General features: G+C 35.3%; 1 non-coding gene across 1 annotated transcript; it reads left to right on the top strand.

The window, feature by feature from the left end:
• The first annotated feature begins 103,180 nt into the window (after window positions 1-103,180).
• Window positions 103,181-103,283, top strand: LOC120890955 (U6 spliceosomal RNA). Its single transcript, XR_005735424.1, has one exon. It is a non-coding gene; the product is annotated as a U6 spliceosomal RNA (small nuclear RNA).
• Window positions 103,284-144,179: the final 40,896 nt, after the last annotated feature.

Genomic DNA, 144,179 nt, shown 5'->3' with positions numbered 1-144,179 from the left:
GCCCAACTAGTTGAACTTTCACAAAGGGCTTCAGCCTTAGCCAACATTTGACTGCAACATCATAGACACCAATCCACCCCTGCTGGCAAGAAAACAAAAAACAAGGAACCACAAAGCTGACCCCAATCAACTCAATTATCCTATCAGCACACCATTTGAGTCAGACTCTGGATATTTGTTAAGATTTTTGTGCCTTGATGTTTGCATGTGTTGTAACTTTTGTAACATCTTCATTTTCCTTTGGGTAGAATAAATTTCTTCTTCCATTGAGCTCCATTGTAGACTGGATCATAGATGTTATTACATTTGATCATAATTTTCTTGTGATGTTATCCTCACTTCCTCCAGGATGGTGGTGATAATGTCTTATTGAACTCTGAGTTCCTTGCAGTTAGCAGAGTTCTGGTATAGAGAAGATATTGTATCTATTTGTGTCTCTGTATGCTTGTGTGTATGCATGTGTGTACAGTGGTGAGGTATATTTATAGGTCTAGGACAGAACAAATATTCTAATATATTAGAGTATTTTTAGGTTCTTTGGTTTTCTTTAGGTAAAATATAATTCACTGCTTTGAAGTCTGATGCCCAAATTTCTCAGGGTAATTCTAATAGACCCTCAAAGGCAAGGTAAATAAATTTCATAAAATTTAGAGACTCATTTTATATTATTGCTATCAAAATTAGCATATGTGTAATTCAGATCTACTATCTAATCAACTCAGTGAACTATTGGTATAATTATTACTTTTATGAAATCACTTCTACTATATTCAGTATCTTTACATTGTGGATATATCTACCCTAGTTATGAAGGATTGACAATACTGCATTAATAACACCAACCAAAAAGTTCCCTCTATAGCTTTGTGGCTCATTTTTGTTACTGGGTAAAGTCTGTTGAAATTCTAGAGATGCTCCTGGGAAGCTTCCTTCTACGTTGTGAGTGACTAAAAAATCCAAGTAGATCGCATCTTGTGATTTCACCTTGATAACATATGGTCTCCACATTTGCTGAAGACAGATGCAGAAAAAGTATTATATAATATTTTCTCACTCAGTATGCAAGTGAAGAATGTCTTTTCTACTCCCATTTAGTTGCAGTCAATTTGTCAGAATTAATCACACATGGTTCTACCTAATGGAAAAATGACCAACTACAAAAGAAGAAAAGAACCTCAGGTTTGGTGAGAACTGGTAATATCTTCTCCTCTTTACTCCTGTAGCTTACTCTGATTTTGCATTATAATTTGTCTTTGATTTGATAATTTTCTAAGAACTATGACAAAATGCAATAACATTATATTTAAATTCTACATAAGTTAGATTACTTCTAAGATTCCCCAACCAAAATTCTATGAGGCAGAAAATTCATTAAGAAAAATGAAAGTGATACATAAAATGTCTCTACTATACAAGAGATTACTGACTAGAAAGATTAGTCTAAAATGGAAAATATATTTACATTTTTTTCTCTACAGAGCCCTCAGTATGGATTTTTTGACTGATTTTTGTGATACATGACCTTATTCTATGGTTAAGTGTAGGTTTCCCCATCAAGACTTTGCTTTGATATCAAATAATTATACATATTCAACATGTCATCAATTTTTCTGTATTCCTACTTTCAAGTATGGAGTATGGCCTTTCTTCCATTTGGTATTTCAGTTATGGTGTTATCTAACTTATGAAATATTAGTATAAAACAAAGTGTTATTGAAAATTTAGTCCTTAAGCTAGGCATGGTGGTACATGCTTGTAGTTCTAGCTACTTGGGAGGTTTGGGTAGAAGGATCATTTAAGCCCAAGTTCAAGATCATCCTGGGCAACATAGTAAGAACTTTTGTAAAACAACAAAGTTGTAAAACAAAAACATTTGTTGTAAAACAAAATAAAATAAGTTAGTTTAGTACTTAACCATCTCTTTTTTTAAAAATTTATTTCTTACATACATGACAATAGTGGAGTGCATTGCATTCATAATTATCCATTCACAGCACAATTTTTTGTAACTTTGTATATAAAGTATGTTCACGCCAAATTATGCCATTATACATGAGCTCTCTTATTTTTTTGAGTAGAATTCTTAATACACCTTTATACCACAATTTGTATGTATATAAGGTGATACCAAATTCACATCTTCATACATGTATTTTGTATAATGATGACTATCTCCTTCCACCTTCCTAGCTATTCCCCTTCTCCCTCACTTTCCCTCCCACCCCCTCAATAGTTTGGTCTTATATCATGTTTCTTGAATGTGATATTTGCATTTTCTCTTTAGTAATTGTGGGGAACAGGGTCAAGGAGGGGAAGCATAAGTATAGAAAAAAAACATGGGAGTCTCATTGTGCAGCTACAATCAGTGCTGTCATTAATGTTTGAGATCTTCACCCCTATTTACTAATAAACAGTGAGTTCATCCAAAGTAACACAGCAATCAAACTTAAGTGGCAAAGTTAATTAGAATCCAGCAGTCTCCCATATCACCAGACTTCAACCATTCCTCTGTGTTAAGCACAGAAGCACTCAGTAATTGCAGTTGTTTTTGACCAAGAAGCAGAGATCAAGACAAGTGATTAAAAATATGATAGATTTGGATTTTGGAGTTTCTTTTTTTTTTCTTTCAGATTGGGGACTTCAAACATGTAGCTTGAGGGAAGGAAGGATCAGGGAATTCAGGTGTTACTGTTTATTCCCTCTTTGTGACCCTATGAGTTTGGAGGTACAGTGTTCAGCAGTCTCCTACCCAGTAGAGAAAGGAGGGTAAATGAAAGAGTGAAGCCTGATAGACTTCCCAATGTTTCCTCCATCTATGCATATATGATTTAGCATTAGGACTTCACTGACTTTAATATTTTATTAAGGTATCTGGTGTGCTTCTCATTCATGGTTTCTGTGAAGGCATGCTCCATAAAGGGAAAGAATGGAACTCAAGGTCTCTGTCCATCAACTTGCCTTTTCTTCCCATCCTTGGTTATATTAGAAAGAGGGGCCATACAAAAACATGTGAACATTTCAGATAGACTCTCTTCTCATCTTATTAAACAGCTGCCTTTTGGGCTTAGGGGCATACATGCTGTTGTATAGCCAGCCTTGAGGAGGCCAGATTCAGGGAGGTTGCCAATTGTAAGTTTTGGGAATTCCAGCTCTTCAGTATCCTAGTTGTGGGGTTACAAATGGATATGTCCCTTTCAGTCTTCAGATTTCTCATCCTGCATAGAGAGTAATGGCCAGAGGAAGGCCAGAGTTGATTCATCTAAAGTGAGAACACAGGATAGGACCTCTGACTACCAGGTCTAAAGGCAGTACTGATGACCATACTATGTCTTGAGACGCCTTGGGTAGAAACAGTAGGTATTAGTTAAACTAGGCAAAAGCAAAGGTGGTAGGGAAAATAGTTAAAATTGTTACTTCTGATTTTATATAAATTGAATTCCAAAGATGATATGGAGATTTTCTACCTAGTGGCTATTCCATTACTTTAAGTAACAAAGTTATTGGAAGGAACTTTGGATCTTCTTCAACATCTTAACTAATACAAGTTTTATTACATAGAGATGGGTACTTCTCTTTCTCCTGGCATATTGCCAATGATGGACCATCAAGGGCATTAAAACGTGGGTGACTCAGTAGAAAAGTGGGATTTTTTTCTTTTTCTAGATTTTGTCTGAGAAATCACAGCAGTGGAGCTGATATGTACCCCATATATTCTAAAGTGTCACATCTATACAAGATTTGCTAGCAGGTAGTCCGTTCAGTCAATTATTGGTTCCCATTATCCATATATAGGAGGCCAGAGAATGCAGGGTAGAATAAAGGACAGAAGAGAAGTATACAAAGAGAGGACTCTGGAGATGTGAAGATCTCTTTCAAGTCCTCAGCTGACTGATGCATGCATGTGAGGGAACTGTCAGAGGCTATATGTAAATCACTTGAAAGGATTAGAGAGAAAAATCCCCAGTGCTTACCCAAGGGCAAGGAATTCTTATGTTTGCAATGACCAGAGAGGAAAGCCAAATAATTCATCAGACACAGGGTAGAGTACTCAGAAGAAATAGCCCTAGACTAAATGATACCATGGTGTCAACAAACAAAGTGTGATGTTGAATGTAGAAAACAATAAAGAAACTAGAATAAAAGGAACAAGTAAATTCAAAAATATGTAGAACAAACAATTATATAAGGATTAGAGTAGAAATTGGTAAAACAGAAAAGTAGTAAAAGGATTAGAGTAGAAATTGGTAAAACAGAAAAGCAGTAAACAAAGTAGAGAAAATAAAAGAAACCAAAGGTAGTTCTTTGAGATCAATTATACTGATGAACCTCTAGTTAGACTCATCAGAAAAAAAAAAGACAGTGAACATAAATTACTAGTGTTGGGAGCTAGAGGTGATATCACTACAGATACTACAGATATCAAAAGGATAACAAGGAAACAGTATAAAAATTTATCCCAATAGATTTCATGACTGAGATTCTTCTGAATATTAAAATGCTATTCTCTCTCCATATTCAATCACCATTTCTTAAGATTCTAACTGCTAAATACCTCTAAATCTTGTTGACTTCTCTCCATCCTACAGCATCCTATTCTGGACTAATCAACACCTTATTGTATGAAGTTCTTAGCTCTGAACCCATTGACTCTCCGTGACCTTCCTATTTTTAAACAATGGTAACTTGATTATATCACCCCTTCCGTTACTATTCCATTTTTTATTACCCTAAGAAATACAAGTTTTTTTACATCATTAAATTCTTCCAACTGTTTTTCTCACCATTCTTTCTTCATATTCTCTGCTCCAGAAACAAGCTGGGCTTCCTATTGCCTCTGAACACATGCATTTACCCTCTACCTAATTTTTTGTTCTTTATATTAATTGGTTAACTTTTGCCTTCTTTTGGGTCTCAGCTTAAAAGTATTTTCCTTCAGAAAGTTTTTTCTTACCACTCATATCTGAGATAAATGCTCCTTATGTGCTATCAAAGCTTTCTACGCACCTCTGTCCCAACAGTTATTGCAATATGTCATCATTGCCTATTTACTTCTCTGTAATCCTTAATGGGCTAAAAAAAAGCTCATCAAGATGGGGAAATACTTATTCTGTTCATTTTATTGACTTCTCCGTAAGACAGAAGCATATAGTAGTCTATTTATAAATAATTGTGAGAGTGATGACTTGAATTTTACTCTATTGAAAACTCAAATTCAATGACACTCTAATTTTCAACACAGGTTATTTTAAGCAGGATACAAAGAATAGGTTCTTGATTCTAACTTCTGATTGTCTGCTGATACAAGTTCCATATTGAAAACATGGTTTTTTCTCCTTTATAAATTATCTTGATTTCATATGTATTAACATTATCAATCTATTATCCCAAAGTGAATACTGATTTAATTTAATTGTAGACTTTTGTGACTATTCATAAACCATGAGATGGAAGTAGAAAGCTTTCAATTGGATTATTGCATTTTATTCAGTCTAAGAGTATGTAATTGATTGAGCAGTATATTATACTTTATGAAATTGCTTTTGCTTTTAGTATTGTTCTAAAGTTCTTTTTCTTTGGCTCTGTCCTTTTGACCAAAACTACTTCAAAAATCAGACTCTAAGTAATCCATATTCCAAGGGAAAGCCCTTTGCCCTCACATACACATTAATTCTAAAATTAATTATCTTCCATTTTTAAAGTCATTAGTGAATTTTTAATGAAAATTCTAACCTATCTATCTTAACCAGAACCTTCATGGCAATTTATACTCTTGTTTGTATTTTCTCTCTCCTTCCTCCTAATTGCTTTTTTCCTAATTATTAATGTCACTTTGCTTACTACTAAAATTTTCAAATATTTATAAAGTTGAAGAGGGAGTAACATCCAGATATGAAGCTTTGTTAACATTGGGGTGTTTTTTTATATCACTATACTGCCTAGTTTTTGAGCCCTTCCTTATCGATAGTTGCTTCAAATATTTCCCCTTATTTTACTTTTACTTTTTAATTTAAATAGAATACTTATTGTTTTACTTATGTCACTGATTTTATGCTTAAAAATGACCTTTTTCATATTTACTTTTTAGTTGTAGTTGGACACAATATCTCTACCCTATTTTTATGTGGTGCTGAGGAGTGAACCCAGGGCCCTGCATGTGCTAGGCAAGCGCTCCACTGCTGAGCCACAATCCTAGCCTACAAATGGCATTTTTGTTTTACATGGAGTGCACATTATCTATTTTCATTCTATTTTTAAGGTTTCAATTTTTATCATTGGCTCTATAGCTCGTATATAATTTAATATTATGAATTAATTAATTTTCCAGTTGTAAACATTCTTTAAATTATAGTCATTTGTGTGACAGACCTATCTTTAAGCATAGTCACATTATAATTTGGGTAAGGGCTTTAATATATTTATTCTGGTGAACCCAAGCATTCAGTATATAATATTTGATTTGCAAAGGGAATAGCCTAGAAGGATATTGGATAGATTGGCAGCAATGAGGAGATAGGGATGTGAGAGAAAATTTGAAGGGAATATAGAGAAAAAAAAAGAGCATCACAGGTGATTTTTGAATAGTTATTTCTGGAAAGCCACAAGTGGGAACTAATTTTCAGGGTTTGGTATGTTACTGTGAATGTGTTTATTACACTTGGAACTCACGTCCCTTAGGAGTAAGAAGATGAAATTATAAGAACTACCCCTGAGAACACTTATGATACATCTGGATTTAATATTTTTTGTTCATCTCATTGTACTACCTGTTTGTATCTCTGTTGTCCATGGAAGATTGTAAAGTTTTAGCAAATGGTCCTTTGTCTGTTTAAAGTAAATTTTATAGCTCCTAAGAAAATATATTCTACTTGTATATTCTTACTATATTTTAACCTCAATAACAGAATGATTTTGAAAAACAAGTTTATAAAAGAATAAGAAGCTATAAATCTGGCTTGGTTGGATTTTACTTTACTTGGCAAAATCTAATAGTGTTCTAGACATGGGTTTAAATATCATCGAAGGGGATTTATTCAAGATGTTGAATCAGAGGCATCTTGCACTCACCTGCTTTTCCATGAGATAGAATTAAACAATTGGAATGTAGCTGTTATTGAAGTGGGTGACCAGTAACATGTTGGAATTCAGTATTATTTAGACAGAGATTTGGAAAAATCCAGTTTTAAGACAGTAAAATAGAGGGTGAAACAGAGAAATCCAGCACTCATCACATGGAAGTGTGGTAGGGGGAGGGAGACTGCCCCCAAGGCAGGATAAAGGGGAAAGAGGGAGAGTCCCAATGTATACCATTGGTACAGGATTTGGTGCTCTGCAGAAATATAGTCTAAATAGAAAGAATTTGCAGAGTGAACTGCTCAGGAGACGTTCTCTGACCTTTCCAGGATATAGTCACAGTGCTGTAACTGAGGCCATCTTGAGAAGTGTCCTATTGTCTGAGTTTACTGCTTGAAAGTCAAAGATCTCTGCATATTCTTGTCTCTGGGAACCTATGGCAATATCACTGCATTGGCTCAGCAGGAGGCAGTCTTGAGTGTCAGTTTAGGTGTAGGGAGTACTCTTACACAAACTCACTAGGAGTTATACCTGGTCTATCCAGATTGTGGCACATGGAGTATTGGAAGATGCTTCCCTTTGGAATCAGTTGCTTTACAGGCCATTTGTCAGTCAGTGGTGGGGAGTAAGCAATTACATTTTATTTTATATAGGAGCCAGGGCTAGAAACAACAGAATCTTGGGCAGCAGATTGTATGCTATTTGTGGCCATCCTCTCCCTACCAGCACAGGTATTTGAGACTCCATAGTCTCTCTCCTCCCTCAGAGCCATACAGAGTCATGCTGCAGAGCCATTGTTATCTGTACTGTTTAAGAATGCAGCATGGAAATCTCCAGAGATAAAATTTGGGGAGTTTCACATTCTTTCCATGGTTGTTCAAGCATGCAAAGCAGCTAAGAGGTATTTCAAGTGACTAGCCACAAATCACTAGTCACCGGATGAGTGCCACAAAGGAAAGGGGGTGTATTACGCCCAGCCTTTGGTCTGTCCAAGAGGTACACAATCAAAGAAGACATAGAGAGAAGCTTTGATTGATGTGGGTTGCAAATGTGCACTCTTGCTGCTTATTCTAGCATCTCAATGGAGATGAGATTTTTACTTTTTATTAATACTTTTTTGTTGCGGCTGCTTTGTTTTTCTTTTATTCTATTTAAAATTTAATGTTTTTTTCTTTTCCTTTTCTTTTTTCTCTTTCATTTTATCTTTACCTACTCTTTTGCTTTTGTTACACATTCCCTTTTTATTATTTTTAACTACTTATTTTACTCTAAATTATTTCCCCCTGTTGTTGACAGCATTGCTGATATTGTCTTTGCTTTTTTTCTTTCTCCCTTCTTCTTCTTCTTGTTCTTCTTCTTCTTCTTTTTTTTTTGTAGTGCTGAGGATTGAGCCTGTCTCTTTGCACAAATTGGGTAGTTGCTCTGCTGTTTGGCCACACTTTCAAACAAGGTGGGAAGAATTATTGCATTTTGTTCCACCCCTGACATAGTCCCATGAACCTCAGCAGATAATTTTACTTAAAAGGGAATTAAAAGCCCTTCCACTGACAATCTGTCACCACAGTTAGGCATGGTTGAAAGGGTCTGAAGTCCCACTCCTGTACCTGCATTCCCATAACAACAGCAGAAACAAATTACACAACTATTGTGTGTATCACACATAGAAGGGACCATAGTTGTACACATATACAGATTGCATATTGCTGAGAAGACTGGAGGTGAGTGCCACAGAGGGGGAGCTGTGACCCTGACTCCTGCCTCTTCCTATGTGACAACTGCCCCTGTATCAGTGTCCAAACAGAAGATAAAAGTTCTAGGCCTATCATTGCATTTGGAACAGCCAGTTGCAAAACTGCCATTATGTAACAGAGCAATTATCAACAGAGCCCAAGGAATCCCCAACACCTGTTAGGGCTTCCTTTCTTTCTCTGCTCTCTACATTACACCTGCCTGAACTAATAGAAGAACCCCACTCTTCCAAGACCTACAAAAACACAGGTATCTCAGGCTCTGTTACAGTATTCATTTATGTAAAAGCCCACTAATAACAACCAAAGAAGTCACAGGGAAACTGTACTCCAAAGTTAATTGCAATTAACTTTGAATACTACAATTGAATACTACACAACAAACATATCCCAGGACACATCATTAAGGGGAAACTGCTTACTAAGAAGAATCTCACATAAAAATTGAAGAAATAGTCATCCAAACAAATGCATAAATCTCAATAAGAAACATAAGAAATGAGAAAAAACACAAGGCAATGTGGTACCTCTTGAAGTTCATAACTCTTTAGTAATGGATCCCAAAGATCCAAAGTGTATGAAATGCCAGATAATTCAAAACAATGATTTTTTAAAAACTCAATAAAATTCCAGAGACTAAAAATACACAGCTGAATGAATTAATGAAGACAAATAGGATATGAATGGGCACTTCAATGAACAAATAGAGATTTTGAAAAAGAACAAAATACAAATCTTGGGAATGAAAAGATTTATATGAAATATAAAAAATTCAGTTTAAAGCCTCAACAATAGACTAGACTAAGCAGAAGAAATAATATTGGAGCATGAGGACAGGCCTACCAAAATAGTATATTCAAATAACAATAAAGAATAAAGTAAGAAAGATGAAGAGAACACGCAAAATCTATAGGACACCATTGAAAGATCAAACATCTGCATAATTGGCATACTGGAAGGAGAACTATATATTGAGGGCAGAGAAAACCTGTTCAATTAAATAACAACAAAATTTCCCAACTCTTAGGAAACATTAGGCATCAAGGTATAGGCTGCATTTAGAACTCCTAATAGACATAGCTGAAAAGAACATTTCCACAACATATTAAACTGTCAAAAGTGAAGAAGTAACAGAACATTAGAAACTGAAAGAGAGAAATACCAGGTCAAATTTAAAGGCAACTCCATTAAAAAAAAAAACAAACCAAACATCAAATTTCTCAGCAGAATCTCCAGGAAGAGAAAGTCTAGAAAGTCATGGAATGATACATTTCAAGTCCTGAGAGGAAATAATTGCCAATCAAGATTACTATACCCCACAAAGTTGTCCCTAAGGATCAAAGAAGAAATGAAGACCTTTTAATATGAACATAAAGCAAAAGAATTCACAACTACTTGACTGGAATTACAGAGAACAGTTGGAATCCTACACCTAGAAGAGGAAAAAAAGATTACCCAAATCATGAGAATGTGGGAAAATAAATCTAACCGGGAGAGTAGACACAAATGATTAATAGAAAAGTATGTCAGCTTTTCATTTTTGTGAACAAAAATACCTGAGAACAACAACTTAGAGGAGAAGTTTATTTTTGTCTCACTGTTTCACTGGTCTTAAATCACTGTTCATGAACTTTATCACTCTAGATCTGAGATGAGGTGAACACCAAGGCATAAGAGTATGGCAGAAGAAAGCTGCTCAATTTATGGTAATCAGGAAGTGGAGAGGGAGTATGAGGAGTCAGGGACAAGACATAGTCCAAGGCCAAACTTCCAGTGACCTACTTCTTCCATGCATACCCTACCTGCCAACGTTGCCACCTAGTAATCTATTCAAATTATTAATACACCAGATGGATTAACCCATTGATAAGATTATAGTCTTCATAATCTAATAAGTTCACCTCTAGATATTGTACTTGGCCTAGTACATAAACTTTTCAGTGGACATTCTTATATCCAAACCATAATAGAAAGAATCAAACATTGTCAATATAGTAAGCCATCACACCTCTAAGATGAATAACATAGGTAGGAATGAATATGGAGTATTCTAAACAATCAAAAAATCAACAAAAAGAAGAAACTTACATACATTTCAATAATAATCCTGAATGTAAATGGTTTTAATTCTCCAATCAAAAGACACACAGTGAATTACTGAATTAAAAGACAATACCAACAACGTACTGCATGCTAGAAACTTATCTCATCTGCAAAGACATACATGAACTGAGTAAAAGGATGGAATATAATATTACAAGAGAATGGAATCTAAAAGCAAGCAGGAGTAGTTATACATATATCTGACAAAATCGACATTAACCCAAAATCATTTAGAAGAGCCACTACATATTGATATGGGAACAAGTCACCAAGAAGATAAAGTGACTATAAATATATATGCACCAAAAGTTGGAGGATTCAATTTTATAAAATCAAAAGTACTAGACATAAAGGGAGTAATAGGCCCTGATATAATAATAAAGGTGGCAAAAAATCAACAATAAGACATCATAGTTGAATTACATTCTAGATCAAATAGACTTAACAGATATCCAGATAATATTCCATACAACAGCAGCCATTGGATGTCTAATGTTCAGGTATGATCCTTCTATACCTAATTTATTCAGCATTTAATAATGGAGGGATATTGAATTTTATAAGTCTTTTTCTTCATCTATTGAGATAGTTATGTGATTTTTATCACTAAATCTAAGCATGTGTTATATTATGATGAATAATTTGCTATTTGAATAATGAATAATTAGCATTTTGTTGGGTATTTTTGTATTCTTTCCATTGGTATATGAAACTTTTTCCAAAATAGACAATATATTAGTCAATAGAGCCAGAGCCAATCTTAAATTCAAAAAATGAAAATAATTTCTTGAATTTAATCAGATCACAATGGAACTAAATTAGAAATCAACAAAAGAAACTATAGAATTAATACAAATACATGGGGACTAAACAACACACTATTAAATGAACAGTGGGCCATTGAGGAAATTGGGATAAATTTGAAATTTCATGGAATCAAATGAAATGGAAATGTAACATATCAGAACCATGGGATACAGAAAAATCAGTACTAAGAGGGAAATCTACAACAAAGAGTGCCAATGTGAAAAAATAAAAGAATAAAGCAATGAGATTACAAATAATCTAATGATGCACTTAAAAGTCTTAGAAAAACAAGATGAATAATACAGATCAGAGGAGGAAAAAAAGAGACTAAGAGAACAATACACAATGCAACAAAGATTTGGTTCACAAACAAATAAAATCAGAGGTGAAAAGGGAGACATTACAGTAGATTATTATGGAATATTTTGAAAATGTATATGCCACTTAAATAGAAAATCTTGAAGAAATCTGGTCACCTATAACCTACCAAAATTGAACCAAGAAGGTATAAAATGCCTAAGAAGATCATAACAAGTAAAAATATTGAAACCACAATAAAATGTCTCCCAACATAGAAAAGCCCACTGCTGAATTTTATCAACTTTTGTTTTAGTCAGCTTTTTTAGCTTTGTGACTAAAAGAACCAACCACAACAATTGTAGAGGAGGAAAAGTTTATTTGGGGGCTCACAGTTTAAGAGGTCTTAATCCATAGAAGGCCAGGTCCATTCCTTGAGGCTTGAGGTGAGATAGGACATCATGGTAGAAGAGTGTGGCAGAGGGAAACAGCTCAACATGATAATCCAGAAGAAGAGATGAGACTCCACTCTCCAGATACAAAATATATATGCCCCAAAGTCTCACCCCAAATTCTTACCTCCAGCCACATCATGCCACTTCACTTACTATTCAGTTTATCCCTGTCAGGGGATTAATTCACTGATTGGGTCAAGACTCTCACAACCCAATCATTTCTCCCTGAACTTTCTTGCATTGTCTCACATATGAGCTTTGGGGGACACCTCACATCCAAACCATAACAATTTTTTTAAAAAAATGCTTACTTGTTCTTTTTAGATACCCAAGACAGTAGAGTATATTTTGACATATTATATATACATGGAGTGTAATTTATTCTAATTAGGATCCCAATCTTGCAGTTGTACATGATGTAGAGTTTCACTGATTGTGTATTTATATATGAACATAGGAATGTTATGTCCAATTCATTCTACTGTCTTTCCTATTCCTATCTTCCCTCCCTTCCCTTCATTCTCCTTTGCACCAATGTTCCTCAAACTTCCATAAAATAGAAAGGAAGAAACTCTTTCATTTCAAATTCACTCTGTAAAATCTGTATTACCCTTCCTCCAAAACTTGAGAAGGACAAAACAACAAGAATAACTATAGACCAATATAAAAGTAAATATAAAAATCCCCAACAAAATGCTAGCAAATTATTCATCATAATATAACACATGCTTAGATTTAGTGATAAAAATCACATAAATATCTCAATAGATGAAGAAAAAGACTTTTATAAAATTCAACATCCCTCCATTATTAAAGTGCTGAATTAATTAGGTATAGAAGGATCATACCTGAACATTAAAAAGACTACATATTGAAGCCAGATTTAAAGATAGGTAGTCAGTGTAGTTAGGTAAATCGGGTCTAATATCCAGTAAAATCGAAAATGAAGGCCATGTTGAGAATGGAGTCTGAGAAAAGCAGCACAACTCTTTGAATGTTAATGTCCCCAAGGCCCAGAGCCCATCCCCCAAAAATGTTAATGAAACAGCTCCCAGCAAACATGGAGATGTTAACCCAAAAGTCCTTCCTGCCCAGATTACCCCTTTGGCCCACCTGTGCCCCATCCTTTGGGCCTTCCTACCTTCATTCCCTCACTGAAAGTTAACAGAACAAAGGACAGGAATGTGACAGGAATGTGGGAAAGCTGAATGAAGACCTTCATGTGTGAGACAATGCAAGAAAGTTTACAAGTTAAGGCAATTATTTCACCTGTAAACTTTCTTGCATTGTCTCACACATGAACTTTTGGAGGATACCTTATAGCTCAATCATAATACTAAGCAGAAAAAAAAAGGTGGAGGCATCACCATTCCTGATTTCAAATATAGTAACAAAAGAGCATAGTATACATATAAAAACAGATACACAGACCAAAGGAACAGAATAAGGACCCAGAAATAAAGTCACACATCAACAGTCAACTGATTCTCAAAAAAGGTGCCAAAAATCTATATTGAAGAAAAGTTAACCTCTTCAACAAATGGTGCTTGGAAAACTGGATACCCACATGTAGAAGATTCAAACTAGTTGACAATGGGCCTCCAGTTCCTTACACATGCTAGGCAAACACTCTACCACTGAGCCACAACCCCAGACCCCTATTGCTTATCTTGTACAAAAATCAACTAAAATTGATCAAAGACATTAATGTAAGAACAGAAGTACTGATATTACTACAAATAGTCCAAGATATTGGCATAGGCAGTACTTTTCTGAATGAGAATCCTAAAAGGTCAGGAAACAAAAACAAGAAATGACAAATAAGACTGCATCAAATTGAAAAATTGCGCACAGCAAAGGAAACAATCAACAAAATGAAGTGACAGACTACTGAATTGGAGAACATTTTTGTCAGCTATTCATCTGACAGAGGGTTCATATCCAGAATATATAAAGAACTCAAACAACAAGTAATCCGATCCAAAAATGGGTAGTTGATCTGAATGGACACTTCTCAAAAGAAATATATATATTCAATAAATATTTTTAAAAATACTCAACATGTTTTATAATCAAGGAAACACAAATCAAAACTTCACTGTGATTTCATCTCACCCAAGTCAGAATGAATATTATCAAAGTAATTAAAAATAACAGATGCTAGGCTGGGGTAGCAGCTCAGTGATAGAGCACTTGCCTAGCATGTGTGAGGCCGTGGGTTTGATCCTCAGCACCACATAAAAATAAATAAATAGAATAAAGGTATTGTGAAAAAAATAATAAATGCTAGCAAGAATGTGGGGGGAAAGGAACTCTTATATGCTGCTTGTGGGAACATAAATTAATATAGCCACTATGGTAATCAATATGAGGTTCCTCAAAAGAACTAAAAATAGAACTACCATATGATCTAACTATACCATTTCTGGGTACCTATCTGAAGTAAATGAAATCATAAAAAGCAGATATTCACATAGCCAAGTTTATTGAGATTATTCTATTATTAACTATTCATAGTTGTTAAGGAATGGAATCACCCTAGGTGCTCATCAACAAATGAATGGATAAAGGAAATATGGTATATAGTTGAGTATTAATCAGCTATAAATAAGAATGAAGTCCTATCATTTTCAGGAAAATGGATGAAACTGGAAATCATCATTTTAAGCAAAACAAGAGACAAAAAATAGAGACAAGCATTGCATATTTTGTCTCATATATGGAAACAAAACCAAAAACCAATGATCTGAAAGCAGAGAGGTACAATGAAGGATGGGAAAGGAAACCAGGAGGCCAGGGTAAGGGGGCAGAGAGAGGAGGACAAGAGAGGGCCCAAGGTAGGTGAACATGATCAAGGCATGATATATGCATATATGTGAAATCTCTTAATTTGTTAAATTAATGTGGTTATTAGAAAAATCAACATTAAATGAAAATAAGCCTTAAGAGAGAATCTTGAAGATTTTTGTGCATGTGTGTAATGCTCAGGATAGAACTCAGGGCTTCATGTATGCTACCACTGAGCAACACCCTGAGCCCTTAGGAATTTTTTGATAAGGGAAAGATAAGCATTTTCATAAAATTGGCGATCATTCTAAAATCTTGTAATTCAAGAGTCAGAATTTTTTTTTAAAGTTATGCATAGTAAATATTGTAGCCTTTGCAGGCCACAAGTTCTCTGCTGTATAACTCTGACATTTTAGTGAAAAATAGCCACATATAATACATAAATGAGTGAGCATGTCTATGTTCCAATAAAACATTATTTACAAAAAGAGGCTACAGACTGTATGTGGCTCACAAACTATCATTTTATGACTTTTGGTCTAACTCATTATTCAGAATGTTTTATAAATTTAATTATTATTTAATAATTTCACAATTTAAAATTATTTACAAAATTTATTAAATAATATATTTAATCATTATTATGATATATTGTATTACTATACATTTAATTATTATTGTTGGGGTAGACAAATTGTGAATGTGACTAATATGTTCTGAAAATTGAAGACCTGCAAGTTTTTAAAAGGCTTGAGGAAACTTGACCAATGTATTTTACATAACCCAAGAATATGTATATCTAAAAAGAACAAATAATAAAAAAGAACATCTTTACTATTTTATTCAGCATTTGGTACCTTGAAGGAGCAGACTGGTGATATATGAATTTGGAAAAAAGTGACATTTTTTATCACCCCTCTTTTTCACATATCTATTTTTAAAAATACTTGATGGAAAAATTAAAATTATGTATTCATGTACACAATATAATTTGCTATATGTATACATTGATAAAAATTGTTCCTCCAGGCCCAGCAGCCTGCCGGCGTGGTAGTCACGTCACCCCAATTGGAGTAGCGGTAGAGCAGAGCCGCCGCCCACACCTGCAAGAAATTATTTTGAATCCTTATACTCCAATAAAATAGAAGATTGTGAAGGCATCGATAAATTTCTTAAGTCATATGATCTGCCAGATTGAGTCAGGAGGATATAGACAACCTAAACAGACTAATATCAATTGAGGAAATGGAAGAAACCATCAAAAGACTACCAACTAAGAAAAGCCCAGGACTGGATGGGTATACAGCAGAATTTTACAAAACCTTTAAAGAGGAACTAATACCAATACTTTCCAAGCCATTTCAGGAAATAGAAAAAGAGGGAGAACTTCCAAATTCATTCTACGAGGCCAACATCACCCTGATGCCTAAACCAGACAAAGACACTTCAAAGAAAGAAAACTACAGACCAATATCTCTAATAAACCTAGATGCAAAAATCCTCAATAAAATTCTGGCGAATCAGATTCAAAAACATATCAAAAAAAAATTGTGCACCATGATCAAGTAGGATTCATCCCTGGTATGCAAGGCTGGTTCAATATACGGAAATCAATAAATGTTATTCACCACATCAATAGACTTAAAAATAAGAACCATATGATCATCTCGATAGATGCAGAAAAAGCATTCGACAAAGTACAGCATCCCTTTATGTTCAAAATTCTAGAAAAACTAGGGATAACAGGAACATATCTCAACATTGTAAAAGCAATCTATGCTAAGCCTCAGGCTAGTATCATTCTGAATGGAGAAAAACTGAAGGCATTCCCTCTAAAATCTGGAACAAGACAGGGATGCCCTCTCTCACCACTTCTGTTCAACACAGATCTCGAAACACTGGCCAGAGCAATTAGACAGATGAAAGAAATTAAAGGCATAAAAATAGGAAAAGAAGAACTTAAATTATCACTATTTGCGGTTGACATGATTCTATACCTAGCAGACCCAAAAGGGTCTACAAAGAAACTATTAGAGCTAATAAATGAATTCAGCAAAGTGGCAGGATATAAAATCAACACGCATAAATTAAAGGCATTCCTGTATATCAGTGACAAATCCTCTGAAATGGAAATGAGGACAACCACTCCATTCACAATATCCTCAAAAAAAATAAAATACTTGGGAATCAACCTAACAAAAGAGGTGAAAGACTTATACAATGAAAACTACAGAACCCTAAAGAGAGAAATTGAAGAAGACCTTAGAAGATGGAAAAATATACCCTGTTCATGGATAGGCAGAACTAACATCATCAAAATGGCGATATTACCAAAAGTTCTCTATAGGTTTAATGCAATGCCAATCAAAATCCCAATGGCATTTCTTGAAGAAATAGATAAAGCAATCATGAAATTCATATGGAAAAATAAAAGACCCAGAATAGCAAAAACAATGCTAAGCAGGAAGTGTGAATCAGGCGGTATAGCAATACCAGACTTCAAACTATACTACAGAGCAATAGTAACAAAAACAGCATGGTACTGGTACCAAAACAGGTGGGTGGACCAATAGTACAGAATAGAGGACACAGAAACCAATCCACAAAACTACAACTATCTTATATTTGATAAAGAGGCTAAAAGCATGCAATGGAGGAAGGATAGCATCTTCAACTAATGGTGCTGGGAAAACTGGAAATCCATATGCAACAAAATGAAACTGAATCCCTTTCTCTCGCCATGCACAAAAGTTAACTCAAAATGGATCAAGGAGCTTGATATCAAATCAGAGACATGGCGTCTGATAGAAGAAAAAGTTGGCTACGATCTACATACTGTGGGGTCGGGCTCCAAATTCCTCAATAGGACACCCATAGCACAAGAGTTAATAACTAGAATCAACAAATGGGACTTACTCAAACTAAAAAGTTTTTTCTCAGCAAAAGAAACAATAAGAGAGGTAAATAGGGAGCCTACATCCTGGGAACAAATATTTACTCCTCACACTTCAGATAGAGCCCTAATATCCAGAGTATACAAAGAACTCAAAAAATTAGACAATAAGATAACAAATAACCCAATGAACAAATGGGCCAAGGACCTGAACAAACACTTCTCAGAGGAGGACATACAATCAATCAACAAGTACATGAAAAAATGCTCACCATCTCTCGCAGTCAGAGAAATGCAAATCAAAACCACCCTAAGATACCATCTCACTCCAGTAAGATTGGCAGCCATTATGAAGTCAAACAACAACAAGTGCTGGAGAGGATGTGGGGAAAAGGGTACTCTTGTACATTGCCGATGGGACTGCAAATTGGTGTGGCCAATATGGAAAGCAGTATGGAGATTCCTGGGAAAGCTGGGAATGGAACCACCATTTGACCCAGCTATTTCCCTTCTTGGTCTATTCCCTAAAGAACTAAAAAGAGCATGCTACAGGGACACTGCTACATCGATGTTCATAGCAGCACAATTCACAATAGCAAGACTGTGGAACCAACCTAGATGCCCTTCAATAGACGAATGGATAAAAAAAAATATGGCATTTATACACAATGGAGTATTACTCTGCATTAAAAAATGACATAATCATAGAATTTGGAGGGGAATGGATGGCATTAGAGCAGATTATGCTAAGTGAAGCTAGCCAATCCCTAAAAAACAAATACCAAATGTCTTCTTTGATATAAGGAGAGTAACTAAGAACAGAGTAGGGACGAAGAGCATGAGAAGAAGATTAACATTAAACAGGGATGGGAGGTGGGAGGGAAAGGGAGAGAGAAGGGAAATTGCATGGAAATGGAAGGAGACCCTCAGGGTTATATAAAATTACATACAAGAGGAAGTGAGGGGAAAGGAAAAAATAATACAAGGGGGAGAAATGAATTACAGTAGATGGGGTAGAGAGAGAAGGGGGAGGGGAGGGGAGGGGAGGGTGGGTAGTAGAGGATAGGAAAGGCAGCAGAATACAACAGACACTAGTATGGCAATATGTAAATCAATGGAAGTGTAACTGATGTGATTCTGCAATCTGTATATGGGGTAAAAATGGGAGTTCATAACCCACTTGAATCAAAGTGTGAAATATGATATATCAAGAACTATGTAATGTTTTGAACAACCAACAATAAAAAAATTTTAAAAATTAAAAAAATTTAAAAAAATAAAAAAATAAAAATTGTTCTTCTTTTTGGCATCTGTAACTAATGAGATACTGAGTGGACCACCTTAATTTAGCTTTCTTTTTATTCATCTCAAATATTAGTTTCTCTATAATAACCTTCTGCAATCTCCTAGTTAGAAAGAGTGCTCTGGTTTTGGCATTATATTTTGTTTTATAGCTATCAATGACATTATAAGGAGCATTGTGGCATAGAATATACGAGCATAGGTTGTGAAGCCAGACTCTCCCACCTGTTGGTTGTGTGACAGTCTGCATTTCAATGAAACTTATATGAGTTTCAGTTTCCTTGGCTATCATTAAGGACAATAATAACTCCTATCCCATAGAATTTTTTATGAGGTTGACTTGTTAATTTGTATAAATAAGTCATTTACACCAGAAATTGATGCATAGTAACTGCTTAATAAATTATAACCACTAGATTCTCTCTATTAGACTATAAGCTCTTTGAGGACAAGGACTTTGTTCTGTTCATTGACTATAAAGCAATTTTCATGGACCATGATAATATTCAACATATGATAGGTGATGCTATTACTGCTATTATCATATCATGGTCTAAGCATCAGTTTTATTAAATCAAATTTTTACCATTCCCCTGATTATTCTATGGAGAAAATGTTGGCCTGCAGTAAAGTCCATAGTGTTAAGAAAAACAAAATAATAAAGGAATGCTGAAAGGTATCTTACAAATTAGCTAAATGACCTGTGTGCTTTTGCTAAGAATAATTTATTTATCTGTGAGGAAGGAGCAATATTCTCATGAGCCATCTCAAAGTCATGGTTCAATATATTTATTGGCATTGCTGCTTTTAATTCTCAGTCTAGTTATATGTACAAGGTGTTAGGTATATTTATGCTAATTTGAATCAAAATTAAAAATCAAAATAATAAAAATATATGAGAATAGAAATTTATTCAATAGTTTATTCAGTATCCACCAACTCCTTTCCTTTCCCCCATTATATTTGAGTTCCTACTCCTCGACTGTCCTCATTACTATCTCTTGTACTTGGTAAATTTAGTTTGGGGCTGGTCTTCCAATTTAATGCATCATGGAAATTTCTTACTGAAATCACCAAAGTTCTTCCATTTTTCTTTTCCTCCCTCTCACATTCAGATTAATTCAATTTTTTCCCAATTTGAGATAAATTTCATTCTTTGCATTTGCATTCGTGCCTAAAAATTCACCCAATCCGTAAATCTTTGTATGTCAAGGCTTAAAAGATAATCCACAACTTTTTATTTACTTGCAAGTGTCAGCAATTTTTTTTTTTGTCCTTGGATACTTTCTTCATGAGAAAAACTTTAGGTTGTTCCTAAAAAAAAAAAAAAATTAACAGTATTACCAATTAGGAGACCCCAGAGTTTCTAAAAAGCTGGTTGGTCAAGAATCCCAGGAATTTTGTAATAGACTTAACCCTAGTACTGTTTTTTTTTTAAATGTCCTTGAGTTTATCATTCACTGATTTTGTAAAAATAAATTTTCCAGCTTGAAGGCTAAACTTAGAAATGAGAATAAACAGTAAGGTTCTGGAGCTTAGTTTATTTTCTTGTCAGGATCTTAATAGCTCTTCTTTTTTGTGTGTGTGAGTGCAGTTGACTATTATGATAAAATCCATCTAATTAACTATCAATATTTGATAGAGTACTTTTTAGTAGTGCCATTCATTCAACTCAACAGAGCAGTCATTTCAATCAAGGAAACCATACCAGCCATTCAAATGAGAGAATACTGCCAGAGCTGGGTTTCATCTTAATGGTCTCAACAAAAGATATAAAACTTCAGGGTTTCTATTAGCCAATATAGCTCATTAATATTGTGACTGGGACTGTCAGTATCCATTTTCAAAACCATCAGTGTTTAGAACTCATCCTGAATAGATAAGACAAAAGACAAAAGGGAAAGCAGGCTTTATACATGTTATTTTCATCTAGCAACATGTTGATTTCTCTCTGATCATCATAACCACATATCACACAGACTCTCATAAATGCCATTGACCTTTCTCTTTTTCTTTTCCTTTTCAAATGGGCAATTATAGCTCTATAATTTCCGGGAAACTCTTAGCTTGTTACTTTATTTCTCTAAGTCATATTCTCATTCTTTTCAAAGTAGGAATAATGACATCAGGACTAGTAGCTAGCTTTTGTTCCATAACAACCACAGAATTACTGAAGCTTACAAAAATACATATGTATTCTGATTAACATTTTGGAAGCTCAGCTGACTAGAAGCTGGTGTAAGCAGGGTTCAGCTAGGCTTGCCTATGAGCTCTAGATTTGTCCCAAGTGTGCCCCTCATGTCCCTCTTCTTCTGAGACTAGCCTTCTGGGGCATGTTCTTCTCATGATGATGGTAAAAGCTCAATTGTACAAGCATATTTCAAGCCTTTGCTTTCATGTGGTTTGGTAATATCCCACTAATTAAAGCAAGTCTGAAGTTCAGTATCAATGTGGTGAAAAAGTATTTCAAGGACATAGCGTAGGGTAAATGGTGAGTACTTTCTGAATAATAATATAATCTATCATACCCAGCCCCATACAATAATTGGGAAGAATCTGTGAAATTAGGTATTTGAGAGCTCTTTGTAAGTTGTGAGGAGCACCTTGTGACTATGACATTCATAAATGCTCTATCATTATAAAGTTCTAACAAGGTTCTTTTTGGTATTGACCTGCTCCCCATTCCATAAGCTTCTACCAAGAAAAGCCATATATGATACTTGTTAGCACCTGTTGACTTAGAGTATCAAGGTATCTTTGCACATTTTTATAGTGGGAGGTTAAGAATCAGGAGTATATATTACAGTCTAGGATGTTTAAACTACTTCTTGTCTTATTAGAAGACTTTAAATTCAAGGAGAAAGCAAGCCAAGGAACGAGGATTATGCTTGAACAGTCTTCATGATAAAATAGTAGTAATTAGTTTGAGCAAAATCCCATAATAGTTTTTTTTTCACATTGTGGGAACCAAATGGCAGACAGATAAAACAAATTACTTTACTTGGGGTAATTAGCAAGCAATTATAAGGTTCTGCCTATGTTCTCCCAGGAGTACAAAGATCATGCCCTGTTTTTCGAAGAACTTTATGTTGCTTAGTACCTAATCCATCTAAACTCATTGCAAAATCTGGCAACAACCTCACCACAAATGTTGAACCATCCAGTGTATCTGAGAGATGGTAGCAATACTAATTTAATGATGAGAAGGAGGAGATAAGAATATATGGCTGCTTTTTATTTCTTTGTCTTATTTACTTGTTTTGCCATCATTGTTAGCCCCCAATTTGTATTTGCATTTCTTTTTATGTAGGTATCACAAAATTCCTAAGAATAAGATCTACATGGTTATATACCAAAGTCTAGGATTGTGAACTAAAATATTATTGTGTCTTTAAGTCCAGAGCATTTAATTTGAGAACAATAACATTGAGAAAGAGAATTGTCCTCTTGATAGAGGTCATAGAAAATTCAAATTAATTCCTAATCACAAATGACTCAGGAAAACAGATAGTTCACATAGTGTTTTGATTGAAGGACATAGAGACCTTCACAATAAGGTTGCTGCCAACTGACAAAAATAAGGGCATCTTTTTATGCTGAGAATGGGAACGATAACACAGCAAATCAGGTTCTGTTTGGACATAAAGGCTATAAGAACTACCTACATTAAATATGACAAACCCTTAAGATAATCAAATTTATTTATTGACATACATCACTTAAAATCTTTTTATAATTCACATATTCACTCAAAGGAAATTATAGGATTGATTTTCTCTTTCTAATGTATGCAATTCTGAGAATAGCTGTCATGCATTAACATCTAAATTCCCAGTCATGAAACTTTATTTTATACAATTATGATTGTCATGATCATCTGTGTACTTCTTTGTCACCAGAATGTGTATTATTTCTCAATGTTTTTATTTAAAGTGGCTTTATTATTATCATCAATTCTTTTCCTTAGTTTTGCCAGATAACTTTTCATTTTCTGATGATTTATTTATTCATTTTCATTTGTTTGTTTAGTTTTTAGTACTGGAGACTTAACCCAGGAGCACTTTACCACCAAACTACAATCCCTTTTAATTTTTTTTTTTGTTTTGAAATAGGTTCTCATTAAGTTGCTGAGGCTCTCTTTAAGATGCTAGGCTGTCTTCAACGTTGTAATCCTTCTGCCTTGTTTTCCCAAGTGCCAGAATTACAGGGCATTCACCACTGTGCCCAGTTTATTTATTATTTAAACTTTTTCTTCCAATGGTCCATATTCTTTTACTTTCTTTGAAATTATAAATATGCTTGTCTGAAGCTATTTTTGTGTTTTCGGGGGATAATGCATCTAAAGTACATTTTTCATTTCTTTTACTTACTTGTGTTAACCCCTCCCCAATTTTTAAAAAATGTCTGTGTATATAGCCTAGTTAAACTCTACTTCCTTATCTTTGGGTGGGCTAGGCCTGATAGATTTAGCAAATAAAAATACAGGATATGCATTTAAATTCAAATTTTACATACAAATGGATATATTTTAATGTTATAAGTGTCCTATTTAATATTTGGAACATTCTTATACTGTGTTAGTATAATTCTAAAGGGTATTTTCCCACTCTATCTCCTTGTGTCTCTTGCTTTGGAAGCACCTTTCAGAGAGAAAATCAACATGAACCAAAGTGGAACCTCTGAACTCACAGGTTTTTAAGACTGCTGTGGAACCAATTGATGTTTTCCCTTTTCTCCTGGTCTCAATTATTTTGATTTACAGCTTAGGTCAGAAAAACAAATATAGTAGAATTGTGAAATCTCTTTATCAACCTGTCTTCTATGACATTTTCTGATTTGGATCTGGACTCCCAGTTCTCTCATAGTCCACCCATAGCCACAATCTTTATTGGTCCAAGTATAGGAATTTCAACTCAGCCTCTCAAGAGCCTATAAGAAAATCAAGGGCAGGTGAAGAGAGTTTTGGTTTTTAGAATTCTTATATATGTCAAAGATTCACTGAATTTTGGCAGATATTGTTTACAAAATGTGGGTTGGGTTTTTTTTCTCTTTCTTGGGTTCATGTAGATGGGGTTTTCCCATGTATTCTCTTTTGAGGTTTTAATAGGGAAGTATAGAGTAAACATACTTTTACTGTAACATCTTTTATCAGAAATTTGAATAAGTTTTGAAGATGGATTCTCTGATAATAAGTATTTATTGAGCAATTGCCACATGGAAATCTCTAAATGAATCATTTTATGTGGGTTTATGCAAAACCACTCTATTATCCTGCCTATTAACTTATAGATAAGGAAAGAAGACTTGGAGAATTTAGCTGGCTTTTCCAAGGTTGCAGATATTAAATGATACAGATACAGGATTTGAATCTAGCTCCAGAATTCATTTGTAACTGCTATACAACTCTACCTTCAACCTCAGAGAAAGACTTTTGCTAAAGAGAAAAACTTTTCAGTTTTCAAAATCATCACTGTTCTGGTATTTGGTCAGTTAAAATGCCTTAGGAATGAAGGAAGGAGTACTATTATCAGATAATCTGGTCAAGAAGTTAGTGGAGACACGGTGTGCATAGGGTAAGACAGAGCCAAGAGAACTACTCTCTTTTGACTTCCTTACATGTTCCTCACTCAAAGCTATAGGTCTCTAAAAATCTGTCTCCATGCATTTTCTGTGGTCTTTCTGATAAAGAAAAAGACATCTTCAGTGGATGTTCAGCCAAGGAATCATGAAGATAATAGAAAATTCAGTATTGATGTAGCAACCTTGTGGAATTGACTCAAACATTGTATTAAGTATGTCTGATTAGTCTTACATATAAATAAACAGTAGAGACCTCTACATAGGAAACAGGATGTGCTGGCATAAAGATGAGTTAGGGAAAAATCAGATTGCCTGTGACCTGTTTTGTCTGCACTGAAGTGAGAAGAGGGCAAAAACTCTATCCTTTGCCAATGTTGTATTCATCCTTTCTGCAACCCTTTTCAAAAGAGATTAGGTTCCTATTACTTTATTACTGCAATAAAATATACAGCCAGTATTCTAGAATGAAAGAGCTGCTGCTACAGAAGCCATAATAGAAGAAGCTGTATCTTAAGTGTCAGCTTGAAAAATTGCCATAAACGCAATCTTTTATAGAGAAAATACTTTCTAATTTCGCACTGCAGAATATGCACTATCAGATATAAGGTAATATGGAAGCTGATTTTTTCAAAAGTGAAATGTTTTTGCATAAAAGCCTTCTATTAATTTTTGTAGCACAATACAGGTCATTGTTAATTGTAGTTGATTCTTTTTTGATGATAGAAATCTTAATTATCCAGTTAATACAAGAATACAGAACTTGTTTGAAGAACATTCTTTTTAGTTTTTGCATCAAAACCTTTTTAATCCTTTCCCCATTTTTCTCTTTTGCTTCTCTTCCTTGTCCCCTTCTCATTTCAGAGTAGACTCTTCTGTCCCTATGAACTGATGTGATAGAAGAGGCATGTCCATTTTTGTCCTGTCTTTTCTCAGATCATAACTGTGCTTTCATAATTATATGCAGTGTAGATGTCAGCACTGGATTTACTATTGGAAAAGGAGGTCACAGTCAGGGTCACTCTTCTGAATTTTCATAGTAGATGAAGGGAATTTTTATGTGATCCACTGACATCTTCCAATAGACATTGTCTTTGCAAACAAGAGAAACTCAACTCACACATTTTGTATGGTTGAGTTTTATGTTTTCCAAGGCCTCTATCATATAAGCGATAGAAAAGATTTTGCACACATAAGACATATTGTTTTAGTTGCTACAAAAGGAGCTTTGAGGCAATGCACAAAAGCAATATTGTATTTTTAAAATATACTCTTTAGATGTTGATGGACCTTCATTTTATTCATTTATTTATATGTGGTGCTGAGAATTGAGCCTGGTGCCTCACACATGCTAGGAAAGCACTCTACCATTGAGCCACAACCTTAGCCTCAATATCATATTTTTAAATTTATTTTAGTTGTAGTTTGACACAATACCTTTATTTTATTTATTTATTTTTTTGTGGTGCTAAGGATTGAACCCAGCGCTTTGCATGTGCTAGGCAAATGCTCTACCGCTGAGCCACAACCCCAGCCCACATTATTGTATTTTAGTGTAATATTTAACATAATAATAATTATACTGATGCAGATTGGGGGAAACCCACAGATTCAAGCCATTAAAATCCTTTAATACTATATTAAATCTTTTTATGTAATAACCAACATTATGATTTTATGTTGCCAAGAATTATAAGAGATATTTTGCCTTATAATTTCAATCATCTCATCCTCCTAATTCATATCTCTCAGTTGAATTACCTTTTATTTTAGCTTACCTAGTGCGTTCATTGGATATTACCTAATTTGTTACTCAGAACAATTTTAGCATGTGGAAGGACAGAGATATAGCTACTTCCATTTTACTAATATGACAAAGGAATCTTGGGGAGGCTAAGTGATTTAAGGGGAAGTTAGAAACCAGAGACTCAGAGCTCCTGGGCTACACACCAGAACAAACTATATGTTGGCTGTGAGAATTTCAGCACAAAGTAAAGTGCTCAGTATGATGTTTACTGTAGCATTATTTTTTGCAGTGTTGGGGATCAAACCCATGGCTTCACACATGCAAGACAGGTGGCAAATGGGTCTTCAGCTCATGCCACTACTTCCTTCTTTGGGGTGTAGCATAAGAGGTACTTGTATATCATATAAAAGATAGAAACCTTCCATTCAAACTGCAGAGATATCCAATGTGATGAGAATTGAGAAAAGTGTTTGAGCAGAGGTGATTTACTATTGTTCTTTTTTTTGTGGTACTGGGTAATCAAACCTAGGTCTCATACATGCTAGGCAAGTGTTCTACCTCTGAGCTCCATCTCCAGTCCTTGATATTTTTGAAGCTAGTATAAATCCCATGACAATTTTTTTGTATCTCAATATGTTCTTTGGGTACTATGATAACTGACAACTGAACCATTTCTAAATACCATTGTGTCAGGAACTGCAAGTACTCTCATCATCCTCACTGGGGCACCTTGATCCCTGTGTGTGTAATACACTCATATGTTGTGTAGATCAGATAGAATTTTCTACACCAGTATTTTAATCATGAATTTACTTCTGAACTGGAGGTTTTGGAAACCATTATGAACCTGTTAATTGTCCTCTCACATTATATTCTTATGCTTTTGTACCTTTGCCAACATCACACTGTCACTGGGAATTCTTTTGTCCTTGTTTTCTGCTATCCATATTTCCTGCCTCATTGCTCAACTTCAAATTTTATCTTTTCTTGGAAACCTTCAAAATACAACTTTAGATCACAGATACTCCTCCATTTACCTGAATCTCAATAATACTTTATGGAGACTTTATAGTTTAATGTAGGATTTTTACATTCTCTTGTGTTGTATTTGATTGTATCACTCTCAATGCATTATGCCTTGTCTTTCCTTCCAGACGAGGAACTCTTAAGAGATAGGCATTTGAACTTTGAGGATATCATGAGGAATCAGATGGAAACTCAACTTGGGTATAGAGTAGATAGAAACCATTGGGACACTATCCTGGTTGGTAACAGTAAGTTTAATCTCCTGTTGGCCTCAAAGAGTAAGTGAATGGAATAGACCCAAGAGGCAGAGAGCAACGTGGAGAGGGCCACCTGAAAAGAGCTATGACCCAGCTAGCATGCAGTGGCCCTGCAAGTATGAAAACTTATCTCACTCTCCTCTCACCATTTCACCTCTTGCTGGGGTTTCGTATTGGCCAAACACAGCCAGAATCCAAAGGGCAAGTTAACCCATTGATGTGATTCATATATACCACCTTTTCAGGACACAGGGCAGCATGGAAAAGAGTGAATAGTGGGTGTAGAGGGATGACCAGTGACAGCAAGTGATAAGTAACACAAGAATGATACTATTTATTATACTTATTTTGTGTTTCTCAAGTTCTTAGTAAAGTTCAAAGCTACTTGCAATTTGTAGAATTAAAATGGCAGGATCACAGACACCAAACATTGGACATAACTGTTATAATCACTCATGAAAGAATTTTCATAGATTTTTCCACACATATTCCACTGAACAGTACTTGGATTATCCATCAAAATATTTAGCTATAGCTAGCAGGATGTGGTGGTTCATGCCTATAATCTCAGTGCTTGGGAGGCTGAGGCAGGAGGATCACAAGTTCAAAGCCAGCCCCAGCAAAAGTGAGGCACTAAGCAAGTCAGTGAGACCCTGTCTCTAAGTAAAATACAAAATAGGGCTGGGGATGGGGCTCAGTGGTTGAGAGCTCCTGAGTTCAATGTATGGTATAAAAAAAAAAGTTACAGCTAACCAAATGTAGAACCACCATTAGAATGCAAAGAATAAAACTTGTGAGTAGATAGCAGTGACTTGGCAAGTGGGTGGCATGTGGCAAGATTTGACTATGATGATTCACTATTTCATTTAAAACCAATTTTATAGCTTCTTGTACTTAAATTACTCCTCTGGAAAGGAATCCTTTAGTTTGGAAATTTTTCTTGTCTCCAGAAAAATATTTTAATTCTATTTTCATATTTCCTGTTATTTAAATTTCTTTTTTAAAATTTGTTTTTATTGGTTGTTCAAAACATTACATAGTTCTTGACAAATCATATTTCATACATTAGATTCAAGTGGGTTATGAACTCCCATTTTTACCCCAAATACAGATTGCAGAATCACATTGGTTACACATCCACATTTTTACATACTGCCATATTAGTGACTGTTGTATTCTGCTACCTTTCCTATCCTCTACTATCCCCCCTCCCCTCCCCTTCCCTCTCATCTTCCCTCTCTACCCCATCTACTGTAATTCATTTCTCCCCCTTGTTTTTTTCCCCTTTCCCCTCACTTCCTCTTGTATGTAATTTTGTATAACCATGAGGGTCTCCTTCCATTTCCATGCAATTTCCCTTCTCTTTCCTTTTCCCTCCCACCCCTCACCCCTGTTTAATGTTAATCTTCTTCTCATGCTCTTCCTCCCAACTCAGTTCTTAGTTACTCTCCTTATATCAAAGAAAACATTTGGCATTTGTTTTTAGGGATTGGCTAGCTTCACTTAGCATAATCTGTTCTAATGCCATCCATTTCCCTGCAAATTCTATGATTTTGTCATTTTTTAATGCAGAGTAATACTCCATTGTGTATAACTGCCACATTTTTTTTATCCATTCATCTATTGAAGAGCACCTAGGTTGGTTCCACAGTCTTGCTATTGTGAATTGTGCTGCTATGAACATCGATGTTCAATTAATGTTTCTAAACCCCAGAAAAGGAGTCTTTCTAGCACTCTAGCTCTTTGCATACTTGTGAAAAATTGTATCAGGGCAGATCCTAGGCATCGAAGGTAGCAAAACAATAAACATTTTAAGTTCAGTTCAAATGGAATTGATTTGAATTAAAGTCTGTTGATATAAATAATCATAAAGAAAACAAAATTTAAGATGGTAAAATCTCTGAGATTAAAAGATATAAGACTGCAGATAAATGTCAAAAAACATGGGAACAAATGTTGTTGACCATCAAAGTAAATTGAGTCAACAGCTTTGAGAGATTATAAAGAAAACCTGATAAATTCCATCCTAGGGCTAAATTTTTTAAAAAAAAGCTCTGTAGAGATAAATAAGGAAAGAAGTTTCATGGTCCTTGACATAACCTTTAACTCCAGGATGCTAAAGCTTATTGAAAAATCCCAAAGTCCAATATATATGTACAATTATTATTTTGTCAATTTGAGACATTTTTTTAAATCTCAATATTGCTGAAGCTAAAGATAGCATTAAATTTAAGATTAAATAAACCACTGTAAATTTTATTTATTTGTTCATAAATACATAAGTGCTATCATTTTCATTATTCAATTTAATATGACATGAACTTGATATTTTTTGGTAGAGAGTTATAAAACCTGAAAGAATAATACCAAGGAAATGGAAGAACAACTGGTAGAAATGACAATTGATTATATATGGTTATTTAAATATTTATTAATTTCAACAGATTCTTTTGATATCTCCACTTATTTATTTGATTCACATATGAGGAGAGGGACGAGGCCTAGTTTTCTTAACAGATTGATTCTTTTTCTCATGGACTGTCATTTCTTCTTTTATCAATCATGTTCTGTCCTCCATGCATTCCTTATAATTTGGTTTCTGGTCTCTTTTTTGTAAGACTTTGGAGGCTCCATAGTAACTACACATGGTATATGAGATTTGTTTTTTAATCTCATGTGTCTACTCTCTCAGTATGAAAGTGCTCACCTCTCACCTTTAGGATATTCAAAATCCTTTTTATTTTCTCTTTGAAAATAACTATCCTAATTGGAGTGAGGTGATATTTCATTGTGGTTTTCATTTGTATGTCCCTGATAATTACTGATATTGAGCATTTTTTTCATATACTTGTTAGCCATTTGTACATATTCTTTAAAGAAATGTCTATTTAAGGCTTTTGCCCCAATTTAAATTGAATTATTATTATTATTATTATTATTATTTTGCTATTGAGCTATTTGCATTCCTTCTATATTTTGGACATTACCTATGTGTCACATGTATAGATTACAAATATTTTTCCCATTCTGTAGTTTGTATCTTTATTATGTTGATTGTTTTGTTTGCTGTATGAAAGCTTTTTACTTTAGTGTAATTCTGTTTGTGTATTTTTGCTTTGTTTTCTGTGCATTTAGGGTCTTATCCAAAAAACTTACACAGAATTGGTGAGAATATAAATTAGCATAGTCATTGTGGAAAACAACATGGAGGTTCCTCAAAAAATTAAATATCAAATGCCATTTTATTCAATAATTCCACTCCTGGGTATATATTCAAAAGAAATGAAACAGTATGTTGAAGAGGCATCTGTGCTCCCATGTTTATTACTGCATTATTCGCATAGCCAAGAAATGAAAACTACCTAAGTGTCCATCATCTGATGAATGGATAGAGACAATGTGGTACATAGACAAATGGAATTCTATTCAGCCATAAAAGGATGATATCCTGTCATTTGTTACAACATAAATAGAAATGGAGGCTATTATGGTAAGTGAAATAAGCCAAGCACAGAAAGACAATTACCACATGATCTCTCTCATATGTCAAAATATATGTGTATACACACACACACACACACACACACACACATGAAAAATTGATTTCATAGAAGTTGAGAGCAGAATGCTGGTTATAAGAGGCTAAGGAGGGTAAAGTAGTATAAGCAATGGGGAAGGAAAGATCAGTAAGTACCAAGTTACAATTAGATAGAAGGAAGAAGTTCTGATGTTCCATTTCACAGTAAGGTGAGTATAGATAATAGTACTATACTATACATTTCAGAAAGCTCGAAGGAAAGATTTAGAAAGTTGTTACCATAAATAAATATCTGGGGAGATAGATATGTTTAACCTGATTTAATCACACAATGCAGTGCCAGGCATAATACATCACACCTGTAATTCTAGCAACTCAGGAGATTGAGGCAGTAGGATGGTAATTTTGAAGTCATCCTGGAAAATTTAGCAAGACCTTGTCTCAAAATAAAATTTTAAAAGGGCTGTGGATGTAGCTCAGTGGTAGTGCTTGCCTCATATGTGTGGGACCCTGGGTTCAAACCCCAGTATTGCAAACAACAATGACAATAAATAAAAGACAAAAATACATAATGAATACCTAAATCAAAATATCATATAGGACCCTATTAATATGTATAATGTGTCAATTTTAAAACCCAGATAAATACTTTAAAAATAAAGTTTAAAAAGTAAATATCTGTAGCAAATAATTATCAGGTGTTTACTGTGTATGAACACTGGGAACAGAGGGAGGATGAACATTACAGAAAACATCTCTGTTTTTGAATAGCATACATTCAAATGTTAGGAAACATGTAATAAACAAAGAGATCAATGTGATATTTTCAGTGCAGTGAAACATATAATGATATTTAAGTATAAATATGAAAACAATAGAACTAGATGATAGTAACTGTGTGTTCTTGTAAACTAGCTTAAATTGAGTAGTCTTAGAGGTCCTTTCTGAAGAGGGAAAATTTCATTTGAGACCTAAATGACAAGAGACAGATGAGAGGAAAGAATGTTTTAGCCAAATTGAAAAGCAAGTGCAAAGGCCCTAAAGTGCAAACATGCTTGATATGTTCAGAGGCAGCAAGGAATGGTTGAATGCCTTTAGAAAAAAAGCTGTAAGTGATATTTTGTTTGACATCTAAAAAATTATATTGATCCAAACTTATATTATTAAATAATCCTAGGCTATTTGGACATTAAAATTCATTAGTAAAAATTCTAATCTTATTAGGACTTTTGAAGTGGGCTATCACTTAAATATCATTTCAAATTATTAGGGAGAAAACTTCATTTTTATAAATGAGACAATTCTTTTTAAAAAATTGGTATTAGTTCATTATAGTCATACATAATATTGGGGTTCATTTTGACGTAATTATACAAACATTTGATATAATTTGCTCCAATTCAACCTCCATTACTTTCCCTTCATAACAAATTAGTCAACTACATTTTTTGAGTACCTACTAAGTGTTATATGTGTTGTGAGCAAGCTGTATGAGAAAAATACAAAGTAATATAAATATGAATTTTTAGCCTCATGACAAACAGAGCTTAGTTACTGGGAATGGTCATAATCCCATAAAAAGGTAAGTAATGAGACTATATCATACCTAATACAAATGAGTCATGAAGTAATAAAGAGAAAAAAAGTTGTTTATGTATCACAGTACTCAGGTTGGCTTCTTGAAGGAAACAGGATTTAAACTGGCAAGAAGTAAAAATTATGTGGATAGAGATCTTTATCTTTAAAAATAAAGTTTATAGTAATGATCAGGAGTGATGGGGCAGTGCTATATCAATTGTTTCTTATAGTACTTCTTCATATCATAAGTCTTTAAAATTGATTTTGCATTTTCTATGATCAAAATATATATCTAAGGCATTAGGAAATACTGTGAGGCTTTTTCCTTACCAGAATGATTTCTTTCTATGCTATTTACAGTTCTTCCTATTCTAATATATAGCAGCTTAACATGTGAATAAAATCTTCCATGGGTATTAATTTTTACTTTGATGATGTTCAACCATTGCAAACAAAGGAAACAAATATAACTTTACTTACTATTGACAAATAAGAGAGGTATGATTAATTGTTGATATTTAACAATTGTCAATAATGATATATGCTGATTGTTGATATTTACCCTATTTAATCTGTGTTAGGGGTAGCTGGGCCCTATGCATTATAGTGTTTTTTTTTTTTCAGTAGTGTACCTCAAAAATGATCAAGGTTGTTGAAATATCTAAAGTTGCTAGATGCCTCTCAGTGGGACCTGCTTGATACTGAAAAAGGTCTGCAAGCAAATAAAGAAATACAGCTCAGTGAACAGTTAAATCAATAGTGTAAATGGACTCTTAGCACCTCATTGACTTTCACTGGTCATTGAGTCAGGTCCATGCTGTTTGTTGAGGTTCAGTTCAGTAACTTTTCTTCCTTTTATCATCTGTTTGTCAGTTCAATATTTTGAGGCCACAGTTACTGAAGACTATTGGAGATGTTACTGTGTGTTTGTGTGTGTGTGTGTATGTGTGTGTGTGTGTGTGTGTGCACGCATGCATGAAAGCTCACACCTGTGTAATTTCTTGATGTCTCAGAGTGTTTTTCAAACCTGAATAATCATTACAGTTACTTGAGGTCTTTTATAAAATGCAATTGCTTGAGACTCACCCTAAACCACTTAGATAAAGATCTTTTTACTGGGACACAGGCACCAGTATATTTCCAAACCTCCTGTTACTTCTAAAGTTCAGTGAGTTTTGAGATCCACTGACCTCTCAAGAACAGCACAGAGAGGATGAATGCCTTGATTTGTATGTGTTCATTTCTGTCAGATACTTTAAATGAAGTCATTAACCAAAATGCATTTCCAGAGTTCAGGTCATTGAGTTTAAAATCAAATGAAATTCATTTCTGGGTGATAGAACAGTAAGGACATGAAGAGAACCAGGACAATGTTCTCTGATGCAGTACAGATATTGACCCCCAAAAAGCTAGTTTATAGGTCATAGCTGCAGAAATGCATTTAAGAAGGATCAGTGACTTCAAAACACTATTACACCAGTTGTAAGTTGGCACAGCATTCAACTACCTGCCTTTGGTTGAGAGGACAGTCCCCCTCTGGACAACAACACTAATCAGGCTGTATTAACTGGTTACACATGGTTGCTGAGAGGTTTCAATGAAACAATATAGTCCTGATTCTTTTGTGGAGTAAAGCAAGAAGAAAAAATAAGAATCAGCATGTGAAAATCCTTTCTCTGTGTAAAGTACCATGTAATAGCAAGCACTCATCCTCCTTCTCCAGGCAGCATGGTCACTCTGTATTATCTTTTTTTAAAAAATTTTTCAGAGTACTTGCTATAATTTGGATTTTGGATGTTCCCATAAAGGCTCATGTACTAAAGGTTTGGTCTCCAATCCATGGCACTACTTGGAGATATGGAACCTTTACGAGTTGGGGCCTTAGCAGAAGGAAGTTAGGCCATGGGGCCTGAATTCAAGCATGTCCTTGAAGGAGAATTGAGATCCCAGCACACATCTCTCTGGCTCATGCATGCTCTCTCTCTCTCTCTTTCCCTCCTTCGCAGCTACAATGAGGCGAGCCACTTTCCTCCACCACACACTTCCCACCTTAATGTACAGCCTTGCCCCAGATCCTTGCTCTCAAATTGTGAGCCCAAATAAACGTTTCCTCCTTTTTGGTTGCTTTATCTCAGGTATTTGTTATAGCAGTAGAAACCTTATTAATACTACTGTAAGGGGTGAAGCAGTAATAGAGCAAATAGAATTTGGACTCAGCTATCAAATTTCACTGAGGTTATACATCTTAATAGCTGAGTGACCGTGGGCAAGTTTGTTGTCTTGCTTGAGTTTCTATTTCTCTAAAATGTAGACAGTTATAAGATATGAGAAAAATAATGATAATTATTTGTTTATAATTAATTACAATACTTTATGAATGTATTCACCAAGTATTTATTGAATAACTACCATGGATTAGGTACTGTTTTTGTAACTAGAGATAAAGCAAAAAACAAAAATGTCAACAGCTCTTATGGAATTTACAGGGACTTAGGGAATAAAGACAATAAGCAACTTAACAAATACATAGCATGCCAGGTGGTCAAGAAGTGCTTTGGAGAAAAACAGCAAATAGATAGGAATACTTGGTAGAAAGTGGAGGTGTTGAGATTTGGTATCAGGAAGCCTCCTTGATTACATAATATTTGGAAAGACTCCTGAAGAAATTAGAACAATGAAGATGTACTAAGAAACTAGTACATCTATGGCACATACACTGGAGGCAAAAGGTGATATTGTGTGCAAAAGTCTTACGGAATTATTGTGTATGGAATGATTGAGAAACACATGGAGACCATTATGTCTGAAGTTGGTTAAGGAAGAGGTACACTGGTGAAAGATGAAGTCAGAGTTGGTCAGGAGGCCAAGTCACAGAGGCAGCCATTCTCAAGCTTTAGTGTGTGTGTGTGAGGGGAGGGGGCAGATACTCCTGGTGATCTTTTTGAAGTGTGGGAATTGAACTTAGGGGGTACTTAACCACTGAGCAACACCCCCAGCCCTTGTTTTAAATATTCATTTTTTAGTTGTAGTTGGACACAATAACTTTCTTTTATTTTGTTTTATTTTTATGTGGTGCTGAGGATCAAACCCAGGGCCTCGCACGTGCTAGGCAAGTGCTCTACTGCTGAGCCACAACCCCAGCCCTCCCCAGCCCTTTTTATATTTTATTTTTAGACAGGGTCTCACCGAGTTGCTTAGCACCTCACTAAGTTGCTGAGGCTGGCTTTGAACTCATGATCCTCCTACTTCAGTCTCCCCGAGTCACTGGGATTACCCAGGCATGAGTCACTATGCCTGGCTCCACGGTACTATATTTCTAATCCCTCCCAGATCCACAGACCATACTGAGTAGCACTGGTGCAGAGCCATGGAAGCTATTATACATAAAGATGTTAGCTTTTGCTCTGAGTTGGAAAACCATGGGAGAGTTTTGAATGAATGGACTTTTTGAAGTGATTACTCTGGCCACTGTGATACTTAGATATGGTCAAGAGCCCTAACAGGCTTTGCAGAGAGAACATATAGGTTTCAATCTTATATTGCCACTCACTGCATGTCTTTGGCGAGTTGCTTAAAACTCTTTTTCTTCCAACCTTTTGTTTTGAAAAATGTTAAACCTAGAGAAAAGGTGATAGAAAAACAAAATAAGCATGCTTATATCATTCACCTAGATTAACCAAATGTTAATATTTTGCTCTATTTGCTTTATTTCATATTCTTATTAGTTTATCACCCATTTAACAATATTTTTGACATAAAGGCCCTTCATTGCTAAGTATTTCATTGTGTATTTTCTTAGAATAAGAGTAATCTTATGTACAGTCAATTATCAAATTCAGAATATTTAGTGTTATTATAGTCACCTAATATAAAAATCTGTATTTAAATATAATCAATTTGTCATCCATACCCCAGAGGTCTCTGTAATATTTTTTATGTTTCTTATTCAAGATCTAATCCAGGGTTATACCTTGCTTTAGTTTTGATTTTACTTCAGTCTCTTGAACTGGAACAGTTCCATCCTTACTTAGTTTTTTTTTTTTTTGGTCTGGTCAGTCTTTCATATCATTGATATTTTGGAAAAATGTAGGCCAGTGTTTTGTAGAATGTCACACTACTGGGATTAAAAGTTTTAATTATTTGATTCTGGTTATGCATTTTTGGCATTTTGGCAAAAACCCTATATTAGTGATGTTGTGCTTTGCTCAGTGCATTATATATGGAGGCATTTAATATCAATTTGTTTCATTTTGGGTGATGTTAACTCAGATTATTTGGCTAAAATGTTAATAGATGCATCCACTGTAAAGGTCTCTATTGTTCTTTTTTAAAGAACAATTTAGCCAGGACAAATTCCATCTAAATAATCTTTTCCCAGGTAAACTTTCACCCCGTCATTTTATATGCATTAATAATTCTCATCTGATTAATTTTTTCTATAGCAGTTGCAAAATAATTTTCTAATTCTATCATTACTCATTTATTATTTGGCATTCCACTGTAAATAAGAGCTTTCCCTTTATATATTCTTTATCTTTCTGTCTGCCAATAATCTCTATCAATCAATGTATTTACCTGTTTATCTATTACTTGTCTCAATATGAACTCTCAGGTTTCTTTTTAATTCAGTTGTGTTATAAACTATTACGTTCATAATTATTTTGATGTCCAACTTCTCCCTATTTTTCAAGTGGAAACCTGTTTACATTGGATATTGTGTTCTTTTGAGTTTCTCAGTGCCTCCTTACTTTCTTGCTTCACAAAATATTTCAGGTTTACTTGTATGTTACTTTCCCAGCACTGGATCAGCTATTTCTCCCAGGAGACTTTTTCCTTTTAATGAGGATTTATAACTGTTTAAATATCAAGTTTTTTGTTTATACAATGGAAAGGCATATAACAATAATATTCAGAGTTGTTTTGAGGGTTAAATGAGAAAATCTACGTAAAAGCCATAGTATGTGCTCAATAAATTGATCTAATTCCAACTACTTTCAAGGCAGTATAAATAATTAAAGCATGGTTCTACATTTCAGGGCATGAGTTGGATGAAAAAAGTAGATGAATTTAGAAACTGTGAATTACAGTGTCCTTTGAAGGAAAGCAAAAGGTTAGCAGATTTTCATAATAGGTCCAGAAATATCTACTTTGCTTCTCAATGCATGGATGAGAAACAGTTTGCCATCACGTGTAGTATTTTAGCATAAACAGTTACCAATCTTGTACTCAAGTCCTTATGCAAATAAGATAGAAAATAAATCATACTCTCAAGGAAATGAATTCTTAGTTTTGATGATGTGGGAAGAGATTTTGCATAAAGCTTTCAATCTCAAAGCATTTCATTTAAATTATTTGCAAATTCTTCTTTAAAAAAGGAGCTTCATATGTAGAGAGATGGGTCCCATTTAGATCCATATATAGAAACAACTAGCATGAGAACATAATACTAGTCTCTTGGTGAAGAGGAGTTTGTATTGCTTCACCATCTCTAATTTCATGACAACCTTTGCTTTCTTTGAGGGCAGGTCTACATGTGTGTGAATGTTTTCAAAATTATCTTTAATTTTTTGTTATTAAACAAGTAGCCAGGTACAGTGGCATATACGTATAATCCCAGCAGCTCAGGTAGCTGAGGCAGGAGGATCACAAGCAAAGCCAACCTCAGCAACATAGGCCCTAGGCAACTTAATGTCCCCTGAAAAGCTCACGTAGCAATACAAAAAATGTTCAGAGATTAAATAATTAGAATAATAAGAGCTGTGACCTTATCAGTGGATTAATCCATTTGATGGATTAATAATTTCAATGGGTAACTGGGTGGTAACTGTAGGCAGGTGGGTCATGACTGGAGGATATAAGTCACTGGGGCTATGCTCTTGGGGATTATAACTTTTGTTACTGGTTAATCTCTCCCTCTCCCCTCTCCCCTCTCCCTTCTCCCTTCTCCCCTCTCCCCTCTCCCCTCTCCCCTCTTCCCTCCCCCTTCCCCCTTCTGGCTGAGAAGCTTTCCTCCACCATACACTTTCACCATGATGTTCTGCCTTATCTCAGGCCCAGAGCAATAGAATTAGCTGACCATGGACTGAAGCCTATGAAACCATGATCACAAAATAAACTTTTCATCCTCTAAGTTATTCTTGTCAGGTATTTTGGTCACAACATAAAAAGCTGACTAACAAACTGAATATTGTTTCTGATATTTCCCTGTTAAACACAATACCCCTTTGCAATAAATAGTTACAAATCCCTTTTGTCTCTTGCATTATATAGAGACATACCTTGTTTATCTGAGGTTCCTTAGCAACCAGTAGTACTCCTGGGTCCATTCAGCATTTAAAAAATATTTCTTAAAGGCAAGTATATTCTATAAATATCTCAACTCCTTCCTATTTCAGGAATTTTGTGTCTATTGTGGCATGCTGGAAAGACAAAATCTAAAAATGATTTTAGCAAAAGAAATTGGAAACTGCATCTCCAAGGTGAATAAGCCCATAGCCTAGGAGTAGAGTTTATCTGAGTTTTTCTTGAGCCTCTATGTAACATTTTAGGTGTACAAGTAGAAGGTAGATGGAGACTTCTAATATTTTAGGAACTGATAAAGATTGCCTCTCTGATACTTCTTGGTGTGTATAGTTGTTACCTAGGGAGAAGGGTGACATATTTGCATAAGGTCCAGGAGCTCCATGGAAGTAAATGTAGTGAGACATTGGTTTTTGTTTGTTTGTTTACTTCTCTGATTGATTAGAAGACATGCTAATGAGAATAAGTAAGCAAGTATTCCTTTTCTACTAGGGTCTAAATATTTGGGAAGGCCTGGCTTTCATACAGCCTGGGGTTGAAGCTTTGAGGTCCTTTGATCCTAGATGTGTTAGCCCAGCAATTCTTCTTTGAGGGCAAAAAGTAAGCATGTAATTAGACATTTTTGAAAAGGCTATATAACCTTGAGAGTTCCAAGAAAGGTACTCTAAGTCCTGTACGAGCATCTACACTGGTCTTGCTATTGCTATAGTAGTGAAGAAAGAGAATCATCTCTGCATTTTTTTGGGATGAGTTTTCATAGCAATGCCATGAAATAGTTATGGGAGCAGGAGAAATTGGCAACAGGGAACTGAATCATGATGGGGCTGCTGGGCTGAAGAAAGTCTTGGTCTCTTCAAGTCTATTTTGGACTGAGTCATTGTTTACAGTTCTTAAACAAATTAAGGGAATGTGGTAGTTTTTAACAGGAGACACCAGAATTCCTGTAAATATAGACTAGTGAGTAAATGAATAATAGGAGAAATAAAAGAAACATGAAACATTTGTATTCAGAGGTGGCAGAACATGTTGTATTAGAAGCAATTGCCTTCTTATTTTTTATCTTTAACCTATGTAAACTATATTCTGTCAACTATTGTTATTTATTACAGTTCCATGCCTGAAATATTTTTTTTTGCATATTTGTAAAGTACCTAACCTATACTGGTCCAGCTGGATAGCTGTACTTCATAACTCTGAGTCCAGATGAACTTGGCTCCTTGCAGAAAGCTGGGCTCAGGTCTGCTGCACATATTAATTCTAGGACCCAGGGTAAGGAAGTAACAGCTACCTGAGGGAGGTGCTTCTCAAAGGGACCTCAGAAATGTAAAAAGATATGCCCTACCATGGGAACACATTATATTGAATCTAATTCTAGCATTCATAGAGAAAAATAGATTTATAATTACCAATATTTGAATTAGCCTTTGCATACTAACATTCCATTGGTCAAAGCAAGGCATAAAATGCTGGGGAATACACTGTCTCTTATGGAGGAACTGCAAAGTCATATGTCAAAGCCTGTGGTTGTGAGATAGTGTAAAAATGGAGCCAGTAACTCAATCTATCACTCCAAAAATCAGATTAACATCCTCTCTGAGCTTTTCTTTGTCTATTTCCATTTCCACTGAAGTTGCTCTCTTTAAAACTCATCTAGGAACAATTTTGTTTTAGGATTTAGTCGAAATTGGTCTTGTGTTGTTTATGTTCCTTAATCTTTTCTCATCAGCTAAATCATAAGCAAGTTAATGATGGAGACTGTATCTTGTGTTTTTTGTATGTTTCCTGCATTCCTGCATGTCTATCTCTAATATATTTATTGAAGTCACATAAGAAATACTTCATAGAGAAAAATAAATTTTATAATTGCCAATATTTGCATCTAGACTCTCATAAGAGGTATAAGTGTAAAACTTTCCTAAAGAATTTCATGCAAACTAGACTTCCTAGACCTTTTCCAAATAAATACAAATCTGAAAGTAGAAGGATTTGTATGTTTCTGGGCTGCCTACTGCTGTAATATTAACTATTTCTGGTATAATGGTAGGCTGTCTCCTCTATAATCAAAGGAAAATGTACAGATTGGCAATCCTTCCAACTATTCAAAATGTCTCTTAAAAATAAAATTGGTGGTAAGTAACAGGCATTTTGTATATGCTGGTTATTTTGATCTGATGGATTTGCAAATTTCTCACAAGCAAAGAAAATAAAAACTGCAGCTTATTTTTAAGTACAAATCTTGTGTGCAGCAAATGAACTCAGATTTTTTATTTATTCATTTATTTGTTTGTGCTGTTAGAAAACCACTTTGCAGTGAGTGTGAGGGAGAATGCTTATTAGGCTAATAACAGAAGAATCATAGAAATGAGACATGTAGACAAATCTGTCTCTAGAAAATAATGTGGAGTTACAGAAGGTTAAGAATCTGTGAAGATCAATGGATGCCAAGAGCTAAAAATAGATAAGCAGCATGGAGGCAAGAAAATAAAAAGAAAAAGGAAACATCAAGAAAGTACTAGTGATGTTTAGGTGGCTATTTTGTCTTTGTTCTCTGTAATTCACTAAAATTTCATTAGGAGACATTTCTAACTTACTCCAAATAGATCTTGTTTTATTATGCACACTGTCTATGGCACTCCTGCGATTGTTGTTCTTTTCTGTTTTAAACAGGCACAGTCACATATATACACATTCACAACACCTTTCACTTAAATAATTGAAACACACTGTCAAATTGTGAGTGTAACTAATTCAGTAAGAAGTGTTAATATGAGTAGTAAAATATGAGAATGGTTGTAACAAGTAATGCTGATTCTAAAGTATAATATTTCTTATATGCACATGGAAAATTTGGAACTATTATTATTGAAACATCCTCATATAATTCAGGAGAGAATGTATCATGCTTTCTTTGCCAGAAATGCAGATGTTTCAATGTGATCTTTGTTCCTAACTTCCTCTCTGTTTTTAGTATGGTATTAGGAAACATGTTTGCTGTTTATGAAGGCATCTATGAGAATGAAATAGGAAGACCATGGCATAAAATGAGGCAGTTTTATTTGTCTACAGACATCTCCATATTTTTTTTTTCTGCACCCCCAAATCCCAGTGGAAGCCCAGAGTTCTTTCTTGTGTTATAGGAAAATAGATACAAAGTACAAAAAGGTCTGTCCTTTCAGCCCATTCTGAAAGTTGACAAGAAATAGAAAAGCATGGTACTTTCCATTAACTTACTCTTTCCTCCAATTTACCAATCTTAATTTTGAAATTCTTTTCATATTTAAGGTCAAACAACTCCAACTTCTGAGTTCTGGTTTTTGGAAACCTGGAAAACAACTGGGATCCAGATGGTATATTTTGTTCATTTCCTATGGCAACCGTAACAAAGTAACACATTCTGGGTGTTTTAAACACCTATACTTTATTTTCTCAAAGTTCTAAGGCTAGAAATCCAAGATCAAGATGTTGACACAGTTGACTTCTTCAAAAACTTCCCATTTTGCCTGATTTTGGTCACCCTTTTGTGTGACTTTATGAGAACACATGGAATATTTATATAATCACATTCTGCTGTACTGGGAGTTAGGACTTCAACATGAATGCAGGGCTGGAGAGTATAGGAGACAAAGTTCAGCTATAACATCTTTTTAAATTTTTTTACTAACAGGATGCAAGAATCTTTAGGCTTTATCTGTAGAGAAAAATCTGTTCAAATCTCATGTTTTTTGAATTACATCAATGTAAATATTTGTGATTTAACATATGGTTGGCAAGTCAGAAATGCCTTAGGGAATTTAAAAATATGTTTTAGATATTCCAACACATTTACTAGGTAATCCAGGCATATTGGGCAGACTGCCTGGATTTTAAATCTACACTCATACTGAATAGAGACCAGATATTTTTTCCTCAGTTTCTATTCTCCCTCCTCATCCCAACCAAGATGGAATTGTTGGGGGGGGGGGTAAAGGGGGAGGTTATGAATAGAAAAATCTAAAAGAAATTCCCAATTCTTATCCTAAAAACTCTTCCCACTTTCATCTAAAGCATATTTATATGTGTGTATATTTTTTTTTCAAAAATTATAATCACAGTGGGAATGGCATGATCTAATTTCTTTATCATGTCTCTGCTATGTGCATTTCAACAAATGTTGGAGTTGCTACATCCCCCCTCCTCTCCATTTGGTCTCTGGCTGGCTGGCTCTCTTTTTTTGACTCTCTAATTCCTTAATTCTCACATATAAGCAGGTAGGATCAGCCTCAAGTAAACTGATTGCTAATGCAATTCATTTACCAATCATCTCTCTCTCTGATCACTCCAAGTCATCTAAGGAGGACAATGAAGTTAATGAGGACAAAAAAAAAAAAAAGCGAAGCAGGGAGAATAGTGACAAGAAACAAGAACAGGATTCAGAAACATGATTAAAGGGGACAGGCTGTGACCTCAGTCAGGGACACCCTGGGACACACAAGACAGAGGGAAACTGCAGGCTTCTCCCTGTGACCTTAGTATATTAGAATGCAGCTGATCACATTACCCAATTGGATTTCCTCATAAAATCTCAGTTGAAGCAAAAATGTTATTCTGAAGATAATATGTGTATAGCAATGATTATATGGCTTCAGTATGTTATTTCCTTGCTGTAGAGAAGAATATATTATTTATTTATTGAAGCGGCACCAGCCTTACAGTTTCCACAGGTATTCAGGATAATTTACAAACAAAATATTAGAATCTACCATTGTAGAAAGCATCAAGGTTGTAATGAGGAAGATACTTTTTCTTTTCTGTTTTAAAAGCAGGATGAAAGGTGCCAGCACACTGTCACTGGGCATAACTATGTAGTTGTTTGCAGATCATGTTGCTCAGTAAATGTGTCCAATGCTAGTAAGAAGGAATTATAGAAAGCACATTTGCTTTATTGTTTGATGGCCAGAAGTAATCTGAATACATTCCTGAGTTTTGTCATCAGGCAAGTCAGGAACATGTGAATTTAGTTTTTAGTTGTTAATGATTTTTTTGCTGATGAGAATTATAAAGGGATTTTACTTGTTTTAGGAATTATTCAATGATTTTTTGCTAGCTGGGGCTGGGATAATTAATTATTTCAGGGGTGTTCACTAATAGGCCAATGTGAAAGTGGGATTTTATCTGTCAGGACACTCCATACTCACTCATATTGTCCAAATGGCACAGGTATTAAAGGAGCCTGGGATACCTACCAAGGTTAGATAGATCAATATATACTCTAAAACATCTCTCATTATTCTGAACATTTTTCCAGTAAAATAAAACATACTGAACCAGTATGAGTCCTGGGTTCAGCTTGAGAAATTATTAATTCTGTGGTCTTAGGCACAGTGCTTTATTTTTCTCTGCCTCAACATCTTTGTCTTTAACAATGAACATAACTATTAGCAACTATCTATCTACAAAGCACTTTGAAGGTCAAAAGAGATAATGTTGTCAACTCATAACACCAAGCACTTCAGTGCTTGGTAATGAATACTATTCTTATTGTTACTGCTATGCTTAAAATTTGTGTCTCCTTCACTACACATGTTAGAAAGAATACACTAAACACAGTATTGAGGAGAGAATAGGGCTTGGCCTAGAATTTTGATGGCATTCATTGCAAAATAATAGGTCTATCATTTGGAAAACGAAATTATATTTTCTACATAGGAAATTTCTTCATTTTCTAATTCTCTCCAATTCCTTTATCTTTTTAGGCATCAACTCAAGATTCAGTAGTGCTTTGGTTTATTTTATTTTGCTTGAAACTTTGCTACCCAATACTATTGTTCCTATCTAAATAAGGGTTTGTGGTATATTCCTTGGTTATTTTTTAAAATTTAAAGTCCATATGACCAGGTTGAGCTTCTTTTTTCCCCCTTTACCCAGTGTAATTCTTTCCTAAAATTAAATATCTCTAACCTTTCTGTTTAAGAACTAGGGTTCATGGGATGTAATTATAAAGCAATTTTATTTTTGTCTCCAAATATCTGTCTTCTTAAATTTATTCGCTGGGCTGGTTCTTTTGTTGGCCTTTGATCAAATTTAAGGAAAATCCTATGATTTTAATGGTCACTTTTAAGTAATAAAATAACTGGTAGCAATTATTTTGTCCCATCAAAACATTAAATGTCATTTGAAGGTAAAGCTTCTCTCTTTTTCTAGTTTGCTTGCTGCAGGCTGACTAGTGGGCAGGTGGGGAGTTAGTGGAGATTCTGATGGGCTTGCTATTTATTCCTCTTCTTGAACATTAATCCCTCATCACTTAAAGCAGTTTCAGACTACTAGGTTTAGAGATGGTAGAAGACAAGTACATTCTTGCTTGCCAAACATTATTTGGTAATATAGAGGCAAATGTATCTCTGATTGCCCTTAGCTGTTTATTAACTTCTTCCTTAGGGCCTAGTCATTTGGTGGCACTTCCAGCTTCTTCCTATTTGTTCCTTTAGCAAACTCTCTTGGATGAAACCTTAGGTGAAGCTACCCTAATACTCTTGTGTGTAGAATGCATGTTTCTTCCAAATTATTCTAGAAACACACATGACACCCAATAAGCAATCTTTCTTTCACTCCTGTTTTACAGAAATCCTGCCAGTCAAATTCTGGATCCTTACATTACTTGGGGACCAGTCTCATTCTTACGCAGTGTATTTTCCAATACACATGAAAAATATGTGAAACTTTCCAGGTGTTCTCATTAGATTCTTTTCTCTAGGTTGGGGGAAAATAGTCATAGTAAATTAATTTCTTTTTACAAAAATTCCTCTTCCAAGATCCAACTGCCTTTAATCCCTTTAAAATTCCTCAATTTAGGTGTGGAGTTGAGAGCAGAATAGCAGGCTGTTTTTCTTTGGCTCTTAACTTATTCTGGAAAATATGATTATTATGTGAGTATATCAAATATGGTTTCTTTTTAAGCTATGTACCATGTCCTATTCTTTATTGTTTTACATTATCTCTTAGAGAGGTACATATCTTAATATACAATATATAACATATTCATTTTATTTATGAACAACTGTGGTAAAAAAAATAAGAAAATTTACCCTCTTAACCATTTTGAAGTGTAAGTTCAGTAGTGTTAAGCATATTCACATTGTTGTGAAACATGGAACACATTTCAATATCTCATTTTACATTGAACAAATCCAGCTTTTTCTGTAATCAAGTTTTTTAAAGGATTCTGATTAGAATATTGGTTTTAGAAGCTTGCTCAAGCTGTTTTGTAGAAGATAAACTAATACCAGGATAGGTACAGCCAATAAGAAGATAGAATCTCATGAAAATTCAAGTTCAGTAGCTCAGTGCCAAGCCTCATGGACATTGAGATTATTGTTGAAAGGAGAAAAAAGCTCTTGAAACCTCAGCTCTGTGAGTTTCCATTTCATAACTACCCTATTAGTTAAGACTTTGGTTTACCTAGCATGCCTATTTTCCTTTTGAGCTGAATTATCTATTTATGTTCTCTCCTTCATATTAATTTCTTAGTACATATTTTTGGCTTTCTTATAGTTTCTTGTTCATAATAATTTCTGTTTACTATCTTTATGGCCCAGAAAAACTGTTTATAACTCCAGTTCATTTTCACACAGAGAAATTATTCATTTTCTTTGTATTGGTATTTCTTTATTATTATTAGTGGTAGTAGGAGTAAATGGACACAATACATTTATTTATTTATTTATTTATATGAGGTGCTGAGGATTAAACCCAGTGCTTCACAGATGATAGGCAAGAGCTTTACCACTGAGCCACAATCCTAGACCTGTATTGGTATTTCTTAATTTTAATTTTCAAGAGAGGAAATTGGATTGCCTTTACCTATCTTCTCATACTATGTGGGTACATCCAGCTCAAGGACTATCTACCCTTGAATAAAATATAGCTACATATGGCTGTTCCTGCTACATATGAGCAGAGGCTGGGGGAAAGTAGTTCCTAAGAAGGAGCCCTGGGTAAGGAAGGCAACATGATTAATTTCGTGTACTTAATAAAAACATTATGTGTATGCTTAAATAAGAATGAATATTTCTCTCTATATTTATGTTTTCAGTTTTTTTTTTTTTTATTGGTTGTTCAAAACATTACAGAGCTCAAGACATATCATCTTTCATACATTCGACTCAATTGGGTTTTGAACTCCCCAAATACATAATACAGACTCACTTCTGTTACATACTCACATTTTTACATAATGGCATATTAGTGACTGTTGTATTCTGCTACCTTTCCTATCCCCTACTATCCCCCCTCCCCTCCCCTCCCCTCCCAACATCCCTCTCTACCTCCTCTGCTGTTGTTCAATTCTCTCCCCTTTTTTTCCCCCCACCCCCTTGCCCCTCATAACCTCTTATTATTTTGTGTATCACTGAAGGTCTCCTACCATTTCCATATGTTTTCCCTTCTCTCTTCCTTTCTCTCCCCCCATTCGTCTTAGTTTACTGTTAGTCTTTTCCTCATGCTCTTCCTTCCTGTTCTATTCTTAGTGGCTCTCTTTATATCAAAGAAGACATTTGACATTTGTTTTTTAGGGCTTGGCTAGCTTCACTTAGCATAATCTGCTCTAATGCCATCTCTGTTTTTGACAGAGAACAATATTTTTTTTATAATAGAAGGATGTTCTCTGAGACCAAAGAATTAAAGTAGACCCTGAGACAAGGATGCTATTGCAGTTTTTTTTTTTTTTTTTTTTTTCGGGAGGGATAATAAAAGGAAACCCTGGTAAGGGAAGTGAAGAAATGAGATGAGGAGAGGAAGACAACCAATGAAGGGTGGTGCATTTGAGGGTGATTAACACAGTGGCTCATTCTACTGTTTAACTCTTGGGAAATGTAGAATTATCAGAATTATCTCACACAAAAACCAAGGAAGCTGTATATTTATATGCCAACTTCTTGTCTATCATTGGTTGAGAAATACTTCTAGGAATATGAATTCTTTGGCATTTCTGGCTTTCTCTGTATGCAGATTATAGCTTCATGCCCAGTATAAAATGCTCTCATGCTAGTCGTCACAGATTTAGTATTCTTAATATGCAATGGGGGGATCAGAGGACTTGCCAGCAGGGTACCAACACCATTTACTCCAATGTATTTTCTAGCTTCCTATTCAATTCTTTCTTGAATGAAACTCAATTTTATCTAGGTATTCACCCCTTAGAACAGGTGAACCTATCTAATGATCAAGAATAAATCTTTTTTTTTTTTTTGGTATTAGGAATTGAACCCATAAGGTGCTTTAACATTGAGCTACATCCCCAGCCCTTTATTATTATTTTTTATTTTGAGATAGGGTCTCACTAAGTTGCTTAGAGCCTTGCTAAGTTGCTGAGACTGGCTTTGGACTTGCAATTCTCCTGCGTCAGCCTCCTGAGCCATTGGGATTAGAGGCATGCACCAATGTGCCCAGCCAAGAATAATCATGATTTAATTTTAGCCAGTCATAGAAAGTCTATTTTCTTTGATGTAGTTGTGGGTATGCAGTGCAATCAGATGTGAGATGTGAGATGAAATCTGTGGAGACCATCTGAGAAAGGCTTCTTCATTCTTAGGAAGAGACAAGAAAAAGCATTATTTCACACTAGATCTGCCACATATTAATGTGTCTCTTAGAAATGTGAATCCCACTGTGGTACTATGAGCCCTGATATAACCAACCCCAAAGATGCCCTACCTTGGGACTTCTCCTTTTGAAGGATGACGTTTCCTGATTATCTAATCATTTTTGGTGAGACTTATCATCACTGCAGCTAGAGACATCATAGTTGGTGCAAAGAGGAAGTGTAAGAATCAGATTAGAAAGCACATTTCTTGAAGTTTACAAAAATAGTTATTAAGAAATAATAGGATGATGTCAATATGTTGTAATAATTATTACTCCCCTTGTACAACACTTATACTCATTTTGCAGTACCAATAATATTCAAGGGATTTTGTTGACAATTGAGCATTAGTTCTAGAACAGCAATTTATTCCATCTTGATCCTTAATTGCATGTCTTTTCAATATTGTGTGTCATTAAATAGGGAGGATGCATCAAACACTCGTTGTACATATGGAGGTGCAATGGCTGTCCTGAAGAAAAGCACACATCAAGCACTGGTTGGAGTACCATCTGAATTATCCACTTTTTCCTGAATATTGTTTTTATCTGAAAGCAATATTGACAATAATGGCTATTCAGACTTTTGTATTTGGCAGATGTTTTACCAAAAGTGAGCAAAATGAACCTATTATTTCAAGGAAAAATGACTGACAATATTTGTTGCCAGTGGTAAAATACAAGCTTTCAAGAAAAAAAAATTGATTTTGGGAAAAATCATATCTGCCAAAGTGACAGCTGCCAAATACTTAAAAACTCTTTTGATGAGATAAGTGGTAATATTAACAAAGGGAATCTGTTGATATTATATAATGAAATGTGTCAGCATTTGGAATATCTGAAGAACTCAGTGAAGCAATATTGTTCAAATGAGTAAGGCATGATATTACAAAATCATGCACAGGTAGAAGATCTACACATATATAAGATATCCTATTATATTTTAATGTAGCAGACTATAAATAAGTTTATTAATATAGTTGCATGTTCCACATTGCAACTGATTTTTAAAGCTAGCATTTGTTGAGTTTTGTTATAGTGTCAAAAAAGAATAGCCATAATTATCTGAAAAGATTCTTAAAATATTCCTCTTTTTCTAACCACATATCTGGGTAAGGCCAAATTTTCTTTATATACTGCAACTAAAATAGCATATCACAACAGATTGAATGTACAAGTAGATATGAGTCCAGCTGTCTTCTATTAAGCCAGGCATTGAAGAGACTTGTAAAAATGTAAAATAACACCATTATTCTCAGTCAATTCTTTTGCTTTAAAAAGTTAGTTTTTCAAAAATGTATTGTTAACGTGAAATTGAGTTATTAATTTTTAAATAAATATTTCAATCTTTCTAATAGAGCAAATATTTGTAAGTAAAACCCATATAAACAAAACATTTTGGGGGTCTGCAATATTTTAAAAGAGTTTATACAAATGTCTTATGACAAAAAAAGATCTCTTTATAGAGGACATAGAAGAAAGAGTAGTTACAGGTGAGTGGCAGATAGGAAAAGAGACCTGAAGAGTCCTACAATAATGAAGGTTCAGAGCATTTTGGATAATATAATCCAAAAGACCTGGGTTGATGACTGATACAAACAGAATTGAAAGGCAACTCACTGGAGTCAATGGTCTTGAAATAAAGAACAGTGGAAAGGTTGAAAGATTAATTAGAAGAAGGGGTGGCAGGAAATTCCTAGAAGCCCAGGAGTTCTCAGTTCCCTCTTGAACCCTATAGATAGGGAGGAAAGAAGGTCAATGGAAGGGAAGAATAGATCTAGGTAATATATTGATATATACCAAATTGTCATGGTTCTTAATGTTAATTAAATCAATAATAAGCAAAGCAAAAGTAAACAACTTTGAAATGTCTTTCTTTAGAAATTAGCACATTTGATGTTTTTGGTTCAGGGGATTCAGATGTGATGATGCTTTTGGCTCTTTCAAAACTGAGTGATGGGGAACTGAGTGATGGGGGCTGGACACAGTGGCACACACCTATAATCCCAGTGGCTCAGGAAGCTGAGGCAGGAGGATCATGAGTTCAAAGCCAGCCTCAGGAACTTATCAAGGCCCTAAGCAACTTAGTGAGACCCTGTTTTTAAGTGAAAATGGCTGGGGATGAGCAAAAGCCAGAGTGAAGGGGGGGCTCCAGAATGAAGAATGTCATTTACCAAAATGGAAAAATCCCAAGACTTCTAGATTCAGAATTCACAATGTGTGGCTCAAGTCTTGGTCTTGTATCACTATTTTTGTGAAGTATTTCATGCTTGCTGCTTAGGTAATAAGCTTGCCTAATTGACATTTATACTTTAAAATTTAGGCTCTTTCTTCGAAGAAATCTTATTAATTACTTGCCAATAGAAAAATAATGATGAGTTAAAGTAAATAATACATAGTTCAAGTTGGCAATAATTATTTAATGTCAGTGTGTGAAGGGAATGATCAATGTCAAATTACTCAGAAGGAATTAGCAAAGACAGAACATTTCCAAAGTTTCTGGAGCACATTACATACACAACAACTAATTTAATATGATTATGTATCTTTGTGAAGGGATGTGAGTAAAACCAGTACTATAACCCAAAACAAAAGGAAAGATAAATTTGAATCAACTTTGAGCAATAGCACTTATTCTAAAACCAACTGGGCAATTGAGGGAAGATTATTAGTACTTTACTGAGAAAGGGAAGGAAGATGCCAGAGGATCAGACATTTATGAATGCTTCCTCTGTTTTAGACCTCCGGTAACTTTGCTCATTTTTTTCTTCAACAACTTCTGAAGTACTTTTTGCCTCACATTTTACAGATGAAGAAACCAAAATTCAAAAAAAGTTTAGTTACATTGTCTGAGATTAAAGATCTAAAAGTTTTCACAACTGAGATTCAAAACCAGATATCTTGGTCTTCAAAGGGCATTTTTATGGTTTCTTAGAACCTATAAAAAGCCTGCCCACATGCCCGTTAACTACAAAGGAATATAAAAGAACACATTGCTACAACTATTCTTTCTATTTTATTTCACCTAGCTTAGTCTTAGTGTTCATTTTTATTGTTCCTTCAAATAGTTGAGAGGTAAGGGAGTATTCTTTAGGAAAACAAACACAGTTTTGGAGAATTTTAGAGATACCCCATAAATCAGTAATACAACTGTTGCTTACTCCTTTGTACATTGAACCAAATCTTTTACTCAGATATGGTATTAGGTCATAAGAACTATTTTTGCTGCCTAAAAATAGGTAAAGTATATAAATTCTCTGTTTCACCCTTCTAAATATTAAGCAAGGAGATATACTACTCCTGTCACAAGAGTCATCTGCAATACACATGGCTCTGCATTGTGGGCTTCAAAGGAAAACTCGTCTTCAATGGCTTGGAACTCTGTGGCATATACACCTAACTTTGCATAGTTAGCTCAATAGTTGTCATGATTATCATTCTTGAACACATCATTTTGAGGGTAGGTCAAACTTCTTAACCATTGACCTAATTTCCTAATTTCCTGTCATTGTATGAGCAGCCTTCTCCTCTGTTATCAAAATTACCCAATCTATGGGGAACTTATTTAGTATCCTGTTCTCTTTTGTTCTTGTAAAGTTCCCACAATTCTCCTTAGTCACTCTTTAAAATTCAAAACTAAACAATGGGTACTACATAAGTTAGATATCTCCTTTAAGTTTTAGTTTTCATTTCTAAAAATTGGGAATAAAATACTATCTACTAAAATTAAAAGAAGTAAATGAGGTAAGTAATACTTGTGGCACCATCAGCCTGGGCTCAAGGTGTACCTCAGAGGTAGAGTACTTGCCTAGCATGTATGAGGCACTGAGATCCATTCCTATAACTTAAGAAAAAAGCTTTTTAATTTGATTTTATTTTTTAGTTGATTTTTAAAAATGACGTGTAATGCATTACAATTCTTATTTTATATATATAAAAGTTGTACACCTCATCTAACTTACCACCCTACCATCTCTTCACTCACTTTGTAAACAGCTCTACCTACTACTGCACATCTCAGAATATAGAAACTAACTTCTTCAGCTTCTGAAACCATATCTATTTTCATGAAAACTTTTGGCCCATTTTAAAAGAATGTGTACCTTTTTTTTAGCTAAAACTAGGCCTTCTCAAAGCCATACTCTGAATCCTATTGACACCTGACTTCTTAGGTATTAGGTTTTCTAATGTTTGCCTACTCTGCACATACTGTCCTATAAACTAAACAAAATCCTCAAATCCATTCTTGACAATCTGTTCCCTTTTGGTCACTATACTATCCCTTTTCTCCCTCTCATAGGCAGACTTTATGATAGCATTATTTGTACTTAGTTGCTTTACTCCCTTATATCCCATCAACCCTATAATCCACTAAGACACTTCAAGTGACCATACCTAGAGTTGGTTCTGAGCTTCTAAGCAATGGAGACAGGACAGTGAAAATAAGGATTTATTCTATTTTTAATCCTTCATCAAAGGAAATTTCTTCTCAAAAAGACAGTAGAAAGGCTTTGTCCTTAAATTTCAAAAGGAAGTTATTGATTTGAAACTTTGTATTAGACATACTGACCAATATCATAGGCATTATCATACAGAATATGAAGAAATATGCATTTATATCCATTGTTTCAACTAGAAACTGAGCAACATTGAGCATAAGCACATGTTTGTGTTGTTGAGAAGGAAAGCTATACATAGCTACCATTATCAGAGGTGAAGGTGGGAAATTATTTGAAAAATGGATGCCAAATATGTATATAAATTTATTCCTCTTCTGATAAGAATTAGAGTACTAGTAGACAAAAGAGAACATTCCTCAATAAAATGGAAAATATTTTTTTGGGGGGAATACCAGGGATTCAACTCAGGGGCACTCAACCACTGAGCCACATCCCCAGCCGGATTTTGTATTTTATTTAGAGACAGGGTCTCACTGAGTTGCTCAGAGCCTCACTTTTGCTGAGGCTGGCTTTGAACTCGAGATCCTCCTGTCTCATCCTTCTGAGCTGCTGGGATTACAGGTGTGTGGCACTCTCCCAGCAAAACAGAAAATCTTAAGTTTGTAAATCCTAAGAACTTGAGAAACAAAATAGAGAAAAATTAAGGGAAAGTTTATCAGTTGCCTGAAGTTTAATTTCCAACAACAATTCTTCATTTGTACAATGAAAGTAAAACAGAACTTATTTAACAAGAAGTTTCAATATTTATATGCTTTCAAAAACTGTGAAAGTACATGGTTCCTTATATTTAAAAGATTAAAGTTATAAATATTGGAACTTGTAAATTGTGGTAGCTAGGAGGGAAGATTGGCTGGGCCTAGCCATGACCTTGCTGAGGAAAATATTTTGGTTAAATGCACACCAGAGGGAGACAGGCACCAGGATGCCAACCGAATAGGATTCCATGAGAAATAACTGTCAGAGCGCTTATCCTATGTGCATCTTTACCTAGAGTCAGTACACACCTCAAAGTTTGCTTTTCTAAAAAATAATGTCCTGGAAATTTCACAGGTAAAATAGATGAGCAAATCTTCCTATTTGAGAAATTGCTTTAATACTGGGATCAGGATATTTGAAGTCCCCTGTCAAACACTTTCTTTGACAGGGCTGAATACCCAGTGTTGAAATTTCACATGTATTCATCATTTTTATTTTTATTTATACTTCATTGATACATTCTGTAAATATTTTCTGTTTGCATACCATAGTTAAGTTGCAGTTTTGGCACAATGACATATTCTTGAATTGCCTGGGGCAGTGGTTCTCAATGTTCCATGCACATTAGAGTCACCTGGGGAGCTTTTAAATATATCAAGTTAATCAGTTCAATCAAAAGCCTTCTGATTGGGGCTCAGGCATTGGCAGGTTTCACAAACTCCCCAGGTGATATTAATGTGTAGTCAGTGATAGAACCACTGGACTAACGCCTTGGAAAAGGCTGTTTACTTCAGCTTTTTAGTTTGTCCCCCCCCCATCTAGGTTGACTAAATTACTCCACTGTGTAGTAATACCTTTATGTGTTTATTTTCAGAAGGCAGTCTATTTCTATATTTCTCAAAGAGCAGTCAATAATAATGCTGTACTTGAAAATGGTTTAGTTATGCCAAATTAGGGCTTTATATTGCTCCTCAATATTTGAATGTGAAATGTTTTTCAATCTTGAATGCATTTTTTAATCAAGTGGGGGATTTTTAAAAGTAGTGACGTCCTGCTAGAGTCCTAGCGAAAGAAATTATGATGAGATTGGTGTGGGATATAGCTGGGACATTGAGATTTAAAACAAATCCCTTCAGATAATACTAAAATAAGAGTCTTAGTAGATAACTCTTTATAAATATTTTTAAGATAGGTAAATGACATGTTAGATAAATGATATACTGATCCATGGTCAAACTAAGGCAGCCAGTCAACCTTGGGTATTGTTTGGGATTGGGGAGCTTTTAAAAATACCAATGCCTATACCCTAGCAATTATGATGTTACTAGTGTGGGGTACAGCCTAGATTCCAGGACTCTTAACATCTTCACTGGTGATCCCAGTATGTAGCAAAGTTTCAGAACCACAGTTGAGTTCAGCTTACCAAACACCTATCTATTTAGTCAATTTTAATAGTTTCAGACATATTAAGGATGTGTTTAAAGCACCTGAATGTGAATTTCATCCAATAGGGCAAAAGACTGAACCTGTCATAGTATATTCTTGTTTCTTCCTCCTATGTACTTCAGAATAAAAGGTCAAAACTGTGAAAGCTAACTATGGTGTAGAGCTCTACACTTCATTATTTTGAGTCACTCGCTGTTCAAATGTTTGTGAATTTTTGCTTTCTTTGTCATGATTTATTTTTTCTTGTGTTTGAATATGAGTTTATGGTCACAAGCCCAATCTCTTTAACTTTTGTTGACCATTTCCTACCCCCATACACATCTTTCCAGAGTTCATTTGGATATCAATGATCTTTCCAGAGGGCTTATGCAGGTGACTGCCTATTAAATTTCCACTAACCTGGGTTTTTCAGAACCCAGTGGGCACTTTGGTACAGGGGAACACATGTTGGACGTCAGGTCATTTCTGCTTCTCTTTTGCAGAAAAGAAAAGCAGTAATACACCAGTGCTGAGGCAGACTTTCCAGACTGTGCTTCTTACTTTACAAAGGTCTCTTTTGAAAGTAAAAACCATGTATTTAACTAGTGACAATAGAATGGAGGAGAGAATATTGATTTTTTTGGAGCCAACATACGGTTAGTTTTTATTACAGCTCAACAAAATTGCCAATATCCCTCTTAAAGAAAGCATTTCAATAAACTTGGCATCCTTGGCAGAGAACAGCCAGGCTTTCATTTGCAAGCATTTGCCACTGGGGGTCACCATTACAATTGCTAAGTTTTGCCTGCTGTTCTGGAGCAGTGTCTGTACCTTGTCTAAACTGAGGGGGAAGATGGGGGAAGGACTAATGTCTTTCAAGCAGCTTCTTTTCCTTAGTGTCTCAGGGAGGCATTGTTCAGATATTAAGATAAATATTTGTGTTTTGTGGGTAGGATACTCACCTGTGGTAAAAAGGATTCAATACATTGTCTGTCTAATAGATAAAACAATTCTTCATGGTTATAGCTCATCTCTGAGGTCTGTGTCATCCTTCAGAGAGGGTGATCAATATGCAGTTTTCTGCCCTTTTGAATTTTTCAAAAACTTAACTAGGATTTGTCTGCAGTGTGTTTTTAAATCACTCAGCCTTGTGTATTTTATGAGTACCAAACCTTACTGCCTTATGTTATTAGTCGGTTATTGTTTCTTTCTAGAAAATCCCTTCAGCAGTTTGCTTCTTACATATTAAATCACTGCCATTGCCATTACATCAGGGAAATCTAATAAAGAACCAAACCAAAGCCAGAGTCCCTTAAAGTGTGAGTCATCATAGGACAAACAGGGCTTTTGAACCAGGTGAGGATATATAAGTGTAAATTCTGCAATACAGATGCTCAGGGTTAAGTATCCAGGCAGAGAGGGGCAGTGACAGCAGATGGCACTCCTGACTGTCTTCAACAGGCTAAGTTAGCAACAGGGTGGACTCCACTTATATTACACTTCTCCATACTAAACCTTACCTTTCTGTATAACTCTCTTGACCTTCATTGTTCACTCAGTACATTTAATCAATATTTGCCAAGTATTCCCATGGTAGGGACCATGGCTAAAAGAATATATAAGACACAATTACTGCTCTCAAGGCCAGATTCCTGAGTTGTGACCTATGCACACAGAAGTCCTCTCCCAGCCCATCACTGTCTTAAAAGTCTTAATAATTTTGAAATAAGGGTCCCTGTATTTTCATTTTACTTTAGGCTTCAAAGTAAAATGCCCTTAAGGGGTTCACACCATATAGGGGTGACAAAGTAAGAAAGCATAATGCTAAGATTAGAAATTTGGTCTATTAGCCTTATGAACAAAATATTTAAAAAAGAGTATTATTCTGTCTGCAGGGAAGTGAAGAGAATTTAGGAGGGTTTTGTTCATGATTCACATATTATCAAGTACTTGCTATGTGCAAGGCAGTGTGCTAAATGATTCAGAGGATTAAAAAATGAATTGGCCATGAATCCTACCATCCATCTCAAGTTAACTCACTATATGAAAAGTATATACAGAGAAAAATGGGTTTGATATTATTAGATAGAATATGGGATTAGGAGGGGATATTTGTGTGAATGATATATTTTTCCTACTTTCAATGCTTTCTTTTTCTAACCTATCAGGTATGCCAAACTAATTCTTTTTTTAACTTGCCCCTTTGAAAATTCCTCTATTCAAATATACTCAGAATCCTCATTGCCTCTTAAGATAAATTCTAGACTTCGGCATGGCATTCAAGATACCTTGCAATATGGTGTTAGCCTTTGTTTGTTGTTATTGTTTGTTTGTTTGTTTTGTATCAGGGATTTGAACCCAAGGTGCTTAACCACTGAGCCATATCCCCATTCTCCCATTTTTTAAAATTTCGAGACAGGGTCTCACTAAGTTATTAGGGCCCCTCTAAGTTTTTGAACCTGGCTTTGAACTTGGGATCCTCCTGCCTCAGCCTCCTGAGCCAATGGGATTACAGGTGTGAGTCTCTGTGCCCAGAGCTAGCCTTCATTTTTAACCTCATTTCTTATCATTCTCCTATGTGATTAACTTTGGCCAAACTGGGCTATCTGAAATGTTAATGTGTTAGTTGTCTGTTGCTGTGTAACAAACTTACCAGCTTTAAACAACAGACATTCATCATCTCATGGTTTCTGTGGATTAGGAATCTAGGAGCAGCTTAGTTGGCCAGTTATATACTTGACTTTATAAAAGTAAAATAAGTTGGACAGAGAAGCTGATAAAATAGACCAAAGCAAAACCAAAACAAATCTTAGAAATAAATGGAGTGGTATCTCTAGAGAAAGGAACTGAAATACTACAAAGCCCTCATACCTCTTGATTGGGTTGGATGATGGACTTTGTAAAAAAAAAATTCTGCCCTCCTGAAATGCTGATTAAGGCAAGAGGATCACTGAATGAGTGATGGAGAAATGAAGGCTAGAGAGTTATTTTTGTCACTATTAGAATATTTGGATGTTTGTAGTTATTGCTAGCTTAAAACCATTCTGGCTTTTATTCATTACTGTATATGGGGTATGTTCATTAAAGTTAAATACATCATTTAGCCCATGGGTGTAGAATGATGAGAACTAGCACCTGATAAGATAGTGACAGAACTCAGAGAGAAATGGACATCCCCTGGGAATCATGGACTCTGAAAGCAACAAACAACTTTTGCCTTAGTCTCCAAAGCACTTCTCTCATATGAATAGCTTTTTTTCTCATAGAGGAAAGCAGAGACCATATTTGCAGTTGTTCAGAGGATAGTTTGGATATATTGTGGAAGGATAATATTTGAGGTTGTATGCCTAGAATCTGGCAGCAAGTAAAGTTGAGATGTACTATGTTTATACTTCTGCCATTATAAAATATTTGACCAGATCCTCAAACCAGGCATGTCATTAGAGACTTTCTTTATGATAATAGGATCCATTATTAGCAGCTTTAAACAACAGACATTCATCATCACATGTTAATTCAAACTTTGAACACATTTAATATGCTAGTAATCCCTAATTTCTCCATCTGAGCCCTAAACATCTGTTTTGTTGTTGTTGTGGTTGTTGTTATTGCTTTTTGATACTGGTCAACCAAACTCAGAGGAAGAGTGAGAAGAAAAGTGCAAAGAGGGGACAAGGAGCAATTTTATCCTTTTACGCAAAGGGGGCTTGGGATTATGGACTGTCTCTATCCTTGATCTTGAAGGTCTATCTCTATTTAATGGTTGTCCTGAGATATGGGACAAACTTGTCATCATGGAGTGGGAAGTGAAAACACATTTTCTAAGGAGGTAGCTTTCAACTAATGGCCTGAACCTATTGCATAATGTTCTGTGACAAATTATGTTTGGCCGTTCCCTAGTTAGAACTCTGGGAATTGAGTTAATTTGGTGTGGATTAGGATGATATGGTTGCAAGGCAAAGGAATCTTAAAATACATCCTATGTAACTTGTCCCCAGATTTCCTTTAAAAAGAGCTGCTTTTGGGCTGGGATTGTGACTCAGTGGCAGAGCTCTTGCCTCATACATGTGAGACACTGGGTTCAATTTTCAGCACCAAGTATCAAAAAATAAAATAAAGGTCCATGACAACTAAAAAATAAATATAAAAAAAGAGCTGCTGTCACATTGTCATGTATTTAAGTCCATACTTGTACATGATGTTCAGTGGTAGAAATGTTTTATTGTGTAGAAATCCTGTCATACACTGAACTGAACTCCATCTCCCTATAGTTTTTTTCCATTGCATCTTTAGGGTCTTAGTGAGGAAAAACAAATCTCTCACAAAACAGTTTTTAATTTTTAAGAAGGTTTTCATAATCATGATTCTTAAACACAAGTCAGCCAATATGTCTGTATATACCTGTACCATCTATTGGTTGTTTGATTTTGTGGGGTTTTTTGGGGGGGGTACTGAGAATTTAACCCAGAGGCACTTTACCACTGAGCCACATCCCCAATCCTTTTTATTTCTTACTTTGAGATAGGTTCTCACTATGTTGCTTAGGACCACACTAAGTTGCTGAGGCTGGCCCCAAAATCATGCTCCTCATGGGACTATAGATGTGTGCCACCACACCCAGCTATCTGTATCCTTTTGGTGAATCAGCGAATAGATATAAAGCTTTTAACTTCTAAACTAACTCTGCATAAGATGTAACTCTACTTAAATCCCCCTGCTTCTGTCTTAGTCCTCTATAGTATAGCTTCAATATGACATCTAGAATAAACTTAAAAAAATTAAAGTCACATCATGTCATTTCTCTGTTTAAAATGCAATTAGCTATGCATTTCATTCAGAGTGCAATATAAGATCTTCATAATAGCCTCTCAATGCCTATATGATCATCCCTTATTACCTATGTGTTTTTCTTTCCTACTGCTGGCCCTACTCCATCCACACCAACTTCCTTTCTTTCCCTGGAATGTCTCAATAGCAGGGTCTTGACTCTAACATCCTTCCATATATCTACTTGGCTTATACCCTATTGCCTTCAAAACTTTTTTCAGCTCTTATACTTACAACAATGCCCACTGTTTCTATCCTATCTCATTTTAGACAAGGTACCACTTTCTTCCTATACTTCAGATCTCTTTACCATTTTCCTTCCATACACTAATACATGTAACAGAACATTGTTTTAAAATGTAGATTGTCTGTGAAATCATCTGAGAATCTTGTTAAAATGTAGATTTTAATAAGGAGGTTTCGTATAACCCTTAACATCTGTTTCTAAAATTTTGCAGATGATACTGATGTTGCTGGTCCATGGACCACACTCAGAGTAGAAAAGTTCTAGAATAAAGGAGAGAACTATAAATGTTTTTTTTCCCTTTCTCATCCTTCTTCCCCATTTCCCCTATATTGCATCTGATTATTTAGGGTCAGAAGATACAAGTTCATTTAGAGTGGCTCTCACTTCTTAGGCATCAAGTCCCTCTTAATGAATTTTATTTACTCTTTCCAACTTGCTAATTTTCATTGATAGAAAAGTTGAAAGTAACATAATAATAGAGAAATTTCCCTTTCTCATTTGAGGTATACCTAAGGATTTAGAATTTTTTTCTTATACTTTTTCTCATGCCTCATTCATTGCAGACTTGGTTTTCTGGTCCACTTTTCACAGGTATATTCTATTCCTGGTGATTCTCAATGGCTGCATCCTTTTGAAATTGACATAATCAGGAAATGTACTTGGTGAATTTAAACAATTTACCTACTAGTAAATTCATGGATTAGGAAGAAAACATTTTGGATAAACCAGTAAGGGGCATAGAATTCTGATTTATTTTTAGGTTCTTCTTATACATTTCACCACACACACACATATACACACATACACACATAGTCATATTCATATTCTCTCTCTCTCTCTCTCTCTCTCTCTCTCTCTCTCTCCAGATAAAGAAAAAGAGTTCCAATGAAAGGAAAATTGAGAGGATCATATTATCTGCAAACTATTTCCCTGGAAATTTTTCTTTTTTGGTAGTTTATACAAAACCAGAGATATTGTCCAGGTTCTTTTTGATTATGAAAATACTCTGAGTTGCATTAGCATATCTGTTAGTTTGTGGGTTGAAGATCTGGAAGTCATATTACTATGATAATAAATCCGATTCAATTCTAGTTTACAAATATTTTTAGAACTCCTACTCTGTGCCAATTGCTGCATGGCTAGCATTACAGAGGTTTACATGAGTCAGGGGCTAAATAATTTATTAGAGGATGAAGCCTTGCTAAACAAATACAGTGTGGTATAAAAGGGACAAAAGTTATAGAGCTAACCAATGGGGAGCAGGTATGACATAGAGTTAATTCGAGGAGGAGGAGATGGTCAGGAGATCTAATTTTTTTTTTATTTGAAAAGAATGAGGGTGAGCCTTGTTATTGCAATGCACTATAGCCATGTAGACCAGGAAGACTAGAATTCTACCCTCATATATGACTGGATAATTCTCTCCTCTGGGAAGCTCCCAAGGAAATTATGCTCATGAGAACACAGCATGAAAAACATCAAAGAATCACCCTTTCATTCATTGGATAAGTGTTTGCCTTTCAAAAGCTTGCCTGCATATGTGGTGCAGGAGTATGTGTCTCTCATTTCTCTTTTAATCCTCAGATCTTCAGACTATCTAAATGGATGGGATCTCTTGATTGCTTGAATGCTCCAGTGGGAGGAAGAAAGAAGCTTCAGCTTTCTCAAATAGCTCATAGTAAGAGGAGTTAATGGAAAGAATGAGACAGCACTGCTCCTGTTTCTTGTTGGAGAGTGCCAGAGAAAGATGGAAGAGAGGAAGAAGCCTGAGATCATATCTTACTTAGTGCCTTAAAAGAAGGAAGTAGAAAAGCAAATTGCATTTAAACAATTGACTCTGACCTTGTAGTAGTTTGTTAATAAATTTGTTCACAAAAAAATCCCTTCCTGTATGGCCTGAGTTTGTCACTCATTGCATCAAGAGGTAGAGTACATTTCTCCATCTCTTAAATCTGGACTGGCCTTGTGACTTGTTTTGACTGATACAATGTGGCTGAAGAGCCATATACAAATTCTGGAGCCAATCAAAGCATCAAGAGACTTTGTAGCTTCTACTCCCCTCTAATTAGAACCCTGAGATGGCCATGTGAAGAAGTCAGACTAGCCTCCTTGTGGATGACAGGCCTCTTAGAAGCAAGGCCCCAGCTGACAGTCAGCATGAAGTCTTTGAAAAAGAACTCTGTAAAGTATAGCTTAAGGGGATCTTTTCTTACTTGCCTATTCTGTTTAAATCTCAGTTTTCTGTTTTTTTTTTTTTCTAACTTTTCATGAGTTTGATTTTCAGGTAGTCTCTGATTTCCAACTTTCTATTTAAGCAAAATGAATCCTCTTTCTCATTTGACTCTCATCCCCTCCTAGGGCCTTCACTTGATCACAGTTGATTCCATAATGGGTCAGGTCCCTATTCAACTCTGAGGTCCAGGACAAACCACAACCTAGGATATCTCTTCTCCTCACCAGAAAAAAGGAGATAAGACACAGAAAATTATCTGTACTCACAACCATGACTTACAGTTATCTTCTTGCCTCAGGAATCTCTCACATTGCTATTAAAATTACGTGTCCATTTTAGATTGCTGGGAGAACAAAATCCTTGTTCTGTCCTATTTGACATAGAAAGAAGGTGTATAATTAGTAAGTAAAGCTTTCTAAATATTGCTTGTTTTGAGGTAATTTATGTAAGAATATGGATCAAGACTCATTCATATTTCAGGCTCTTTGAACTTATTTTCTTTTTGTTCATGTGATTTTTGCCCTTCAGCCATATATTTATTCAAATGTCACCTCTACAAAGAATACTTCCTTAACCACTAACTGTCCTGTCAATCTCTTGCCTCTTAAACAGACTATTTAAAAAAATATGCTGTTAGTTGTAGATGAACACAATAGCTTTAATTATTTTTATGTGGTGCTAAGGATCGAACCTAGTATCTCACACATGCAAGGTACATGCTCTACCACTGAGCCACAACCCTGCCCCCAGACTAATTTTTTAAATAGATCTGATCACTATTTTATCATTTTTAAAAAATATTTATTTTTTAATTGTAGGTGGACACATACCTTTATTTTATTTTTATGTGGTGCTGAGGATCAAACACAGTGCCTCACACATGCTAGGCGAGCACTCTACCTCTGAGCCACAACCCCAGGCCCTGTTTAATCCTTTATTATAGTTTTTTAATATATATTTTTTAGTTGTTGATAGACCTTATTTTATTTATTTATATGTGGTGATGAGAATCTAACCCCATGTCTCACACATGCCAGTCAAGTGTGCTACTGCTGAGCCATAGCCCCAGCCCCTTTATTATGGTTTTATTTGTATATAACAGAGATAGAATCTTTGTCTGGTTTGTTGCTATATAAAAGTGCATAGAGCATAGTAAATACTCAATAAATATATATTAAGTAAATAAATATTACTGACTCTCTCATCTTTATATCATGTATAATTTTGCTAATTTTTTTCTGTGATTCAAGTGATAGGTAATACTGTTGAGCAGCATATAGCAAAGGAAACAATTCTATGACATACTGCTAGAGACAACCCTCACCACTGAATGAAAATAATCAACACTTATAGGCTTTAAATATTTAAACAAATATGCATTTTTCTAACAAGAGTATCACCCAGGAATGGTTGAGCACTTTGCCCACAAGAGCATCACAATAGGGTGACCAACTTGTCTTCGTTTGCCTGGGACTTTCCTGGCTTTAAAACAGAAAGTCCCATGACTGAGAATCTCCTTAATCCTCAGCAAACCAAGACAAGTCACCCTACTTTTCTGAATACTAGGTACAATGTTCATGTCAATCCTATGCATTGTTATTTAGTTTTCCTTTCAAAAACAATGAGATTTACTTGGATTTCTTTGTTAATGAAGTCATGTTGATAGCTGTTGATCTAAATACTTACAACTCATATTTAATACTAATATTAATGGATTAATATTAAGTTAGCTCTTCTGTCTTTTCTAATAGTCCTGATACTCAATCTTGAAAATTGGGATATTTTAATTTCAAGTACTCTGTCATATTCCTTTCTTTCAGAATTTTCAAACATGAAACACAGTGGTGCCAAGGTTCTCACCTCTTGTGCTTAAGACTTCTATAAGGCAATACATGCTGGGAAGCATTTGTTGTCAAAGAAGCCCAAAGAAGCTTAGAAAAGTCAGAGGACTCATCTTTAAGGATTGTGAATTTGTACCTTAGCAGGTTGATTGTAAGAGCAGGGTTCTATTAGCTAGGCTTTCAATTTGAATCCCTGATCAGTTGACTATAAATCAGTCTGCATAGAGAACAATTGAGGATTTTTTTGTTTTAATTCTCATAACACATTATACGTTTCTGAGTCATATACCATTTTGTGCTGACCTAAATTTAGAGATTATACAATCTAAGAGAGTGGGTTGTGTGGTTTGCATTGCTTTAATATGGGCATAGCACTTAGAATAGTAAATGTTTCCTAAAGGTTCTTCTTTCCATGTTCCAAGAATTGTGTAAATGGCCACATAATTTCTTCATTGATCCTTGCTTATTGGTACTTCTATGCCTTATACCTAAATCTCTGTGCCTTATGCCTTTATCATCTCATAAGATATATGCTTTCTCACCTATGATTTCAACTATTTCCCATTTAGCCTGTCTTCCAAATTAAATTCACTCCTCTAGCCCTTATTGTTTCCCTCTCCTTCTGACATAGCCAATTATCTCCACTAAAAATTATATCAAACAACTTTCCACTCTACCTTTGCCATGACTTGTTCCTTTCATATTTCTTCTGTAATATTATATTATATATAATGCAGATACCTGACCACAGTTCCAGGTCACAAGAATGTAGTTAAGGGCTGGGGATGTGGCTCGGGCGGTAGCGCGCTTGCCTGGCATGTGTGTGGCCCGGGTTTGATCCTCAGACCACATACCAACAAAGATGTGTCTGCCGAGAACTAAGAAAAAATAAATAAGTGTTGAAATTCTCTCTTAAAAAAAAAAAAAAGAATGTAGTTAATAGGGAAATACCCTAAAAGAAGCCCTGTGCCAGACCATGGCAGGCCAGATGGTGATTAGGACAAAACAGAAACCTAAAAAAGGATATGAAATGAAAGAGGCAGGAAAGGATTTAGGAAGTATTAAAAAACAAAAAGCTATAGGTAAACCAAAAGATAATCAAGAAAGGGTTTTATCAATGCTTAATTCTAGCTCTCGAATTCATCTCCTATATAATGTATGTGGTGTTTAGCTCCTGTTACCCAGTAGACAAAATAATACTGTGCTGGGGGAAATGGTGAATGGACTAGTTCAACTTCTGTATTATTCATTGTTCCCCATTTTACCAATTGTGTATGAACTAATTCATGATACAAGGAACAAATGTAGTAGAGAAGTAGACAATTTTTGTAGAACAATAAAGGTTTATTTCACTTATTATGTTTATATACTCACACTCATAATTACATATCCAGCGTGTTTGGGTGGGGCTGTGTTCTACACAGTTACTAAGAGATCCAAAATGATGGAAGCTCTGCCACCTTGTATATATATTTTTTGGAATGAGTTTTCTTGAAAACAAAGGTAACAGTGATGTATGGGGCATACTAATCTTAAATGCTTGTCCATTAACCAGCACCAGTCATATGACACCACATAAGCAGAAGGGAGGTTCGAAACTGGGGTTGCAAATTGAATATTTGGTGAGCATGTTCTCTAGTAAGCAGTTAATCTAGTAAGCAGAGCTGTAAACTCAGTTCTATTTAGTTCCAAATTCTATACAATTTCCACATATAACCCTCTGCTATAGGTTTCTTGAAGGGCAGGCAGGGTATCTGAAATCAAGATCAGGTGTCAGGAAGACTCTACAGCATCAAACAGGACCAAACTGAATAGATCAAGTGGGGACAGTCATTCCTAGAACAAACAGAGCACCATGGAATACAAGACAAGCCATCAAACAAAATAAGTGGGACAGTTTTGAGGCAAAGAAAATGTAATCAATAGAGATGTCAAAGTATTAAGGCCAGAGTAAACAAGGATTTGGAGACATCAAGCAGGAATCAATATAGAACAAGGAAAGATGGATTGTAGGTGTGGGCAGATGAAAAGCAGTGTAAGAACCAGCCAGGGACATATCCCACTTAACACTGACAGCAAGCAATGGAATCCTTTCAATGTGCCAATTGTCAAAATCCATGCTAGGCATTAAGAATCCTATCAAGACCATTATTTAAAGATCCAACGATGGCTCCAAATTCCTTCACCAACTGAACCAGATCCACCTCTTTGCTGAATGCTAACCTTGTTACTGCCATAAACTATTTGCAGATCTTCAAGTATGCTATACTTTTTCACACTTCTATGCCCTTTACCTGTGGGAGACCTTTCCTAGAATGCTTTTTTGCTCCTTATCCATCCGGCTAAAATCTACTCACTATTGCTGAAGCAATAGGCACCAGAGATGCCTTTTGTTTCCATAGCAACCTGGGTCTATTTCTATCACTGCATTTATCACATGATCTTTTAACTACCAGTTTTCTTGCAGGTAAGACATTTGTATCCCATCACATAGCACAGAGTTTGTCCCATATAAGGCACTCTGTAAGTATTTGTTGAATAAATAGAGCTGCAGTTTAATGTGTTCAGGTGCCATTTGATGACATAAAGTTCCAGATCAGGTCCATAGGTTACTTTGAGAATGAATGTGAACACTAAAATTAACCTGTAAAACATCAAAAGTACCTTATATTATTATCTTGCATAAGGCAAAACTATGTAAGCATAAGAGGTTATTTTTTTCTTCAGAAAATAAAAGCATTCAGTTAAATATTTAAAGTTTCAATTATTTTCATTCATCACTCTATTAACAGTGATGTGCTTTCTTTTTTAATTTAAAAGACAATGTAACACAATAGAAAACTTTACCAAAGTCCATTTGGGAGAAAGTTCCTTCCAACTGTTTTAACTGACACAAATTAATAAAAAAATGTTAATCAGGTATTAGAGAATAAAAATACAAAATGAGGACATGGAGGCACACAAGTGGTAGTAACATCAGGGAAATCTTGGGGCTCCCAGAACAGTGGGAACAAAGGAAAGAGGTTGGAATGATCAAAAATATACCTTGGAGGAGGAATCTCATGGAACAGGGACTCATATCTATGAAGATGCAGGGACAGCCATTTGGTACTGACTTCCACAGGGGTGCAATGATGCTGGTTCTGAGTACATTGGGGGAAAAAACTAGAAACTAGAACTAAATACCACTCCTAGGCTAAAGAATCATTGTTGAGATGATGAAAAACAAATAGAAACAAACACAAAGCAAGTTCTTTTTTCCTTCTGCCAGTTTCAGGTCTCCCTCTACCACCAAAAGTGAGCACCTGGCCGAGCAGAAATGGGGTTCACAGAAGCAGCCCAGCTTCACAGAGCAATATAGACCAGCAGGCTTGAAGCAAGGAGACAATGTCCTAATTACCAGTACACAAAATAAAAAGGAGGCCAGGTGTGGTGGCACACACCTGTAATCCCAGCGACTCAGGAGGCTGAGGCAGGAGGATCAGGAGTTCAAAGCTTAGCCTCAGCAAAACGTGAGGTGCTAATCAACTGAATGGGACCCTGTCTAAATAAAATACATTATAGGGCTGGGGATATGGCTCAGTAGTTGAGTGCCCCTGCGTTCAATCCTCAGTACAAAAAAAAAAAAAAAAAAAAAGGAAGCACACTAACCACCTTAAAACATGTTTCTTTTTTTTTTTTTGCAGCTTCTCTGTGACTTCATCTTTACCTAGTTTCAGCATTATTCTGTATTTGATATTCCTTCATAATTATTTTCATGTTTCTACATAATATTCATAATGATTATATTAACAGTTGCATGATAGCATATTGTTTTTGCAGTGCCATAATTTATTAAATTATTTCCCTAAAGTTTGGCATTTATGTAGTTTCTTATTTATGGCTTTTATAGATAAAACTTTAACATCTTTGTGTACATACCATTTTCCTTCTGTTTAATATTCCTAGGAGTATAATTATCATTTTTAAAGATATGAGAATCTTTATGTGTTGCTTTATTGCTCTTTAAAAGCAATGTTTGACACTATCAGCAATAAATGAGTACACCTGTTTAGCCAGTAAATACTAATTTTAAAGCATCCCAATGAAGTCATAGAAGAAAAAACAAAGGCACATATTGTGGAATCAATGAAAAAATAAATTATGGGACAGAGGGCATTTAAACTTACTTAAACTTATCTTCTTAAATCTACACTTTTGCTCTTTAACAAGAAATATAGCCACAATGTAATGCTGACAGATTTCTTAGCTTGACCTTCCTTAGGCTAAATCTTCCCAATAAATTAATTACTTGAGACAGTGGTTCTCAAAGTGTGATACCTGAACCAGCAGCATTGGCATCACTTGGGAACTTGTTAGAAAAGCAAATTCTTGGCCTCTATCCTAGATCTAACAAGTCAGAAAATCTGAGGGTAGAGCCCAGCAATCTGTGTTTTCAGAAGCCTGCCAAATGACTGCTACATTCTGAAATTAAAGCACCACCAACATAATATGTATTCTGTAGACATAGCTTTTGATTTAACTGTTTTGCACTCAAAACTTATTTAAAGCCAATGCAGTGGCCATGCCTATAATCCCAGCACTTGAGAGACTGAGTTTGAGACCAGCCTAAGCAACTCAGCAAGACTTATCTCAAAACAAACAAACCAACAAGCATATTTAATTTTTCACTTTGTATTGTGAAATAATAACAAAATAAAATTTTAAACATGGGGATATTGTCACAATAAAATATTTTTCCCTGCATCTTGACTTTATAAGTGCTAGCAAAGTATTTTAAAAGGGAAAATATGGAGATCACCACATTGGTTCAGCTTTTACTCTGTGGGTAGAATTTTAGTTCTTCATTATTTGCAATGGTTTCTGTGGCACTGAGGCAAAGAAATTAAACTGCACTTAGAAATGTGAGGTTTGCAAATAGTATCCCAAATACATTAAAGTTTTAAAGTAATTACATCTTGATATGCATATTCTTCCCAGCCTTCCATATTCATTTTGTTAAAGATTTCAGTTGCAAGAAACAAAAATCTGATTCAAACTAGTTAAATAAAAGGAAGATTTTTTTTCAGCCTATGTATCCAAAGCATAGAAATCTGGTGGTCACACTGGGGTTGATGGTTGGCTGGAACTAAGGACTCTGTCCATTTCCTATCTCTACATTTCCACTGTCTTCTTTCACATAGTCAAGAACATGGCTGCCCCAAACTTTCTGGCTCTAGTGATACTATAATAATAACAGCTCTTGATGAATATTTAGTATGTTCTAGGTACTATGGTAAATGTTTTTCATGTAATATAGGGATTACATATTATTTAGGATGCACACTTTAGTGTAAGAAGACTGAGACTTATGGGGGTTGATGATTTAATCAAAGTCACACAATTAGAAAGTGGCAAGATCAGGATTCAAACTCAGTAAGTCTGACTCTAGAATACATATTCTAAACAACTGGGAAATACTGGATTAGTCAAGAATTGTCTACAAGGCCAGTCATAAAGAGTTGCAGACTTCCATGTGAATTATGTAATTAGAGTAGAAAAAGGAATACTTTCTAGAAGACATAGAGTGTTGTTTTCAGCAGAGAATGCAATATCAGGCCATTAAATTCAACCTGGACAATTAATGCTCATTGTGAGGCATGTTTGCTAGCCACACCTCATAGGTTTAGTAAATTCCTTAGTTTGCTCAGCAACTTAGTGCCAGAGTTCGAATTAAAATGAGATCTTTGACTCAGAGATCAGTGCTCTCTTCATTATATAAGTTGACACTTCTCTATCCTTTACATTCTATTATTGACTGAACTGACTACTTCTTCCAGGTACTCACTGGGAATTCTTATTCCTGCTGCAATTGTACAAGCATTGACTGGAAGGACCCTGTGTTAACTCATTGTATTAGTCATCTTTACCTCCCTGTGTCTAAAATACCTGATCAGAACAACTTAGAGAAGGAAAAATTTGGGGTTCACAGTTTCAGAGACCTCACCCATAGATGGCCAAATTCTGTTGGTCTGGGTCCAGGGTGAGGCCAAAGGGCATGGCAGAGCAAAGCTGCTCATCTCATGGTGACTGAGAAGCAGAGAGAGGGGAAGGAAGGGAACAACAGGAAGATGAGCCCTTCTAGGGTACACCAATAGTGACCCATCTACTGTATCATCTATACCCCTCTTGCCTATTGTTACTATACAGTCCATTCAAACTAAATGGACTAATTAGGTTAGAGGTCTCATAATCTAATCACTTCACCTCTGAGTATTTTTGCATTAACACAAGAGCTTTTGGGGGACACTTCATATCCAAACCATAACACTCTTCTCCCTTTTCCCTTCAACCCACCTAGCTCTCCATCACTCCCAAACTAAGGAGCAACATCTTCTAGGGCCCTCTGATGCACTGAACACTTTCATCATAGCAAGCAATTTACTTACTTCTAGTTGTTTATTGGCTTGTATATCTCCCCACTAGAATTTAAGTGTGGGATGGGCAAAATTAAGCTTTCCCTACCTGTATACACAGGAAAGGCTAATGTGAATCATGTTTTAAGTTTGTAATATATACTTGAGTGGATAAATACTTTTGGTATCTTCATTTCACAAATATCTATTGAACAACTCTTCTACTCCTTCTCTTCCTTCTTCTTCTGTGGTACTAGGGATTGAACCCAGAGATGCTCTATCACAGAGCTACATCCCCAGCCTCTTTTAATTTTTTTTTATTTTTAGGCAGCATCTCACTAAGCTGCTGAGGCTGGCCTTAAACTTGCTATCCTCCTGCCTCAGCCTCCTGAGTTGCTGGGATTGCAGGCATTACCAATGTGCCAAGCCTGAGCAACTCTTCTGAAAAAATTGTGAGAGAATAATAACTTCAAAGGATTCATTGTCTTAGAAGGAGAGACAAAGTGTGGATCATAAATAACAATAATACAAAGTAGAAATTTAGATCCAGGGTGAAAACATTTTTTTCTAGAATGTAAACCTTCCACATGATCAATGTCAACAATTAACTATAGAAAATGTAACTCAGACCTTCCCCTCTGAAGTAGATTTCTATTAAAATGAATCAGACAAAATGGGAATTTCATTCAGTCTCTGCTACTTAAATGGGCCTCCAATCACCAAACTATTGTTTTGTTGCTAATGTTAGTTTGATTTGCCTTTGTAAGTTGACATTTGTACTAACGTAACAAATCCACATTAGGAAAATAATGTGTACCTTGCTGAGTTAATAGTACCTTTTGGGGTAGTGGTAGGAATTCAATGAAATATGCCCATAATACATTTTATATAGTAAGTATTCAAGATTGTTTTTCTTGGTAGTAGGAGTGTTAACATAAGCTTTGACAATTAAATACTCCAAAAATAGTATAAATGGAAACACATACTTGGCAAATTGATTCATTATTCTATGGAAAGAAGTTCTTGTGAGGCTTCAAGCATGTGCATATGAACCTGTTCCTAGAATCCACCAGGTCCTGCTACATTTTATATCTCCATCTCAGACTTGTTTAAAACCAGACTTGCATCAGTGATTTGAAATCTGAAAGTGACAACTCAAGCATTAGTTCACAATATACCTTGTGAGATCAGAAAACAATCTAGAATATTCCCTGATTTTAACTACTTTCTTCCTTTTCCGTTTATATTATCTCTTTCAATTTCTTCTCAGAGAGACTTTTCAAATGCATAAGTGAGCAACATGGCCCTCCCTCGCAAGGCCAGCAAATATATTCAGCTTTGTTTCTTATCATTTACAGGTAAGTCCTGTCCTCTGGCCTTCTGTTGCAGGTCTGTCTGTATCTTAGCTTAAAAGAAATGAACATATTGGGGAAATCCATCATAGAATATAAAATCTTCCCAGCCTAATAAAGTGTTCAAAAGATGATGATATTAAATTTTTATGGACTATAAAGTTATAGTACTTGTAGCTAAAGGAATAGAACAGCCTTCAAAAATTTTGGAAATGTAAAGAAAGGTACCATTTAGAAGTGGGAAAATTAAACCAACAATTTCTTTTCATTTTAAAATCATATCTTTTTAATCTGTTGCTAAGGTTTTGTTTGTTTACTGTTTTTTTATCCTTTCTCTATGTTGACAATTTATTTGCATGCATTTGAGTACCCTCAAAGAGAGTTTAGATAATAATACAGTGAACTTCTGTTTCTTTCCTGACCATCTCTTTTTTTTAGATAAAATCATGTTGAAAAGGACAACAAGGGGGTTTGAAATAGAAAATAAGAAATAAAATATGCAAATTGAAATAAATGTGGAAGGAAGGAGAGACATTCCCATCAATGTTGCTATTTTTTATTCTAGATAGGTAAACATGGTTTTCCTTAAGAACTGATTGTAAAAATATATTACTTCCTTTAGAGCTATATAATTAGTAGTATTCTTTCCAAGTGCCAATATGTAAATTAAAGATGTGTTTCTAGGGAAGTAATTGACCTTTCATCTGAAACTCTACCTGCTTATGTATAATCTATTGAATTAGTCATGTTCATTGTTTTCCTCCTTCCTATTCTATTTCTTCCATCTCTTCCTTCCATTTTATATACCTCTCCTTCGCATCCCCACTCTTTCTTTTATCTCCCTATATATTAGCCCTTACCATTTGTTATGGTTTGGATAGAAAGTGTCCCCCAAAAGCTCATGTGTGAAACAATGCAAGAAGAGTCAGAGGAGAAATGATTGGGTTGTGAGAGGGCTTAACCCAGTCACTGAATTGATCCCCTGATGGGATTAACTGAGTGGTAGCTGAAGGAAGGGCTAGGATGTGGCTGGAGGAAGTGGGCATTGGGGGCATGTCTTGCAATATATATATTTATTGTGGCCAGAGGAATCTCTCTTTCTGCCTTCTGATCATCATATGAGCTGCTTCCCTCCACCACACTTTTATGCCATGATGTTCAACCTCACCTTGAGCTTCAAGGAATGGAGTCTGTCTGTAGACTGAGACCTCTGACACCTTGAGCCCTCAAATAAACTTTTCCTTCTGTAAAATTGTTTTGGTCAAGTATTTTAGTCACAGCAGTGAAAAAGCTGACTAAAACACCATCCTTGAGACTATGTTCCCCTCTCCCAACCCATTCTCTTTAAAATTTCTTATTGTAATACTGACTCAGAGAATACGATGACTTTCAACATATGGTTCATAGCTAATGCCCCATAAGTCTAGAGAGAAATGCATTAGCTGTTTTTTTAATTTGTCAAGAGGCAGCAGGACTTAGCAGTGAGAATATGAAAAATAAAGAGGAATCCCACACTAGCTGTTAATGAAGACAATGGATGTACTGTGCTGGGGGTTGATGACTCTGTCTTTCCACTGAGGACACAGGCAAGTAATTCATTGTGTGGACAGTACAGACAGATGTAATGTGTGTATAACTCTAAGGGAGATGGGCTCTGTGGTTCACTGCTGTCTATAGGCCTTTAAACATTGCAGCAGCAGTTCCCCTTTTGTGCTGGCTGCTCTTAAGAAAGTTTTATGAACCTCAGCACTTTCACTGCCAAAGGTTAAAAGGTTTCCTGGAAGACTAAGGGAAAAGATTCCAAGATTTCCACCTTACTTTCTGTCCTTGAAGGTGTTATGTGACATGTCAATGAGAAAAAGAAAGAGCCAGCAAAATTCTGCATAGCAAAATAATGACAAATAGTGTCTGGCTTTTGTGATTACAACTGAAGCCATTCAGGCGTACCATGAGCTTTCAGAAAGTCAATAGTTTAAAAAATGTATTGATTGTTACCAGGACCCTTAGAGAATGGCCCAGAATTTTCCATTTGATCAAAGGTGACAGCCTAAGAACAACAAACTTTTCTAGACAGGAAATAATCACCAGGGATGTTAAAATTATGTATAAAATTTTGGTGCTTTCGTTTGGAAAAGAGTAGAAGAATAATCAAAGATAGCATATGCACTAACAAATACCACAAAATGATTCAAATTAATTTATTTATCACCGAGACTGATTTAATACCAGCACTATATGAAAATGGCACATTAAAAATTCTAAATAGAATATCATCTATTAATAAACAATTCTTGATTCTGAGCCACAATATAATGAAAAGAACAAGACTTTTGGAGTGAGACAAGGTTGAGATTGAAGGTCTTTGAGTCAGTTATTAGTAATATGCCTCTGGGAAATTTAGTCTCTTTAAATATCTTTTCTTCTTGGCAAAATGAAGACAATATCTGCCATGACATTTAGTGGGTACTTAACAAAAGTGGAATTTTAGTCCTTTATTTTCCCTAAGCATCTGCCTATTATATGTTGGAAGAATTATCAGACTTATTTGTTTGTTTGTTGTGCATAGGTAGCCCTAAATGCATACAACTTAAAAAATGCTCTAGTTATTTTATAGCTATTGGGGTTCTCATTGAGTTCTTAATGAGGGAAAAAAAGGACAGGCCAGTTGGCTTTTTAGGGATTATTGGGACTAGGGTGACTTAGTGCAAGAGAATGAAGCATCTATTTTTTTATCTTAACATTTTATTTATTTAAGCTTTTTAAAAATTTGTATTTTATTATTTTAATTCTTTTTAGTTATATACAACAACAAGATTGACCCTGACATAAACACAAAAGCATGTAACACGACCTGCTCCAATTCATTCACCAGCATTTCCCACCTACCTCTACTCCACTTATGCTTCTTCAATCCATTCACAGTTTACTATGTTTTTTAAATTAGCATCCTGTGAGTTTACCCGATGCCAGGACCCATTGTGCCACATCTACGCAGAAGCATCTATTTCTTAAAGAATGCCTATGCAGAGCAAGCCAACACTTCTCTGCATTTTGTGTTTCTTCTTTGGCTTCTTACTCATGGTCTATATTTGCTTTAACAGAGCCATCTTCTGGTTAATAAGTCCAATGTGTCTCCTGCTGTGCACTCCCAGGAGCTTATTGATATGCCACTTTGAATTACAGTAAGCTTCAGTGATACAAATAAAGTCCACATATAATAGAAACTTTTGCTTTAATAATTGCTACTCCCCAATATCCCTGCACCATGCTTTTACTAAGTAACTAAGTTTCATAAGAGTGCAAAATAGTTACTTAGTCAAACGTGACTAAGTGTCTGAGTTCTGGATTTTATTTATGACATAATGGTAATTCTGAGGTGGATTTATTCAGATCTCCTAGATTATAGCTTTTGCACATATAAAATAGAAGTATTTGCCTGCTTTTAGCTTTGAATAATAGTGAGGAATGACCTAATATTCTGCAAATGTAAATCATTAATTATGTAAAATAAAACTAGGATTTAAACTCCAATTTGAGGCATTGCTAATCAGTTTATACATCTTCACTTGGGCACCAAAAGATTACAAAATTGTTATCTACACTGCTCCATATTTTGGAATTTGTATATGACTTTCACTTTGCCTTTATGACCTTTTACAATTCATCAATTATGATAAGAATTAAATGTGAATAATAAAGAAAGTTTTCAGCCATATGCAGGTTGTTGAAGTTAACATTCTTTTAGACTGGAGACTCATGCCTAATGATATTATTTTATAAAATAAGGAGGGAACATCTCATCAGGCATTCGGGAACTATGGGTTTGATTTCAGAGCTATTTGTATTTCTGGTAATTCTCATTAGAACATGTGGTTACAAATACTGGAAAAATGTCCATATTTCTTTGTGAAAGTCTTCCTAAGGGGCAAAACACACATTAAAGATGTGATTCTAGGAAAGCAATCTGACCTGTCTTTTGTCAAACAGGACCCAAGTGGCAAAGGATAGACACTGAAGTGATTTCTCTCAGCAAGAGTAAGTTCCTGCTGTAGACAGTAGGAAATGCATTTGGGAGAGGGCTCCAGAAGGCTGTGGGAAGGACATAAGGAGACTATAGTTTATGGAGCTCTGCTGTGTTCAAGGCTCTGAACATCGTTATTTGTATATGTCATGCTGTTTTTTTGTCCCCCAAATCTAGCATATTCTGTGCCTGTAGAAAAGCTACACACCAAGTCAAATTATAACCATAGGATTCTTTGGTGAGAATGGAATCAGAACAAAAAGAATTGACTATATAATATGAATGTTAGGTGTTTGTAACCATTTTCCTGTTTCATATAGGCCTGTACACATAGATCAGAGAGGTTGTGTCCTTGGATCTGATCTACGTCACTCCTGTCACTCCTTGAGTGGATCTTGGATAGGTACAACATTTACATTTTAGACCTTCTCTTTTCTGTGTTCTATGGCTAACAACCTCATTATGGTAGACATTGGCCTGGGAGAGATTGTTTCTTTAAGATAGCTAGGTTAATTTCAAACAACTTAAAAATCTCAGTGATTACCACATTGAATATTTATTTTCAAGATCTGGGTCTGTAGGTCAGCAATGATTCAGTGGATCTAGGCTGAATTTGATTGAGCCACATTGGACATGAGGCCTCTGATTGGGTTCAAGTCTGTTCCTCCTGTCTTTTGGTGCCAGAGCTGGAAAAATTCAACTTAGAATAGAGGCAAACTCTCTAAGGAAAGAGAGGAAAGAGTGAAGAGTTGAGAACTACAATCTAATCTACCATAGTAACTCTGAAGATATGTACCATAATCCATTATGTGTTTATTTCATAGATTAATTATTGGAATACTTCTTCTGTTAGAATCTTGGGGGTGGCAAAAGAACATGGCATTTCATTTTTGCTTTCTGATCTCGTGGGTAGGAAGGGACCACAATCAAATCTTCTGCCTTTGCTTTTGAGCATTTGGTTTGTGGTCGAAAATGACCTTTATCCTTACCACAAAGTGTGTTAATGCTATAAAGAATTGTGCAAGAGATTAAAAACCTGGGGGATGCTAGTTTTTGCCCAATTACTAGGCTGATCTCAAGGGAGATGACAGATTCTGCAAAAAATCAGAACCTTTTCCCTTCCTGGTAAATCAACCTCATCTATCTTTGCTAAAGCTAATTTACAGGCCATCCCAAGGCATTGGTGATATTCAGGCATTTGTTTCTACTGATTGCCTCTGAAATTAAATTGCTCACCTATTTTATTAAATATAAAGATGACTACTTTTATTCTTAAAAAATTTTGAAAAAATACATCATACAAACAGAACATATAAAAGATATTATGGATCAAGTCTTTGTAGTCATACCCATTCCCCAGGGTTTTGCAGAATTACACCCCCAGTCCTTATGAACAGTTCTTAACTTTAACGTAGTTCAATTTAATCAATATTTCCATTTTTTAATGCTGTTAGTGATTTTAAAGCTTTATTTATGAAAATCCTGCCTTATCCAAATTCTATTAACATAACCTCCTATATTACCATCTAACTGCTTTTAAGTATTTTTTTCATGCTCAGATTTTTTTTTACTATTTTTGTAGAAGTAATAGTAGTCGTAGCCTCAGTTGTTGTTTTAACTGTCTTTTTAAAGGGTAAAAATTTTTCTAAGATTTTTATTTAATTAACATAAAATTGTATTTTTTGTGTACAACCCAATGTTTTCAAATATATACATATTATAGAATCAAGATAATTAACATGTGAATTACTTCCTCACATAGTTGTTGTTTTATAGTGGGGATGCTTAAAATCTACTCTCACACTGATTTTTTTCAAGAGTACAATGTATTATTAATTCTAGTTACCATCTTACACAATAGATATCTTGACTTATTCCTCCTATCTAACTAAAATTTTGCAACCTTTGAGCAACATCTCCCTTGTGCCTCCCCCAACCCCTGTCCCAGCCCCATTATTCTACTTTCTACTTCTATGAGATCTATCATTTCTAAGAGATCAATGGCTTCAGGTTTCATACATGTGTGAAATCATGCAGTATTTATTCTTAGTGAGGTTTGAGGGATTATTTTCAATTTGCCATTCTAACTTAAAGATAAGTTATGGAGTTAGATAAATATTTGCTTAAAATATTTTTAGCAAATTCTTTTGCTTAAATTGCTAAAATGAAACATTTAAGTGTCCCAAGGACAGGGGAAATCCAGTGTCTTACACATGCAAGTCAAGTGCTCTATGGATAAGCCCCAGCCCCAGCCTCAGCCCCAGCCTCTTTTTAAAAAAGCAAGCTTAGAAGAATCCAAGCTTGCATGCTCTTCCCAATCCTGTCACTTCCCTCCCTTGGGAAATCATGCTGGAGGGAGTATGGAGGAAGAAGCTAAGTGAATTCCTTCCATTCCCTTTTTTGTTGTGGAGTGGAACAGAAAGTTTCTTTCCTTTGGAGAAATTTGGGGACTAGGGAAAAATTTTCCACTCCCTGCTGACATTTCTCCTTAAAAAGAGAAAAATCAAACTGAGAAATTTTATTTAGCTCTGCTATGCTCCTATGAATGAGTTCCCTTTAAAACTTTTGAATCAAACAAGGAAGTTATAGATTGCATTAACATTCTTGAATATGTTGTAAAGTGAGCTCCACTAGGTAAAAGCCAGGACATTTCGATTCTAGGTTCTTCTGAAGTCAACTTCATTTGGGTGACTTCAGATTCATCACCTGCAAAATAAGAATTTAAATAATCTTTAAGGTCCCTTGCATCTCTGACAATTGTTCAATAGATTATGGCAGTCAGTCAGTTCTGTTAAGAGGCAACATGTTCAAAAGTCCTGTCTACAGTGCCAGCATAATAAAACTTTACCTAGATAGCACAGATGGTCCATGTAGTATGAGTGGCACAAATGCCATGATTTGTTGATTTTTGGTGGCAGCAACTTAAATGGCATATAATCATGTTTTTATATGTAAACGAGCTTAGAGAACAGTTCTTGCAAAATGAAAAAATGGACCTTTTGTAGTATCTTTTTAGATTCTAATAAAATGTCAATCTGATATTATTGCTGTAAAACAAACTACACACACACACACACACACACACACACACACCAGGGATTGAACCCAGGTCACTCAACCACTGAGCCACATCTCCAGCCATATTTATTTATTTGTTTATTTATGTATATTTTGAGACAGGGTCTCACTAAGTTGCTGAGGCTGGTCTTGAATTTTCAATCCTCCTACCTCAGCCTCCCAGACTGCTGGGATTACAGGAATGTGCCACTGCACCCAGCTAGGGAAGACTTTAGTTTTTGAATCACTTTTTAAAATAAAAAATTTACTCTAAACTCTTAATATCAAAAATAAAAAGCATTCATTCAGGCTCATCACTTTAGTTAGACATTATCCAGAAGGGCCTATTAACTAGTCAAGTAAACACTACCATGTAATATTAATAAAATGTTTTTTTTTTTAAATCTCAGAATGAGATCTGTTACTTGTAAGCTATTTGAGTTTGGCTAATTATCCAAACTATAATTCAGTGATTATCAAAATTTTGTGTGTATTAAAATCAACTGGGGAGGACTTGTTACAGCACAGATAGCTGGGCTTCCCTCCCATTATTTCTGATTCAGTAGGTATAGGGTAGAACCTAAAGCATTTTTAATGTCTCCAATAGATTCTGCTGGTCCCACGACCATTCTTTGTGAGTCACTACCCTAAATCAGTTTCAAGGTAGGGGAGAAATACCTCCTTCACTGGTTGTATTAAATAAGTTGTTCTCTATGAAGCAAATCCCAAGGTGTCTGACAAAATAGGAAAATTTTAATTAACATTAGTTTCCTTTATCCTCTCTCTCTCTCCACTTCCTTCAATAAACATTAACAAGGTGCTCCATGGGATATGATGAATGAATAGGACAAGACTCCTATCTTCGTGGATCTTTAATTAAGAAGAAAAAAGGATGCATATGTGGCAATTAAAAATAAGGAGATCATTAAATAGTCAAATGCTAAATTACTTTTTATATTTACTTATTGGCACTTGGGGGTTTCAGAAAAGGTAGAGATCACTTCCTTAGCAGTCAGGGAAGACCTCACTGAATCAGTGAGATTTAATTAGTTCTGGAGCAAAAAGTTCTGTATTACCTACAGGCTAGTAACAGATTATAAAGAATCCTAAAGGCCACATGGAGGGATTTAGACTGGACATGATTAGCACTAGGAAGGACAGCATATAAGGCTTTGAACAGAAGAATAATATGACAAAAAGTTATTTTGGGGGAAGACAAACCCAAATGGAGTATGCATGGAGCTAGGATAAAAAAATGTGATAATTCTCTCTGTTGTAAGAGGCTACATCAGCAGTGGATACCCCAAGAGAGAGCAGTGCACTGAGAGCAGTTGGGAGTGTCGACTACACCAACTTTATAGGAAGGGGTCATCATCTCTCTTATATTCTAGTTGTTGGCATCTTTTCTCACAGTAGAGTGTGGAGTGTGTTCTTTTGAATTCCATATTATCTCCTATTGTACCTTTCACAGACAGATGGATGTGTAGTAAATTTGAGGTAAATTAAATTAAAGGATATTTGAAAAGTCTTAGCAGTGACTGGTCATAAGGGAAAAAGGACAAAGTGACAAGGAGAGTGATAGCTCTTATAAACAGGATTTCAAGGTTAGTGATATTGTTAAGTATTAACAGGAAGATTTTGACAGGCAGCCTGTTGGGGGTATATTGATTTTACTTATGGATGTGGCTTTGATACAATGTCCAGGCATCCAAATGGAAATGTTCAGAGACTGCAGCCCCTGCAAAATATTAGGATGGAGAATGTGGATATCATTGAAATATGTAATCATAGCTTTTAAGGGCTCTTAATTTTACTTCAGTCTCCTGCTTAATACAGGAAATAACTATGCATTTATCACTTAAAGTGTGGTTTCTAGGCAATCAGCATTGATATCATGTGGGAGCCTGTTAGAAATGAAGAATCTTAGGCCCCACCCTAAACCTATTGAATTAGCAGCTGCATTTTAGAAAATTTCCATGGGATCTCAGTGAACATTAAAGGTTAAGAAGCACTGTCTATATACCATTACTGATTTCACCCTCTGTTTTCATAGTTCTAGTGGAGGAGATCTCCACTAGAGATCTCTTCAATTTAGCAAGGCCCTAAGTCACTTAACAAGATTCTGTCTCAAAATAGCTTAAGGTAATCCATTTCTTTGGTCATTTCTAATTTTAACAGTTTAGACCTACACATGCTCTGTGGGGATCGTTATGTAGAAAAATGGTTCTTAAACTTGACTACACATTGAAAATCCCTGAGGAACTTTAAAAATACTGATGATTATATTATATACCACTAGAATAGCTAATATTAAAAAGATTTACATTCTTCTAGAAACTGAACACATAGGCATTATCCAAGGAAAATGGAAGTATATATCCAAGGAAAATATAAGTATATATACACAAAAACCTGTCTGAGAATGTTCATATCAGACTTATTCATAACCCCAAACTGGAAACAACTCAGGTGTGCACCAGTGGAAGAATGGGCTTAAACCATCAAGGTATATGCATATAAAGGATTACCACTCAACATTAAAATGGAACAAACTGCTGATATATGCCAAAACATAGATGGGCCTCAAAACATTATGGTAAATATGGGAAGCCAGACACAGAAGGTCCATACTACGTGATTCCATGAAGTTCTAGAAAAGGCAAAATAATCTTTGGTGATAAAAATTAGAATAGTGTTTACCTTTGGGAGGCAACAAGGTGAGAAGTGATTGTAAAGGTATTTGAAGGAACTTTCTTGGGTGATAGAAATTTGCCACATTGTGATAGGGGAGTGGGTTTTATAAGTGTATGCATTTACCAAATGTCCTCTAAGATTTTGCATATGATGGTAGACAAATTATAAACCCAATAAGAGAGGAAAACTATTCCAATACCTAGTACCTCTTCAGATATCCTGGTTTAAATGGCCTAGGATTGCAGTGAGGGCTTTAGGATTTAAAATCTCACCAGGTAGCCATGCACGGAGGCTCACACCTGTAATCCCAATGACTCAGGAGGCTGAGGCAGGAGAATCACAAGTTTGAGGCCAATCTCTTCAATTTAGCAAGCCCCTAAGTCACTTAACAAGATTCTGTCTCAAAATAAAAAATAAAATGAAAAGACGTATGGATGTAGCCCAGTAGTAAAGCACCCTTGGTTTCAGTCTTTAGTACCAAAACCAAAATAAAACCTCAGCAGATGATTCTAATGAGCAGTCACGTTGACCAACTGGCATGTGTAGCATATGGAGAGGGGTGATACAAGACCCTCTGGATGGGAGAATAAAGCAGAGGGGCAAGGGATATGGGAAGGGAGTTGTTTGATGAATAGGAGAAAAGGAGAAAAGGGCCATAACAAGGAAACCAAGAGAGAGGTGAGGTTAACAGAGAAAGAAGTACTCTAAGAGTCAATTAGGGAAAAATGAAGCAAAATGTCCATTCACATTTTGCAGAAATGTGCAGACAGAAACAGATTATAGTGTAAATGAGTAAATATGTAGTAAGAAAAAGAAAAACAGCAGGTGCATCATAAACTTGAATAACCTTAAATAGCATGTGCCTATAAAATCCAAATCTGATAATATATTTTCCATACTAGGAATTGAGCTTGAGATGCATCCCCAGATCTTATTTATTTATTTATTTATTTATTTATTTATTTATTTATAATATTTGGTACTGGGGATTGAACCCAGGAGCACTCAACCACGGAGCCATATTCTCATCCCTTTCTATATTTTATTTAAAGATAGGGTCTCACTAACTTGCTGAGGCTGGGTTTGAACTTCTGATCCTCCTGCCTCAGCCTCCCCAGCTGCTGGTATTACAGGCATGTACCACCATACCCCACCCCCAGACTTTTAAAATTTTTTTTTTTATTTTGGGATAGGATCTTACTAAGTTGCCCAGGTTGGCCTTGTACTTGTGATCCTCCTTCCTCAGTCTCCCTAGTAGCTGGAATTACAGGCCTGCATCAACACATGCAGACTGACTTATTTTTATCCTCATATAAATGGTGAAATATTCCTATGGAATTAAAATATCCTGATATTGTTTAGTCAAATCTTTATTCTAGCACATATTTCTCTAGGGAAAACCTCAGCAGAGAGCTCCATCTTTGGATGGTTACAAGGGAAGTTCTAAACGTTTTGCATATTTTGATGCCAGTATCCAAGCAGTAAATGTCTTTGTTGTGAGGTAGCTGCCAACTGTAAGTTGATCCAATAGCAAGGACTCTTGGAAAAGAGTTACTATAAATGTTTTGGAAGGTTTTATAACAAACTGTCCTATCATTTCTAAATAACATTGTAAATATTGGCTTCTATCAACTTTTAACTGCACACTCTTACATCATGTGTCAGAGTTAAATATTATTTCTCCCATAGCCTTTTGAGAAATCTCACAAAAAATTAGTTTTGGTTCTGTTCTATGGTGGAAAAATTAAACAGAAACAGTAGCTGGAGAATTGAATGGGGGAAGAGTATTCATGACAGTGAGAGCTTTGAGTCTAATGCTTTTTGTTGTACTTGTCTCTTAACTAATCCAGAGTCCCTTGAAATAGATATATGTGAAAGACCCTGAAAACCTGGAGTGAAATTTTCTACAGAGGTTCTTTGACCCAACTATGAGGGGAAATCTCTATGGATACTTCTAGAGAAAAATTCTCTGTGCTCATGGTGCAGCTCTCTGTGTACTGAGAGATTGATTCGTGTACTCTACTAGGAAGAAGGATAAAACATTTCACATGTTTCAAATTAGTCTTTCAAATTCAATGTTCAATGTTGGAGAGACAAATATCTGCTCATCAGCATCCTCTCCTCAAGGCATCACAGCACAGACTACAGAAATATTTGGACAGTCTGTGCCTTATCAAATACCCTTACCTGAGTCACATCACTCTTGGTAGGATAGTTAACACAGCAGGCAGTTCACAGTAATAAGCTCTGTTTGATGTCCCTCAAGTTGATCTCCAGCATGCTAGTTTTATTAGTAAGTTTCTGTGTCCAGAGACAGTGGAACAAAACAATAATAATTAGATCTTAAAGAAATTTGCCTGCTTCCCAGTAACAAATTAAGGTACTGCCACCTCTGGCAGAAAGATGGACCTTGCAGCAATATTAGCTCAAAAGCTTTTGTTTTCATAAATTTGTGAAGCAAAATTCTATCTCCTGTCAGGGATAGAATAGTAACAGAAGGAACAGATGATTTGGTTAATGAGCTCCTAGATTTCCAACTATACCCCTGTACTCTTGCTTAGATTTCCACATTGCCTGCCTCTCCTCGCTTGGCAGCCACAAAAGGGCCAGAAATTTTGCTTTATGATCTACTCCTTATTTTTGTTACAACCATAACTTTTCTGTGAATAATAATATACTCAGAAACCAGAAATGTTTGGGAGTCTAAATATTGAAGCTTTAGATGTTTTATGTATGATAAGAAAGTAAAAATGGAAAAACTACTGGCTCAAAGTGATAACTATAAATTTCTAGATTTTGCTTTATTTTTTTCAAATATAAAAAGGGATGGTCAGGTTATTTGGTACCTAATGAAGTTTAATATTAGTATGAAAGTCAAGTTCATTGAAAATTCCAGCAATGGTTCTTGCTAGTGGTTTATTCTGTGCCTTTCTGTGATTCTGTTTCTTAGAGGCAGGTAATATCTTCAAACTTACTTTTCTGAAATCAAAGGTATGACAGAGATGGGTGTTAGGAGAAAGGGAAAATGGAACGGTGAAGATAGATGGCCTTGTTGAAAATTATGTAAATTTTGGTTTGTCACTCATTTATATTTCTTAAAATATTCTTAATTCTTACTTCTGTTTCATAGGGACAATAAGTATTTCATAATTTAAAGAAGTCCTTGGGCTCCTATCATAAACTGTAAGACATGCAAAGGACATTTATTTTCATGTGTATGATTAAAGTGAAATTAATATCTGTCCATGGTCTAAACAGCTTTCATTCTAACAGTGTAAAAATTTTGATTACTTGACATTTAATAACATTTATTTCTGTTAATTTTTCTGTTTTTTTAAATAATATCCTTTGTCAGAGGCAACTTATCTTCATTATAGTAATCAAAATATTCTCCTATTTGAAACTGAATATGTGTCCCATTTTCTCCATGGAGCATTTTATAATGACAGTAGCATAAAATGAGCTTTTCTTTTTCTAAATTGGTACATAACTCGGAGCTACCCATCCCCTAATCTGTTTTACCCCTTGGATGCTTGTCTGCCTGAATGATACAATTGGATTATATGTTTTTTTTTGGTGAAACATCAACTTTCCCCCTTTCTTTTGTAGTTTTCATTTCTAACACAAATTCATGCAGAAGTATATGACCTGATTTGATCTGATTCTAGGTATCTATCTGGATTCTTCTGATCCTGTGGTATTAGCAGAAGTAGTAATATAGAGGCTTTTTTTTTTCAGAAAGAGGATTTTATTAGTAAACAAAGGAAGAACCTTTAAATGTCTGTAATGTCTGCACTAGACCTAAAAATTGTTAAATTAATTCCTGAGGCTGATGTTGCACTGAATAATAAACCAATTTTGCTTTAAAGTGGAGTTATTTCATTAGATTTTGTTTCTTATACTATCTTAGGAAAATGTTCACTAACTAATGTATGTTAAGTGCCATTAACATGATGGAATTGTGCTAAGAGTTTTATGGAGATTGTGGAGACATGGAAATATGAGTATATTTGGTCTTTTTCCAGCCCCTTTAGCTTATAAATCATCTTAATACTATTATCATGATTATACATCTTTATGGAAGATAAAGAAATATTGTTTTACAATATAAAGGGGAGAATTTTGTTAGTTTAAAAAAAGATTTAGTAAGGACAAAATGAAGACTGTTCTTTTGGGCAAAATAATAACATAAAAATCCATATGACCATAGTCTCTAATCCTTGTCTAAAGATACCTGTTTTATTTTCTCTAATTAGCAATACTAATGTATTTTTGGCATTTCGGATACTCTAGTTGACTTTGTAATAGCCTTTTTTATATCCACTGATGTCATTGCTAAAGAATTTCCCTTTAGTGCTTCAATGTCATCTCTTAACTTTCTTTATTTTTTGTTTTTTTTTTTTTTAGTTGAACATAGGCACAATACCTTTGTTTTACTTACTTATTTTATGTGGTACAGAGGATTGAACCCAGGACCTCATGTGTGCAAGGAAATTGCTCTACCACTGAGCCACAACCCCAGCCCCTCTTAACTTTCTTTATTAGCTCAATGTGAAAATACTTTGTCCAGTTAGTTTTGAACATTGTATAATTTAACTATTGTGTAACAAGTGACCCAAGAACTCAGTGTTTAAATGAAAAATCATTTAAGTGAGTAGTTTTGCTCCTTTCTACTGGGCTCTGTCACATGTCATTGGTTAACTCTGGAACTTGTCCAATCCAGAGTGAGCTCAGATACAGGTCTATGATCTGTTATGTCTCTATTCTTCTTCCTTGGACTGGAGTAGTTGGCCATGTCTTCTTCTTGGAAATATAGAAGTTCATGAAAGCAAACCTGCTTCACAAGCACTTTTCTAAGCATTTGCATCTGTCACATTAGCTAACATCATAAAGTAAAAATAAATCACATACCTGAACCAAGAATCAAATGACATGGAAATAGTCTTCACTGCTTAATGGGAAAAACTATAAAATTACAAGGCAAAGAGTGTGGGCATGAGGGAGTGAAAAATTAGCACCATTGAATAAATCTACTAAAGTTGCCTTCTGTTTTGACTCTACTGAAATATATTACTCATTTGTTTCCTCAAATTCCAGATCTTCTTCCTAGAGTCATTTTTATTTAAATAACATTCCTTAAGGTAAAGGTTAATTTACTTCAGACTCGTGCTCTACAAATTGGTCTCCCAGGAAAAGAGATGGTCTACAAAGCTCTATGGGGTAGTTAATTCAGGTCAAATGCAAGGATTGCTTAGATCTCTGTTACCCTCACTTCCACCTATGTAAGGAGATTGATAGTTGCTTCCACAAACATGTTGCAGCCATCATGTAGTGAATTCTGCTGCTAGATTGCTATGTCATTTAGATGGAACCACAAGGCTTACATCCAAAACAGTGAAGATACTGGTGCTTCTCCCAGTCATCAATGCTGAGTTGACAGGATAGAGTTGAAGCCAAAGTTTTGGTAAGTCATATAACTATTAAACTCTGGTTTCTAATTACACTGAAGAAGAGGCAGACATGTCCTTAATCAGGCCCAGAGTCTGATATCCCACCCTGATAGATCTCTGCAGGCTGCCCAGGATAAATGAATAATGGGAGATCTCTATATCTGTTATTGATTTCTTTCTGAATGTCCCCCCAAACACTGTCCCAATGTATCTTGTATAGGTGCTTCTTTGCCATTTTTCCTTGTTTACACATCATTGCTAGTTTCTATTTTAATGTGTTAAGAGACCTGTTGTGTCATTTTTCTTTGTGTACCCTATGCTTAATAAATCCTTTGGTCCTTAATTCAAACCCTAAAGTTTTCAATTTTATCATCTCAAGTGCCATCTTCCTTCTATGAAAATTGGCATCTATAAGTATTTTTTGAACTCCTATAATTCTCAAAGACCTCTTAAAATTTAATTCTTAATCCAGAACTTTGTTTTAGTGACTTACTATGGAATTATACTAACAAATAAATGACATTTTTACATTCTGCAGTAAGCAATACTTAACTAGTATCTAATGTCAACAGTTCTGACATTGTATACCCTCCATTCTGATTGTTAAATATTCAAGGACATCTTTTCAAGTACATGTCAATATTAATATTCATCATTTATTATTGACATAATAAGTGTAAAAATTTATGGGGGAGTAGTGTGATATTCAATATATATGAGCAAAGTATAATGAGTAAATCAGAATAGTTAGCATATCTGTCTCAAACATTTATAATTTCTTTGTGTTGGGAATCTTCAAACCGCTTTCTTCTAGTTCTTTATGAAATATGTAATAAATTGTTGGGACTAGAGTCATCATAATGTGCTGTAGAACATTATAACTCATTCCTCCTATGTAACTGTATTTTGGTACCCATTATCCAATCTCCCCCTCTAAACACTACCTTCTACACATCCTAGCCTCTAGTGACCTCTATCCAGCAGAAAGCATTCTGCTTCTATGAAGTCAAATTTTCTTATCTTCCATATATGATTGAGAACATGTTATATTTGTCTTTCTGTGCCTGGCTTATTTCACTTAACATAATGACCTCCATTTCATCCATGCTTTTGCAAATGTCAGGATTTCATCCTTTTGTGGCTGAATATTCTTCATTTTAAAAATGTAAATCTATAGAGGAAATGGACTGTGTGGCTATTATATTATTCTGTTTATATCCATGAATGTCGTTTGAGAAAGATGTGCAGAGTTGAAGTATACTCTGAGTTTCTGACACTTCTATCTTTGCATGGCTAGATTGTGTAATTTATTTTTATCATAATAAAAATGAGTTAGCATCAAATTAGGATGCATATGTTGAGAAATTGCTGTTGAGAAACAAAGATACTTTTTCCAGAAACCATAAAATCTCATTAATTCTGACAAGATTGTGCTAGAATTGAAGAACATTTTTTCTGGCCACTTCACCTGGATCTATCTACCTTTACTGAACTCATGAACTATGTGTTTTAGTGCTTGAGCACAAACCACCTCATTCTATTCTATTTCTGCTGTGTTTAAGTGTCTGGATTTTTCAAGCAGGTTCCAAAAATCACTGAAGATAGGAACTCCTATAGTGACACTCTCTTTTGTTCCTTATATTATCTAAGTGATATAGTATAGCAGGTCTTTTAAGACTTTATTATGAGTAGAATGAATAGGAGGGAGAGAAGATATAATAAAAAGAAGTTCATAATGTTAAAAAAATGTGCTACTACCCTTATTCTGGTGTTTTCTTTAGAAAGGTGACTATTCTTTTCTCACAATATCCTCTTGGAAAGTTCATAAAATATAGCTTTGTCTCTTTAGTACCCTTCTCACAAATCATTTATCACCTGTCCTAATTTTTTAATCCTATGCAGCCTAGGATTATTATCCAGAGTGAAGCTCTGATGTAGATAATTTAGTGCCCTTTCACAATAGCCAATTTCCTTAAAAGACAAAAATTTTCATTAATCAGTACTTACTTTAGGTTTGATAAGAGGGACCACTGCACTGAACTCACAATTTAGGAGGCTCCACTCTGGTCCTCGTCTAGTTGTGCATATCTTATGGAAAGTGAGATCTTTGATCCTGAAGAAGTGTGCATTTTCAGAAGCTGCACTCCCTCTTCCATAGCATGTTCTAGCTACCCAGAATTCTAGAGTGCTTGTTGAACGAATGTAAACATAAATTGAGGGCTAGTGTGGTCTTCCTCTGCAAATATATCCTTTTAGGGGCAGATGAGGACACCATCATACATCCTATACATCCAAGGCATTAATAAAGGATAAATGTGGGAGTTTGGGGCAGACTATAGTGTTCAGGCTAAAGTACAGATATTTGTGAAAATTTGCAACATGGATATGAAGTTGGGAAAAACACAAGGGGACAAGCCTCAAGCCACAAGCCACACACTTTTCAGTATTCATGTGATTATGTGCTCACTCAGAACATCAAGGACTATCATAATTCTAAATTCAAACCTAGTTTTCAGTTTGTTACAAAGACATATGATATGTGGGCCTCTATATGTAACAATCCCACAAAGGTTAGGAAAGGATCCAACAGCAGTAATCAAAAAAATCTTTGTTTTTTTTTCCACCTTCTATCTGCCTATATTTTTACTCTTGTTAAATGGTGGCTACAAATACACTGCTCCTTGAAAGTGGTGGGAATATATTGTCAAGCAGACTTTTCTTCAATGAGATATATGGGTGTTTCAGGCGAACATGACATCTGTGTTTAGGCAAATTTTTATTTGGGGGGAGAGAAGATATTTTATTTCATTTCAGGATAGCTTATGAAAATAATGAACTTGGCTGGTTTCTGGTGGTAATCTGATTATTTATGAATAGTGATTGGAAAAACAAATGGTTAAACTATTTTAGAAGTGGAGATGCTGTCTTCATTAATTCAGGCTGCTGTAACAAAATGACATAGACTTACCTGGATGCAGTGGTGCACACCTGTAATCCCAGTGGGTCAAGAGACAGAGATAGGAGAATCACAAGTTCAAAACCCGTCTCAGTAACTTAGTGAGGCCCTGAGAAATTTAGGGAAAGCTTGTCTCAAAATAAAATATTAAAAAGGGATGAGTATGTGGCTCAGTGATTGAGTGCTCCTGGGTTCAATCCCCAATAACAACAACATAGATTTGATGGCTTAAACAACAAACATTTATTTCTCACAGTTCTAGAGAGAGGGAAATTCAAGATTAAGGTGCCCATGGATTCAGCACGTGGTGAGGGCCCTCTTCCTTGTTTGCAGATGGTTGCCCTCTAGATATATGATATGTGGGCCTCCATGTGTAAGAATCTCACATTGAGAGGTATTTTATGTTTCCTTCTCTTTATACAAAGCATTAATCTCATCATGAGGGTACATCCACATGACCTAAACTAACTCTTCCAAGGGCCTCACCTCCAAATGCCATAATGCTGAGAATTAAGCTTTCAATATGTGAATTTTGGGGTGACACAAACATTTAATCCATAATACATTGTTTGACTTAACTAGAATTTCTTGGATGTGTAAAATAGTGAGTTTTTAGCAATATGTAAAAAGAGACTTACCAATGATATTTAAAAAGACATAAGGAATGATATCTTAGATAAACATAAGGAGAAAATGAAAGACAAAGCAGTAGGTGCTATTTAGTAAGAATGACTTAGAAGCAAAGCATTCTGCTCACCTTGAGTGGCAAGTACTATGAAAGATCTTAGAGTTCTAACATTAGGTCTAGCTATACATAAGCAATTATGTTGCTGACCTTCCTGTTCAGTAGTTGTTACAAAGTTAGTCTCACTCAATTGAATTTTTATTATTATTTTGTCCCTGTCCTCGACTTTTAGAGAGAGGAATTTTTTTACTCTCCTCCCATCACATCAATTTTTCCCCTAGCACATTTTGTTCTAGAGGAATGTTTTATGGCATTATCACTATTTTTTTCACTCTAAAGTAGAGAGCATTGTCGTTGATTCATCTTCTTTGTCTTGTCAAACACTTCACTCATCTTGACATTTGCAGAAGGCTTTAAAGGTGTGTCTTCTATTACTAATATTAAATTGCAATTGCTCTCATAATTTTCAATAGAGTGTGAATAGGATACAGAAAATTACCAGAATATCTGATTTGGGCATTTGTTAACTGAATCATGCATGCATTGTCAACAACCTTGACTTTTTGTTCTATTATGTCCAGTAGAGAAAAAAATACACTCTGAAAATAATCGATTTATTTCTTTAGAACAAACATGAATAGATAGCATTTCTGGTGTTAGCTTTGATTTCTAAACAGTTCTGAGCTTTATATGATAGATTGTAGACCAAGTGGTCTGGACATTATCTTGACCTCTTTCGATGTTTTAAAAGAGACCTCCTCATAAAATAATATTTAAATGAACCTAGAACAATAGCTTGGAGAAAATTTAAATACATATCCAAAATGATCATAGCAACATTGTTTGTTACAACAAAAATGGGAAGTGACTGAAAAACGTTTCAATAAGAAAATAAACATGTAGTTATGTCGTCGTACAATGGATTACTGGACAACCATGAGAAAAAGTCAACCAAGCTTTAGTGCATTAACATGGACAAATCTCAAGAGCCCATTGAGGAAAAAAAAAAGCTGTAAAGGGAGGCTACATTATGTGTGGCTGACATTGCTCCCTTCTCCTGAATCTAGTTCTCTCCTATTGGAAACATGAAAGGATTTTGTATCCCTGATCCCTTTAAGTTAGGAGGAGCCACAAGATATGTTTTGGCTAATAAAATGTGAATGGCAGTGATATCTACCACATCATGGGAGCATTTATATGCTGATTGTCGGTGCAGGACTCTCTTATTTCCCTTTGCTGGTGATTATGGAAGGCATGTTGAAGTGTGCATTATGTGGAGGCATGATGTTGTTGGGAGCAACCCTAGGGAGTTGTCTGGATCTGTAGCAGACTTAGAATAATTAAGAAGAAAACCTTAGTTTTTTTTTTTTTTTTTTTTTTTTTAACTAGACATAGTGGCACATGCCTGTAATCCCAGCTATTCATGAGGCTGGGGTAATATGACTGCCAGTTTGAGGCCAACTTCAGCCACTTACTGAGACCCTCTCTTAAAATAAAAACATAAAATGGGTTTAGATGTAGCTCAGTGGTAGACCACTTGTGTAGCATATGTGAGAACCTGGGTTCCATCTCCTGTGTAGCATATGTGAGACCCTGGGTTCCATCTTCAGTAGCACAAGAGAGAGAGAGAGAGAGAGAGAGAGAGAGAGAGAGAGAGAGAGAGAGAGAGAGAGAGAGAGAGAGAGAATATGCAAGTGAATGATAATGAATGAATGAGAGAGAGAGAGAGCGAAAAAGCAGTAAGCTTTAGTTATGTTAAGTCACTGAGATTGTTCTGCTAGTTTTGGGGAAGTTGGAAAGTTTTTCTACTAACTTCCATTCCTCATAATGGAAGATGTTATATTCCTGGCACTCCCAGGCAACCAATGGTCTTTCACTGGATAAGTCCTCAGGCATAGAAACAGAGGAACTTGGGTGGTTCAAGTGAAAAGATGTTAGTGTACACATGAATTGCTTATGATAGCTCTGGGTGTAAACCAAAGTACAATGAAGTAGTGTGTCACCAGCCTCTGATGTAGGATCAGAAAGTAAAATATGAATACATGCTAGTTAACTGTTGGCAGCTACATTTACATGTTTTTGTTTCTTTAACATTTTTTGTCAACTTGATTATTGTGCAAGTTGATTATTGTATTTTGAAAATGTGAAGCAGAGAATAGCAGGTCAATATGGAGGAACAGATTCTGTAGGTGAATAGGAGAGATAAAATAGTAGAAATAAGGAAAATAAGGACTATAAATGATGGTAATGGGGTAGGGAGAGAGGGGAATGTGGGAGGATGCCTTTTCTTATGTCTAGGATATAGATTTTTCAATCACTAATTAAGCGATAGTTTATTTCTTTCTGGGCACTGCTGTCCTCCCAAAGTTCTGTGTTAGAAATTTAATTCTCAAAGTCATATGTTAATGGTATTTAGAGTTGGGGCCTTTGGGAATAATTAGGGTAGATGAAATCATGAGGGAGGGGCCCCCATGCTGACATCAGTGGCTTTGTAAGAAGAGGAAGAGACCTGTGATAGCATACTTACTCTGCCTGTTTCTGTGATGCTCTTTGCCATGTTATGATGCAGCAAGAAAGACATTACCAGATGCTGAGCAGATGCCAGCAACATACTCTTGGATTTTTCAGCCTCCAGAACCATAAGACATATAAACTTCTGTTCTTTACAAATTACCCAGTCTTTGGTATTCTGTTATAGCAACAGAAAACAGACTAAAACAGGCATTTTCCCTTCATTTATGTGTTATTTTCATCAGGAAAATTATAACAAGTTATATATGGTGTTCAGTATCAGAAGAGTTCTCATAAACTCAATACTAAAGCAAAATAGATCAGTATTTCTATTCAATTAAACTTCATCCCAAACTGTAGTGGCCATATATCTTTTGGACTTTTTAATTTTTCAGATTATAGAAAATAATATGGTTTATATTTTTAATATTACCCAACACTCCAGGAGAGTCTGGGATTATACTACCTAATAAAATACATTTGTGTAGTAAAATATAGAAATGGTCTCACTGTGTAGTTTAGAGACTATAATTAGCTTCTTATCAGACTAGTTTTTTGCTGACAAATGAGTTCAAGCTAGGTAACGTTCACCTGGCAATAGAGTTATAAGAAAAAAACATTTGTTTTTAGGGCCTTATGGATTTTACATAAGCAGAAAAGGAAATATAGACCTATCTAAAACTACTTTTTAAGGCTAGTATAAAGAATTGATGAACTAAGAACTACAGTATGGTAGCTAACCTTTAAGACAGACTCCAATAATTCTTCCTTCCACAGAAAGTAAGGCTGACCTGTATAATCAAGAGAACATTGCAGAAATGATCAAAGGTAAATTTTGAGGCTAAGTCATAAAAGATCTGTGATTTCTGTCTTGCCCTTTCTCCTTGATCACTAGCTATGGGAAAAGCTGGATGCTGGGCATGGTGAATGGACCTGCAAGTGAATAAGAAGCACTGCAATCCAATCCTCTAGCCCTAATCAAGCCTTCTGATGACCAGAGCCCTAGCCAACATTTTAATAAAAGACCTTGAGCCAGAATCATCTAGTTAAATTGCACTCAAATTCTTGACTCTTAGAAACTCTGTGAGCTATTAAAATTTATTGTTTTAAATTGCTAAGTTTTGAATTGAGTTTTTTTTTTTTACACAACAATAGATAACAAATACAGATAAGGGTACCTGGAAGTAGAATACTGCTATAACTAGGCAACAGGTAGAAGCTGATAAGATTTTGAAAGTGTTAGTGAAAACCAGGCATGTGAGTAGACTACTTCAGAAATAAATCCTCCAGGCCCAGAAAAGTCTTTAGACAACTTCAACACCAGCTGACATCCTGATTGCAACCTCTAGAGAGACTCTGAGTCAGAACCACCCAGCCAAGACAATTCTGAATTACGCACCCACAGAAGCCATGCAATGATACATATTTCTTTTTATTTTCAGTGGCAAAACTTTAAGGTAATTTGTTATGCAACAACAGAAAACCAATATGTGCAGTAAAGAAAAAGATCAAAGACATAAATTGATATGTAGAAGAAACAGACCTCATAATAACTCTTCAATAGCTATAAATCACTGTTACTAAACTCACTTTCTGTTTACTTCTCCATTCATGATTAAAATGTTTATGTCATGAAAGAAGTTTCTTTACTATAGCTCAGCAGGGTTAGGATATTATCAGGTATGTTAAGATTCTAGAATATGAAGTGCTAGAAAACTTTTCCATAAATGCCCATGCTATGAATATTTCTGGCCTTGTGTGCCACATATTTTCTTTTCCACCTCAGTGTTATTGAGGTACAACATTTGGCCATCTGTATGCATTCTTTTGAGAAACATCTGTTTGAGTTTTTTTTCTTTTTAATTGAGTTATCTATTTTCTTGTTATTGAGTTGAGTTTATTATTATTATTATTATTTTAGATATTAATCCCTTATTAGATACATGGTCTGCAAATATTTTCTCCCATTGCCTAGGTTGCCCCTTGACTTTGTTGATTATTTCCTTTTCTGTGCAGAATCCTTTTAGTTTGATACAGCCTCATTTGTTTATTTTTGTTTTTATTGCCTGTGCTTTTTGGTATCATATCCAAAAATCATGATATAGACTGATGTTTCTATGTTTTCTTCTAATAATTTTATTATACTATATTTTATATTTAAGGCTTTAATCCATTTTGAGTTGATGTGTGTGTGTGTGTGTGTGTGTGTGTGTGTGTGTGTGTGTGTGTGTGTAGGACAAGATAAGGGTCCAGTTTATTCTTCTGCATGTGAATATTCAATTTTCCAAACATTATTATTGAAGAAACTATTATTTTCACATTGTGTGTTTGTGACACCTTTGTTGAACATCAGTTAACAATAAATGTATGGTTTATTTCAGGCCTATCCTAGTGTTTCATTGGTCAGAATGCCTGTTTTTATGTCAGTACCTTGAAGTTTTGATTGCTGTAGATTTGTAATAGGTTGATAAATCAGGTAGTGTGATACATCCACTTTTATTCAGTTTTGTTTAGGATTACATTGACTCTTAGGGATCGTCTATAGTTTCATATGAATTTTAGGATAGTTGTTTCTATTTCCGTAAAAAATTACATCAAATTTTTTATGAGGTTGAATTAAATATATAGATCATTTGGGGTATGATGGAAAATTTAACAGTATTAATTCTTTCATTCCATGAATATGGAATATCTTTACATCTATGTGTGCTTTCTTCGATTTTCATGGGTATTTTATAACTTTCAGTATGCAGAACTTTCCCCTTTTGGATTAGATTTATTCATAAGTATTTTATTTTTATTGTATTTTAAATGGTATTATTTCTTAACTTTTTGGATAGTTCATTTGTGTAATACTCAACTTATTTTTGTATGTTGATTTAGTGTCCTGCAACTTACTTTACCATATTTGCTCATTAGTTCTAACAGCTTTTGTGTGTGTAGGACAAGATAAGGGTCCAGTTTATTCTTCTGCTTTGAATATTCAATTTTCCAAACATTATTATTGAAGAAACTATCATTTTCACATTGTATGTTTGTGACACCTTTGTTGAAGATCAGTTACACATATGTGTGTAATCGTTTATGTTTTTGACATATGTGATTTTATCATCTTCAAATACAGGCAATTTAACGTCCTCATTTTTTACTTGGATGGCTTTTATTTATTTTTCTGGTCTAAGTGTTTCTGGCTAAGATTTCCAGCACTATATTGAATAGTAGTTGTGAATTTAGGCATCCTTATGTTATTCTTGATCTTTGAGAGAAAGATTTTAGATTTTAGCAATTAAGTATGATAGCTGTGAGCTGCTTTTATATAGCCTTTATTTTGTTGAGGTATATTTAATTTTTAAGATTTATTTGTTTTTACTGGTGCATTTTAATTATCTGTAGTAGTGGGATTCATTGTGCCATATTCATACATGCACACAACATGATTTAATCACTCTCATTCACTAATACCTTCCCGTTTCCTTCTTCCCTTCTCCCTTCCCCTAATCTGCTTGCTCTACTCTACTGATCTCCCTTCTATTAGTCTTCTTATTATTATAAATGTAGTACATTATAGTTATATGTACATATCTGTGTATATATACATATCTGTGTGTGTGTGTATATATATATATATATATATATAAATGATGCATTGAAGCATTGAAGTAATTTATATATAAACTTAGCATAATTTGGTAGATTTTGTTCCCCAGTTCTTCCCTATGCTCTTACCTCCTCCCTTCCTCTCAATCCACTTTCCCTATTCCATTGGTCTTCTGTATTCATGAGATTACTCCCTGTTTTTATTCTTTTCCTGTGTCTCTCTAACTTTCATATTTTACAGAGAAAATGTTTAATCCTTGACTTTCTGAGTCTGGCTTATTTCATTTAGCATGATGTTCTCCAGTTCCATAAACTCATTCACAAATGACATAATTTCATTCTTCTTTACGACTGAGTAAAACTCCATTGTGTATCTAAACTACATTTATATCCATTTGTGTGTTGATGGACACCTAGGCTAGTTTTATAATTTAGCTATTGATATAGCTAATTTGTTGAGAGATTTTATCATGAAAAGATGTAGAATTTTGTCAAATGCTTCCTCTTCATCTATTGACATGGTGTGAATTTTATCTTTCTTTCTGTTAATTTGGTATATCACATTTATTGATTTGCATATGGACTGAATCACTTTTGCATCCCAGTGATAAACCCCATTTGCTCATGACATATGATTCTTTTAATGTGCTATTGAGTTTGTGGTTTTTTAGTATTTTGTTGTGGAGTTTTTGCATCTTTGTTCATCAAAGATGTTGATATATATTTTTTTTTGTCCATGTGTCCTTGTCTGATTTTTGTATCAGGGTAATACTGGCTTTAAAAAATGAGTTTGGAAGTGTTTCTTCCTCTCTGGTTTTTGGAAGAGTATGAAAAAAATGGCATTTATTCTGCTTTGAATATTTGTTAGAATTCACCAGTGTAGCCATTAGTCCCTAGACTTTTCTCTTTTATGAAATTTTTTATTACATTTTTCTTTTTCATCCAGTTTTGTAACTTGTATTTTTCTGGGAATTATTTTCTTCTAGTTATACAATTTGTGAATGATCATTCATTGTTTCATTGTATTTCTGTGGTGTAAGTTGTACCATCACCTCTTATATTTATAACTTTATTCATATGATTATTCTCCATTTTTCCTAATCTAGTTAAAGGTTTGTCAAAATATTATATCTTTCCAATAAAAAAGTCAACTCTTGAATATAGTTGTCTCTGAACTGTCTTTCTTGTCTCTGTTTCACTTGTTTCCATTGCAGTATGTATGATTTACTTCCTGCTATTAATTTTGGGTTTAGTTTTTTTTACTTAGTTATTTATTTTGGTTTAATTTATTGGGTTGAAGAGCTAAATTGTTTATTTGAGGTCTTTCTTTTTCCTTAAATTATGCATTAACTGGAGGTCATTATGTTCAGTGAAAGAAACAAGGCACAGAAATAAGTACTGTGTGATCTCATGTATATGTGGAATCTGAAGAAGTTGATCTCATAGAAATTGAGAGTAGAATGGTGGATACCAGAGACTGGGGAGAGAGTGTGTTTAGTGGGAGGAGGGGGACAGGTTGACAAATGGACACTACATTACAGACATGTAAGAGCAAGAAGTTCTGTTGTGCTATTGCTCAGTATGTTGACTATAGATAATAATCATGTACTGTGCATTTCAAAAAGTAGATTTTTAAATTTTTCACCATAAAGAAGTGATGTTTGAGGAGTTAAGTATGTTTAACCTGATTTATGCATTAATATATACATGCATTGAAACTTTATGTGATTCCCCAAAATCATGTTGATTTTTATGTTTTTATATGTCAATGAACAAAACAACCCAAACCAAATTGCATCTTTATATTTGTGTACCTGTTAACATAGATTTCATAATTATTTTATGTATTTGTCTTCTGAATTCTGTACAAAAATAGAAAAGAAGAGTTACAATAATACTTTTAAAATTGTTTTCCCATGAATTTACTTTCATGGGGGAACTTTAGATTTAAGTACGGCTTTGTGGTACAGTTATTTCTTTTCAACTTGAAGGATACTCTTTAGCATGTCTTGCAGAACATCTAGTAGTAACTGGCTCCCTCAGCTTATGTTTATCTGGAAATGTCTTCATTTTTCCCCTAATTTTGTTTTTTTGTTTTTCAATACTAGGAATTAAAGCCAGGGCCTTGTACATGCTAGGCAAGCACTCTATCACTGAGCTATATTCCCAGTCTTCTCCTTCAGTTTTGAAAGACAGTTTGCCAGAGAGAATTCTCAATCGCAATTGTTTTATTTCAGTTTTGCTTCTTTTCACATATAAAGGTGTCGATTTCTCATTCTAGATTTGGGAAATTTTCTGTCATTATTTCTTTAAATAAGCTTTTCCCCCCCTTTTTCCTCTTCTTACTTCTTCTGTAACTGTCCTGAAGCATATATTGTTTGTTTGATGGTGTCCCATAAGTCCTGTAGAATATATTTATTCTTTCTCATTAATTTCTCTTTTTGTTCCTCTGGATAACCAACTTTGGAAAGTTTAAAGACCTTCACCAGTCATACCATCTAGATTCTGGATGGGCCATCTGGCAGAGTCTACAGGCAGCCTTGCTCCTGGAGTCTTCAGACTAGCTGGCCAGATGATTGGGTCACTGGATTGGTAGGCCTGCTGCCTGTTCTACATGGTTTATTCTTGTGCTTTGATATTAGGGCAGGCCTGGAACCTGGGTTCACAAAGGGCAGCCTGATGCTGGGTCTCCTGGTATCAGCCTTGATCATGTGAGCCCCAGGCAGGCCTACAGCCTTGTTTGCTGGATCCTGGGGCCATGATGTTTGGCCTGGCACTGAGGCAAGCCTAAAGCCTTATTCCATGGGTGTGAGCCAGGGTCTGGGTCTACAGCAGCAGCCAATCTGGAGCTGAGATAGGCCTGCAGAGCAAGACTAAAACACAGTGATATGTCTGGATCCTGGGGCATGCATCATACTCTTTCTGTTACAAATAATTCTGCTGTTGAATTGCAATAGTAGCCTTAGACAATATATGAGCATATGTGCATAGCTGTGTTTCAATTAAACTTTATTTACAAAAATAGGTGGCAGGTTGGGTTTGACCCATGAGATATAGTTTGACAACCTCTGGAGTATAATTTAAAAAAAATAAGTTATTTTTATTTGATTCACTAACTGCAAAAGATGTTTCATATATATTACATGCCATATTTAAGGATACTTTGTTTATATCATGAATATGATGCTGAAAGTTTACAAAGTGTTTTTGAGGGAATAACTGGAGGGACAATTACTTATATTTGATACAGATATAATTATACTGAATAATTAATGAGCAAGAAGGTCAATTCAAGTTCTAAGATTCATCATTCAGCTAAAAAAAAACAACTTCTCAATGGCTTACTCTTGAGGCATTTGACTTGCATCATAAAGAATCTTTTACTTTTCTCTAAATCCAGTAAGCTTGGATCTATACCTTTACTAAAGAATATTATAGGTCAAACTATAAGTTGGTTGAGAAAAACACTAGTTAGCAACTTCTCAATTATCATCTGAGAAGATAACAATTTCTTATATTTACATAGAATTTTTCAAATTTAGAGTCATTTAAAATATGAAGCAAAGGAAACTAAAAATGAAAGACACTAAGACACTGAGTTTTTATATCCCTTCCCCTTACCTCAAGGGGCTATATATTTGGGTAAAATAATACAAATAGAGGAAAATAATTAAAAATATGCTCACAGAATTTTGTTTTCCTCTGCTCCAGAGAATTTATAGCAACTCCAGTGCCTTGTAGCTCAAAAGCAAAAGAATAAGGTCTGCTTAGGGAAAAACCAATGAGTCTCTGACCTGTCACTCTAGCAAGTCACTCTGATCTAAGTAGGATTCAACTTCTGACCTGTGAAAAAAGGGTCTCGAAGTTTTTGATGAAAGTTATTTTCAGCCGCATCCAATTTAGAAGGTGCTGAAACAAGCCCAAACAGACAATTGGAAAAAAAACGTAAGGACACCCACCAATAAAATGGTAAAACAAAATATAGTGATGGAGGGATTTCTAAACTGGTTAGTCATGGAAGAGCAAGACCAAAAGCTCATTTCAGATATATAATAGATATAAAAAACTAAAACTTTTAAGAATGAACTTTGTATGTTTTACTTTTCCTTACACATATATAAGTTTTATATACACACACATATGTACATGTGCACACATACATATACAAATGATTATAAATATGATTGTTATTAAAATCCAATATGCAATGGTTTTCTTCTGCAAAGAAAGGTGTAAATGTTCATGTAATAAAAATTCTGCACAAACTAAGAAAGTTATGACTGATTTTGATGCCAGTTTCTGCCTCTGCATTAATGGCTAGATTAAAGAGTGATGTTGCAATCACAGAACTTGAGAAACCAAGTCCATGAGTCAGGGAATGGAATCCTAGAGCAGAAATCTCACAGTTGGATAACACCTGGTAAATTGGTAGAGATTTAAAATCCCCTAAATTTATTAATTGTTCAAAAAATTATGGTGTAAAATGTCTTATTTCTTTCAAAATCATATTTTAAATTGTTTCTAATTACTGGCTTCTGCTAATACTAGAAGAAAACATGTCTTTGTTTGTGGGTATGCAAATACATAGATAAAAATAAGGAACCCTAGTGCAAAATTAATAGTAAGGAAAGAAAAGGACAGTGGCTGAAAAATTGCTAATGATTTTCTAATGTAGACCCAGGGGAAGTTAGAAAAGAAAGTTCAAATAATGAAGTGGTGTACTAACCAATGGGAAATTTATGGCAAAGGAGAATAAGAAGCTAAGAGGCCAGTAGGTATCAAAGTAATAGATTAATAAATTATTGTATTTATTATAGAAGGAAATTGAGAATGGGTATGGAGTTAGCAAGTGGGAACAGATGAAAGAAGAAAAAATGAAGGACAAATAAGTAGGAGGATTGAGAAAAGAAACTATAAATATACTAGACATATTTCAATGATTGCTTTTTTAAAATAAATATTTTATATGTTTAGTTGTAGATGGACACAATACCTTTATTTTATTCATGTACTTTTATGTGGTGCTGAGGATTGAACCCAGTGCCTCATATATGCCAGGCAAGTAGCCACTGAGCCATGATCTCAGCCCTCAGTGATTGCTTTTGATATGATTTTTTTTCCAAAAGTTTACTGCAAAAATGTTCTATTTTTTTCTAACTTTTACTCAGTGTTACAAGAATACTTGGGTATATTTAGGGAGATAATTGATAACAACTAAGTTGTATTAAGCATTTGCCATGCAGCAGATGAACTAATTTGTATGTATTAATTTGTATTAATTTGTATTTGATGATCGGGATGTCAAGGGGAGGGTTGTTATTTTATTTTTCTTAAAGAAGCTGAGGAAGTAAGGTAAAATAATTTCTTTGAGACTGTTTTTGAAAGCAGGAGTCCTGGAACCACAGATTTCATATTTCATTCTAACCTATATTCTACTTTGTTTCTTTACTAGTTTTTTTTTTATTATTGCAGACTTACTACATTTGACTTTTGTTCAAAATAGCAGAGTTAACATAGATTTACATACATATTTGTCTTCTTTAAATCCCTGAAAATAAAAATAAAAAGAATTTTAAAAAAACAAAACTACAAAGAGAATAACATAGAAAATGAATACAAGAAAATATTGGCCATGCTCACTTTGGCAACACATACACTAAAATTGGAATGATACAGAGAAGATTAGCATAGTTCTTGTATAAGACTGACAAATTTATGAAGTATTCCATATTTTTTTAAAAAGAATGCTGTTTTTAAGTCTTTTGGGTATAGTCCGAGGAGAGGGATAGCTGGGTCAAGTGCTGTTTCCATTCCCAGATTTCCAAGGAATCTCCATACTGCTTTCCATATTGGCTGCACCAATTTGCAGTCCCACCAGCAGTGTAGGAGTGTAGCTTTTCCCCCACATCCTCGCCAGCACTTGTTGTTGTTTGTCTTCATAATAGCTGCCATTCTGACTGGAATGAGATGATATCTTAGAGTGGTTTTGATTCGCATTTCTCTAATTGCTAGAGATGATGAGCATTTTTTTTTCATCTCTATCTCCTCAGTCTATATCCAAAAGACTTAAAACCAGCATACTACAGGGACACAGCCACATCAACGTTTATAGCAGCACAATTCACAATAGCTGAACTGTGGAGCCAACCTAGATGCCCTTCACTGGATGAATAGATAAAAAAAAATGTGGCATGTATACACAATTATTTTTTCAGGAATAAAAGAGAATAAAATCATAGCATTTGCAGGTGAGAGGATGGCATTGGAGAAGATAATGCTAAGTGAAGTTAGCCAATCCCCCAAAAAACAAATGCCGAATATTTTCTCTGATATAAGGAGGCTGACTCATACTGAGGTAGGGAGGGGGAACATGGGAGGAATAGATGAATTCTAGATAGAGCAGATGGGTGGGAGGGAAAGGGAAGGGGCAGGGAATTAGCAAGGATGGTGGAATGTGATGAACATCATTATCCAAAGTACATGTATGAAGACAGGAATTGGGGTCAACATACTTTATATACAACCAGAGATATGAAAAATTGTGCTGTATATGTGTAATAAGAATTGTAATGCATTCTGCTGTCATTAATTTTTTTAAAAAAATCAAGAAAAAAAGAAAAAAATTAAAAAAAGAAAATATCAATAGTGGGATGATTGGTAACTGAGTCTATGTTAATTAACTTGATATAATCATTTCACATGTATACATATATAAAAATGCCATGTTGTACATCTAAAATACACACAATACTTATTTTCAGTTAAAAATTAAAAATTATAAAAGTTAAGAAGAAAGAGGAAGAGAGGGAAAGAGAGCATGCAAAATTTTTACTTGACAGGAGAGGAAGGTGAGAAACAAACACATTTGTACCTCTAAACCCCTAAATTTCTTAGGTATTAGTGATATCTGAAAAAAAATAGGATCAGACATAATTGTGTTTGAAAAACACTTTTATCCTCAGTGCCCCACTTTTAGCCTGGTACAATTCTGGGGTTTTATTCCTTTTTTTCCAAATATTTTTCTTGTACCTGCTTCTAAGGAACTGGGACTCTAGGGTTCATGGAAAACTACTTGAGGAAGGATTTAAGAGGGGGTATTGTTTATTTTTAATTTGTTCTTTTTAGATGTACATGACAGTGAAACATATTTTGACATGTTTTACATAAATAAATTATTTACAAATAAATTATTCTAATTAGGATCACATTCTTGTGGTTGAACATGATATGGGATTACATTGGTCCTGTATTCATAGATGAACATGGAGTTTTATTCTTAGAAGAGGTAAGGATATCTATCCATTGTGATTTTTCTTATCAGGAGGATTTTGCTGAATATTCCAATCCATAATTCCCTAGAAGAGAAACTTATAGTCTATTATCAACAGAATAACCAGAATGGTGCTGACCAAAATAACTTTCTATTTAACCCAGGAGTAAGAGCCAAGATTTTAGAATGATTTACAAAATCATGCCTACATGGTCTACTCATCCCACTACCTCCATTCCTGAATTTTCTCTCTGACTTCATCACATATTTTTCACGATATTAACAGATCTAAAATTGTTACTGGAGGCTTGGGGTCTAGCTCAGTGGTAGAGGACCCCTCAGTTCGATCCCCAGTACTGGGAGGTTGGGGAGAAGCATTAGTATGGTTGCATCTTTAAAGTATGGAGTAATTGATTCAAATCCTTCCCTTTCATAGTATCTACAATAAAAATATCTATAAGTACCAAAATAAACATTATTTAGGCTTATGAACTTAAGTTTTTAAAAGAACTCTAGCTATAATTGTTGGAAGGCATGTGAAATACAGTATGAAGACTGCTTTCATTTGTAATATGACTTATATACCTATTTGATCCTTTACATTGTATGATGAGCCACCTCAATAAATATAAGGACAATATAATTTAAAATGAATAAACCAAAACAAAGAAAAATAGAACTACTGTTATGTGTGTTATTAATTTGAAAATAAGGTATTTTTCTTAGTAGTTCAACATACTACAATAGCATATTTGTGCCCATGTCACTACCAGCTTAGAAATGTGTGCTTTAAAAGACTTCGCAGATAACCTGATTTCTATTCTCTCTGAATTGTTCTCTAGGAATAAATCAGTTAAAAGGCAGCAAGATCCAAACTCTTGGATCTTGGCTCTGGTTTTATGTTCACATTACTCAAAGGCAATCTTAGACCCTCCATATTAGTCTCTAATCTTCTTTTCCGCCTTTGCTGAGACACTTACCTGAAAACACTGAAATGTCTTAAAATAAACACAAAAAAGAAATCAGGAGGCCTAGTGGGTGGTGAATATTTTGAAAAAGGTTGAAATGGAATGCAGAAAGTGGCTATGTTTGCAGAAACTCTTTTCCCAGTGAATTGTATTTTACATGAAGCAATGTATGAGTCTTGTTTTCAAGTAGTTACAAGTAGAAATAGCTAAATTCTAATGATCATAACATTTCTTAGGCTTTGGATTGAAAGCATAATACAGATATCACTAGTGCAATTGACTACATAAAAGTGTCATGATTAGCACTAAATTGTGGCTTGAATTTTCTTTAAAACTTTCTAACATACACACACACACACACTGTGTGTGTGTGTGTGTGTGTGTGTGTGTGTGTGTGTGTGTGAATTTACTTCCACATCTTTGTCTAGCTTGGTTTAAAATGAAGCTACTAGGACTGGGGATGTAACTCAGTGGTAGAGTGCAAAAGGTTCAATCCTTAACCCTGCAAAAAAGTGAAATAAATCTACCACGAACACCTTGTTTTAAAATATGCTATTGAGCCAGGCATGGTGGTGCACGCCTATAATCCCAGCAGCTCTGAAGGCTGAGGCAGGTGGATATGGAGCTCAAAGCCAGCTTCAATAACTTAGTTAGACCCGGTCTCAAAATAAAAAGGGGTGGGGATGTGGCTCAGTGGTTAAGTGCCCCTGGGTTTGATTCCCAATACCATAAATAAATATAGAAAGAAAAAAAAGGAAAATAAAATACACTATTGAAGTTTATTACCTAGGAGTTTATGGAAAGTACTATCATTGAGAAATAACTTAAATTTTATGGAAGTATTTTAGAGATATTTCTGATTGCATTTATTCTGAATTATTCACCATTAATTTTCACCAAGCCAATTTTGATTTGACATAAAACTGACACGTTCTTTGTGGCCTACACATTCTTTCATAATAGGCAGTTTTAATGTTGCATGCACATGTTTAGCTTCACCTCGATCTTTTAATCTAGCTGCAATGATAAATCTGTAATTATAATAACCTTTCAGTTTGTTAATTTGAGAGGCTAACATGGCATCCTGAATTTAATATTTACACTCCATCTACTTGATGTAGTTTACAAATTAGAACACTGTGAGAGGTAGGACATGGAAGGTTAAAACTGAATCTAACTGAAGAAAGCAGAAGAGGTAAATAATGGTAGGTATCAGAAATAAGCAGATTCTATTACCAGAAAAAGTATGTTTCTAGTTTCTCAAACTAAGGGCTCCAAAGGAAACAATGTATTTGGTAATTTCTTTTTTCTGGCAGCCCAATGCCCACATACAAATCTACAGAGATGAAATATTTCCCTAAGCAAAAATGGCTTCTCTTGCAGTCAGGACATAAAGGACAGTCAGGACATAAAGAGGCATGCAGAAATTTATTATGTATAGATGACATTAAGTCAATTTAGTATCAATATTTTGAATTATGATTTTATAGGACTAAGTCAGAAATTCTGTTTAAAAAGGTGATTTTATGGCTCCTCCAATGAGAGGATTTTTGGAAGGGTTGTAAGAAGGAAATTTATTAAATGTGATACAGGTGTGAACACTAAGAAATAAATTATAAGGTTTCAATTAATAAAAGGCAGCACTACGTGAGGCAAGTCTGGGTATTGTTTTTCTCAACCAAACTATGGAATGATATAAATCTAGGCTAGGTAAGAATAGGAGATCTGTAAGTTGTATGCTTTCCTTAATGCTCATGTGCCACACATGTGCTTGTCCCTTCACAATAACACACATGTGCACACATATCTAGTAACAAAGGGTAGAGAAGGCAGATGTTTTAGTTAGCATTCCATCACTGTGACCAAAAGACCTGAAAATAACAATTTAGGGGAAGAAAAGTTAATTTGGGAGCTCATGGTTTCAAAGGTTCAGACTATGGTCAACTGATTCCATAGCATTCAAACTGAGGTGAAGCAGAATATAATGGCTGAAGTGTATGGTGGAAGGAAACATCTCAGGACATGGCAATCAGGAAATAAAGAGAAAGAACTCTAAAACCAGGGACAAAATATAAACCCAAAGGCACACTTCCAGTGACATACTTCTTCCAGCTATAGCATACCCACCCAGTGAATTCATATCAGTGATTAATGAACTGATTAGATTAATGCTCTTCTAACCCAGTCACTTCACCATGAAAATTCTTGCATTATCTTACATATGAGCTTTTGGAAAAACCTCATGTCTAAGCCATAAAAACAGGAAAAACAGAAACATGTGAGCACCATTGTTTAACCAGCCAAATAAAGCCACTGGGATTTTGATGTTTGGGGTTAGGACTTTCAGGTACAGAGATGAGTGATTAAACTTGCATCCTATACCTTAGTCCTGGTTTTCTTTATTTTACTGAGCCTTTTATTAAAATTTTTTAGTTACATATGGACACTACCTGTATTTTATTTGTTTTTATGTGATGCTGAGGATTGAACCCAGAGGTTCACATGAGCTAGGCAAGCACTCTACCACTGAGCTGCAACCCTAACCCTATTGAGCCTTATTTGAATCATTTTAATGTCTGAAATCAAGACATATAAAAAGGAAGAAGGAAAGATGTCAGGAATAAGTTTTCTGGGAAGGGAAAACAAATTAAGAGTTGTAGTCCTAATGAAAACAACTTTATTTGGGATCAGTGGGGTCCTAAAGCATGAACTCTTATGTGCCTAGTTCCCTGTGGTAGAGCTGGTTCCAGAGTCAAGGCATGGGTGAACTAACACAGATGATTCTTGAGGGGCTCAGTGATGAAGGCTAGATGTAGAGGTTAAGGTAAAGAAATATAGAGCTCATTATCTTAGTCATCAAGTGATATTACCCATTGAACTGTTTTTTTTAAAGTATCAATAATTGGATTTTTTTCTATTTTATTCTTTTCTTTTTTTTATATACCAGATATTGAACTTAGTGTTGTACCACTTAGCCACATCTCCAGCCCTTTTTATTATTTATTTTGAGACAGGATCTTGCTGAATTGCTTAGGGCCTCACTAAGTTGCTGAGGCTGGCTTTGAACTTTCAATCCTCCTGCCTTGGCCTCCCAAGCTGCTAGGATTACAGTCATGCACTACCATGCACAGCTGGATTTTTCTATATACTTTAATTCAATAGTTCACATATCTTCCTCTGCACTTTGACTGCATTCCCTGAAAGTTTGCTATTTTTTAGGGAAGATATCTATAATGTCTCTCATTTCTCAAACACTTATTCTTTCCATTTGCTATGCTTTCCTGACAATTGTGGCAGTATTGTGAAAATATTTCAGTCTGTTTTATTTTGCCTTGTTTTGAGGGAAAGAATTGTGTATATACATGTGGGAATTCTCACAGCATAAAATGTAAAAACATAACTAAGTATAAACTTTCAGGAATACATTATGAATTTGTTCCTCAAATAATATCCTATATGTATTGTATGCTCTTGACAAATCATTGAATAAGACAGGCAAGATTTCTGCCCTTATGAAGGTTACAGTTTTAGGTGATCTCTCAGTATACTGACAGCAGCATCATATAAGTAGAGATGAAAGAATTAATAGTTTAGTATACATTAAATGCCAATTGATAGAGCTGGAACAATTACAAATGGGAGAGAAAAATTACTTCAGGCATGAGAATTATGCAAGCAAAAGCACTAATGGAGGAATGCAATTGGAAAAGGATTGTTTGAAATCTCAGGCTCGTGTGCAAGAATAGTAGGGGACAACATTTGAGAGGTAAATTAGTCACTGCTGGAAATATTTGAACAGAGAAGTGATATAATAAAGTTGATGCTACCACAATAGACACAAATCAAATTAGGAAGTAGGGTATTGAAACAGACAAGGTCTAGACTAAATGTAATGTCAGTGGGAATGCAAAGTTAGAGAAACATAAGAGACATTTGAAAGGAAGACTTAATGAGCTTGGGAATAGTGAATATGAAGCCAGAAAGGGAGAAAGGAATCACTTCAGCAAATCAAACCTCAGTTGTGAGATAATGAAATAAAATTTGTACAACTTGAGAATTCCAGATGGGATATGCTATGAGAGGATCAATGATGAGGTATAGTTTATTTGTACTTTGAGACAGGGTCTCATTAAGTTGCTGAGACTGACTTTGAACTCACAATCCTCCTGCCTCAGCCTCCTGAGTCACTGGGATTACATGTGTGTGCCACCATGCCCCAAAAGGTATAGCTTTGATACATGTAGTTATGAACTTTGGGAATAGAAGATTTTTATTTGTCCTATTTTCATTTCCTTTCAAATTTTCCTCACCAGCATTTTCAAATGTACAGAGAAATTGAACAATTAGTAAACACCTATATGCCCCATATGTCTAGAGTCATTGTCTTTCATTTTCTCATATCAATTTTATCTCTATGTTCATCTTTTTGACTCAACCATCTGCAAATAACTTGCAATAAAACTTTATTCCTAAACACTGCAGCATGTACTTTTTTAAGAAAATAAACTTCAATTTTGAAGGGGTATTACATTTAGTAGGGTATTAGACCCTTCAGTTACCTGATTAGGCTGTATTAGACCCTTCAGTTACCTGATGGTCAAATGCACTTACTACTTTCTTTCTCGTACTACATAACACCTTCCACATTTATATATGGCATTTATTGCTTGGAGTGTTCAGACATATAAACTAGACTCAAGCAAGTAAGAAACAAAATAAAAGAGTATAAAAGAGGTCTAGTAAGGTTTTATGGACAGGAGGAGATTTTGAGAGCTAAGAAAGGAAATGATAAATGAAAACAGAACACTGGAGCATAGAGTGCATTTTCAGGGGAGAATCTAATGATTAGTTCTAGTGGCCCTTAAAGATTCCTGACCATAATTGGTATATGGCCTTGAGAATTGACCTAATTCTTTTTCTTTTTGGTACTGGGGATTGAATCCAGGGGTACATCCCCAGGGGTATATCCCCAGTTCTTTTTTAAGACAGGATCTTGATAAATCACTGAGTCTTTCCTCAAACCAGTGATACACCTGCCTCAGCCTCCTGAGTTGCTAGGATTATAGGTGTGCACTACCATGCCCAGTTTGGCCTTGAGAATTGAGAAGGAGGTAGGCCGAGACCATGTTTGGAGGAAGAACTTGATGGACCACTTCCTTCATTTTATATTAGAAACTACAAATATCATGGAAGAAAGTGAAATTTTGGATTGATTTTGGATTGATGTGTAGGCATAACATGTTGGTTGTATTATTTTGCTCAGAGTATAGTAAACAAAGACATAATTATTATGAGATTGTGGCAGATATGGGGTTTAAGGGAATAATTAGGATAAATATCAAATTAGAGGGAATTTCAAGAATGATCCTGTGAGCTCTCAAAGAATTACATTTGTGGGCTGGGGATGTGGCTCAAGTGGTAGCGTGCTCGCCTGGAATGCGTGTGGCCCGGGTTCGATCCTCAGCACCACATACAAACAAAGATGTTGTGTCTGCCGAAAACTAAAAAATAAATATTAAAATTCTCTCTCTCTCTCTCTTTAAAAAAAAGAATTACATTTGTGTTGTTAAAGCATTTTACAACTTGTGAGAGCTGATAGGAAAATAAAGTTAGTTATAAGGAACACTTAAAATTCTTTGTTAGTTTATTGTGATATAGGCTGTTTGGGGAATGGGCTCCCAGGACCAATATATGATTTATATCTTTAAAATAGGCAAAGACATCTAAAAACTATTCAATTTTGCAAGGAAATCTACTATAGTTTACATATTATTAGTATATTTACCTTTGTAATTTGTATTTTTTATTCAGTGTTCATTCAATATAGACTAAGATTTTGGAGAGTAAAACCTTGAGTCACATGGAAGCTTCCCCTCAAAAGGTTACAGTCCAAGATTTGAACTCTGTACTAGGCCAAATAATATCATTCCAGAATTCCCATATTCACTCAGAATCTCAGAACATGACCTTATTTGAAAATAGAATCTTCACAGATAAAATTAGATAGGTTAAGATTAAGTCATATTGGAATAGGAAGGGTTCTTATGAGAAGAAGACATACAGATTCAGAGACATAGATAGGAGAAGACAACAGCAGAGATTAGATTTACAAGCCACTGAACACCAAAAAGAGATGCAGATTTTTCCTCAGAGTCTCCAAAAGAAACAGATGCTTGATTTGGGGCATGTAGGCTCTAGAACTGCAAGAGAATAAGTTTCTGATGTTTCTTTTTTTTTTTTTCTATTATTTTACCCCACCTAGTTTTGGATGATTTGTTAAGAGAGCCCTAGAAATCTAATATTGTAAGTCAAAAGATTTAGCACATTCAGGTGTTTGTTGTTGTTATTTTTTTTTATTTATATTGGTACTGGGGATCGAACTCAAGGGCACTCAACCACTGAGCCACATCCCCAGTCCTATTTTGTATTTTATTTAGAGACAGGGTCTCACTGAGTTGCTTAGGGCCTCGCTAAGTTGCTGAGGCTGGCTTTAAACTCATGATCCTTCTGTCAGCCTCCTGAGCTGCTGGGATTTCAGATGTGCACCACTGCACCTGGCTTATTTTTGTTAATTTTTGATGAAAAATCATCTGTAAGAGGATCTGAAAGACTGCACCAAAAAGTCCATGTGGTCTAAGGCCAAATGAAATACTTTTCCTGAGTAGGTATTGATTCTGAAAATTATGCATATAGGAATCAATTTCTCATTTAATTTAGTTATCAGGAAGAGTTATTGAACAAAATGTTAACATATGCCTTTTTTAAATAAAGTACTGCTAATTGAGTAAAAAGCAAAGCCTGCTTAATGAGACACAAATTTCTTTTACCTTAGAATCCTTTTCTTTTTTTCTTTCTTTTTGTGTTGTGTATTAAATGTTTTTAAATGGGAATTCTCTATCATCTTATTGAGTTTTTTTCTTTTTACTTCAAGATCAAATATTTTTATGAAGACAATGCAGACACTGTATTTAGAGTATTGTTGATTTTTTCTACATGGTTGAAGTGATTGTATGTGAAGATAATCAATTGAGAATTTAGGGGCAAAACCTACTATTTACAAGTAAATAATAGCCCCATGATCTATTAATTATTTTTTCATCTATATGATGAGAGCCATATTATTGTGACATTATGAACTTCTAGGTCACTATAAATTCAAAGCAGAATTCATATATTTGATTAAGTTGTTAATGATATAGCACCTAACTCTCTACTTCACTTTCTATCAGTCTTTAGTTTTACGTTTTTTAATCTATTTCACAGAGCCTTCTAGCTCTCTCAACTCTTTTTGTGAGTCTGACTTTGGAATCATATTCCTGTACTATTATCATCACTGCTCACCTTGGAAAAAGCCTCTATTCTTTGGCACCTTATTCTTGTTTAACACTGCAGTAATCATGGGTAGGATATACTTTTGGCTTCAGTCTTCATACTCTGGGTTGATAGTTTAATCAAAGATGCAACTGGGTACTGGCCTTAGTTCAGAAATTGTTGGCTGAGGCTTCAAATATAACCTAATTGTATGTCTTCCCTTTGTTCAAGGGGGCTGACATCATTGGGTTTTATGAACTCAGTTCTTTCACTGGTTTCTACAGTCAAACCAATCACACCAAGCATATCATGGAGATTTGTGGGTCACAAGATAGGGTCACAATGCATATCACAAGCACTTATTTTAAAAACAATCATTGCTGCCTTTGTTTCTTCTTTCAGAATTTTCTAGCCCCTACTAATAGCTGAAGTTTTTTTTTTCTTTCTGCCCTTCCTCTGTACATGCCAAGTCTATCTGGCTCCTTTACATTTCTAATGAGATGTACCCTTTGCCCCTATTCTTTCCACTTGTATTTTAATTAAACCATCTCCCTTTACAATGGAGAACAAGCTTTTATTTCCAAATATGAACATGGCCAACCAACAAATAAAGAGCTTTTCAGGTAAAAGACCTACTGCTCTTGAACGGTTATTTATGACCACTTTTTTAAGTTATGGAAGTCCATACTCTGATCACTTTTAAAAGCAATCACAATAACAACAAATTCAGTGAAAGATCCCACAGTGTATCAGTATCTATGAAAAGCTTCTGTTTTACTTTGGCAATTTGCATTGTGGATTTTACAATCCAGAGTGTTCTGGCACATGAATTTGAACCAACCATCATTTTATACTGCCAATTCACTAAAGAAGGAGAATAAAATTAGGAGGATGTGACCCAAAGATAGTCAAAATCAATTAATTGTTCTGAATTATCATGATAATTACTCTGTAATTGGTCTTTGATCATCTAATAAATAGAAAATTCTAGATCACTGACTTCTCTTTCAGCAATAAACTATTCTGATTTTTAGAACTTGGCTTCTGAATACTAAATAGTAATGCTTCTTTGTGCAACAAGGCAGTATTTCTTTTTGAGAAAGATGGTCAGTGATGGTCACTTTCTGTAGTTATGTGTACCTTAAAAACATAAATTAATGCTATTGGTTACCTTTTGCTGGGGTATCATTTCTACTTATATCTTTGCTTTGTGTACTGAGATGGTACTTAATTGGTTTTATAACTTAGTTGGACCACCCTTTGACAATGTAAGAAATATCTTATATTTCTCTATACTCTACTAGTTACTAGTTACTATTTGCTATAGTCATGTAGCTTCACACTAGAGTTTTCTACACTTTTGCTTGTTATGGCTAATAATAGACATAATTAGTTAACTGTAAAGGAGTTGTAAGGGGATACAATAATTATTTACTTTTCTCATGAGCTTATTGAGCTGAATAGACTTTTGAATTGCTTTAGTTTTGATAACAAGGTCTTATGAGCAAAGATTTAAAGCAGATAATCTTCTTAGGCCATTTTATGCTGCTGGATTATCTAGTAACCATATATATATATATATATATTTGGCCAATGACAGCCATTCCAGATATCCAGTCCTTGAAGATAATTGGGGAAAAGTTCATTTTGTCCAATTTTGATTTTTTTTGAGATTATGCTAGTTTGCTGTGATGTCTTACTCTATTCATTTTCTTAATAAAAATTAAAATTCCTTATACAAATGCTAATTTATAAATAAAAACTAGTTTATTTGTCTGTGTGATCATGAAGCCATTGTAAATCATGGGTTAATTTTTTTTTCTTTATTCAGTTTGAGTAAGTGTGTATTTCTTATATCGATGAAAATATAACATTTATAGAGCACAAAAGGCCCCTGACTCTTTTCTGTACAATCAAGGATTAAGGAGTACCACTGTGTCACTTTCACTTTGTAATTAGAAATGGTATTCAAGAATAAAACATGATAACCACGGGAGTGAAATATGAATAGAAGGGAAATTACCTCACATGAACAGGAATATAACCCAACCAGCCTATAAAATCAATGAGGTGAAACCACTCCAACTATGACAGTGAATCATGTGGACAACACAGACTTTCCTGTAGTATAACACTCCCACTCTGACATATTAACAAGCAGAACTACACCTGTTCTGGTCTCCTCTGTAATATCTAACCCACAATTCCTAGGTGCCTCCAAAGATATCCATACTATTCAGATAGTTTTGATGTCCCAGCTTATTGTAAAAGAAAGGGCATAGGCATCAAAAGGGAAAATTTTGAGTTTCATCCCAGCTCTAAGGCTAATTTGCTTTCTTTGGTTTTGAGACTTCTATGGGCTTCAGTTTCTTCTCCTATAAAAATGCATGCCTATTTTGTAAATTTGCTGATATAGGATTATATAAGCATTAAATAAATAACACCGTGTCTAGCATACAATAGCCATGCAAAAATTTTAGTCCCTTTTCTTCTTCACTCTTTCCTCTTTTTTCTCTTCTATATTTTCTACCCTTTAAACTTAACTCATTGAGATAGAATTTCATGTGCTTCCTTTTGCTTTGGTCGACTCTTTGGCTTCAGTTGTCAAGGTCTATACATTATGCCCTGCATGCTTTCTCTAAGGATGTTTTTGGTTGACTGCAAACATTCCTGTTTAACCTGATCACAGTATGCTGTATATATTAGTTACCCTTTCACATGTACCACTAATCTTAGCTCCTCTCATACAATCTTATGAACCTAGAGCAATATTTACATATGTTAATGATTGAAGGTTATACTGAGCACTTAATATTGAAAACATCATAGAAGCTCTAGTTTAGACATGAAGGACAGATGTGTGAGGCAATACAGTATTTTTAAAGCAAAGTTCAAATAATGGCTTCACTTACTAATCAGTAGATGTGTAAACTTGGGGAAATTTATAATCTTGAACCTCTCTCTCTCTCTCTCTCTCTCTCTCTCTCTATATATATATATATATATATATATATATATATATATTTATAGTAGATGGACATAATACATTTTATTTATTTTTATGTGGTGCTGAAGATCAAACCCAGTGAGCTACAACCCCAGTCCCATATTTTAAAATGTTAAACAGAGAGCATAAAAATGATTCAGGCTTGGGGAATGATAAATGAATTAATGGTTATAGAATGACTAGCACACGACCTGGACTTAGTATTCAGTGAAGATGGAGTGTCATTGTTATCCAAGATATTCAAGAACAATAGGAGAGTCATGGAGAAATGCTGGAAGAACCAGGGCTCTTGAATGGATTAAGTTGACTTGGTCATTTTTCATTGTTTTTAATATGAACCATAATCTGTTATTTTCTTTTTTAGATTTTAAGTACTTGTTTAAGACGATTAGTTTCCTATGAGATGATTTTCAATAGTTAAATGGTATTGTGTTACACAGGAAGAACATTGTTCTTGTTTTGCTATGAGATATACCCCCCCCCCAAAATCTTGTTAAACAAGGGAGCAATGTTCAGAGGTGAAACAATTTGAGTATGAGAATTGTTACCTTATCAGAGGATTATTCCATTTAATGGATTAATAATTTGAGTGGAATACTGGGTGGCAAGTGTAGGCAGGTGGGGTATAATGGGAGGAAGTAGGTCACTGAAGGCATGCCCTTAGGGATTTTATCATATCTCTGTGGCTTCTTGTGTGTGTTTCTCTCTCTCTCTCTCTTTCTGTCTCCTTCTCCTTCTCTCTCTCCCTCTCCCTTTCTCTCTCTCTTTCTCCTCTATTTTCCTGGCTGCCAAAAGCTGAACAGCTTTCTTCTACCTCACCCACTATGATGCTCTGCCTCACCTCAGGCCCGCAGCAATGGAGTCAACTGATCATGGACTGAAACCTCTGAAACCATGAGCCAAAATAAACTTTTCCTCCTCTTAGTTGTTCTTCTCACGTATCTTGATCATAGTGATTAAAAAGTTGACTATCACAAACATGTCAAACTCATCTAATCTCAGCACGGAGGCAATGCAATATTTAACTTTATTAAAATTAGAAGGGAGAATAAACTAAATACATATTCCCTGCATTTTCTAAGGATGTGGGTTTTGAATGAAATGCAACATACTTTGGTCAACTTTATCTTTTTAGTTTTTGACTCAGGACCTAAAATTCAGTATACAATAATTTATAGCTGATTGCTTAGAAATACTCTGCTTAGATTTGTGAACTTTATATTGCCTATTCTTAATATTTCTTTTTTAAAAAATTTTAGACATCGATGGACCTTTATTTTGTTCATTTATCTATATGTGGTGTTGAGAATCGAACCCAGTGCTTCACACATGCTAGTCAAGTGCTCTATCACAGAGCCACAACATCAGCTCCTGTTTTTAATATTTCTAAGTATCATTGTGTAGTGTTAAAATTTCCTTGTGACAATATCACAGTTACCCAATTTTATTCCAGACTAGACTAGCCAATGGTATGTGAGAGAAGAAGGGTAATATTTATAAGCCTGCTCATAACTATTGTATCATTAGAATTGGTTTGAATATAACCATGTTACATCTTCTTAAACCTGCTCAGAAAAATTAATTCAGCATTGATATCTCAACACTTATTATTTCTTTACTATATGAGATATTTTTGTACATCTTAAGAAATCTAGAGATATCAGCAAGATTCCAAGTCCCTGGGGCTATGGTCATCCTCTGAGTGGTGAACACTATAAGATCAGAAAGATGAATTCTTATGATGAGAGACTGGAACCCCTTGTGCTTGCATGTTTGAATGTTGAAGCAAATTTGTCACCAAATCTACAATTTTTAAGAAAAATTCTATTTTTCAACCAGCCAGAAAATTTTGGCAATTTCTTTCTTTTTCTCTATTTGTCCTTACTTTCTCCTTCTTACCTTCCTCTCTACCTCTTTCCATTTTTTTCCTCCCTCCCTCCAACTTGAAATACAAGTTTTCTGTAAAAATTTAAGATTCTTCATATGCTGGCTTTAATTTTATGAAGTACAATTACTTTTCATTAAAATCATTTTAAAGCCAGTAAATAAGTTGTGACTCTCTCACAAGTTTAATTTTTAAATGGTTTGGTGTTTTTTTGGTATCGATAACACCCAGAATGAAATTTTTGGCAATTGAGTACATTTTTTAAGCACTCTGCTTTAGTCAGGCTGATTCCTAAATTTTCTCATTCTAAGGATTCATTTTAGTGAAGAGAGAATGGGGAGCTTCCAAAGATCTTCAGAGTGAGAACTTAAGAGCAATACATCCATAAAACTACTTTATCTCCAGTGAAATCCTCTGTTCATACATGAGCCATGAAGATTGTAGGTGGCAAATAAGTTCAAACAGGATTGTCTCTCCAAATGGCCTTACTGACCTCTGTTGGTAAATCTCTGCAATAGATAAGTAGCTGTGACTGCAAGAAGCAGGAAGATTGTGGTGCCAGAGAAGACAAGCAAAGTTTACAGCAAGAGTTCAGGCACTAGGTCTAATAAGGTGACATGCTGCATCTGGGTTAAGTGAAATAACTACTCATGTTGCTGAAGCAGAAGAGCAGTAGAGTTTAACTTCTGTAGTTAAACATATAAACACTTGCTCTAAATCTTGGCGATTCCAAGGTGGTTCCAGCTGCAAAGTCTTTTATAATTAATTGCATGTGTATTGCCATTCACTTGGGAAGCAGGTGATTACTTGCCTGGGTGTTACTGTAAGACATTACAATATCAATAGCACTACTGATTTTAATTAAAACTTCAAAATGTATGCCTGTTGAAATATTCATTACTGCACCCTTGATTGTGTACGAGAATTCAAAGTCTTCTATGCTCATTTTTCTCATATAATAATACTAAGGCCAATTAACAGGAGACAGAATATATTTCTTTTTTATAATACAATGAAATGTATGTGTGTCTGTTTGTCTGATATTTTTGATGTTATTCTGATTGAACTTTTCCTTTGGACTCTAAAAATGTGTCCATTAGCAAAGTTAGTAGACAAAGTATGACAAAGGGGAGAGAAGAAGGAAAACAGGCAAATAGATCCTCCTTTCATCACCAGTTAATTGCATTCCAATTTTGGTTTATGTATAAAAAAAATCCAGTGGTCCTATTCTCTCTGTAAAACATGCATTTTTTTTGTAAAGCCACACCTGGACTTGCTTAATTAGGATATTCAGAAGAAATAGAAAAGGTGTGAAATAATGAAGGAAAAGTTGTGTGGAATAGGGTGTCTGTTGATGGGATTGTTTTGGATGAGGAAACATTTTAAGACAGTCTGCAGTTTGTGTACCAAATTCACCAAGCACATGTATCAAGGGACAGTAGAGATGATGTAGGGTCTTTCCTCAATTTTATAGATTGTATTCAAAATCATCCTTTCTAGGAAGTGTTGTTTAATCTGCTGAAATGAAAGAAAACTTCAATAAGACAAACTATCTCATTTAATTTAGCATTATTCGTGCCGCAGTCTGGCTGGGCACAAAATCACAAGCCACTCACAGCCTTGTAGATTCAAACAGCAATTCTTTATTCCTGAACTCTCACCGGCACTCTACACGCATGTTCTGGGGAAAATCCACACCTCCACCGGGCTCTGCATCCCAAAATACTCTCTGAAACCTGCGAGAACTCAACGGGAACTCAAGGAGCAGGGCGCCTGAGGCAACAGGATATGCCCTATTCCCAGCAGAGTCCACCTTAAACCTGGAATGGCCCTATTCCCAGCAGGATTCACACCCTATACCTGGAATCTCCCTAAACCCGGATCCGCCCTGGTCCTTGAGCAGGGTCACCTTTCTCAAACATTCATGCAATGTCACTGCAAATGACCTGGGTCCAAGGCAAGCCCAATTCCACAATGGAGAGTCCTTCCTCTAAGCAACATTGGGTAGGCTGACAAAGAAATTGCCATGCGTCATTCCTACTTGGCTATGGCTCTCAGCATATTCGTTTAATCCAAGCTTTTCAGTTCTCCCAGATAAAATTAATAGAGGCATTCATGCATGCACGTGTGTATTTTTATGTGTGTACTTGTGTATGTGTATGTGTTCAAAACATATCTATAGTCTTTGTGTTCCTGCTTGGCATTCTGACATGGGAAATAATGTTCTAAAACTTGATGAGAAACTGGTCATTGCACTGTAACTTTCTTACCCAAAGCTCTTAATATAGAGTTATATTTGGTATTGTTTTGAAGTTTTTAGTGACTCCATTTGAAACATTTCTAGTAAAACTGAATTACAAAGATATCACTTCTTTATTGAGGAAAGCACAATAAAATTATTGCAATAAAAACAGTACACTTCAGAAAAAATGAGTAGTTTTATTCAAATGGATATTCCATACTTAAGCAGCACAAATTAGAAACAGGTAGGCTGCAGTGTTGCTGCAGATTTCTTCATAGGAGAGAAAAGCTGGTCTTGATTGCTTCAACTCTGGGCTGACTCTGGAGAGTAGTTTCAATTAAAACTTTCCCCCTAGCTTTAGAGACAAATCTTTTTCTTCTTTATTAAAGTTGATTTGTAGATAAAACTTTTGAAACCAGAAGGAGTCATATCATTAAGAGTTTAGATTCAATGTGTACAAAGAAAGTATAAAAATACAGTTTTCCTTTGTAGGTTTCAAGCAAAAACAATAATTATAGTCATATTTGTAGGTAAGATAAGCAAATACCAAGAACAATGGGACCTAAGTTAGAACATCAGAGTAGTAGTTTGGACTCAATCTGTGGTTTAATGATTTAGGGCAAACATCATTTATTTTTTACTTCAATCTCTTAACTAAATTGGTGATCTTCTCTTTTTAGCTCCTTTTTCATCCATCTTCTGTTCCACAACTTCTTTTCATTAAATGAATTGTTTTTACCATAACACCGGATATTGAGAAATCCCTTGATCCTTTACATTGCCCTTAACTTGAACCAAATTTAATTCCCAGTATAGAAAAATTGCTATTCATCCAGCTGTTTCCCAATAGATATTCCTGACACTCTATCTTTAGAAAGATTAGGAGTTTCATTTGTTTTTGGAAGATTTCAAAGGAATTGATCATTTATTCTTCCTTTTAAACTCATTCAATATTGAATAAACCTTAGGATTTTTTCCTTTTTGCTTTTAAGATTCATGTTTATTTCCACTTTAACATTTATGTGCAAAAAGATTTGCAGATACTAAGTCTATTCAGTTGATAAATTTTGACACATGCATGCAACTGTGTAATTCATATTCCTAATCAACATATAGAATGTTTTCATCACCCCAGAAATGTTGCTCAAGAGTCTTTTTAGTTAATATTCACCCCAAGAAATAGCTACATTTCTAATATCTTCCACCATAGATGGGTTCTACATGTTTGAAATTGCATATAAAGGGGATAATAAAATATGATCTTTGATCTTTAGTCCAGCTTTTCTTTCTCTTCTGAAGTGCTGGGCATTGAACCCAAAGGGCCTTGTACATGCTGGGCAAGCACTCTACCATTGAGCTGCACCTCCCAGAACCTTTTAAACCATTTTTTAAAAATTGAGACTGCTTCTCACTAAATGGCCTAGGCTGGCCTCTAACTTGTGATCTTCCTGCTTCAGACTCCTGAGTAGCTGGGATTATAGATGTGTTCTACCATGTCTGACTAGAGTCCAGCTTCTTTTGTTCAATGTAATATCTGTATGAGTCATCACTAGTGTTGCCCAAATCAGTCATTTGTTCCTTTTATTGCTAAGTAGTATTCTACTATATGGACATATCATAATTTGTTAATCCATTCTTCTATTAATTTGAATTTTGACTATTACATATAAAGATATTCTTAGCATTCCTATACTAGCTTTTTTTTAGTTTGTTTATATTTGTTATTATTTTTGGTTTTGATCCATGTTAGTGGAGTCTCTAAAGTGATCCCTAGAGACCCTTAACTCCTGATATTCATGCCCTTCCTGGTTGGGTGCCTTAATTCTGATGAAGGAAATAAAGAAGTGATGGGATGCCATTTTGGAGATTGGGTGCTGTCTCTTACTCTCTCTTCCCCTGCTAACTCTGGGAAAAGCCAGCTTTCACATCTTGAAGCAACCCCAGGGGGAGGTCTGCATAGATAAGAGCAGAATGTAAGCTACTGAGGCCTGGTCATAACCACATGAGTGAGCTCAAAAGTAGTTTCTTTCCCACCTGTGTTTCAAGATGACTGAATATCTGGCTGACTCCTTAATTGCAGCATCATGAGATATTCTGAACCCAAATACTCAGCTAAACTGCTTTTGGATTCTGACACCAAGAACAGGTAAGACAATTAATGTTTGTTGTTTCTAATTAGTAAGTTTTAGGGTGATTTCTAACATACCAATAGGTGGGTAGTATAGTCCACTTCAGTGACCACAGTTTGTTTTTTAGATTTTCTCTTTATTGATTCCTCAGTACGTTCAATAAGAGCTTTGTGTTTCTCAGATCTTGCTAGGAGCCACAGCAAAGTACTATGATGCATGGCACCTTCGGTTGTAAGGTGATGCCAGCTAGCCACTGAGAAGATTTACATTCATATGGAAATTGGACTCCTGCTGTTCACCTTGGCCTGCTATGGAACGGGACTCCTGGAAAGTTCCCATTGGTTGGGGAAGGATAGTAGGAGGGTTTTCCGGGGGAGGTCCTGGCCCCCAGTTCCGGGAGACGGACTAGCTTGCTAGCCGGATGCGTACGGGGTATCGGCGGCCTTTTCAAAAATAAAGTTTTGTTCCTGCTTGAGTGGCTCGTGATTCTGTGCCCAGCCGGATTGCAGCAAGATCTATAGCTGGTAATAGAAGTTTGGGTCATCTTTAACAGCAATAAATTTGTGTGGTTTTAGCTGGGCACAGTTCCTAAGCCAGAGGCACAACTCTGGGGATCCTAACAAATCTGGTCTACTCACTTCCCTCAAAAATCAAATGAAAAAAAAATGTGAAAAGCATAAAAGGAGCTTTAATCAATATGATCAAGTGAGAAAGCAAGTGAGATCAAGCATCTTGTGCATACCTTTAGAGGTATCAACATGACTTGCAGATTCTGTATACAAAAGGGACCAAGAATATGCATAGTGAAGCATATTTGTTGATCATTATCTCATGATTGATCTGGTGGTGACCCTTCCACAAGAAGAAAGTTGCTCTGGCCATGAGGGTAGTTTTGACTAATAATAAGATGTTTATTCAGAGCTGTTGTTCCTGGAATTCAAGGAAATAAGAGCAAAGGAAACAGATACAAAATGGAGGCAGAGATGCCATTTTTAAAAATCCTTCTTTTAGTTAGTTACCCATTGGACATTTGCAGGTCCAAGTGAAGAGTCTTAAGTCCTTATTAAAGTTTGTTCATGCATTTTTGGAAATTGACTACAGACATTATTTTTCTCAAAATAGAGTTTTATTCTTTTTTTGTGAAAAACAAAAACTCTCATAGTTAATGTTCAGTTAATAAGGAAGGAAGAAATAAGCAAAAATTATCTACAAAATCACCCACTTCAACAAAATCACTATTGAAATTATGCTGTTGATTTCCCTAGCTTTTTCCTATAAAAATACATGTACACATGAGCATGCACACATTTTACGAGTCACATGAGACATGCTCTTTAAAATTTCCTTTTCCCTGACAGTATATTCTGATATTATTTCAATGCCAATAAAGGCAGACCTACATGATCATATAAGTGGTTTCAGATAGTAATCATATATCCTAGTTTATCCTATTGACTCTCTTTGAATTAGTTATAGTCCCCCCTTTCTACTATTTTTAACAGCTATAAAGAGCTGTTAATAATCATGCTTGTTCATTCATCTTTTCCATTTACTTAATATATTATTGGAATACTTTGACAAACATATATTTCTATAAGGGTATGCACATTGGATAAATATGATAAAATTGCCATTCAGAAAGACTGTAACAGGGTTTCCTTTGAAATTGTCCTCCATTCCCTCTTCTCTTTTGCCCTTCTATCTCCCCAGTCCTTTGGTAAACTGCCAAACATTTGTTTAGATTCACAGAATCCAGATGGCCTTTATAACACCCTTCCTTAGTGTCTAGCCCCAGGAGGCCAATCCATTGTGCTATTCAAAAAAAAAAATACCCACACCTGCCCCAGCAGAGGAAGACCTTTGCCCAGCCTTAGCCTTAGGCCTCATTACCTCTTTTGGTCTCCATTAAAAAATCTTTTGTGCCCCTGTTACCCAAAGCTTGGTCCATGTACCTGATGCCAATCCAATAATGAGGACACAGTTTTGAGAAAAAGGAAAAGGAAGTTTTATTGCTTTGCTATCAGAGGAGAAGCACAGGGGAATCCTCTCCCATAGGCTATGATTCTTCCCATCAGTGGAAGCAGGGGGCTTTTAAAGAGGTGATTCAAAGGCTTAATTCCATGTGTTCTCAGTTGGAGTTGGAATTTCCTTGTTAATTTGGGAGATAGTCATCTTTGAGATCTTCTGGTGCCATCTCAAAGTCTGAGTTACTTCATTCTGTGGTGGATGTATGCTCAAGAACAGATAACTCTGCTTAGGATGGGGAAGAAAGGTAATCCTGTTTCTCCTGATATTAGGGATGGAGAGAGATTAGGGAGAATCAGGGAGAAAGGAAGAGAAAGAAACATGTCCATTTTACAAATAAGTTGCCCTGTAAGAGCAACAAGGGCTATATTCAAAACGTAAAGTGGAGAGTTGGGGATTTAGCTCAGTGGCAGAGTGCTTGCATAGCATGTGCAAGGCCCTGAATTTGGTCCTCAGCCCTGAAAAAAAAAATAAAATAAAAAAATAAAGTGGACCACTGTTACATTTCCCTACTGTCAATTTGTACATTCCATTTCTATGCAAAAATGGGCAACAACATCTCCAAGCTGCTTCCTGCTGAAAGAGGGTAAAGTTAAGGGTAGTAACCCAAACTCCTTGTTCACAGGGGGCATGGACAGTTAAGGGTATTCAGCATCAGAGCAGTTCAGAGGTCCAAAGTGGAATATGGTAGGTGACTGGACAAGGCATACATAGGGCAAAGATCATGCTGAGACAACAATAAACAAGATAGCAAAGCATTACTTTTTTTGGAAATAATTAGCACAAAAGCAATTAGAATTTCAGCCAATCTCTGAAAACCATGAAGACAATAACTCATCATCATGCCAGTGAAACACAGATTGGGTTTATCAATGTAGAAGCTTAGGAATATTTGTAGATCTATAAGAGCAGACTCAAATTTACTCAGGACAAACTTGTGACTCTAGAGTTCTTTGTGATCATTATTAGGCACTCCCCACAAGAACCTTTCCAGCTTTACTTACTTTTTGTAGGGCTGACATAAGTATACATCTTAAGTGACATTTTAAAAAGAACATTGCTTTTCCTTTGAAATGTCCATGTAGGGCTATGCTTGGGTAATACTCTCCTGCTAGTGTTAAGACAAGTTGGTCAAAACTGACCTTGTTCTTTCTATCTACTTTTAAGGGTTAGCTGAATTTCCTCAGAGATCACTCTTGCGGACATGTGCAAAGGCTCTTAGCTCCTTTAGCTTCCTCTACTAGTAGTGCCATCTGCCAGGATGGGTTAGAGTCTTGCTGACCTTCTCTTGGAAGCATCAGGGACACTTCCCTCTCCAAGGACCCTCCTCTTTTCAGATCGTGCTTTGGTGGCTGTTGAGAGTGACAGCCGAAGGGGCCCCAGCAAACTTCCAGCTGATTGGCTCACCATGGCCCCAGCAAACTTCCCAGCTGCCAGCTGATTGGCTCCTCTGTGGTGATGCTCATTGGGCTGTTTCCCTGCCCTTTCAGACCATCATTGGGGGATTTTTTGGCTCCACCCACATGACCCAGCCAATCAGCCTCAAGAGCAGGAGGAGTCAGGGGCGGTTTGAGAGACTTGTGGGAAGCCAGTGGTGGCAGTTGGGCTCTGAGGGAATTCCTGAAGAGCTCCTGTGGTGCAGCGTATGTGTTCTAAAAATAAAGTTCGTTTCTGCTTGACAAGTGAATTGTGCCCAGCCAGACTGCGGCAGGTGGCTTCATGTTCTCTAGAGTCCTCTCAATCTCCGTGACAGGCAGATTGGGTGACTCACTGGAGTTGCAGAGCCCAGAGAGAGGTCCTGTCATTCTCTGGGTCCTGGCTGACCCTAGAGGGTAAGGGCCAATATGTTGGCTTCTGTTCCTTGGCTCTTTTACTTCCTTGACTTTGGTTTTCTTGTTTTGGGTTTTAAACACCAGTAGGCCAGTTTCACCAATCTTAAAATGGAAACAATGGGTTATAACTTCAATATCTATAATTTTACAGCTACTCCTTTCTTTTAATTGGAGTCAGTATTAATAATGCAAGTCAGCATTTATCTTTTGTGTTCTATAGGTGATGGCTTATTGTCTCAAATTAATTCAGGTTATTCTTAGAAGTAGCATTTCTGCAAAAATCTAACAGGTAATAGTTATGAGTTTTTATAAGGAGAATACAAAATGAAAACTAAAGAATCTTTGATGTCTATTTAGCCTCTACAAAGAACAATATATTTATCAACTCAATTACATACAAGTTTATGTTTTTAGAAACTCTTTTAGAAACCTAAATATTTTTTAAAGTTTACCCAAAGTTTTACTGTTTGCTTTGAGATCACAGTAATCTTTAGAGCAAAAAAATCTATCCTTTGAATACAACTTTAAATAAGCTTAATTATAGTCTACTTCCAAGCCATCCTATCATGGAGAAGGATGGGAGGCAGAGCCTTACCACAGGTGAGCCTGGCTTCGTGATGAATCTTTTTTTTTTTTTGTGACAAATCTTAAAGAGAGTTTTATTTCTGAATCTGATCTTTGCCCCCCTTTAAAACATTCTTGTACAAAGTTTTCATGTATTACTTCCTGAGTATATCTGAATGTCAGTTAACATAAAACAACATCACATCTGAAACATAATCAGAGAGGCTAAGAGAGTTCTTAACTTCCCTTTTGTGGAAAAAGTGGCAGAATGTTTCATGTTCCACATTGTCAAACTTTGCACAAATCAGGCTCTCCTTATTATCTTACAAAAATGCATTCAAATCCCTATTCCAGTGTAAAGAGTAACACAAAGTTATATATAACTTATTGACAATATGTTACCTTTATGTACCTGTAAAACATTGAATGACATAAATAAATACCGACCAAATTTTTTATTTCTATATAAATCTGGGAGAGATTATTGCTACAGAAAATTTTAGTTTGGAGAATAACAACTTGGTAACATGCTATCCTAAACTTTACATCTAAATAAGTTTAACTTTTGAAGTAAAATTTAGAATCCATATTGTATGGTAACAATAATCACAGGACTGCATGGGTTAGCAGTACTAGCAGAAATCAAAGGATAGCCTTAAATCTCTTATACATTGAAAAAACAATGTTAATGACCAGAAATAGATTTAGTCAAAGCAAACAGACATAAGACAGGTCTTCAAATGGCAATGTGGCCCTTCTATGTCAGATACCATGTATAAAAGAGAGCACCGATTTGTTCAATTGCTGGTAAACTTACATCAACTTTTATTTAACAAACTTTTACATAACTTAGACAAGGTTTAGACAGATATAGTTCTCAGATGTATACATATACCTGGTCACATATATTTAAAGTATCAACTATAATGTTATAACATAAAATAATAGTTGTTTATTTAACCAGTTATAAAGTAGTCATTTAAAAGACTAAAACAGGTAAAAACCCTAATTCCTTTAAGACTTATTTTCCCTAAGTAATAAAACGTAACAGGTTCAGGAAAATTATCTTGATATATAAGAGTAGATCAATGTTTCAGACTTTGCTTCATATTAATATTTTGAATAAATTTGACTGTGCTAATTATAGTATATTTAATCATATACAAACTATTTGAGATTTACCTTTCAGAAACATTCTGCAACTTAGACATTCTACATTTTTTTAATATCCTTAGTTTTGTCCTCTCTGTCATCTTGGTTTTTAGCACAATAATATTATTTTACCATGGGCTGGGGTTGTGGCTCAGTGATAGAGTACTTGCCTACCACATGTGAGGTCCTGGGTTCAATCCTGAGCACCACATAAAAAATTAATAGAATAAAGTTATTATATCCAAGTAAAACTAAAAACTAAATATGTTTTTAAAAAGAATATTACTTTACCAGACAAAATATTTTCTCATCTCAAAACATTTCTTTTACCATCTAAATTTTGGTACTAATATATATTTCCATACCTATAACTTTCTTTCATCTTTTCTAGTTTCATATCCTTTCTTAAATTCATATTCTGAAACAATTCTTATGAATGGTATCTACATATTTAATTTATACAACAAATTTCTAGGACAGGGATCACAATCTGACATATACAAACACTGTTCCTTAATCTTTTTTCTCCCAGATGGTATTCAAGAGGTTGAAACACAGGTTTCTTAGACAGGCTTATACCTATATGTGGCCCTTTCTTTAACTTACTTTACTTCTGACAGACCAGCTCCAATTGCAAGATTGTACAACAGACCAGAAGGGCATAAATATTCCGAGGTTCTTGAGTGCTCCTCCTCCTCTTCCTCCTCCTTCTTCTTTTTGGTATTGGGAATTGAACCCAGGGGCACTTAACCACTGAGCCACATCTCCAGCCCATTTTATATTTTATTTAGAGACAGGGTCTTAGTGCTAAGTTATTTAGGGCCTCACTAAATTTCTGAGGCTGACTGATCTCATGATCCTCCTGCCTCAGCCTCCGAAGCCACTAGGATTACAGGCATAAATCACCATGCCCAGCTCTCTTGAGTGCTTCTTAACCATGATTCCTATACTAGTGGTGCCACATATGTCCCCACAAAGAGGGACCAGTTGTTCTCATGAAGAGGAACCAGATGTGTGGAATTAAAGGTCTTGGCATGCACAACTGGTGACCTAACAGATGGCCAAGGAAGGATATTGCAACTTTTTTCAGTTTCCTTTTTCTCAAAGTGAACCAGGATGGAGCAACCTGTACTGTTCAGGGAAAGAAGGTGGGAGTTCCCTGAAGCAAAAGGATGATCCCTCAGTCTCTCCGTTTACTCACAGGAATAGCTCTTCTGGTTCAACCCAAGGCAAACTCACCCATCTCCTAACTCTCCAGCAGTAGGTTCTCAACACATTTGTCAGCCACCTTCCATCCTTAGCATGGAAATGGGGTTCCTTGGAGAGCCATACCTACCCTAGAAAGCCTGAGTGGGGGCTGCTCTTGGGTCCCATTTGGGTCACCAAATTTGTTACCAAAATCTCAGTCCTTGTCTGTGATGCCTATCAAATGTTGAGTACACAGTTTTGAGAAAAAGGAAAAAAGTTTTATTGCTTTGCTAGCAAAGGAGAAGCACAGGGGACTCCTGTCCCAGAGGCTGTGATTCTTCCCATAAGCAGGAACAGGGAGCTTTTAAAGAGGTGTTTCAAAGGCCACATTCCATATGTCTTTTTTTTTAAAGTTATAATTCACTTGTTAATTTGGGAGATCTTTTGGTGTCATCCCCAAATCTGAATTACATTTTTCCTGTGATGAGTGTATGCTCAAAGATAGATAATTCTCTTAAAATGAGGAAGAAAGGTAATCCTATCTCCTCTGAGGTTAGGCAAGGGTAGGTAGAGAGAAAGAGAAAGAAACATGTCTGTTTTAAAAATAAATTGCCCTGGAGGAGCAGCAAGAGCAATATTCAAAGCATAAATTAGACCATTATTACACTAACACTAACCATTATTAAACTTGTTAATATATGGCACTGTGAAGAACAAATATACACAAAGTGAGACTGGATGTTTTCTTTCTTTTTTTTATTGGTTGTTCAAAACATTACAAAGCTCATGACGTATCATCTTCCATACATTTGATTCAAGTGGGTTATGAACTCCAATTTTTTACCCCAAATGCAAGTTGCAGAATCACATCGGTTATACATCCACATTTTTACATAATACCATATTAATGACTGTTGTATTCTGCTACCTTTCCTATCCCCTACTATCCCCCCTCCCCTCCCCTCCCATCTTCCCTCTCTACCCCATCTACTGTAATTCATTTCTCTCCCTTGTTTTTTCCCCTTTCCCCTCACTTCCTCTTATATGTAATTTTGTGTAACAATGAGGATCTCCTTCCATTTCCATACAGTTTCCCTTCTCTCTCCCTTTCTCTCCCCCTACTCGTCTATGTTTAATGTTAATCTTTTCCTCATGCTCTTCTTCCCTGTTCTGATCTTAGTTGCTCTCTTTATATCAAAGAAGACATTTGGCATTTGTTTTTTAAGGATTGGCTAGCTTCACTTACCATAATCTGCTCTAATGCCATCCATTTCCCTGCAAAATCCATGATTTTGTCATTTTTTTAGTGCTGTGTAATACTCAATTGTGTATAAATGCCACAGTTTTTTAATTCATTCATCTATTGAAGGGTATCTAGGTTGATTCCAAAGTCTAACTATTGTGAATTGTGCTGCTATGATCATCGATGTGGCAGTGTCCCTGCAGCATGCTCTTTTTAGGTCTTTAGGGAATAGACCGAGAAGGGGGATAGCTGGGTCAAATGGTGGATCCATTCCCAGCTTTCCCAGGAATCTCCATATTTCTTTCCAAATTGGCTGCACCAATTTGCAGTCCCACCAGCAATGTACAAGTGTACCCTTTTCCCCACATCCTCGCCAGCACTTGTTGTTGTTTGACTTCATAATGGCTGCCAATCTTACTGGAGTGAGATGGTATCTTAGGGTGGTATTGATTTGCATTTCTCTGACTGCTAGAGATGGTGAGCATTTTTTCAAGTACTTATTGATTGATTGTATGTCCTCCTCTGACCTGATCTTTTTTTTTTTTTTTTTTTTTTTTTGGTGTTGGCATTGAACCCAGAGACTGACACATACATCCTACCTCTGAAGTACACCACTAATCCCTGAATACTTTTTATAGTTTTTTTTCTTTCTCCCTTCCTTCCTTCCTTTCCCTTCCCTTCCCTTCCCCTCCCTCCTTCTTTCTTTCTTTCTTTCTTTCTTTCTTTCTTTCTTTCTTTCTTTCTTTCTTTCTTTCTTTCTCTCTTTCTCTCTTTCTCTCTTTCTTTCTTGCGGACTGAACCCAGGGATGCTTAACTACCAAGCATCTTGCAGAGTTGCTAAGGGCCTTGCTAAGTGATTGAGGCTAGCTTTGAATTCACAATCCTCTTTTCTCAGCCTCTGGAGCTGCTAGGATTACTGTGGTGTGCTACCACACCTGGCCATTTTTTATACTTTCATTGACCCTCTATTTTGTCACGTGTTTATCTTTTTAATTTTATAATATTATAATGAGATTTATTTTACTGATTTGTAAATTCTCTTTACATATATACATATACACACAGAAAAGCCTTTTATTTTCATTTATTTACCTTTATTCTGTCACATGCAAATTTTTTAATATTGTAATTGACCTTTAGCTTTTATAATAATGGTTTGGCTGTCAAGAAAATTTAAATAATAATTTAGTTGAATTTATGATTTAAAAATAGATAATACCTTTGCCTAGTAAGTCTTTTCCATGGCAACATCATAAAGATACTTCATTATTTATTTTAAAATCTATTATTATTTTATTTTTATACTTACATTTACATCTACATTTCATTTTTTGCCATTCAAAAATTTACTATGATTATATTTCTATAATTAAATTTTAATTGATTAGGAATTTATTTTACATAAGGTAGGAGGTAGAAATTCAATTTAATTTTTCCCTAGACTATTGGCCAATTATCCCAACATACATAGTTAATTGAAAATCTTTTTTATTTTTGCTTACCAATAATTTTAAGTATACCATTATCACTTCGTAATTAATGTGCATTGTAAATATTCTTTCCCCTAACATATCTCCCTCAGTACTAATTATATTTTTACATGTGTTAATGGAAAAAAATTGTGCCTAACAGTAGTTAAAACCATAAAAGCATATTTTAATTAGAAAATATTGAAATAGGGAAAAAGCAACTTTACTTCAGAACCTTATTCAGTTCTGAATACAAGAAAAAGTGGGGATTAATAGCCAAAAGCCAGAATATGTTGGGGGAATCAGTGGATGGAAAATTAAGAAGGTAGGGTAGTTCTTTGCTAAACTGACCTAATAGTGTTCTTGCTGAAAACTACAGGGATCAGATATTTGAAGTTGGACATTCTCTCTAAACTGACTTAATCACTATTGTTACTAAAACCTGACTTTAAAAGGACAGTGGTGGAAGCTCAAGTTCAAGCCTGACTAAAGTTTGGTCCCCAAGAAAATCTTTGTCACAAATTCATTAATAAATTTGTATTTTGAATTTCAAAAGTGTGTTTGTACCTGCACTGCTACTTTCTCCATGTCCTACAGGACTTTTAAAAAACCTACCTTACATTGTATGCACATAACTAAAGTTGTATCTCAAGCCATATCCAAACATTGACTATTATTTTCCTTTGTGTCATAAAGTGATTCCTGACCATTATCATGAATATTGTATAGAAAAGAAACTTTCAAAAGTGCACACTAATTAACTTTACATTAAACTTATAATTGAAGTGTTTAAGTTTTGTTTTTCTTTAAATTCCACTTTGAAGACATCTCAGTGAATTTAAAACTTAGACATAGGATATAGGCAAACCTCTACTTGAAAACAGTTTGCTTTTAAGCCACCTATATTTAATATATTAGATACTCACAAGCAGGACACCTTAGTGCATGCTTGTAATTCCAGCAACTCAGGGGGCTGAGGCAGGAAGATCACAAGTTCAAAGTTAGCCTAGGCAATTTGGTGTTACCCAAAGCTTGATCCTTGTCCTGGATGCCAATCCAATAATGAAAATGCAGTTTTGAGAAAAAGAAAAATGAAGTTTATTGCTTTTCTAGCAAAGTATAAACCCAAGGGACTCTGTTCACAGGTCCCAGGAGTTGCAATTCTGTCCATCAGGGGAAACAAGGAGTTTTTAAAAGATGTGATTCAAAGGCTACATTCCAGGTATTCCCTGTCTGAGCTGTATTGGGGAGATAGCCATTTCTTAGATCTTCTGATATTATCCCCAAATCTGAATTACTTCATTCCTGAGGTAGGTATGTGCTCAAGGTCAGAAAACTGTGCCTAGTGATACTGGTCTTGAAAATGAAGATTGGGTTCCTGCTCATGTTGAAGATTAAACAAATGAGAAATGCTGGGGCAAGAAAATAAGTTTTATTTAAAGGCTAGAACAGGGACAGGTGGAGAGAAAGATGGAGCAGGGGAGACTCTGCTGGAGAGGAGGGGGTCCAGAGCTGGTGCCCAGTGAGTAGGGGTGTTTGACCCTTTTACAGATTTTAGGTTTCCTTTCTTTTCATGTCTCCTTCTCCTCCTCTTATCCTGTCTACCAGGTGTTACCAAAAGGCAAGAATAGAGCTGCAGGGGGTGATTGTATATTTTGGAAAGTGTGATTCTTTCTCTCCTCCCCTCCCCTCCTCTGGAGGCTGTAAGCAACTGTGATGGGAAGTGCTATCCTCCCATTTCCTTTTCTTTAATAATCAGCTACCAGCCCTTTGCCCTGGTCTCACTAGGATGTGGAAGAAAGGCAATCCTGTTTCCTTGCAGTTTAAGAAGAAAATTAGGTAGGGGAGAGACTAGAGAGGAGAGGGAAAGAGGAAGAGAAAGAAACATGTCCCTTTTAAAAATAAGTCCCCAGCTGCAGAGCAGGAGGGGCTATATTCAAAGCATGAAGTGGACCACTGCTACATTAGTGTAATCCCGTCTCAATAATAAATAACAAGGTCTGGGAATGTAGCAGAGCTTTTTATGGTAGGGGTTTACCAATCATGCATGAGGCCATGGGCTATGTAGCAAAAATACATAAATAAATGAAGTAAAAAAAATAAAGATGCTGACTACTATACCACATATTAGAAATGAAATTAAGACTTTCACACATGGATTGATAAACACTTCAATTCTGCATGAAAACTCAGTTTACCAGAGTGTATCTTGCTATGCATCATCTTTGTTTATTATTGAAAACAATTATTTCAGTATTATTGTTCATTGCAATTTTGCTCCTGGTTTTCTTAAATTGGGAAGAAAAATTTTAAAACAAAAATGCCAATACCATTGAAAGATGCTTTGGTCTCAAAAACTTAGTATTTATGAAGAAAAAGAATACAACTAAAGAAACTGTGCACTGAGAAAACTGTCCAACTGTAATTAGTGCTTTTATAATATTTTTAGTTTTCTGGTGTTAAATAAAAATTATAGAAGTCCATTGTTTTGGACTAGGATCCTGTGCTGGGTTCCAACAGACCAGACTAAAAATAAAGTTCTATGTCACCAAACTGAAATTAAGTTGTTTTCTGACCTTCCAGGAAATCAGGAGAGAGAAATAACAGCCAAATTTCCCAAATAAACTAGCTTCAATTGACATGATTATTAAGTTCCCTTGGCCTTAATCCTTACGCAATAAAAGGTAATTTGAAATTAACTGATGTTAACCAATCAGTTATTTTTCCATTTTTCTGTTGCCAGTCCCTGCTTTATAAAGAAAGTAAATTTGAAGTGATCAATCTGCTTTTTGTTCTTTTTTCTGTTCTTTAAAGTCTTTCTCCAATATCTACTTCCTTTTTTCAGCTCATTGAAACACTTATCTATCTTATGAAATGAAGTGTTGCCCCATTCTAGAATTGTCCATAAAGCCAATTAAGATCTTTAAATTTGGTGGTCATGGGAGGCTGAAGCAGGAAGATCACAAGTTCAGAGCCAGCCTCAGCAACTTAATGAGGCCCTAAACAACATAGTGAGACCCTACCTCAAAAAAAAAAATGGCTGGGGATGTAGCTCAGTGATAAAGCATCCATGGGTTCAATTCCCAGTAACCAATGCCCCCCCCAAAAATATTTAAACTAACAACAGTGATTTTTGTCTTTACACATTTAGAACAGTTCTTAAAAACAGTTGCTAAATACAACTAATATATTCCTGTAACAGTAGTCCAGTTTATGCTTTGAATATAACCCTTGCTGCTCTGCCACTGACACTTATTTTTAAAAAGGACATGCTTCTTTCTCATCCTCTTTCCCTCCACTCCCTAATTTCTCTTCCCTAATCTTCTGGGCAGCAGAATTACCTGTCTTCCCCATCCTCAGTGCAGTTTTCTTCCTTGAGCACATACCCAGCATTGAAAGAAAGTATTGCAGACCTAGGGCATGGCACCAGAAGATCTTAGAAATCCCTGTGTCCCCAATTAAGAAGAAAATTACACCTCCAGACAGAGAACATATGGAATGTAGCCCTTGAATTACCTCTTTAAAAAAACTCTGTTTCCCTGGATAGGAGAATCACAGCCTCTGGGACAGGAGTCTGCTGTTTTTCTCCTTTGCTAGCAAAGCAAAACAACCCTTCCCCCGCCCCCTCAGAATCATATCCTCATTATTGGATTTGCATCAGCGACAAGGACAAGTTTTTGGCAATACTCATGTTCTCATTTAAGTTGGCCTTTTAGCATTAAACACTTCCTGAAATCCTCTCTTTGCTTGATGTTTGTTCTTCATATCATCTAGGTCAGTGATCCTTCTTTTTGTAATATCCTCAGCTCTTTTTTTTTTTTTTTTTTTTGAGACAGGGTTTCTCCAAGTTGCTTAGGGCCTCTCTAAACTGCTGAAGCTGGCTTTGAATTTGCAATCCCCCTGCCTCAGTCTCCTGACCTGCTGGGATTACATGCCTGACAGAGTTCTTTAATGATCAAATCTATGCCACTTCCTCTTAAAACTCAATGCTCTCTTGCTTTCTCTTTGTAATCTATTCTATATTCATAGACCAGTGCACAGTTGTGGTAATTGCTTAGAATGTTCATATTTTGTTGATAACATCATTTTATGTGAATTATCAGGTATAGTCATCTTTCAAACTGGAAGGAAAGGTGGTAATCTGAGATTTGAAGAAGATGGAGATGATCTATGAAAGCTTTTCGGAGTATAGCAGTTTATCAGATACAAGCTGGAGAGTTTCTGCTAAGTGTGGAGGTTACCACTGAGGTTGTCACTGTGAATTTTTTGGAGAACAGCTTGCCCCATTGTGTGACCTTTTTCAGAAGCACCTAGTTAAACTGATCCAGAATTAGAGAAATCAAATAACCGGTTTCATCCAGACTAGGGGATTACCTAGATGGGTGTAATAAAAAGATAGATGGGTAACAGAGTATTTGCCTAAGGTTTTTGAAATGCTAATTATGGATTCCATTGTGGTTTATGAGCAACATGAGGAAAGCATACAGGCTAATGAATTGGGGAAAAGTAGAAAGACCAATGGCTAGTGTTTTAGTGAGGCCAAAGTATGATAAATAACATTATTATTTTTTAAAAAAATATTTATTTTTTAGTTGTAGTTGGACACAATACCTTTATTTTATTTATTTATTTTTATGTGGTGCTGAGGACCGAACCCAGGGCCTCACACACGCTAGGTGAGTGCTGTACAACTGAGCCACAACCCCAGCCCAAATAAAATTATTTCACCTCCCATCAATGTTTGGAAATGTTTCTCACTGTTTATCTTTTTTTATTGTACATAATAATAGGATTCATTTTAATATAATTATAAAAGCATGGAATGTAATTTGTTCTAGTTCAGTCCTTAGTACTTCCTCTCTCTTCCTCCCTCCCCATTCCCTTCCTTCTACTCTTCTGATCTTTCTGCTATTTACTTATAGTTGTTTGTTTTTGTTTTTGTTTTTGTAAATTAGTGTCATGATGGTGAGATTCACTGTGGTATGTTCATTTATGTACAAAGGAATGTTAGGTCAGATTCATTCCAATGTCTTTCCCTATCCCATTTCTCTACCTTTCCCTTTATTTAGCTTTGTTTACTCCATTGATCTTTCTTCTATTACTTTTTATCCATTCCCCTTATGTTGGATTAGCTTCTACTTATCAGAGAGATTGGACCAACCTCTAAGAAGAGTATTCATGTTTTCCTCACTGACTAGTTTCTCTTGAATTTTCTAAAAAAAATAAAGTGAAATAGTCATGGGCCCAGAAGCAAACACATGGCAAATCAAAGGAAGATAATTTGAAGAGCATTTATTTAGACAGGTGTGATTTACAAAAGCTTGTCTGGGTGTAGTGGAACAACAGGACAATTATAGTGACCTAAGGCTGGGAAGAGCTGAGCTTTTTTTTTTTTAAATATTTTTTTAGTTATAGATCAACACAATACTTTAATTTATGTATGTTAGGGATCAAACCCAGTGCCTTACATGTGCACTCTACCACTGAGCTATGACCCCAGCCCCAAAAGCTGAGCTTTTACCATCCCTAAATATAAAAGAATAATGGGAGGATTTGGTCTATTCACAAGAGTAGACTGGCCTATAGATCTGACAACCTTGGAATATGCTATGATCTTTGACCAAAGGGCTATTACCAGAACACACTGATCTTGGAGTTACAGAATTTAAAACCTTGATCTCACTTTTTTCCTTCTTTCCAGTTTTCTCAGGGTTCCCAATTGGCTGAAGTCAATTGGAAGGGAATTCTGTTGATGTGATACATATCAATTAGCTCTTTGAGGCATGCAGTATGGTAGAGAAAAGTGGGACATAGACATGGAGGGTCAAATAGAATATATCTGGCATGTGGAGGCAGAGAATGAATATTTTAGTTCCTTTTCTAAGTCAGATTCTGTTTTGATTCCTTATTGTGCTTATGATGAGAACTTAATTATGTAATCTTCCATAATCTAGTCTCTTCAATACTCTAGTCTCTTCAATTATGAATTCAGTTTGGTGTATAGTGGTGGGATTTGTTATATAAAGATGTATAGATATCATGATTATGTTTATTTTTTATTTATTATATTTGCAATTATTTATATGTAAAATCCTAAGGTAGCCTGAAGAATAGAGGACACACATTTTTGCCTATATGTGGTTAATGTGTGTGTGTGTGTGTGTGTGTGTGTGAGAGAGAGAGAGAGAGAGAGAGAGAGAGAGAGAGAGAGAGAGAGAGAGAGAGAGAAGGTTGAGGGGGAAAATGTAATTTTAATCAATAATCTTTTCTTTTTACCATCTGAATAATTTAATTATTATTATATCATTCTTTTTTCTTGAAAATCTTATTACAAAAATTCCTAAAAGCTCCTTCCTGCTCTTAAAAGACCTCCATCCAGATCCACAATAAACTTAATCATTCTTCAGATGTCTGGCACATGCTAATTTTGCTTTTACTGGTATACTATGGACATTTCTATCACTTTTTATCTCCTCCAGAACCTAGGAAAGTTTTGAGTTCAACTTGATTGAGAATATTATGTAAAGGTGCAAGACCTAATTATCTGCTATCAGAAAAATAACTGACAGGAGATGCTATACCAATTAAGGGTCCCCATTTTGCCTGAAAGATAAAACATTATATTATTTGGTTAATTCACAATTTGTTTTATTGATATGATATATTTATGATTATATCTGAATAGATAATAAATTATGGCTTGTATCTATAGTCTGGAGGCTGAGGCAGGAGGATCACAAGTTCAAAGCCATCCTCAACAACTTAGGGAGGCCCTAGTAAGACCCTGTCTCAAAATAAAAAAATAGGAAGGGCCGGGGATCTAGCTCAATGGTAAGGAGCCACTGAATTCAATCCTCAGTACCCCCCTCCCCAAATGACTAGCCCTAAAAAACATAGGTCACCTCTAATTTTGGTTATGATATATTACCAGTGGGAAGTATGATCACTCATATTCTAATCAACCTACATCAGTGTCGGTTGAGTTCAGCTAGTAGTGTGATTAAGCTCAGTATGAAATCCTCTCAGATTTCCTTTCTGTTAACCTCATATTCTGCATCTATGTGTCTGAGGTCTACCACATAAGTCTCCATTAAAAGAATTTTAATGTAATTGCCTCCTCTTCTTAAGCCTGCTTTACTTCCTCCTCATTCCCTATTGGAGACTTTAGCACCATATTTAAGTTGATATATCTTCCAATTATTTATTTATGTATTTATTTTATATTAAAAAATTTTTTGGTACTAGGGATTGAACCCATGGACTCTCAACCACTGAGCCACATCCCCAGCCTTTTTTATTTTTGAGACATGGTCTTCCTATGTTGCTTAGGGCCTCCCTAAGTTGTCGAGGTTGGCTTTGAACTTGTGATCCTCTTGCCTTAGCCTCCCAAGCTATTGGGATTAGAGATGTGTGCTACCATGCCCAAGTAATCATTGATTTATTATAATTTCCAACAAAATTAGTAAGAACTAAAAGTCTAATAGTAGAGGATTGTTTGAATAAAATATGTGACATATATAGAATTTAATAATGTGTATTAAAATGAAAATATTTAATGGTTAGAGAATGGTGTGTACATAGCTGTCTCAATTTTATATAACTGTTATAAATACTTATGTTTTCATAAAAATATAAAAAGTATAGTTATTGAAATATAACTCGTGAGTAAAAAGTGTTTTTAGCAGACATTAAACCTTTTTAGAAAATATTTCTGGCTTTCTGTTTTCTGGTTATATGGTACAATTATACTTCCTCATTTCCTTTGACAGGAAGTGTGGCCATGTGACTTGCTTTTGCCTATGAAATGTGAGTGGAATATATGTATCACTTGTCACTGCCAAATGGTCCTTTAAGAAACAATACAACATTGTGTTCCCTTTTCAGGACTGCCATAGTTGTGGAAGAATTTGCTCAAATGATACTTCCATTAGCCAAATTTCTGAGTGACCAATGAGGAGAAACACCATGCTGACTCAGGATGAACATGTAATATGAGTGACAAAAAATATTTTCATTATGCTAAACTATGGAGATTTGGGGGTTGTTAGGGAACCATAATCAAGCCCCTCTTGAATAATCAAGTATTCATTTAAAAAGCTTTGGAAGATATAGAAGAGCAACACAGAGAAAATGAAAACCACTTTGATACTACACTGCAGTATCAAAATGCAATGCATTTTTCATGCAGTTATCTTTTTGCATAAACTATATGAATTTACTTGATTCTTTAATACTGGAAATAATTCTGATTTTCATAAATGATAATAAAAAATAAACTAAATTTTATTTGGTGAATATTATTCTTTTTATTCTGCTATACTTGTTCCTTCCCAATATTAATGCATCTTCAAGAACACTGCTGCTTAGGGTTGACTTTATCCTAAATCAAAGAATGGGTGGGGGCTTGAGGATGTCACTTTGTGACATAGGGCTGGCCTACTATGTATGAGACCCTGAGTTCAATTCCCAGTACTACAAGAAAAACAAAAACAGAGAGTCAGTGGTTTGTTGCACTGAAGCCTCCTGTTTCTGTTGTCTTCATCTGCCCCTGCCCCTCTCTTTATTTCCATTATACTTATCTACTTAAGACTAATTTTAGCCAGGCACATGGTTGTAATCCCAGTGACTCAGGAAGCTGAGGCAGGTGGATTTGAAGGTTCAAGGCTAGCCTCAGTAATTTATTGAGGACCTAGTAAGACCTTGTCTCAAAATAAAAAATAAAAAGAGCTTAATGGTAAGGATCCCCTGAGTTCCATCCCCAGTACCCACCTCCCCAAATGACTAGCCCTAAAAACCCTAATCCTCCCCTTTTTAGTGTGGGGGGGATAAGTACATTTGATGCTCTGCCAACATATAACCCTTCACACCTACCTTAATTTACATAAATATTTCTATTTTTCTTAGAATGATATATAGTTCCTAAAATATTTTGTAATAAAACAAAAGGTTAAAAACATTGCTTGCACAGTTCTCTTCTTGTGTGCACATACAGTGCATTAATATAGGACATAATAAACTTTGTAAGACTCTAAAATAATCAGTTATGAATATTAACTAGGCTCAGTTGAACAGTGAACTCCAGAAGTTCAGTAGGAATTTATTTTCAGACATATGTATGAGGCAAATAGTTTACAGACACCATTCTGTATCATAAACAATTACACTGAAAGAAGAGTGTGAGAATTTTAGTCTTTATTGCCTCAATATTTTCCTTTATTTTGCTCTTCTCTAACTCCTTCACTAACCTATCTCCACTCACACATTATGATACATAAGTTTATGCATCCAGCACCCTTAAGACTAATGTCAGTTGTAAAAGTGTGGCATGGCATTTTACAAAAATTGCAAAACACATATTATGCAAATTTTCCTTAGCATCTCAAACATTAAAAGAATGAAGAATAGTACCTTTCTTTATAAATTCATTTTCTACTGTCAGTGCCAAGAATCATATGACCTTGCAGCTCACAATTAGGAATGCAAAAGAACTAGTTTTGACAGGCAGCTCCCCATAAAAGAAAGGAAAGAGCAATTCTAAAAGTCAAAAATGGGCTGTTAAACTGAGGCATGCAAGGAGAAGATGGCTCTTCCTTTGCAAACTAAACTCATCTTTACAGAATGACACCTTTCGGAACTTAAATTTAAAAATCTAGAAAAAATAATAAGGTGAAGTTGCCAAACAGAAATTGGGCTTTCATGCAAATGTCTTTGGTAATTAAAGAGAGGGTGCTAAATGTGCAATATTCCTTCTAAGCAGAATTGTTTCTAAATTCAGGGGTATGTTCACACTATAGTCTATGAGGCAACAGCTGTTCTTAAGAGAATGCTGTCAATGTTGATAAGTTACTTTTAAAACTAAATCTGTTTGCTGAGCTCATGTTGTTTGGAAAACTATAAAGAATGAAATCTTTAATGCATTTTTTTCCTTTGAGAAAAAAAAGGGAAAAATCCTATCAATTGCAAGCAAAGGCAGAATTCTAAAAACGCACAACCCGGTGAGATCCTTTGGTAGGCTCATTTATGTTAGAGATGGAGGGAGGGAGGAAAACACAAAGCCAAATGGAATTCTGAATCCGTAATCTGTGAATAACCATTTTAAACTCCAAAAATGCACTGATTGCATTCTGTTAGTACTTTTTTTGGAATGGCTTAGCATAGGACAGAGAGCTATTTTAAATATCTTCCCTTTTGTTTGTTTTCCAGAATACACTACTTATTATGGGTCTTTTTGTTGTTAGTGATCTAGTGGCCAAAGCCATTTTGGACTTCATTCTTCTTTTTAATTTACATGGTACTTTGGACATCATTTAACCACAAGGGTAGAACAAAGCATACAGTCTGGTATTTGATGGCCTTAAGAAAAAAAATGTTAAAAAATTGTGAGAATTTGAGGAATTATAAAAATCTGAGTATGTGAGAAAAATGTGAAAAAATATTTTTCCTCTTCAGTGTAATATCTATTCTACATCACAACTGGGCATGTTGATTTATGCCTGTGATCCCAGCAATTCAGGAGGCTGAAGAAGGAGGATTACATGTTCCAGGACAGCCTGGGCAACCTAGAGAGATCTTATCTAAAACAACAACAACAACAAAACAACAACAAAAAAAAATTAAAAGGGCTAGGATGTTATTCAGTGGGAAAGCACCTCTGGATTCCATCCCTACTAACTACAAAAAAAATCTGTTATACATCCTATTGGCATCAGATCGATATTGGCATCAGATTTACCATTTTAGGTTGGGAGCCATTTTATCTAGAGGCAGCCATTTTTATCTAGAGGCTCCAAAGTTTCAATTCTGAGGCAATGCTGCTTAACTTCCCGTAAGAACATGTGCCTGCTAAAGATCAACCCCATCGCAGCTTCTGACACAACTCCTAAGCAGCTTGTGAAATTTCCCCTGTGGGCTCTAAAATTGCTCTGTGAGTGCCCACATGCTGCTGCTCTCCTTGGAGGGACAGTCTTATCAGTTTGCCTCATGCTACTGAAAATAAATCTCTTGCATGAGATTCTGGTGTGTGGCGAGGTCTTTGGACTTTGCATGGACTCTGTGACTGTCCTTTCACATCCCATTCAGCTCAGTAAACATTTATTCTTGTTAGGTTTGTTTGAGGTGGTTAAGGAACAAAGCACCAAGCAACCTGCATGTGCATAAAAGAACCACTAATCAAGTGCCAACAGAACCACCTGCCAATCAGCATGGTCTCCTGACCAATCCTAGATCTCAGCAAGCTCCCCCGACCAACCCCAGTAGGACAAGGGACTCTAAAATCCTCCGTTTCCTGTCCCAAGCCCTCCCTTCCTGCCCTAAGCCCAATAAAATTCTAGTCCAGCTGAGCCCCCACGTGATTCCCCAGACTGCTCTGTTGGACTGGAGGGTCTCGTCTGGGAGTGAATCTCAATAAAGTTCTTGTTCAGCAGCTTTTAATTTGCCTCTTTTTGGTCACTGGTGCCTTGAATTCTCATTCAAGGACTCAATGCCAGGCCAAAGAATCCCAGTCAACTATGTTCTTTATTTTTATATCTTGTTTTTCACTTTTGATTAATACATGGTATTTGTACTTATTAATGAGATTCAGTGTGATAATTCCATACATGCACATAGCATGCTCTAATCAAATCCAACCACCCTTTATCTACACTCCCCTGTTAATTACTATTCTATATTCAGGTTTCCATTCAACCATATTCTAATTTCTTCTATTTTTAAATTTTCTTTACCAAGTAACCCATTCCTTTTTTTTTTTTTTAAGCATAGACGCTTATCACAGGCTTCTCATACAATAAGAGGGTTGGAGCATTGTCAGGATTTTTAAGCCCTTGTTCCCTCTCGACCTGCAGGAGAGATGGGGAGAGCACACATGAGCCAAGACAGGAGAGCCCCCCGACCAGGACAAGCCAAGAAAGGAGAGGGCCAACTGACAGCCCGCACCCAGCCCTCCCTCCCAGAGGACAATCAGATGTGTCAGGGAGATCAGCTAATATAATGTACAGGAGCCAATCAGGGTAAAGGTCAGCAGGGTGGGGAGAGTTCACGTGTACACCCATCCTACAGGCAGTAATGGGTGACTCAAGGTGTCCACGAGGGCAAAAGGGTTCTGAGCCTATCCTAGATGGGGTCTGAGGTCTGATTTTTCGTCACGCCCACGGCAATGCCTCTGGCTGATTGCCAGGCTCTATCTTAGCCACATGTGGCCCCAGGACCGGGAATCGAGTAGCAGCCAGCAAGTTAGGTTTCCTCTTTTCTGATGCAACATGCCCCACATGTTACATCATGCCCTACAGAGCATATTGTAAAGGTTCTCTGATCCAACTTCTTTGAAATATGTGTTCTCTCTTTTATC

The sequence above is a fragment of the Ictidomys tridecemlineatus genome, chromosome X, assembly GCF_052094955.1.
Source record: "Ictidomys tridecemlineatus isolate mIctTri1 chromosome X, mIctTri1.hap1, whole genome shotgun sequence".
Taxonomy (NCBI): domain Eukaryota; kingdom Metazoa; phylum Chordata; class Mammalia; order Rodentia; family Sciuridae; genus Ictidomys; species Ictidomys tridecemlineatus.
The sequence above is the reverse complement of the archived record's forward strand: the minus strand, read 5'-3'. Positions and strand labels throughout refer to the sequence as shown.